General features: G+C 41.5%; 2 long non-coding RNA genes across 2 annotated transcripts; both read right to left on the bottom strand.

The window, feature by feature from the left end:
• Positions 1–7,847: 7,847 nt before the first annotated feature.
• On the bottom strand, positions 7,848–33,842 carry LOC114015120 (uncharacterized). The gene is made up of 6 exons (XR_003558899.2): positions 33,629–33,842; positions 24,551–24,607; positions 14,855–14,898; positions 14,643–14,750; positions 12,053–12,154; positions 7,848–11,207 (listed from the first exon to the last, which is right to left on the bottom strand). It is a non-coding gene; the product is annotated as an uncharacterized LOC114015120 (long non-coding RNA).
• A 32,842-nt stretch (positions 33,843–66,684) lies between these two features.
• On the bottom strand, positions 66,685–122,333 carry LOC114015121 (uncharacterized). Its single transcript, XR_008735038.1, has 9 exons — positions 121,939–122,333; positions 117,114–117,281; positions 112,915–113,068; positions 92,121–92,274; positions 89,379–89,490; positions 80,105–80,173; positions 79,645–79,732; positions 76,679–76,767; positions 66,685–66,796 (listed from the first exon to the last, which is right to left on the bottom strand). It is a non-coding gene; the product is annotated as an uncharacterized LOC114015121 (long non-coding RNA).
• Positions 122,334–144,179: the final 21,846 nt, after the last annotated feature.

The following is a 144,179-nucleotide window of genomic DNA, read 5'->3' as shown; positions in this document are numbered from 1 at the left end:
TGTAACACAGACTGAAAGCAGGAAAACCTCAATCTTAATGTGCTGCATAACCTACAGAAGGCACTAGTCTTGTCTCTTCCTGGGTCTCCCCTTGTGCTGACCTTGGAAACAGAAAACTGGGCTGCAAAGGCAATCACTCTCACTAATCAACCCCAAAATCATAAAGGAAAAGAACACTTCTTCCACCAGGCACTACTGAAGCTCAGATTCAGACATGTCTCAGTACTGAGCTCTTGCTGCGGTACCAAGTTTCTTCAGTTTGGAAACTGAACCTATGTCTTGCTTTTAATACCAAAAATACCCATCAAACTGTACATAAGTCCTCATATACAGCAGATTTCTCAGAGCCATGGAATCACCTGGGCTTTTGCAAATCAGTATGGCACAGTGTCTTTTGTTTAAAATAAACATTGCTGAAGGAAAGCATTTTGATCAGGTCATCTTGATAATTCTGAACGGAAAGTTCTTAGAAAAAGATACTAAATACTAACTAAACTCTGGTGCTTTTTCTTGAACTTAGCGGGGGATGAGGTTGCTCACCACTTTGCAGCTTTCCCCTTATTGTACAGACACAACTGAAGAACAAAAGTGTGCTCACTAAATGATTGTAAAACTTCATTGTTCCTTACAGAGTTTTAGCATAGTTTTCACAGAGGGGGACTGAGGGGAAGGTTGTTAGGTTTTGGCTGGAGAACCACATGTCAGAACAATGCTAATCAAACTACTAACGACTGTCCCAAGGATAAGCATGGCCAGCATTGTTCTTTGCAAAAAAATGTACCAGCATTGTTCAGAGACACTGAATAGGATTCTTTCAGCTACAATTGACAGTGGAACATGTTCATACGTAACACCATTCTGATAAAGAAGGCCTAATGCTTTGGATGTTCACCTGAACAGTATTGGTGCCTCCTCACTGGAAACAAAGTTAGCAGCAATGTTGCTTTTTGCCAGCCTTTCATCCTTCCAAGCAAATATGATAGGTTGCAAGAATAACTTTTCAGTTCCAGCTAAATGTGCAACACGTCAGCTCTTAGTATCTGTAAGTTTTAAGCATAATAATGTAAGACATTTCTAAACATCCAAAAGATTGTTTCATGAATAAGCTGCTTTAAATGCTATTTATACAAACTTATCCACCTCTAATACCAATGTTGACATTGCCCTGGATTTATAACGCATTTTCAAAGGTCATTAATATTGTCATTATCAAATATCCAGCATTTCTTCACTGAAAGGAGAGGATTTTTGTTTTCTTATATTTGATCTGATAGTATCAAAGAGAAACATTTCAATTTTTTTTCTGCAAACACTTTTGACTCCCTGCTCTAATTTAAGACAAAAATAAACTACATATACCCTGAAATTTCAAACATCCCACCAGGAGAAGCTCAGGTTTTTTTAAGTAATCTTCATCTACTATAAAGACAAACTATTTTGAATGTTTCTAGGAAGATTTCTAAAAGCAAGTTAGCTTGTGCTACCAGAACACTTGGTGCTGTGGAAAGAGATACCAAATACAAAAGACTCAGGCAATTTTCCACATGCACCCTTTTCTTCCCTTCAAGATATATCAAATACTTCTACTCTCTCCATCATACTGACACCATACCTTCACTCTGAGGTGTATTCAGCCCACCATTATCACAGCTGAAACATTCTTTCTCCTGTGGGGACCCCATCTTGATGTCCCTAATGAACACCCTCTAAGGCACCTGGGGGATCCCAGGGATGTTGGAGATGGAAGTGCAGAAGGCCTGGAGTAGGTTGCAATGGTTGCTATTGTAGCAGGCATAAGCACAGATGGTGTCATCAGGTTCCTGTAGCCTCACATAGGACTAATCCTGAAGACAGAACACTTTATGAAGGAAATATGACTTACTTTCACACCAGTTCTCACTCCCTAATCTAATGTCTCCTGTCTAAGAAGGTGGTTTTCATCTGGAATCCTCTGACAGGTCACAAGGTAGCAAGGGAACATATTCATTTTAACACTGAAATTCTATAATAAAGCAGATACACTGATGAGAGCTATCATTTAGTGGGAGCATCCCAGGCCAGTAATTTGGCATAATTACCCTCATTACTGTGCATAGCAGCATCCACACCTACCTCCATTCTGATGTCTACCTTGTCTACAAGTAATCTTATTACAGTTTGAGAGGAGTGGCAATAATGTTTACAAAGCAAGACTGGACGTATCAAATACTTACTTTTAAATCACTCTAAAATGCATTAGAGATGCACAAAAGGGTGAGAAAGTCTGAACAGGACATCCTAACAAGACTTCAATAACTGCTGAAAAAAAAACAGTGCTCTGAGGGAAATAGGATTAGATTTTGAAAATGTAAGTTTTTTCCCTGTGTTTTCAGGTTGTTTTAAAATCAAATCTAAAAAAAAAAAATATCTTCCTGATCATTTTGAATATTTTAAACAAAAATATTGCGGACATCCAAGACTCATGGACATCACTAGTTGAAGACTGGATGCATTTTCTGGTGTTTTGCATGGAATTAGAATGAAGTTGAAAATTAAATGCTCAACAGCTTTGCTCAGGAGGCAAAAGGCCTGTGGGATTTAAAGCCTAATGCATTAGATGATCAGTAAAGAGATGTAACTGAGATGACCACTTGACCACAGACCTTTGGCTCACTCAACAGATATTGGAAAAGGTATTACAGAACTTGCAGACTCTTGCAAAAATCCTATTTTGGAAGTCAAATACCTCAGCCTAGCACCAGTTTAGAAAAATAACTACACCGGTACAAAAGGATGTTTACTGTATTATATTTCCCTTTTAAATGTGAGCCTTGTTTCTTTTACTAAAATAACGGTATGCATGTGCTTTATCTAGGTTAAGTTATCATTTCATGAACAAACAAGTACTGTACATCCCATCCACCCAGCTTTGGAAATATCCCAAGTAAAAAAATAACAGCAGTAAAGGAACATCTCGGCTTTATTATTTGATTTTTCTGAAGTGTATCTTTTGTGCAACTCACCTGTTTTGCCTATAACACCCTTGGGAGCATTCAGGATGGCTACAAGAATCACAGGATCTTTCTTATGCTTTCCTTCACCCACTTAGCTGTCTCACAGGCAACTCAAGGCTTGACAGACCAAGTATACTCACGAGGGTCTAATAAGCTCAAAAGGGCACACTTCAGCCATTTCTGAAGATGCTATTCTGGCTTACTTTCAGCGCAGCAGGTAAGTCAGGTTTTGATAGTATACAGCACAGAAACATAGATGATATGTGTTACATAAAACTGTTGTTCATGAAGTAGAGTTACTACTGAGTCATTCATACCGACATTACTGAGAAAGGTGTCATGAGGCAAGAGAACAGGAGAGTAGAGGGCCACTTCAGCTAAAGCAAAAAATATAATGCAAAACCTGAACTAAAGGTTTAATCTAAAACGCATAACTTGGTGTCTAAGGAGTATTACATACATCCTATGAATACTATACCAACTCTAATCGTCTTCATTCAGAAGGCTCTTGCTCAGTCACATGAATATAGCTCTACATGGTATTAAGCAGGGAGGATCACACTTAAGTCAGAGGAACTCCAGTGAGGCAGTGGAGTTACACCAGTTGAACTGTGGTGTGAAAGAGACACTGACAACAGGGTCAAGCCTTGTGTTTAAATCAGTCCACCACAGAAAACCTTGTGCATAATAGCCAAGGGTAGAGAACATTAAAAATACATTGTGAAAAGTGAAAAAAAAAAAAAAAAAAGCCATGCTTTATTTTGTAGCTACCAAAACCTCTTTTTTCTCCTTTCCCATGTGCAAGTCATTGCTAGAAGAGCCTCTTTGTTCCGGCCAAGGCGGCTGGCATGAGGAAAGGGAGGTGCCTGGTCCCTAAATATGAGATCCCATTAATATTACTGATAGACTATTCTTTAAAGAGATCCATCTGTTTCTTATTTGGCATATTCAGAATAGTAGCTTGTTACATTTTTACAAGAATCTGTGTGATCCAAGAAAAGCAAAACCTCATGTAATGAAAGAAAAAGAGAGAATACTTATTAAACAATCCCATCCAAGCTGTGAAACTTAAACATCCATCTCCAAAATGGCTTCAGCCTGTTCCATTCACAGCTGTCAGATTCTTTGCTTCAGGGGGAAGGGGTAGAAGGCTACTTATTTCCCTTCAATTTTCCAAAATATGTATAAAAGTAAGATCTCTGTAAGTCCAGAATATATCTTCTCTTATGAGTCGGTATAAAATGCTGCCCTTCACAGCTGTATTAAAAACAACAGGTTCCTTCAAACTCCTAAACTGCCCATGCAAGAATTTAAGCTGAAGGCAGGAGCTGAGATATGATGAAGTCAGGTTAGGACCAACCTATGATAGCAGGTATCTTTGTCTGGATAACAAACAGTTGCAAATATTATTCTCAGGTGAGCGTGGAAGTACAGAAGACGTGCTGCCAAAGGTGAGAGAGAAAAAAATATCCCAGCATAAAGAGTAGGTCTTTCTTCAAGTATTAAGTATATGATTCCGTAACAACAGAAAAGGCTTGTATTCAGCTAATTGTGTATATGTATATATATATGTGTGTGTGTATATATATATATATATAAATAAAAGCTTGTTCAACTGCCTGAAATAGTCAATATCATCATTTCTTAGTGAATGCAGCCAATATAAAGTTATTCAGAATCCAGTGCTTCTGTTTTATCCTAACAAAGAATTAAACCTAACTATTCACAGAATTTATCAGCACTGCCCCTTCTTCTGGCTGGTACTTAAATCAATGTTACAAAATTTTATATGTCTCCCTGCTTTATAAAGTCATTTATTTGTATTCTCAATTTTGAGGATGCATATTACGTATTGACAACATCCATGCATAAGAATTTATACAATATTTAATGTGCTATTTAATTAAGGCAATGACAGAGTGAGGTTGCAACAACCAAACCTGCTACTGAACCAGGACACACTGAGAATTCAAGACATACGTATGATCAGAGTAAAAATTTAGTACTAAGACTAGGCTCCTGAGAGGTTATTTGATTTTCAGAAGCAGTATGATTTTCAACAAAGTTTCTATGTATTATGATGCCTATCATTCATTTTATGCAGCTGTAGGTTCAAGACACTGCCATGAGTCAGCTGCAAGCAGGCCAAGTAGATAATGGAGTTAAATGCCATTACCATTAACCCCCAAATAATTGCCTTTTTCTAATTATCATATAACTATACACAAGAAGAATTAGTTTTCTTTTTATAGAGAATTACTTATCCCATAGTGATGAAAAAAGATACTAAAACTGATGTCAGATAGAATCTGCTGAAATTTTCCTGAGTCTGCAGATGGTCCCATTTTGCTCACAGCAAAATCAAGTGATCATCAGGGTTCAGAAACAAGAATAGCCATTGAAACAAATTATTTTGGCAGTAGAACCACAAGCTGATGTGTTTCCTTTTCAGTTTCAAAATGAAAGAGCAGTTAGTCACTTTCACGGTACTCAAGAGGTGCAGGAAAACCAAATCTCCTCTGCCTTCAAGAGCAAACTGTGCCCGACAGAAAGCAGAGCACAGGCCTGCCCTCTGTCACAAGCCTCCACTGCTGCCTGGACTCCAAGTGCAAGGGGCAGCACCACAAGCCCCTGTTGCTCCCTACTTCACTGCCAAAATTTTTCCATTGATCTTCTACGATGCACTGGTGCTCTGTCAGTCTAAAAATAACGCTGGCGTTATGCTTCAAATTTAGGATTTGAAACAATACAAAATGAACTGGATAGCAAAAAGTGCTACTGATTGCCACAGACAGCAAAGGATGAAACTCAGAAAGCTCCGTTACATGAAGACTAGTACACAAGTAGGGCATTTAACTTTGGCAACACGTTTGGCTAATGGGATATTCCACTAGCTGCTCTTTGTGCATTGCCAGTTTGCAATGTGGGTGAAAGAAGGTCTTGGCACAGAAAGTAGAAAAGACCTCTGGTTTCTTAGGCTGGAAGGATAATAGGATGCATCTTTCAAAACTGTTACTTGGAAAAAGATGCATCGTGAAGCACCATCCCTCTCTGGGACTACAGGGAGGTGCTGATGCTTTGCAGAGACCACTTAATTCCTCCAGCTCAGAAGAGTGCTCCTGGTAACATGCAGAATATACAAACACACTGCAATTGAGAAAATGTATTTCCCTTCATCTGTCTAGCAATGAAGACATCTTGATTCCAGAGACAGTGTTAATCGGTCACCAGATGGACCTCAGACTTCGTTACAACTCAAAACTTTGCTTAAAAAAAAAAAAAAAAAAAAAAGAAAGAAAGAAAAGAAAGAGTAAAGAAAGATCTGAAAATGGAAGTATTTCTTAAAGTGTATCCTTAACTGCATCTGAGCTTCAGTATGGGTTGTGCTGGAACCCACTGTGACTGAAGAAAGTGCTGGCACCCCACTGAAGCCAGACATTCCCACACAAGGCCTTCACCAGTTTTGATGGAAAACTTGTGATATAAGCTATTATGCAGAGATAATATCTGCATTAGGAAATCTCAGCTCTTTCTCAGCTAAGCCTGAAAATAAAAGAGCAGAGCTATTTTCAAGCCTGAAAAGCTGTAAACCTGTACTTAATTTCAGAAAGCTGACAACTGAAGACTTCATTTTTGGTCCAGCTGCATTATTGTCATACAGCACACTGGAGTCATGTACGCTGAGAGAATACACTAAAACAAAGGTAAAATAAAAGGCAGTTTCCAATGCCTGCTTTCATCAGAAGCATGGATCATTCCTGAGAAGGAAGGACAGCACCTCTACCATGAGGAGTCCTTTCCTTCTGGGGGCCGATGCTGCCTCACAAAATATGTTGCTATGAAAGGCTGCATCTGCTGTACCTGGACACAACGGCGGTATCTCTATGCACTGCGCAGAGGGCTTACCACAAACTGTGTCCGGGCGCCATACGGGGCCGTGGGTCCCTGGAGCAGGGGACACGTAGTGATGGAGGGCTCCCCAGGGGTCTGCCAGGGCAGGGATGGGTGGCCAGGGCCTGTCCGGCCGCCCCAGCCAGCAGCGGGCCACTGGTGGCACTGGGGCAGCTCCCTGGGGACTGGCACAGGCCAAGGCCAGGCTGGGCCGTGGGCCTGCGGGTGAAGCTGGGCAGGGGCTGACAGCCCCGGGGGATGACATGGGGTCCTAGGCCAATGGGGGCAGGGGCCGGGCAGCAACACTGGGGCCTGCTGGTGCCCCCAGGGCCCTGGTGCTCTAAACCTGTGCTCATTAATGATGCCTATGGAAGTATAGGCAAGTAAATTATGCAATTTTATAGATAAGACACATTTAGAATATTACCAAACAGAAGGATTATGAGCTATAAAGCTATTAAAAAAGTCAATACTTTGTTCACAAATAAAGTAACACAGATGCACTAAACCAGTAGACATTACACAGCAGTGCCTGGTTGGAGGAGGGGAGGGGAGAGCCCGCCGAGCGCAAGGTCTGTTTGGCTTCAGCCAGGAAGAAACCCCTTCTTGCTTAGCTGATAACATACCTGTGAACCAACTCCTTTTCAGAGCTCTGAACACCTCTACTTGGATTTCTCTTCTCACACAAGAAAGAAACATGAGGACATTTTCTGGGCTGATTTGGCAGTATTTGTGCAGACCTTACCCAGCCCTTGGTGCTTTCAATCCAGCACTGGGGACTCCGCTGCCCGGCTGCAGGGCAACTGCTCCCTTAGCTTCCTCCTAGCAGAATAGATGGTCCGTTCAGTCAAATCATGAAAGGAATTTATTTCTTGGGTAATGCAAATACTGCCATCAAAAGTTGGGGCGGGGGGGGGAATCCAGTGTTCATTTCCAGGCATAAGAACCATCCAGACTTCTTAAAGCAGGGTTCATTAATAGTGCTTCACCAAAGGCATCAGATTTTGCCCCACCAGCACAACTCTGGTCATTAGCTACAGGAAAATAATCCTTCTTGACAGACGTAATGGAAAAGAGCACTCAGTGTGGTAATGAAATTCATTTCTAGCATACATGCAACTCATATCTACTTGTTTACAAATTGTGAACTAATAATTGGCATGGAACTACGTATGTGAAATGTAGAAACACAAAACACAGAGCACTTACAATCTCAAGTACGTGCAGAGGGAGAACAATCCCAATTCAGACCATCACAACACTCTCACTGTTGTCTTCTTGCACCAGCGGATAAAGATAGCTGCCCAAAATCGACATCTTATTCTAATGCATCAGTGAGGTAACTAAGGAAATCATACTTTAGACTTCTGGAAAGTATTGGAAGCCTGGGTTTAGAGTGGGGAGTGAGAACAGGGCTTTCATAGAGAAGAGAAGAGATGGTCACAACTGACAATTCATCAAAACTGGTGTTATTCCCAGAAGAGATTCCTGTCCTCAAAAAAATTGGAAAAAAAGGTTTTGAAATTCTAGAAATGTGCCATTTCAACATTTCTAAACAAAAAGTCTTGGTTTTGCAGTTAAAAACATCTTCCCTTGTTGAAACTTAATTTAGTTTATATTAAAAGGTTAAAAGAAGAAAAAAAAAGGTCAGCATTAAAATAAAATGTGCTTGCTTGCTAAGTCACTCATATATTTACTGAGCCTCATGCCAGGCCTAAAATTTCAAAATCAGCAGAATCCTAGTGCGACAAGAGAATTGTTTCCTGTATATCCACACCACAAAGAGAACATTACCAGTTCAAGCTCTTACCAGTTTCCTTGCAGCGTGGCTCAAAAATTACTTTTGAGAACCACCTTGATGAATGAAAACATAGTCTAGATCTTCAACACTTTCAAATGTTTAGTGACTTCTTATTCCCCTCCCCACCTTTTTTACTTTATTGTTATACTTTTTAGAAGAGACCTACAAAGATATTCTTTAAGGGACTAAAACTAAGGAGTTCCTTCAATCAAATCAACCCAGATTTTTTCTTGTAGATTCATGAAATCAAAGTATAAAACATACATACCTATATTTTACTATGGCCTTTGCACGGCAGATATGTTAGTCCCTGTTGATGCTGAAACTGTTATGACAAACTGGGTTTGGGTTTTTTTAAAGGATAATATATCTAAAAAGCCTAAAAGCAGTCAGAGGCTGCTCCTTTATTTCAGCATCTAGCTTTTCCAATCATCTTTTCTCAAAAGCACAAAACACAGTAGCAAGAGAAAGTTGAACTTATTTCAATCAGTGCAAATTACACATTTATGAAACTTAAGACCAGAAAAGACCACTCGATAAAGCAATCTGGATGCCTGTATATGACAAGCTGTCAAATTTCCTCTGGGCTCTCTTCTGTTGTGCTCCCTTCATTGTACCCGAGTGACACACCGTGTTTGGCTAAAACATGTCTTGCAGACCGCCCTCCAGCTGACAGACAGTTGAGCTATTTATTTTGGCACAACATACATATATAGAAGAAGTAAGCCACAAAGAGAGTTTTTGGCACTCACAGAAACAAGGGTAACTAGCCATTGACTACAATCTAAAACCTAAAAATCTGCCTCTGGAATTATACATATCCATTCTGGACACAAAATCATGTTTTTCCTGAAATAGTTGAAAATCTATGCCATGATTGTTTTCAGATCTTCTAGCATTAACTAGCATATCCCAACTACACTGTCCTAGCCATGCTGCCAAACCCACCTCTGTGGATGGAAGACATACTGGTACAGGAGTAATTACGTCTTATGATTAATGAGACAGTTTAACCATACTGGAGGAATACCTTTTGTGACCATTGCAGTGATTGCTGATAACAGTATATGCTAGACATATACTCAAAACCCTTCATAGTGTAGGCTACAGTTTTTTCATCAGAGAAACAGTTCGACAGATTTACACAGATGATTTTTGAGAGCCATCACAAAATGGCAAGGCCTTTCTTTTGACCATATAGTGACTTAATTCCTTCTTTCTTTGTAGCAAGAAAAATACTTCTCAACATTGAAGAACTGGGTTTTTTCATGTCTAGCTGTTCAGTCAGGTACAGCTTTCCCAGACTTCCAGCTGTCCTGCTAGATTTAAGTTCCTGTAGTGCCCAATGCTCCAAAACACAATTCTGGAGGAAAAAAATGCTTTAGCTGTTCTCAACTGGAGGATTGCTATAAGAAAAAAAAAAAATCTTATTTTAAACAGTGTTCCAGGTCACCCTACAAGGAGAAGAAAATTAAAGTTTAGCTTAGAAATTGTCTACAATAATGAAAATAAGGTATCTTAGAATTTCCTTCATGGATTGCCTTTTATTTCACTGAGTGAATCTAGCTTACTTATTTCAGTTTTTAATGATGGAAGTACATCAGGTAGGAAAGCAGAAGCATGCATGCTTACTTGTTTATACACTCTTTCATGAGCTGAAGTACATTGAGTTCTTTGTGGGAGAGGAAGGATCTCCTTAGTCCTCAAAAAGGGATTTCCAATATTGTAAAATTATGCTAGTAAGATGACTTGTAGTGACAGAAGCATGTAGAAACAGCAGTAGAGACTATATTTTTAAAAAAAATATTTTGGAATAATCTACCCCAGCTCAGGAGATGGATTCGGATTGGTGCTATGGACATCACTACTTCTAGGGAGTTCTTTTTAATGGTATTTGTGAACTCATAGACCTATAGCTCTTAAGGCTAGCAAGGACCACAGAGAATATCTCATGTTCCCTTCTCTTTAGTACAACCATATAATTTCACCCAGCTGTGTCTCCATTGTTTGCTGAAGCATACCATCCACTCTCAGTTTACAGACTTCAAGAAATGGTAAGCTCGCTCTTCCTCCTAATAATTTGTTCCAGTGTCTGATAACTTCATTGTTAGCAACTGAGGAGTGTAATATTAATCTAGGTGGCAACCAAAAAATACTGGGTATAGCTCTACCTGTTTAAACAACGCTATTTGAGATAATTAATATCCTTCTCACCAGGTCTGTTCATCATAAAAGCAACAGGGCTTCAAGAATTTTTCTTTTTTTAAGCAACCACTACTTTTGTGAACTTTTCACATTTGTTTCTCATCATTTGGGTTTCTAGAAGCTTATAAAATTTGGAGGCAAATCCACATTCTGGTTTCCATCTCCATAGGCCACAGTGCTTTCAAACAATGGCTGATACTTTCTTCTGTAGCTTTCCGTGATTTCCATGCAGTCTTTTTTCATGATAGAATGGAAGACTTCTTCTCACAATGAAATTATTCCCATACGGACTCATTGCTGAAAATTCATGAGAAGTCCTGCACATGCACAAAAAAGGAGTAAGAAATGTGAATACTCTTTGGGATGCCACAAAGCACATTTCCAGATAAAATAACAGTTTGCATTTTTGCAGACCTTTCCATCTTCAAAGCATTGGACATGCATTCATCATCAGAAAAGATTAGTGGTATTAAATATCATAAATGTTATTTTACTAAGGTTCTGCTTCACCATCACCGTCAGCTTCAGCTGCTGCAGTTCAAGGGTGATAAAACTATTATATATGACTGACAGACTTAGCCTCTGTAGTGCACCCAACTTGACAAGTACATCGCCAGCAGAATTCTTGGAAATCTCACTCCCTGGAACAGAGTTAGGATATGGAAAGAGTACGTCACAGAAGTGCTCTCTGCTACCATATATTAAGACCAGGTGGTCTTAATGGGTGGGCTACAGCCCTCTTATCTGCCTCCCTCTGTAAATCTGTACTTACTTTGAAGCTTTACCCTTACAAGTTCTGAGTCCTTTATTAGAAGCTGAAGCTCAGCAGCACAGAGGATTAGCCTTTATTGTCTCACTCATGGCCAGGCCTGTCTGAAGGCCCTTTTTTTCCTGTAACAGGTTCTTATTGATGGCAGAAGTCCTGTGGAGGATAATTCCCAGAATACATCCATACATGGCAATGGACCACAGTGCAGAGACTCCTGAGCAAACCTGACAGCTGAAAGCACCCTACAGCACACTGCAGTGCTATGCAGAGAAGCTGTTAAGGTCACAAAAGCAGATCTGCCATGTTTTTATGGCCCTGCACCCAACCAAGACAGCCCTAGCTCTAGTTCAGAGTGACTTTGATACAGCTTTACCGGTTTAGTGCCCATCTTACCATGACTGCAGCACCTCCAGAACAGTGACACATGGCTGGGAGCTGCCCACTGCAGTGGATTGTTACAGCAGTTGGCACTTCAGAAACGAACACACAATAATGCTGAAAAGAAAGCAACAAAGTACTTTAAAGTTTTACGTTTATCATCTGTTATGCTGATGGAGAGAGAAACCTGAATTTGACTGATTTGATCAAACTAAGCAATTCAAGCATCTTCTACCTAATTTTAAGCCAAAGAAAATTGGAGCAATGCAGAAGCAGCTGATAAATCAAAAGCAGAATAATAGGAATTAAAGCTCGGTTCAGGCCTTTCATCTTTATTACACTTCTTTATGTGCATATGGTAGGTGTTCAACACTTTCCAAGTCCATATGATATTCCCTTGCGCTTCAGGAGCTGTAGGGCTGTAGTTGTCTATAAAAAGGCAACCTAACAGTTTCCTGTGACTGAGAGTTGAATGTGTTATTTGTTACCAGCTGGTTCATAGATAGATTGAGCCCAAGTCTTGGCTTTAAGTGATCAAACTTACTTTAAACCACTTGCTCACAGAGTGTACTCATGTACAGAGAGAATTCTGGCACAATATTTTATTTCTGACTTATGGCATATGACTTTTTTTTCTGAACCAATATTAAAACCAGAACCTATAATACGCCAAACGCAGACTGCATTTTTTGGAAAGCTGATACGAAACGTAACAGTAAATGAACCCTTCTGAAAGGTTAAAGTTGCTTTCATATAAAACATTTTCTACCAGGAAATGGAAGTGGAATGTTGAACTAAGCATTTAACTTGAAAGAACTGCGCACAGACTCCAATGGTTGCATTATCCTTTAAAATAAAAAAAGCAAAAGTTTTTTATGAGCATACATAGCTCTAGTTTCATAAAAAGGGTATTATGGTGACAAGGTAAAATGAATCCCAGTATTTTGGATGCTTCTTTTAACCTTCTGACAGCTCCTTCCCTGTGCATTAACCATTCTAGGGTGAGGTTTCACAGTATGTCTGAATTCATCTAACAGTCTTGCTCCCTCCACTTCTCCCTGCATCCTTCCTTCCCTGGCATGCAGGCCCATTCCTTCCCTTCCACTTTGATTTTCATGTGGCTCCTCAGTGAACCCAACTGGATTACTAAACCAACAGAAAACTATTCATGGTTTTATTTTGCTGAGCTAGTTTTCTACCAGCTGGAAAGGTGAACCAGCTCTAAGAGCGATACAGAAATCAGAACCGGTGCAGAAGCAGCAATGGCTGAGAACAGCACTCCTAGATTTTCTTGAGGCACCTCAAACCCTTAAAACACCTATTCTAAATAATGTGACCGCCTCTTACAAATACACTTACCAATTGAGATTGTGCTAGCTTCTGCAAAAAATGAATGAAAGAAAGTCATCGTACCAAACAGATTTACCACTTACAGAGACAACAAAGATAAATGGCAAACAGATGCACTGTAGGGTGGTTGCCCATTCTCGGGAGCAGACACTACTCCTGCACGAGGGCAAGAGACCCATGCATCTTCGTATTAAGCAATCAAAGAGTGTCTCTTTACTGGATAAAATCTTCTTCTTCGGCAGGGCAGGAGGAAGCCAACTTACACAGTTTTCTTGACTCTTGATTTTGATTCCTTCATTATTCAGGGTGGCACGGAAGCCATTCAAATGAGCCTGATACATTGAGCTATTGCTGATTTGCCAGATTCCAGTGTCATCAAGTGTGACACAGCATTATTGTTCAGTGTCCTGTATTTACAATCAGAAGTGATTTAATCTGGCTCTCTGCCATCCTACCTGCTGACATGTTGACACCATGTAAATAATGCATAGCTGTGTGACCACGCTACTTTCTTGCCACATGCTGAGAGAAACAGACAACACCTGCTACTATTATTAGCCACATCTTGGATACCTTGGAAAAGTTCAAAATGAACATCAACATTAATTCAAACATGTTGTGGTCTCCAGCACCAAACTTCTCCGATAGGACTCAAAAGGAACCTGTGCATCCACTGTGATTAAAAACACAGACTGCTGATTTACATCTCTCATCCTTTAAAAGTCATCCTTTTAAGAGTTTTCATAAATAACTGAATTTTTTAACTCACATAAAAATTTCAGCTAGCGAGACTTTTCTCCGAACAGCATTGACTGAAAAGGCCACCATTTTAGAAGCTCAAAAATCAATAAAAAGCCAGTTCTAGACTGAAAAATTCTAATATCAGACACTACTCCCTCCTAACATTAGCCAGTATACTACTCTTCTGATCGTGTCTAAATGCAAACCTATCAATGTCATCAGGGCATGCTCATTAAACCAAAGTGAAATTGTGGTTTTCACTATGGAACACTGCAAAGCAAAGACAGTGCATCTAATAGGCCACCTACTTCTTACCTGACTGTCTTTTATCCTCTAAAAGTCACGCAACCTCAGTCACATTGAGAGCAGACAGCAATAGATGCTGCTTTTCACAGGGCATTTAATAAGGTTGAAAGTTATTATTTGTATCACTGGTCCCCAACTATTGTTACATACACCCTCCTTTCCAATCTTGTGACTGCCAAGCAGAGAAAGCAGCTGATTATATTTTTACCTTTCCATGGTGTACAACAGTAGAAAACTTGCTCATCTTCTTCATTTCACTGAGCTCTTAGACCAGGACCATAGTAGGCATTCTTCTTGTGAAGACACACAGGAGTAACTGTTAAGTCGGGAGACACAACAAATACAGCAAACAAAGAAAAATAAAAAGCAAGTCTTTATAATTTAGAAATTCGGATAGTTGTGTTTTTGTGGAGAACTCACCTCAGTCCTCACTCTGTGGCCAGCACTAGGGTGGTATGTTGCACCTGTGTAGATATGCAGTTCCTTAGTGATTTTAAATTCCCAAAGCCTGAAATAAAAGACTATCTGGCTCCAAACTGCTGAACTGTGCGACTAGATCATAATTTCTCAGGGAAAATCAGATATACAGCTCAAAATGTCTTGCCCAATAAATTCCCTTCAAAACTTTGGAAACTAGCAAACATAAAAAAGAAAGGGAGGGGTTCTTTGTTTGGTGGTTGGTTTGGGGTTTTTTTCCAGATCCTGTGAGACAGTCAGAGCAAACAGAAATTTGGGTTATTTCTGCTCAAGGATGAATATATTGGACAGTATCCTGTACTTGTCCACATTGTTCAAAAGGATCAGCATTTTCAGAGTCCCAGACCGAGACCAATTCTTTCTGTTTTCTCCATTAAGACAACCAGGAATCTTGTGGTCTCTTTTCAAAGGAATGTCTTTGTCCAGAATCTTGCCTCAGAGATCTATTTGCACTATGTTATTTAGAACAGAAAAGAGCACTGGAATGACTTCCTAATTTCTTTAGTAAATCTGTTCTCAATCTACTTTATTCCAAGCATTTTTATAGACAGTTTCTTACATGATGTTCTGCTCTGAAGCTCTGTAATTACACACATACACTGGTCAAACTTTCTCTTGACTGGAACAGACTTGTAGCAACTCCAGTAAATTGAAAGGAAAAGTTTGGGGAAAAGAGTAGGTTGGATGAGAAGATAACTTAGTGCCCAAGATGTGATTTCTGTTCTGACAGTAGCTATGGGCAAAGTAGATGCCTCTCACACAGAACTGAGAAATCCTGTCTTGCGGAGGTTTTATACAGTTTTTGTTTTGCCTGGCGTTTGGATTTCACAAGGCTAACTAGATTGCCCTTGTCTAGGAAACCCTGGGGGTAAAGCCAGATGGTGTCTGTGTGCAAGCTGGAAAGAGTGAAAACTGGGAGAGGGCAGTGGCTGAAAACCAGGGAATAAAACCCACTGAACTAGATGAGTGGGTAAAATGTAAAAAGGTAACAAGAAGTTATGAAGTGGCATGACAAGGGTAATGACAGGCAAAAACATGAGTATTTTGAGGAGAATGTAAATGTATTTGGACCTTTTTTCTAAAGTTCATTTAAAGCTGCTTTCAGCAAGGTTTTCTCTCTCCCTCCTCAATGGAAGTCTTGTGAGAATTCTATTAGCCTCAGAAAATTCCTCTAAATTCTCGTTGCTAGATATATACCTGTATATGCAAGAATAAATTAATTATTCCAAACAAGTCCAGTGCTAGACAAGTAGCAAGTAAAAATAGCACAACTTGCACATTCTTACTAAGAGCTAGCTCAGCAGTCAGCAGCACTGCCTGAATGGTCAACTATAAAAGCTCCCATTATGTGGTAACCTGATTTGACTGTTTCCTCTACTAAAATGTCCTATTTAAGCAATTTAAAATGTACAGGTAAGGCTCATATTTTGTGCAGCTGAAAGTGCATCAACACTGAAAGAGCAAAATCTGGGTAAACGTGAGCTACTGAGAGAGTAACGAGTCTCTTTGAGAGGAAATGGTGCATTCTTCCTGTCACTGTGGTTTCTCTTGATGGTGGAGGGGGAAGGAACGAGGAAAATAGAGACTGCCACATTCAACAAGCAAGATCTTCCGATGGCGAGGCTTTCTTGCATTTTATCTGCTGTCCTTATTTACAAACTTGAGCACATGTGGTTTCACAGAAACGTTCAGAACGGAAGACGGAGGAGATGAACAGCACATGCATGACCTGTTTCCTGTGGTGATGGAGAAGGGTGTGCTGGATGCCAGGCCAGGCTGGTGGGGCAGCAGCGAGAGCTGTGGAACACAGCTGGTGACGCTGTCAGAGTTGTGGCAAGAAGCTGGGCAGGAGGGCACAGGATGTACATACATACATGAGTCCAATCAGAGTCCACTGGCAGTTAATTTCCCTGCTTATGTTGTGTCGTTTGGAGACCAGTTTCAAGTGACACACAAAATGACATTTTTTTTATACACAGAACAATTATTGCCCCATCCATACAGCATTTTGAACATTTTCTGTGATAAACAGTGCTAGATTTTTTTTATCTTCTACTATCAATATTTTAGTTTTCACATCTAAAAAGCATGCACGGTTCCACACAGAGATGTAATCTCTGTTTAATTGTTTACAATTCCAGTGTTATACCCTTTCTTATCTGTTCACTTTGGCTAATGTGGCTTGATGATTTCACTCTGTGTTTTCCCTTTTCAATTGTATACATCAGATAGCAGATATTCACACTTCCCTTCCATCATGTGACACATTTTCATATTGCAGAGTGACAACGTGGCAGACTTACTTTTGCAAATAATTAGCCTTGATCTACTCTACAGCATTTCTTAGAAACTAGCACTAATTTTTACAGTATAAATTAGGGAGTGCAAGGTATGGATGGTACTGTGCTTGCAAATATTAAATTCTATGTGTTACTTTTCTGCAGAAAATCAGTATTCAGTTAGTTTGAAGATTCATTTGTTATTTATGGCTAATTCTATTTCTGAAACAGCCTTTTTAAAACTATTATCTACTTCATCTCTGCTCTAGCCTGCTATCTCTGATATAACCGATGCTTTGGAAGACATTGCCATGAAAAGAAACTACACTTGCAACAGTGAATTTGAAAGCTGATGAACTGTCATCCATCTTCTCTTTTACAGTATGTGCTGGTATAAACAATGGGGAAATCAGAGGCTTATTGAGGCTGCACTGAAAAGCGGTGAATCAGAGCTTCATTGAAAATTTGTTGCTAGGTGGTAGGCTGTAATTTTAAAGGTGTTCAGTGCTACAGATAAACGTATACTTGGCTTTCTGTAAAGAACTTAGGTACCTTAACTTTACTTACTTCACCTCAAGGTGAGTGCTCCTTCTTAAAATTGCAATAGGCAACTATGTGAGTATCAAAGGCCTAGATACCATTAAAAACCCCAGTTCTTGATGACTAGTAGTCTTAGCCTGCCAGCTCAATTCAGTCTTGAACGCTGTACCTGTATGAGTGTTACCTACCTACCTACTACAACCAGGGGCATTACCACCCATCTGAGCAGTAACTTGGAAGTAATGAATGAGTAATATCCCTCTTGGCCTGTATTTGAAGCTGTAACAGAGAGGTAAAAAGCTAACCTTACCATTATAACCATCCTAACCCTCCATCCTTACCATCCTTCGTACCTCTAATTAAGCATGGAAAAATAACTATCTTCCTGATGGTTTTTCCTCGGGCTTGATATAAGTGATGTGACAACATCCAGAAAATTTCTATTGTAAAGATGTCATGAAAACATTTTTCATTTTAAGAGCTGTGGTTTTATTCTAAATAGATATTTTTTTTTAATTTCAAGAAAATATAATAACATCCTAAGCTAGGATCAATGTATCTGAAACTACAGCAAAGCCTACACACTCCAGTTACAAGAAATAAAACTTTAAAAATAGTTACTAGCAACATATTTTTTTTAAAGACAGAAGAATTTGTGCTTTTAAGATTGTATCAGTGAAAGATCTAGCAAGCCAAACTGCTTTTCTTTTCCATTCCAACTAAATCATACACTATTTGGGGTAGAAATTTGGCAGGGAACTCTGTTGGATTGTATCTACATTGTGGCTGGGCTGATTTCTTTATCCTTTTTTGATAGATGGACGTCTATCTGAGCCCTGAATATCTTCGGTGTTGCTGATTCCAAAGCTTCATTTGGCAGCCGGTTTCCTTGGCTATGAGTCCTTCTGTTTATAAACTTTTCCCTGATATATAATTCTGATTTTCCCCTCACAATGCTTAGGGCTACTTTCTTTCTTTCTTTCTTTCTTTCTTGTTAAATAATAAGAATAATCAAATATAATCTCTTTTTCATTTCCTTTCTATTGTGGGCAATAACAGGTAACTTTAAACTTTCTGGAATTAACATGATTAATTCTCTCAGCATCATACCATGGGTCTTACTTTGCAAGCCTACCATCACTCTTCTTACATAGCTCAAGATTTAGCCAACTTTTTTTAAACAAAATGTCTAAAACCAGTTACAGTACTTCAGCACATGACCATAAATGACCATAAACAAGACTAAAGTTTTCCCTTCTCATTATGTATATTTCCATGGATTATGTTGTATAAATGGTTACACTAGCTGACTATATGGACATTTCAGCAGGCTAGAAAATATAAAAGTTTGTAGAAATAAAAACATGTTAGTGCTGCAGAAAGAATGACACTGAGACAACAATCAGAAAGACTAATTCTAATCAGCAAAGAAATAAAATAGTAGATCAGTATCAGTGTTAATCCCACTGAGTTATGAGGCTGGTGTCTCTGTAACCACTACAAGACAGTTAAGTAGGGTCAGGGAAGGAGACTTATTTTAGAGAGAGTAAAGACAGTAAGAGAAAAGGAGCAGAGGGCTGCAAATTAGCACTTTGAAAAACTGCTGAAAAGGAAACACTTTTAGGAGCTGAAGAAGGGCCTAAAACTGGCTAAAGAGTTTTGGGGAGCTGCTTGTACATTGGGAAACTACAAAAGATTATGTTAGGCATGCAATGCCAGGCTGCATCACCCAACAACAGTCCATGGCTGAGGACCCTGGGCGGAAGGAGGTTGAACTGCACCCTGAATTAAGAGAAAGGTGAAGTAAACTAAGTCCTATCTTTCTTCCAAACAGTTCCTACCGGCTAGCAGGTTTTTCCTCTGTATGTGCAGAGTTTTGTGCATTCCCTCCTATGGTGACCAGGCCTTAGTACATTTGTAGACAAATTTCATTAGGTGCATCAGAGCAAAGAAGTTCTTTGGTGGACCTAGCTCTAGGTTGGATTTTCACAAAATCAGAATTAAATCAAAAATACTAAGTATCTGATAACTTATGGCATTTCACTAAACACCTATTTGCCCTAAGTGCCTTTGGACAACTGACTGCAAGCGCCCTGACTGGTCATTGCAGCTTCATGGATCAGATAACAGGGTGTGTGAACACAAACAGAAAGACAGATCACAATGGTATGACTCTGGGAGTCTTTTCTATTAACAGGATGAGCACTTGGTTCAGACTGTTTGCTCAAGCTTCCGAACACATCTCATTCTCATCAAACATGCTCATATGACTAACGGGAGCTGTACCAGTGTGTGCTCCATGCAGTCATTAATCTAATTTACCACGGTATTCTCACACTACTAACCTGGCATGCATCTTTCTAGTTACCATGTAATCATTTACATTTTGTCAGTAGTTACACAGTACCAAATGTGCCAAGACCATTCAAATATTTTTGACCATTTCTCTAGTTCAGTTCCAACCATGAAAAGTAACTCAGCCAATTCCAATTATAAAAGAACTGCTTTATCTGGCCATTCATCACTTGTAGTGACAATGAAATAAGTTGGTTTAGAGTAGGAGTGTTATGATCTCTGAGTAGAAAGCTCACAATAGCCTCAGAGCTGACCTTGTTTGCCAGGTACCTTTTCGCCATTATACCATCTCCTTAGAGCTGCGAACCCGTTAACCCCTGCATGTGCATCTGGATCAGTGTGTACAAGGAACACTTACTTCTGCATCTCACTGATCCCTACCATCAAGCTGAGGATTACCAAATCCTTCTTTTTACTATAAGGCTGTTGCTTTTAGGACATGGGAAATGTGGTTCCTTTTTTAAGTAAAAGAAGTCTTGAGTGATTCTCTAAAGCCACAAAGACAAAACTCTATATACATAGTTATTCCAGCACCTTACATCATTTCAGCTTTTGAAGTTCTGATGTCCAAAACCTTATTAAAATCACACAGCTTTTGAGCAACCAAGTCCACCTAGGAATACTGTTTTCCTGACACTGAGGACAAAATTCCCCAAATCAGAACACTGCACTTGAAAGTTTTCTTGAGACTATATGAATCTGTTGTGCCTCCATCTGCCTGCTGAATCATTTGCTGGTAAGCATTACAACTATACAAACCATTTGTCAGCATTGCTTTCAGGTTGAAGAGCCACTAGATTCAATCTGACATTGAGAAAAGTTCTGCGTTGCTGCAATACCTGTTTTTGCATTTAGATTTGCATCTTCCACTGGCTTGCCATAGGATGCCATATACCTAGTTTGCTATCTGAAGCCTGCAACTGCAGTCTTTGATAGAAGTAGACAGACAAGCCTGCTCTCTGGTAGAACCATTCCCCATTGGTGTGTAGGCTAGAGGAACGCCACTTTGAAATCTTTCCTACACAAAATGTTTGCAAGGCCATTAGGACAGCTAGCAAGGCAGCATGAGACCTCATGCTCTTGGGTTGCTGCTGATGCCTGTTATCATTCAGGTCCTATCTGCTTCAGCCCATTGCAGAAAACTGAAGCACAGGCTGGAGCGAGCTCACTGGAGTTCATCAGAAACAAAAGTTGAGCACAGTGACCTTGAGGAAACAACTGGAGACTATCTGCATAGCTGTGGCCAACCCTCTGGCTGTACAAGCTACCCACCTGATCCTTCCAAAACAACAAGGTACCTCCTACACACCTTAGGAAGCCAACAGATGTATGGGAGATCCAGGATCAATTAGTAGGAGGAGATATGGTCCATAGACAGATATGCAGGTGCTGAACCTGTCAGGTCCTATCCAGCAGCAGACATGGGTGCTAGTGCACCACGCTGTTCCACATTTACTGACCAGAGCACCTTACTGGGAGGCTTACAGTGCTCTTGAGCTGGGATAGCCAGTCCTCTGGTCCTACCGAGTCACTGATAGCCTATGGCCTGGTATCTGAACAGCACTTGCTCCTGCTTCCATATCACATTTAAGGGAAGGGAGGGTTTTAAAGTCAGAATCCCTTATTAAACAAAGGGAATGCCATCAGTGCTTTTTGAGGTTCAGGGGCACTGGCCCTTGCCACCTGCAGACTAAACCAGTGAAATGTGGTGACATTTCAGGCATGAGCTGCTTTTTTTATACGGCTTTGAGGATGATGGAAGGTGTGATTTTAGGTGGATTAAAGGAGAAGAATCGGGCCAACTAAATAAATTGTCTGAATACTTCCTAGTACAGCTCAGGAGAACAAAGTCTAAATCTATCTCTGACCATTTAAGTCTATGGTAAAATTTCCACTGACAACTGCAGAAGCAGGCTGAGGCCTCAAAGAAACTTTTTTTAAAGAATTTTTTAAATTTCACCTCACTGCTTTAAAGCATTTTGCAAGCACACACACCTCAGAGGTTTTATATAGCTGAGAGTAAGCTAAAACATACAAGGAAGAAATAATTTCTTCTAAGCCACAGAAGAAATCTGTGTCAGTGCTAGAAATTGGACTCAAAACTGCTGATATCCTGTTCTTCTCTGTGGCATGGGAAAGTCTTTTCTTTGAGCTTTCAAGTCCACAGAGCAGAAATTATTTTAGTGAGTTAACGCTGTTTCAGTTGTTTATGAAGAAACATGGCCATGACGATACTTGTAGCTCTACCGTTTTCCTTTCCTTATTACATAATGGAAGATAATTCTTATTTTAAAGCATCCGTTCCAGCTTAATTAGGCTGAGTTTAAGGGTTTAACGCACTTTAAGTAGAGACCACTGGAACTGTAAAAAACCTAATGTGTTTCATCAGATCCTTTCAGCTGTACTGCTCAAATATTTAAGGGGGGAAATTAAATAATCAATAGACATGACAGAAGCACACGGAAAACATTTCAAGTTTCCTTACTATTTTATATTACAGAAATCAGGAATATAAATAGATTTTTCTCCCTGAAATGCTTAACATTCTCTCTGAAAAGAATAAAGCATGCATAACTACACAGCTGATTTTCAGTATGTGACCTTTGATAAATGTCAGTTCTTTGAGAAAATGAAGAAATCATGTATAAAATAATAACTGAAAAAAAAAAAACCCCACACACAAAAAAAAACCAGAAGAAAACCAGAAATTAGACAGTGACAAAACGGCATTGAGGCAGATTTCAGGAAATATATTTTCTTTTCCAGTGTTACATTCCAAGATATTTTTAAATCATAGATATTGAAAACAGATTCCCATACAATTCTTAATCAGTTACAGTAGCCACCGGGGTTAGCGGTTCCTAACATGTGGCAAAGAATATAATATTTCTAACTCAAGCCATGTCATGCTGGTATTTTACCAGCATTCCTCATGCTATTGTTACAATTCCACTAGTTTCACAGTATTTGATTCTTTCCGAATGTAAGACCATAGTATCTCCCTTTCTGATATTAACAGCAAGCAGTACGATCATAATAACCATGGTTCTTTTCATCCCACTATCTCAGAATACTTTGATCCTTAACCCTGATTTTGTAGATGGAAAATCTCCAACTCAGAATCACGAGGTGACTCTCGGGAGTCAGCCAGCGGTAAGCTCGCTGTAGGGCCTAGAATGGAAAAATCAGCAAAAAGCAGCACTTCCCAAACTTTATAGAGCCTACCTGGTCTCACACATGAAAGATTTACATTTCTAATTGCCTCCCCCTAATATGCACCACAGCGATGCTGCTGTCATGCATCTCTGGGGCAGCATTACCTCCTCACTCTGAAGCTGGGATCCCACACCCCACCAGGCACAGCTAGTCCACAGCTCTGTAACCCCCTTAGCAGCAATAACCTCTGGGAGATCCCTGAACAGGGGCAACTGTCCCCCACAGAGGCCAGAGAGAATGATGCTGCACTGGAAAGTTGATGCCATGGTCCTTCTGCTGCTGCTTGAGGCTGTGCCCCTGGAGAGGAAGGGGCACAGTGAGGTACAACCTGATGTGGGTGCTCCCACACACAATCCATGACCTGTCGTGCCTGACAAATGGCACATGCCAGGCCTTAACCCTGTGATTTGCACCAGATTCAGATGTTGGGAATCCACATGCATTGTGTGGATGCAGCACATTAAGTCTTATTTAAAAAAAAAAAAAAAAAAAAAGCTATAAAAAGTATTATTACTCATCTGCGAGACACTCATAGTTATTTAGTGAAACTGTTTATACAAAACACACTGAAATAAATCACGTTAACAAAACCTGCCTCTGATTTCGTAAGCAACTTGTATCCAACATTTAATATTTTAAAACCCATTCAACACTTCATTTAATAATGGAGTAAGTAGAAAATTCTGAGATAAAAGCTATGAAAAGAGACTTGAACTGTTCATTGAATAGCAACAGAGATTCTGAAAAAGATCTTGAAAAGCTTTCTGCAAAGCTATATCAATGTTTTTAAAAGAAACCATTCCTAGTCACCTATTACAAAAGAAAGCAGTAACATCTAAAAGTTCCAAACAAGACTTGCTGTCAGCAATGCAGGGTATCTCTGAAAAAGCTGCAAAATCTTGAAGAGGTGTCATTTACAACACTGGAAGAGCTTTCTGTTCTCCATCAACAGTGCTAAGAGTACAAAGTGGCAAATCACACAACCCCGAAAATTCAGTTTGGGAATGACCAAGCATGATTGCAAAACTGGACAGGAAAGGTGTTGATGGACGAAAGACATAAAATCTGGAAAAGCTGGATAATTATGTTTCAAAATTGGCATACCATTTTTACACACAAAAAAAAATAAATATTTGAGTTGAGTTTTTAATTTAATTTCAAGTTAACCTGAATCTGTTGGGGTTTTTTCAACAATATCACTTTTCCTTACATTCCCTGAGGTTAAAGGTAAGAAATAGCAAACTCCCACCTGACCAAGAGTAGGGAAAGGCTCATTCGAGGACACACAGGGATGGCCATCCATTTCCTGCCTAAAATACAATACAACAGTGGCTAACAAAGTACTGCTGACTTATCTGATGCAAATGCTGCAGGCAAGTTAAACATTTTGAAATAACTTTCTTATCTTTCAACAGTTATTAATGCACTTCAAATGCAAATTTTACTTTTCTTAATCCAGAATAGGAGTTCCTGGAGAGCATGGTAGGTACCAGGATTGAAAGTTGTCTGCTCTATTTATATTTAAAATATATTTTTAAACTGAAATGCTACATTTTAAATTAAACATTTATTTAAGATGAGCTGATATTTGCTAAACTTCACCACCACAGTCACAAACACAATTACAAGAATTTGGCCTCTCTTTGCCATGTATCATCTAGGAAATCTGCAGAAATGAAACTAACCCTAAACTAACAGTACCCATTGCCCTTCCGAAAACACTGATGTCCAAGCTCCAAGCATTTGTTTTCTTGCAAGGACGTCAGCAGTATATTTAGCACCAGGGTGGAAACAAGGGAGGTTAGACTAAAAGACTCGTATTACATGTTGCAGGTTTTGTATTCCCACTCTTGTGCTGCTCCTGGATTTATGGCATGCTCATTTCGTGGTTTCTTTTGAAGCATTTTGACAGAGAATTGCTTCTCTGCCTTAAACTCAGTAACAGGTTTAATATGATATACTAGATGTGCAGAGGAAGCCTTCCCCAGAAAGTGATATTGTTTTTCCAAGAGAAAGTGGTGGGGGATTTTTGTTTGTTTGTTTTCTTTTGAAGTCACAACAAGCAGATAAAGCAGCAAATGAAAGGGCTATTATCTGTAAATACAATAAACGCAATCATTCCTGCTGATGTATTCAACTGACTTGTAATACAGAGTTAGAGAGCAGGTGAAGCCTTAGACACATAGAGTTAAACACAGAGATGCTGTTGAGATACTAAAAGCTGAGGTATTGCTGCTGACCACAGAGCGCAAATTACAAGTAAGTACACATCTTTCTGGGAAGTTTGCCAAGGAAAAACCAGGGAGAGGCGGTCACCACTGCTGTGTTGCCTACGCTAGAGAAAAGCGGAGGTCTCGTTGCTGTAACTCTTACCAACAGAGCAATTGCACTCAGAGTACAAAACAAATTAGTGCTAACGAGACAAATCAGGAAACCAGCTCTGACAAGGAGTTCAAAGCACAAAACTAGAAATGCTTCAGCACTGTCTGCATTACCAGCTTAGCACTGGGGCAACGGCACCACTGCTGGCTGTTGCTGTAGCATGGTGTTATTTTTGCGCAAAACCAGCTTACAGACTAAAGACAGAAAAGTAGGGGGAAAAACTTCAGATGTAGTTACAGCAGGAGAAACCAGGGAGATTGTGGAAGCAAAAAAAGGTTGGAGCAGCACTTTCGCCTTTGATAAGAGGGTACCAAGAAGAACAGAAACCATGGTGGTACAGAATCTAGAATATTCATATAGTGCTGAATTTCTTCAGCAGGCAAAGAAGAGGGAAATGTAACAACACTGGCCACAGTGTAGCCCATAATGAGAAAAAGATGAAAAGGATCCCAGCCTATCACTCCCTGTATGGGACTCAAAACTGCACTTTATTCTACTAGGGGGCACAAACCGAGAGGAAGGATGATGGTAAAACCTAATGGGAGCAGGAAGATGTCACATCCTACATTATTTCAGTACTATTTTCCTTCCTTACAAAGAAACTCTCTGATCCAGCAGGAAACAGACTATTTGGACTTTTTGGTCAGGTCAGGATATCTTTAGAAGTTTTCTACCAGTCTTTGCTGGTACTACATGGTACTAATACTTCTACACTTGAGATTCAGAGAAGTGGCTGCCACCTGCAGCCTGACCATGGCCAGCAGTGTTGACATTATTCTGCTGTTTTAACTGTAGCAGTGTGTAAACAGAGTGGGGCTCTTCAGCACCAACCGCTGCATACCCTGGCAAGCAATTTATCTCCACAAATGCTTTCCTGGCTGCCTAGCTTTGTTCTGGGCCCAGTGTTAGCTCCGATTCTCTCTACATCTCTGGTTGTTACAAGATCTCTTTTCTGTAATTTCTCATTATCTTTTCAATATGCAAAGTTATAATTTACTAAACACCATAAATCAGACTTCCCTCTACACAATTCTTAGAGTCTTTCTTTATGTCTACCACTGGATCAAAAAGCCTTTACCTTTGTTCTGTATGAGAAAAAATCCTTTTAGTGTGCAAAGAAAATACTAGGATTTTTATCTTGTATGATTTCCTGAGATCCTCACTAAGCAAAGAGCATTTACACTGCTGTCTCTCACCATCTCTCAGATTCTCACAGGGCTGGGCAGCCAGGCTGTACCCAACCATGGCTAATCTGAAAAACTTTCACAAGGAACTAAACAATGCAGACACAAAAGCCCAATTTCAAGCATCATATTTCTATATCAGTTAGTAGTTCTCTCCTTTGTAATTTCTGAAGTGATGAGCTGGACCTATGGGTCTTCTCTTGGGAAATTTTCCTTTCCTGTTCTACTTTCCACCAAAATGCTGGTGGCAGCACTTCACAGGAGTCTCTGTGCAAAGAAAGCAATGTCACAGGCATGCTACAGAAGCCAAACTCACTCATTCATTAGACCAAGGTCTCACTTTAACCCCAATACTGTTTGATAATGAAAAAAAGTTTGGGACCCAGCATTTACTTAACAACATAAACCAATATTTCCATGTGGTTTCTATAAACTTTCAATCCAGGAACAACATTCAAGGGTTTAATTGCACAAAAGGCAACATCACTAACCTCTCACTCTTGATGACCTGTATTAACACAGAGTCTCAAATCACCTGCAAAAACAATACCAGAGTGAAAAGGTAATCAGTCTTGACCTTACTGCACATTTGTCTGCGTGGTATTACCACAGAGTTCAGAAATTTGAATGATCTTATAAATAAAGAAGGCATTACTACCATTTGGAAGCACCCAAAGTACACAAGGAAGCGTGTGCCTTGCTGGTCTCTGGCAGTAACCTTTTCCATTAGTCCTTTGCCAGTCTGACCACGCACGAGGCTGCAGGACTGAAGTAGAAAATGATTAAAATACGCATGGGCACATGTGTCTGCCCGTGTTTATGTGTACACACACACAGTTCTAAGCATGTGCTAAGGAAAGAAGGGATGTAGGAAAGACTTTTAAAAAAGCTTTTATACAGGGCAAGCTTAAGGAAGTCAGGGACAACTTCTCTTGGTAAACTGATCTGAGATTAAGAAAAAAAAGGAAATAGTTCCCTTTGATGAAGGATTTTAGAATAGGTACAGCTGCGTTGTGCAGGAACAGGAACTTGATAATAAAAACACTGTGATGTGGCATTTACCCCAAAACATCAGTGAGTAAAAATAAATATACATCCACAGAACTTAGGCTACTCTAGTACAGCTTAAATCACTTTAGAGCATCGCAAGAAGATCTGGGATGCGCTGGAAACTAGGCTTCTAGTGATTATTTAGGGTTGCTGTAACCAGCTACTGGACATCTGTGTCTTTTAGGTAGTCCTGTATAATATGAGTGGGAGGCAGCATCTGTGGGCAACAAAGTTCTGTATTAGAAACCAGTTATTTAAGGAAAATTAGTGCCCTGAGCCACGACATATATCACACGCATTCTTTGTTGGGTTCATCTCTGTTTGCATGGATTGCTACTGTCCTAAAGTCACACAAACTGTAGTACTCTTGTTCTCACTCATTTGGGGGACTTTTTTCCAGTCCGGTACAGCTGTCAGTCAGGACGTGATCTCTTTGAGAGCAACAAATGAGCCAGATGCATAGTTCAATGGCCAGACACTTCAAGTCATAACAAGCTAGTGAAGCGAGCTAATTTTGCTTGCAAAAGAATTAGCCTTTATTAGCCACTAATAGCACTTTTTGCCCTGTGTAGCCCTTTAACCAGCTGCAGCTCCATTGACATCCCATTTTGGAAAGATTACTAGTGGCACGTCTGGTTGTGGAAAGCTTAGAGGGCTTCCTAAAGCAGCTACCACTCACTAGGACAGCAGAGGAATGAACTTAAATTGCCACACTGTAGGCATTTATATGGGGTAAATCTTGTCATTTGGACCACAAATTCATGTCCATCAGGTGTGTAGATATGTAGTATAAGGCATGCATATCAGTAACTTAATGAACTGAGGCCAGAGCTGATGGAAAAAATGTAAAAAATTGCATATATACATATATTTTGTGTGTGTGTGTGTGTGCATATGGTTTCATATAGATATAGATATCTATTTGTGGTTTTGTCATCATGTTTAGTCCTGGCTTTGGAGACAGTGATAGAATCATTCATACTTTGTATCTTCCTATCTTCTCCATTTTTGTAGAACTGAAGGGAATCTATAGCCTAGCTGCACTGACTAACTTCAGATATATTTTATATGAGTCATTGTAATTTACAAACCCTGTCTAAACCCAGTGTAATTACATTTTTTCCTAAGGAAGTAGCAGACTGCAATGATACCTTACAACTTCGGATACCGCTGTAGATCAAACATCACAAATTAACCTGCTGATCTAGAGGATCAGACAAAAGATCAAATCTATTTTAATCAGCTATAGTGCTTCTGACACAGAAAAAAAGCAGAAGCAGCTCTTAAGATCCTAACACCTGAGTACAGGCAAACTCAACTGATTTCATTTCAAAGGGGTCAAAGTGCAAGTAAGGAGCAACATTATTTTTTAGTCTGAAAAATGTTTAAAGAAAAGAAGTACAAGGAAGCTGCACGGGTTGCAATGCTGAGAAGGAGAAGAGAAAAAAAATGTCAAAAAAAGTAATAGTGTATTAAACAAACTGCTTGCAAGTTTTCATTCACTGTGGTCTAGCCTTGAAGAAGGAGGAGAACAGCAAGTACCATAGGTTCTCAGTCAAACTATTTAGATGGGGACCCCAAACCAGCTACATTTTTAGTAACTATAACCATAAAAAAGACACACAAAGGCAACTGGCGCCTAAAAGAAGTAAGAAGGCCAGTAAAGGAAAGGCAGGGACACAAACTTGTTTTCAGAGTTGCTGACCTCAAAAAAACCAGGGTGTGGGCCCCTGTACACTGGGAACATGCCTCAGTCACTGGAAGTAAAAGTCTTGCTGTTTCAAGAAGCACATCACCACCATGCCTCTCCTACGGCAGCAAGAGGCCTCCCAAAAAATGGGCTACAGTTTCAGTCTCATGTGCAGGCTTTTTTTTTTTTTTTTTTTTTTTTCTCATCTATGGAGTAGGTCCTGAAAGGATATGTCTCTCCTGGAAATTAACAGTAATAATGTAGAGCAGCAATTAACATTTTCTGGTATAGCTAGGATGCTCAACACACTTTAAACTCAAACCGAGTAAAAAGAACAAAGAAGGCAGAATTATTTCCTTTAACATGATATTTTCTGTGGATCAGATGCATGGCTAGCAGCATTTCTAACATCAGCTGTTCATCATTTAGAAAACCGTAAGGAAGGCCTCCCTGGGACCAAGCTGGAAATTCTGATGGACATATTTCAGTATGGAGCAGCTGAAACGTGGAATCAAACCACAGTTTAGCATTCATGGTTAGGATGTATGCAAGGGAGGGCACCCTTTCACACCGGAGGCACATCTGAGCAGAGGGAGACGGTCCAGCCAGACTTCAGGCTGTGCCAACAGAAATAAATATATGCCCCTTTGGACAGGATGAGGAGTGGTGTTCCCTCTCCTGCCACATGCCAGCATGGCTTTGATAAGAAAACCAGGGATATACCATTTTTCAGTGATTGCAACAAAGAGCATTTATCCTTGCCTTTCCAGCTGATCATGTTCTACAAAGTGTACCGTAATGGATTCTCAACCTGGAAGTTATTAATGAATGTGGTTGCAGCCACCCTCTTTTTATGATTAGGCTCAACAAGTTCCTATATAATATATAAAAGGGTAGCTCCTTAAACATTTTGTTTGCACAGACAAAATCCTAATCACCTCATGGAAATGTAATTCCTCTCCCTTCTTTGCAGCACCAACTCTTCTCAGCAGTGCCACAAGCAACATCTACACTTGCATTTTTACTTCACTTAAAACCACAGAAAAACCAAGGATGGTCTTCTAACTAGCTAATTGCTTGTACCACCTAAATCAAATCTGAGCAACGTGGCATCTCCACTGCTCCTATTACTGGTGCTACCCAGAGAGGGCAATAAGCTTGGTGAAAAAACGTTGTGTAGGAAAAGCCACAAGAAGATGCCTACCTTGTCAATTCCCCTTGCAAAAAAACCAGTAGCTATTAAAGGTTATACCTGCTTTGTGCAGCATTCTGAAAGAAAACAAAATATTTCAGAAAGCACATTCGCTGCAGAGCAGCTGGAGCAGAGATTCCCATCAATTCCAGTGAAGCTGGCTAAGCTCACTGGTAAAAAGGAAAACATTTTATTCTTTCCTTTCCTAGAAGGATTAGGAAAACAAAGCAAGAAACAAACCAACCCAATAACGTGGTTAAAACTAAGGTGAAGATAAATAATGCTTCCTGCCAGTGCAACATACCCGCAACCCAGGGGAGCAGTAGAGAAGGGGGGAAGCCACACTGATGCCATGCCCACAGCAAAGACTGGCCCTAAGAATACATTTACCATGTAACACAGTCAAAATAACTGTCATCTGCACCATGTGACACTGCCAGGGATACTGACAGTCTCAGCAAGTTTCTGGATTTGATCCATCAGGCATTGAGTTGCCATTGACCCACATGGAAAGGACAAACCTGAAAGGAGGGATTATGATTGGCACAGGCAACTTGGATTAAATTCGTACGATGGTAAAAATCAGGCTCAGATTGTTGCTTATATTTCCCCTCCCTCCCCCACCCCACCCCACCCCACCCCGAGCTCTCGTGATTAAAGAATGGAGAACAATGTCGGATCTCACACAGCGTCAGCACGGCATGAGACGGGGAGTCTGCACTAAAGCGATTTTATGGATTTGTGCTTTCAAATGAAATCAAAACTTCCCTAGCACTGCAGCCCTTCTGCTCCCAAGGCTTTCCCAACTTCTGGGGGTTATTGGCAGTTACCTAAGGACTGACATTAAGCAATAACTGGAAAACTGCGGTAGTCTGGATCTGTCATAAACAGCCAGTCACAGTCTGACTGGGACACTGCACTGCTGGGCACCCAGGAGGTCTGGGATCACAGAGGCCCTGCAGCTGGGGCTGGAGCAACGAGGGGGATTTTGCAGTCATCTTACCTCCCATGCAGGCAGCCGCTGGGCACAGAAAACACACAGTTGTGCTTAAATCGGGCATTTTATTTAGGGGAATTGCAGTTACATGAAATCTCTGTGGAGAGGGATCTCCTCTGCCACCTCCCCCAGGAAACTAGTGTTTAGGTTTATTCGCCCGAGGTCATACTAGCAGAGCAGTTTGGCTATCAGTTGCAAGGATGTTTGGGGGATTTACCAGATTACAAAATGCTAAAGTGTGATGATTATTCAGCAAGTGCCCTCTCCAATCACCACAACCAGCATCTGCGGCTTACCAGCCAGAAACTGCAAGCATCAAAACAGGCTGCTAGTGAGCCACGTGTGCTCACCTCCAGCCCGCCAAACTACCCACCACAGCAGAGCTGGAGCACAGCACAGGTGCACCTTAACTGTCAGTGAGGGATATCAGTCAGGGGCTGTTCCATCGAGTTCATCGGGTATTGATGCTTCTGTGATGCAGGCTCTTGCAGCAATGGTTCAGTAAGGGGGGTTGGCAATGGTCTCGTGTTACAAGGCTTCTTTTTATCGCCTCTTTCAGGCCCTAGCCACCCATTCCTTGCAACTACTAATGAAGTATCCCTTCCTCCAGCTGTGAGAGCAGGCTTTGCAGCCTGTTTTTAAGCTATTGTTGCACTTCTAACAATTAAGACTTCACAGCTTACACTTCCTTATTTTCTTTCCTTGAATCCAAAGTGCATTTTTAAAGGAGCTATGTCAGCTGACATCTAGTCCCAAAAATAGGCATTCAAAAAGCTAAAACCTATAGAAATGCTTCCAGGAGGTTTTGTGGGTTTTTTTCTAATTCAATACCAGTATTTCCTTTAAGTGAAGTTTCTTCTGCAGCCCAAACAGTACTGCTCTGTATTAGCAAGAAAGAATTTGAGGGAAAAGTTAACTCTAAGCCAGCTATCCTGACAGCACCCATGCTCTCATGCTGTCCTTTTAAACTTGCTACCCCTGCATTAACTAGATTCACCCACACAATGGACAGAAAGATGGAATACATAGGTCACACATGCATTATAATACATATTCTGTAGCTATTACATCTATTCCACATATGACAGTCAACACTGATCTCACCACCATCTTAGCAGAAGACAACATCTAGATCTTAGAACAAGCCCTAGAGCAGTTAGGACGTTACAGAAGAAAAGTGCAGTCAGGGTGCTGTCACACTGCTCAGCTTTGCTTCCTTTAACCTGGACCACAGCAGGGTATGCGTTCTGCGTTCCAGCCCAGCAATGCCCGAATCTGCTTGCCTCAATTCAGCGTATCAAAGATCAGACACTGAAACGATGAGGAGAGAACAAGAATTTTGATGGCATCCTTCTCTCTTTCATTTTTCTATGCTATATTGACACACCACACAGACAAGTGAGTTTTAGAAGATGCATGCTCTGCACTCCTTTCAAGGAGCCCTACTCTAAAATTTCTCTGGTTCGGACCCCTAAAAAATGGAGGCACACAAAATAAGCCATGATTTTGAAAATCTTGGCCTGTATCCCAGTAGGGAGTGAATCTAATCATGTACACAACAACCTTCAAACTACACAAAAATTAAGCATCAGAACAATAAAACCACAAGAGGCAATATGGAAAAAAAACCCTCAGTACGATGCAGCAGCTAAGATCATGTAGCTCGCAATTACTTATTTAAATCATAATTGATCACTACTTGGTTTTTTAGTCCCTGCCATGAACCAGAAGCCCATTGACCTTCCATTCCTTGAAGAGCAACTAAAACCACAGCTCCTATGACATCGAGTTTAACATACACGCAGTCAGAGCAACGCTCTGTGTTGTTTTACCTGTGCTGCTTCCTCTTCCTTAGTGAATACCTGAAGTGACGAAATGCCAGATTCCTTTTCTTGACTGCTGGTGTTCCCGTCTTTTTCCAGTTGACTCCATCTTTCAGAGGAATTGTTACCTTTGCAGTTCTGGCATAATTTTTGGTTTAATGAGAATGTGAAGCTTTAAAAAAAGGTGTGTATACTTGATTAGTATTCTTTTGTCTAAGCATACTCTTTCACAAAATCAAAATGCATGGCCAGAAGTAACAGGAAGCATCAGTTCCTGAACAATAAAAGCACTGAAAGAAGAAGTTTTACAAGCCAGCTCTGGTCCACAGACCATGTAAAAGCTGTTAGATTAAATTATTTTCATTGTCTAGCTTGGAAAAAGGAAGGAGAGAAAGAAAGAAAGAAAAAGAAAAAATCCTTGTACATCATTATCATAATTAGAGCTGAAAAAAAAGATGGGAGTTTAATCCTATAAAATACTTTGGTGTTCAATATTTTTTTCCTAACCTGGTGTGAATAAGTGAATATTAATTGCTTTTCAATTAAAAAAAATATTTTCCAATAAGAAATAAAACTTTGGGGTTATTTTGGGTAGAAATTCAAATTTTTAGTATTCATGAACTGAAAACTTTTGTTTCAATTTGCTGGGCTTTTTTCCTATTGCATTTCTTATGAGAGCTACAGAAGTGATCATCTGCATCCCTTATCCTCTTCTAGGGGGTAATGACTGCCATAACGAAGGAAGCTGCTCAAACAGAGCTAGGATTCTGCTGCTTAGTGGCAAATACCAGTTGGCAAGCAAGCTCAGACAAGTAAAGAGACTGGGAGCAGTAGGCATGCAAACTATAAATTGGCTAAAAAATACACCACAAAAAGGAAATGCAGAATTTACTCAAAACTAAATAGTCTAAAAATGGAAGGGTACATTTTCTTTTCTAAAAGAAAAATAAAACAGCACAAGTTAAAAAAAAATTAAAGATTTGTTTTTTCTTGTAACATGTTAATTTTTCAGAAGTTGCATTATAATGTCATCGTGATGACAGATTCCTGTCCTGTGCAGATCTATCCCTTTGAATCCCTGGTATTTCATATTCCCTAAAAGATAATTCTGTAATCAAAATCACCTTTGAATATGAGGCCAAAATCAGGTTAGGGCACAAGTGGTAGAGAAGCTATAGTAACATTTTCTTCAGGTCTATTCAAGAAACTCCATGTTAGGGGAACATACAAAGATTAGGCTTCTGAACATGTAGTTATCACGTGTTATTATAATACAGGGAACTGAGTCATTTTGCTAGTTAAAATATACAGAGCTGGCCAACACATCTCGTAACTTCTTTTCCAAGCTCTGCCGCTGACCTACGTAGTCCTGCAGAAGTCATTTTGACTATATTTGAAAAGTCTAATAGGATACATATTTTCTTCCACAAGTTGCATAAGACATAACTCATGTCTACATAATACTGTAGAAATCCAGTCAGAAACAGACCAGGAAAATGGAAAGTGGAAACAAATATAACAACTGCATATTTGATGCTGTTCTCTAACCCTTTGATCAAGTAACATGCCCTTCCTCCTATAGCTGCATTGAGTGGTTCTTGCCGCACGCTGTAGGAGTCCTATCACATTGGAATTGCTTTTCTCCAGCATGAATTAATATTCTTTTATTTTTAAAGCGATTTTTTTCCAATAGAAAGATAAAACTCATGAGAGAAACTTTCAAAATAAATATTCCTCTTGGGTTCTCTCAGGTATTTTCTTCATACAGACCAGATTGCTGCACTCCCCCACTTAACACAGAAACTGGAGAGAAGGACAAGAGAGGAGACGGCTTACGCTTGTGAAATGCCCACGGTTGTCTCAGACAGCCTGGAGGCCTGCCTAGGCTCAGGGCTGCCTTATTTTATACTCAGATGAATATGCTGCTTGAAGCTGGGCAGGAAACAAGCTTCACGAGCCCAAACTACAGATGGCATGCTTGCCTTCACCACACGATTCACCAGGGGTGGAAATCTGGGAGACACCATTTGGGAGAGCCCACAATGTCGCTTCCGAAGCACAAGCTGTGCTGTCCACGGGCAAAAGGCAGGCAGGGTCTCTGGGTGCCAGAGTAAAAAAGGAGCCTGTATGCATGAGAGCTCTTATCACTGGCAGACCCTAGGATTTGCAAAGTCAGAGCAATGAAGCCCAAAATACATATATATGCAGAATAAGCCACAAACTTTCCACCCTGATGAAAGCACAATGAGGAAAATCTTTCCGACAGATTCACAGCTGGTTTCAATCTACAGCCTAAGCATATCTAATGGGCCGCCTTTATCAGAGAAGCTCTCATAGGGTTCTGGCTGCTACCGAGGGCAGTTTGCCACTGTGCAGACCCCTCAACAAAAGTCAGAGAAGACACTGTGTACTCCCTACATGAACTGAGGCATGGGGTAATAGAGACCATCTGCTACAAATTCTGGCCCTACTTGCACCTTTATTAATCCATTCCAGCTCCAATCTTACTGCGGTTAACGTAGCTGCCCTATTAAAGTATCAGAAAATATGCAAGACATACCTCTCGAGAAACTTACTCCTCTTTTATCACTCTCAGAGGTTAGTTAAAGGATTCTACTTGTGTGAACACAGAAAGGAACACCTGATCTCAAACACTCCTGGGTGAAACTCTGGCTTCTCTAGAGATGGGAGGTTTTTCTGTTAGGAGAGGTTAAGAGAAGCTACCACCGTCAGTAAAAGCAGGACTCTTGCCTTCTGTTACATCGCACACTACTTACTAGAAGAGAAAAAGTTCAAACCCCACATCCATTTATGAAAATTTGCACGCTAGGGACTTGTTGAGAAGTTATTGTGTGCATGTCATACAGTAAGTAAAAACCACTTCAAATATACGTTATTTTTCCCCCCAGTGGTTTACGGATTTGTCCTGGGACAATAGAAGCTTACAGGGAAGAGGGAGATGTCTGTGATTAAGGCGGCTTTCAGCTCTTCTTCCTACAGATACCCTGTGGATATTGCTGTATTCTCCAGAATCTAAGCTTCCACTTAAAAAACAATGAAGTTTCTAGCCCATCTGGGTTTGCGGAAGCAGAATGTAAACAGATGTACTGTTGTCTTATTTTAGAAGCTATAGCAAGCCAGACTGAAACAATAGCGCTAAGAAATGTCAACTACTCCCATTCATCTCAGTGGGGTGGGGTGTTAACTTTGAAGCCTAATTGTGACCACTTTAAAGCCAACCTTTTAACCATTTCGCTGCTATTGCCACACAAGAAACTCCAAAGTAATGAACTTACCCAGCCTCTGTATTTGTATGCATTACTCTGAGATCTTCCATTCACTTGAAAAGGACACTGCATTACAATCGAACTAGTTTAAATATTCTTTCACTTTAAAAGTTAGCTGGATTGTTTGCCACTGTCTTTCAAAATTAGGGTTAAAAGAAAGTCAAGGGTGAAAGGTTAGCTTCATTGTTGATGCTCTCAAAAGTGCAACACGTAGGATTTCATGCTTTTTGCTTTGATCAGGGTGCCCGGATGGCAGTTCGTTTCAATAAACTGACAAACAGCTACATACAGAACTGAAAATAATTACTATTCAAATACCACCACCATCAATTAGAAGTAAAAAAAGAAATCCTAATGACATGGTGACACATACTTGCAACAATAAAAAAGGGGAAAGAGAGGGGAAAGGATTCTTCATTTTCAAGAACTTAGGACAGCCACTTTCTTAAATCTAAGGTGTGTTGGGCCTGGTTCTGAGCATACAGAGCAGTTGTCCTTCTAAAGATGTTTTGCATCCCATTTGCAACAAGTCGATGCATTCTTCATCAGCAGTCACTCTGAAGTCAGCATGTGAATTTTGTGCTGGGACCAAGTTGAAGACTAGCAGCTCTACATACACATTGTTGCAAATATGACTTCAGATGCTGTGGGAAGTCATGCTGAAAAGTGTTAGAGTGAGCTACTCAAGCTTATGTTTCTGAGCATCCGGAATCCTACTGGCATGCAGCTGGACTCTGGGTCCCAGAAGCCATGGTGCAGCAGGGCACAATGGAGATTCCTGGCCCCACTTCCACTGCGGTGTCTGCCATCATGTCTGCCACAGGTCACGGGTGGCACAGGGCTGCTGCAGAACAATATATGCACTGTGTTCATAACTCTTCCCAACTCCCACTTATACAGTTCCTTCTGCACTGGTGATTCAGCCACAAGCCTTTTTACTTGCCATTTTCTTCATAAGATCACACACATTAGGCTGAGAAGTCAACACTAACATCACCACTGCACTGCTGTGGCCATCATTAGTACATCCATGTTAGGTACCTTAATTAGATGATGCTGACATGTCTCAAGATGCCCTCAATGGAAGTGAAACGGGAAGGGGAGTATCATCCAAGTCAGCTACATGGCAGTGCTAAGGGAATGGCATCACCCAGCACTGAATGAGCAGCTGGGAGAGAAGTAACCTCTCTAACTGATGGAGCAGGCAACTAGAAGAGAGCAAGGTGGAAGGATCTACATAACCTACACTATGTTTACTGCAAGATAACTTCTTGAGCACACATTCTCATTCCTGAATAAAACTGTCTTTACTTGGGAAGGTCTTGAACTGGTATAAGAGTGCCTACGTGTGGTAAGGAATAGGGTTATAGGGTTATTGCGGTAGAAGGGGGAAACTTTCCTGTCTACACAATGCCTAGGTGTTTGTGGAAAACAAAGCCCTAATTCATGCAGTTCAGGTTCTTTTCCCTGCAGCAACAGACAATACTCTGTCGTTGTTATTCACACATTATGAATGCACAATCCCTGCACGTGTAACTTCCACTGTTAGCTGGGCATTTGGAGTTTGCCCTGACAAAAAAACACCAGATCCAAATCCATCTATTATCAAACATCAGTGTTTCCTAAATCTTGATCTTTAAACAACAGCAGATTTGTAAAATGCTCATGATAGAAAACTGGAAAGAAACCTGTTTTCACTTAAAAGCCTGCGAGCACCGACTTCACACACAAAAGGCCTGGTACGGAAAGACAGACACCTTCATTTTCTATTTACTTCAATCAGCTGCAGCAAGGTGATCAGTTCTATGTTGAAGGTACTGAATAAGATCACATATAAGTTCACAGAAGCATCTGAGTTGTGTTGAACATGTTTTCTGCAGATGCTTAGACATCCAGAACAAAGGCAGCTGAAAACAGACTTGGTAAGTTTACAGTTTTACTTTATCACTGTATTAAATTCCCATTCAACATCAATAAGGCACCACACACTTGTTATAGAAAGAATAAACAGCCTCATAAAAACTAGACTTGCCACTCTTTGCTTTGCCTCGCATCTCTCTTCTTTTCAACTGCTAACAAGTAAAACAACCCCCGACAGCTGGATGTGCGGAAGCCTGTGCCAGCGGTGTCCCGGTCCAGAGCAACGCTGCAGGCTGGAATGCTGACGCTGGCAGGGCTGCCACGGAGTTTACTTAACACTCATTTCTCTCAGTCTGCTTCAGACCAGAAATGCAGGCAATGAAAACCTAGTCAACCTCTGAGAATCTGCCGTAGCTGTTAGAAGAGCGGGGTCTTTGCAGGTACATGAAAGAGGCATTCAGAAGACGCTCCCATTCAAAGGAGGTAGAAAGAGAACCCCCAGCTGTCTCTGGTTACCTTTCATTGGCATGAAAAGGGGGAGGCAGGAGGGGCAAGGTTTCAGGACAAATGAAAAACAAGCTTTCTAAGATTTGCTGTTCAACCTCAAAACAAAAGCTCGGCAAATTTAAGCTAAAAGGAGCTTAGTTCCATTTCTTTCAGTTTAGTAATTTATTATAGTGAAGAGAATGGAAAAGCTGTTTTGAGTAGTGGATTAAACATTACCCTGAAACAAAAGTAGAGTGGAAAAAATATATATTATGAATTCAGCAAGTTTCTTGGTCATATAAATAGCGAATTAGCATACACATGAGACAGTGTACCATATCAGTAGGTATCCAAGGATCTTTGGGTGAAAACATTTACATCATGATGATAGCTGGACAAAACAGCTGTCACAGAAGCATTACTAAGTAAAGGGTATAATCTGTAACTCCTTGCCACCCAAATTAAACTAAGGTCTGTTGAGATGAAGGGGAAATGCCTCATTTCGGGAGGCAGGTGTCATGACTGCAGGCAGCTCGGCTCTGCCTTCCTGAGGAAGCCAGCCCAGGACAAGGTCAGGGCCCCAGCACGGCACTGGCAAGAGTGTCACTCCCTGGAAAGCCACCAGCAGCTGGGAAGGAGGCATGCCAGCCAGCAGACACCCCTGCCCCTCTCAGCCGATGGGGGCAGGCAACCCGCAAAGCCCTGCACTGTCCCAGCCTTGCTGCAAGCCCAAACAAAACCCCATTTTGTACTCCTGGCATGACATGGCAGACTCTACCCCAGGCATGGTGGATGCCCGGATTAACTCTTGGTTCACTCCATGCAGTGCCTTAGGAGGGAAGATGGATGGACCAAAGCTTCCCCACAAGCATTAGAAAACCCAGTGACCCCCTATGTGACCACAGGCAGTTCCTCCACCACCCAGCCATGCTACATGGTGGGGCAGAGTGCAGGGACCTCAGGACGGCTCCAGGCAGCCATCCTGCCCCTCACGGTGCTGCACCAGGGTCAGCACGCACGCTTGCTCACGTGGGGTGAAGAGTTAAGTCTCAGCACACCATCATCAGTCCTTCCCATTAAACAGGTATGGGGTTCCTGCTTCACAAGACCTTTTAAAGAAGCGTGAGGTCCTCAGACACTGTGGAAGAGGGGACACTACAAGTATAGATCAGAAATGCCTGCTAAATACTTTCAACAATTAATTTAACAATTTAACAGATGTCAGTTGAGAAAACATAATTAATAACCGTAATACCTAATATTTACATACTTCTCCATACAAACCTGTTATTTTTCTGTAGAGGTGTACAAATATTACCTAATCAGTCACCTGATAACACATAGACAAAGCCATGGCTCCTTGAAGAACTGCAGAAGTCTTTTAAATTGTGACCACATACTCCAAGGCTTATTGCACTGAATGTAGGCAACCCAAGTTTAGCTGCACTCATGTAAATACCTTGAGATAACTCAGAGCCCTTTATAAATTTAGGTGGTCTTCATGTTTGTGACTTTGTGACACCTGAAAAATTATACAGAATAAGTTTTTAGTAACTTTAATCATTTTTCAAAGACGAGTAATTTGCATCTAGATTATAAGTCTTTGCTACAGTTTTTATTTCATGCCAGCACAACTCAGAAGCAAGCTGGCCAGGGAGCAAATTATCTGGTTGAAGCAATGATCTGGATCATGTCATGGTAGCAGCTATCACTTTGATACACAATGAGATATAGAAAAGCAGGAAGGATTTGTTTGGAATTCATTTGGCAGTACTGTGGGATTTGCTGCAAGGGAAAATATCCAGGAGTTTATGTAATTCTTTAAATCTTTGAAGAAGTGAAATGGATAATTTAGAAAAAAGTTCTTAGAAACACTTCAGAAGAAAAATATTTTACTCATTAAAGTGACTTCTTTTTTTCTAGATCATTCTTTTAGTCTCTTAACATATCTTTAAGCAAACATGGTCTGCCAAATATTTTAATCAGACTACTTCTGATCTGTAATCTCTCTGATATGGAACATATCTTAATAAATCATTTCACAGTCTAGAAGAACCATCAGGAGCAAACTAGAGCACTTGCAGACAGGGTATGCAGTCACTTGACATTACTGTACGTGATATGAGAGGACAGAAACAATGGTCAAAATTCAGTGTTGGTACCTGAATATTTAAAAATTGGTGGACAAGGTCTTGATTCCTGTCATTTGTCAAGCAATGTTACTGAAGCTGACCTTAAAAGCTAACATTAAAAGTTATAAGAGAATATGACAAGGCACATTCTTAGAGAAACCTTACTCAAGGCATACTGACATGAACAGAATTTGGTCAAAACCTGGTGTTCAGTGGTGTAAAACGCACACTGAGGAGCGATAAAAGGTCAGAAGCAACAGCATTTTAATCTCTCAGGCTCAAGCAGTGCATTTATTCTTTTGTCTCAGATCTTGCAAGAGACCCAATACATTTTGGATGCTACATTAAAAAGAGATAAATAAATCGGTATTAGCCTTACTTTCCTCAAAAGAGCACTTACTGGCACCATCCTTTCATGTCTTCTCAGATTTTATGTTGGTGGCAAATCTTGCAGGTAGCAGAATAAATAGTCTGACATCTGCTAAACATAATGCAGTTGTATTCTCTTACTAAAACAGCACTTTTTCTTGTGGTTTTGGATGTATTCATTGTTCTATGTAACATTCTGCTTTACTGGTGTCCCAGTATAAATGTCCAGGTCAATAACCAGCTTGTTTTCATCCAGGTCATCCTTGCCCAGCTGACTCCTCACTCTCACAGTCCTTCTAGCACTTATTTGGGCAAGCCGTGCTTCCCTTTCTATTTTAACTATTATGGGCAAATGTAGGCTAGCCCCTTGCAGAGAACAGACACTGCGCCTGCACCTGAGCTCTCACCCACGTAAACCACACTGGCAGAGTGTTTAGGAGAGTCTTCTAATTCAGATTTCTGTTACTGGGCCAAGTTCAGTTTTGTCATGTGCTGTTCCACTCCTGTTTTCTCCTTGATCCCATGCCCTTTCCTTCTCCTCACATCCACTCTGAGCAGAAAAAGGAGCTGGTCCCACTGGGGACAGCAAGAGCCTGTCCAGAGGATGCTGCGAATCTGGTCCCACATTACCACAATAGCCCTACCATAAACTTGGAAGTCCTGACCATTTCTGGGGAAAGTCTACTGCTCACTTAACACTTTGGCTCCACAGAGAAGTAGCAGTCTTTGAGGGTATTTAGCTTTATTCAAAATGAACCTTTTTTTGCCCATTAAACATGTGAACAGCTACACCCCTGTCTTAGCAGCCCTGCTAGCCAGGGCAGGAGAACAAACAGAAAGCCTTCCAGGAGTGGCCTTCAACAAAGAAAACAAAACTGACTTAAGAGGCTCAAAGCCACACAGAAAGACTTCACATCCAAGAACTGGAATAACGAAAAGGAACAGTCCTTGTGGCAATATTATTTGCTAGTGAACAAACCCAAGCTCTGTGTGGCTCGTGACATGTAAATGCAAGAAATGACAGTGTCTTACTTGCAGGAAAAAAACAAGTGAAAAATTTAGTACTAGATATGATTAGAAAACACTAAAGAATTTGAAAGCTTTGCTTCAGATATCATCACCATTAATTACTGACTGCATAGAAAACACATTAGGAACTTGCTAGGAAGGTTTTAGAATCCAATTCCCAAGGAATTGCAAAAACTGAAGAAAAATGTTTGAGATAATGAAATAAAGCAAGTTATCATCAGTAACACTGCATATACATTGAGCAATAGTATTTATGCACCATGAGATGGTGGGTACTTAGGGATGTTTTGGTAAACATTTTACTGACTCACTTCTCAAGGGCATTTCTTTTAGAAGGAACCCTTGAAAAGGAGACAGTAGACATGTTAGAAGATCATGCAAAGGTAGTTGCAACAGAGGCACAGAAACAGAGATTAATCAACAAAATTAATGAAACTTTAGATGCCATCAGTTGTTTATCTGAATGTCTGCAGTTTCCTTTGGTTTAGAAATTACAAGAACACGTAGTATCTCTCAAGCCAGACATAACCACCAAACTCTCTCACTGCATGTTGACTGCTCCTCCTCTTTTCCTGTATTTGAATGCTAAGCTGTTCATTAATAGAAAACTATTACTACGCTTTTACGAATCTTGGAGAAAAAAGTGTCCCAGTTTGGGGAAATCCTTTTCTTATCTGGACATATTTATTCAGCATCACTAAAATCCAGTATGATCACACTTCTTATGCTTTATGCTGCTGCCGCTGTCTCACAGAACAGACTGAAACTAACTTTGCACACAACCTTAACCCCTATGAAGTACACATGGGTTACACAAAAATTCCCTCCCCACCACTGAGAGAGAATGCCTTATGTATTGCACCCTGCAAAAAGCCAGAACAAAACACTTTGGAAGAGGAAGCAACAGTTGCAGATAACTATTTGATGCTGCAGGGGGAAGAAGGCATAACTTAACTTGTTCAAAGCACCTGGGTTGAACACCTTATTCTTATCACTTTTAGCATGGTTACATGACCTCAACCAACTGATCTTTATTTGGATAAGTAAATTTGATGACCTCCAGGTCTTTAAAGTGTTTCCCCCTTCTATCTATCATTATGAAGACCGAGGACTGCAAAATTTATGAAGTCCTTGGGAAGAAGTTTTCCTCACAAGTTTTAGAAACAGCCAAAGTATTTTGTTTTCAAAGAAAGTGCAGTGAACTTTCATGAAAGACTTTGTCTGCTTTCAAGTGTTGTGGCTTTTTTTCCTGCAAGGTGACATTAGCAGGATCAGTTCTGGAAAAACACCTCAAAATGCTGTGAATATATAATATAAAGTAGATAAGATGGAGGAACTCAGGAGATTCAGCTGCACACAGGATTCTTCACCACTTTACAGACTTTGCTAGGTCACAACTAGCAACCAGAGATAGAGGTCTGCATGGTTGCTATTTATGGTTGTCTAAAACCACACTGGAAGATAAAAAGACACAGCTGTGAAGTACAGTGGGATGGGGTTTCAGAAAAATAACTCCACTTTCATATCTCAGTTTATGCTCGCACAACAGGAATGAACAGTTTGTAATTGAATCAGCTGAACTGGACTTGTATAAACAAGACCTGCTGAAGTTTAAATTTTGCCCTACAATTTCCAATATCCATCTGCAGCTTTTTCTAATAATTTCTTACTCCTGGGAATTATGAATCTTTCATGAGTCTTCTGGTGAACTGTGAACCCACAATGGGAGATTAGGTGATTGAAATTAATTCCTGTGTCCAGTTTGGCACTTAATTATCTTGGTTCCAAACATTGAATTGGCTATTAAATGTGCTAAAGGTAAGCTACTCTAAACACTAATTAAACTATTTGTAAATTGTTCTGGGATGTTTTAAAGTGTTTATATGCCTTGTTCACAAATGTTTCTAGGATTTTAAGTAGTTTAATTTAATATCCCCAGTAAATACTAAAGTTAATACATATTGATGTCATCAAAGTCTCTCTTCCTGAATGAATACACAATTCAGTGCAATATAACTAACACAAGGAAATGAATTCTGTCAAGTGATATAGGCCAACAAATCACAAATCCAGAAGGCTTATAGACGGAAGACCCAGCCATTCTTCTCAATGTCATCCAACACTTCTGACTAGAATTTCCAAAATTAAAAAAAAAAAAAAACAAAAAAAAACAACTCAATCTTCTTTTTTTTAAAAAAAATAGTCAAAAATCATTATAAGAGTGACAGGAATGCAGTTGTCCATCTATCGTTAACGCCTACCAGACTGTCTAGCAGAATCTCACTTCATATGAAGTCTTTCCTTTTTGCTTGTCCAGAGTAGCATTATTAACGTATTATGAATTGATTTTCTAGGAGGAAAAAAACCCACAAGGCAGAAAGTAAATATCAAAGAAAGGTATTTCAATATTTAAAATAAGAGTCTTGTTACCTATATTAATAAAATCTAGGCTATAATCTCTCATGTTTCCCTAGAAAAAATATGCATATTTAAAATTCTGGGGCAAGGAAGGGGTGAGGGGTAGACAACTGCTGGAAACAGAAACACTTGACCTAAAGGTAAGAAGAGGAAGAGTGAGGATGTATCCCAGAAGCTCTTCCATTTTCTGTTACCGCTATAGGAAAGAATAAGAATTGAGGCTGTTCCTGGCTGCTGCTGGCTTACTTTGTATATTCACTGGTGTTTTCCTGCTTCAGTCTTGGGCTTAGCGAGAGTTTTCTCACCCAGGTGTCTGTATCAGTTATTACCAGTAAGACCACTGGTAAATCAGCAGCAGCAAGGGCACTTCTTTCAGCAGTACAGGAGAGAGCTGTGGAACAGAATGAGGTGCCAAAAAAACATTTCAAGCCACCTGCCCATCCACAGTGACAAAAATCTGTTTGAGAGGCAAGTGGGCATTGTTTCCCTTAACAGAATAAGCAGGATATTTTCTAAACAGAAACATTTCTGACAGCTTCATAGTTGATATTTTTGCATTGAAAGAATAAGACCATGAAATCTGCCTGTGGCCATTTCTGAGAGCTGTCCTGCAAACAGCCCACACCCATGTTAGCAACATCTCTCAGCCCGCAGAATGGGTGGCTGTGTGCTACCTGCCTATTGGGATGGTCTCCAAGATGCCCAGTCTCCAGGGTCATGGGCAGAGATGACCATGCTCCACATGGGAACATTCCTAGGCACAGCTTAACTAATTACTGGTACTTACCACAACACTAATGTCTTTCTAAACTACCATACAATACCTTCATCCTGCATGAGGCAGTCACAAGTGACCAGTAATCCTCTATTACTAACAAGTGGTGTTTGCAACGAAAATGATAAGCGATATCGTTTGATAGGCGTCCTCTCTGTTGCAGTCTTTTGGGGAGTACTTGAGAAGCAGGTACACCTCCACATCGTCAAAACAGGCAGACACCCTAGAATAGACTCTCTCTATAGTGTCTTATAATTTTGTGCTATAGGGCTTTGAGGTAATAATCTTTAAAAATTTTCAAGATCTAGCACAGGCACGTGCATTACAAACAGTCTCCCAGCAGCTAGATTTGCATTCATTGTTATTCCTTAACCTGAAACCTCAGGTTTAAGTAACTGCCAGCTGATATTATCAATGTTTGGTTTATGAGTCATTCAGCCAGCAAGATGGGCCATGGAAGAAAACAGCACCTTTACAAACATGTCCTAATTTTTCTGCTGCCAAGGGAAGCGGGAGAAGCAGGGAGAGGGCACGGCAAGGATTTGCAGCCTGAACGAAAATATGCAACCCAAGCCAGAGTTATACACGTTAGGTGCATGCAAATTCATAAATATGGTCATGAAGAGAACAGCAGGAAAACAGCTCTGGGACATTAGACCTAATGTTTCAGTATAGTTTCAAGTTTCAGCAAGAAACTTTCTGTTAACTTGCTTCCTACTTAAATTTGCTCTTTCACATAAACCCCAGATTTCTTTAGGTATTTACTTTTTCCTCAGTGAGGCTCCGTAAATCTGAAAAGAGACAAGGGAGAGAGAAATCACTGATCTGGATTTGGCTTTACACAATGTAAATTCATTTAAAGAGGACTGTCTGCCTTTCCACACACACATGCTAAAGACAGTTTTGCTAAAACCGGCAGCATAAGCCACCGATGGAAAAGCACAGAGTTGTTCTCATGAGTCTTTTTCTTCTCAGCAGAATTCTGCACCATCCCGGAGCTCAGTGGGCTCAGCCTTGCTGGGTACTGAGCACCTCATCTGGCCACTGGCTCCAACAAAAGAAGCAGAGACCCAGCAGCAGAGAGCAAGACACAGTTGCCAGCCCCACTCAGATTGCACAGATATGCAGTATGCCCAGACCGGAATCATATGGGATGCATTAGGCTGGGAAATCTCTCATCTCAGGTAGCATACCTGCTTTTTATTCAGGGCGAGTGTCATTGCAAAAAGTCATATGTTAGAGTGCACTGATAAAACTGTCATAATCTGGGTTGGTCACTCTTATCTCAACACTAAAATTAAGTATTTCTATGAAAATTAGCTTTGACTTTTGTTGCACAAGGTAAATAAAAACCCATTTGTTTTGTTTAAACTGGTGGATTGCAGATATTAGAATAGAACACAAGGAGAGGAGGGGAAAAATTTGCATTATGGCACTAGGTGATTTATCTGTGCTGAAAAATCATTTTCAAGGATAAAATATTCTCTGTAAATTATTATAGCTTCTAAACCTGATCACAACTTCAACAGTAATAGATCAAAACCAGCATGCGAATACTGATTTCGTGTCTTGTGTTAAGACCCTGCTAGCAATTGTTCAAGCCCAAGCAAATTTAAATTATGACTGTTTTTATCTGTATCCTTTATTCAGAGTTGTGGACTCATACTTTGTGATGCCTGGTTAATGCTCAGGGCTTCAGCCTGAGAACAGCAAGGTAACAACTTCTTTCATGTATTGTCCAGTACTTCTGTGCTTCAGCCAAATCAAAAACATAGGCAGCACTGCACTACTCGAACTTTTGCCATGGACAAAAAAACAGCCCCAGAAATTTGCCTGGCCTCCCTGTGTGGTTAACTGGAGCAGGCAGGCCATTCCCAGGGGCGCTTATTTCCACTACCCCCACTTCCACAAATTAACTAATACGAATGGGATGAATTGTCCTCTGGATATGCTTATTTAGCCTCATTGACTATAAACAGGGCTTAGGCGACTACATGCATTGCTCAAGACAAGCAAGATAAATCTGTTACTGGAACCTAAGCCTCAGGAAAAGAAAAAAAAAAAATCACCTTCAGTAAGAATATAGGTGCCTTTTCCTTTAAAACCAGTAGCTCTACCCTATGGATCCCACAGAATCACGTGGCCATTGGGAACTCCGCAACTGCCCTGGCTTCCAGCTATTTCTGGTGCAGGTCTTGGCAGTGATTTTTGACCTTTTGGAGACTTCTTTGTGTAAGGTAACACTGCTCACTCACTCTCCCCAAAATGCGCAGGAGTGACTAAAGCAGGAAAGTGAAAGCAATAGCAGCATTCCATCAGGCAGGGGAAGAGTTAATGATACGAGGGTCAGGAAAGCTGACATTCTTTAGGATCTCCTACAGTTTCAGTCACTTATTAAAAAAGGATTTATACTTCTGAAGTAAGGATCTGTACTTCCTCCCTCTTCTGAAGCTATACATTTCTCTGCCAGACTGTGATGAAAAGGACCCTCCCTTGCCCTCCGCAAGCCAGCGCTTAAGTCATCCTGTTATTCTTTTTCACCTTGCACACATGTTGAGGCTTCTCTGTGGAAGTCTTGCTGAGGCAAACATCTCGTCGTCTCTTGTTCCTCTTTGCTCATGAGGCCTTTTTTTAATCCCAGATTTCTTTTTCACACAGCTCAAGCAGGAATGTTTCTGGGATTTCAATGAAGCAGAAGCCATACATGTAAACAATGCCAGTTTTTAACTGCTTGGGATCATGTTAAAACAGAAGTCCCCTCTATGAAAAGGATATTGTAAAGAGCTCTAACTAGAAGGTTTCACTCACCTCTTGTTTGAAAGCTCACCTCCTATGCCTAACTACAACTGACCAAAGCAGTAAGGTTGGGAAGATGGGCCCCTTTTGCACCACAGCAGGGTTTGGTAGGTTGTGGTTTTTGGAAGGTCGATGTGGAACTGGCCGCAAGTTGACCCCTCTCCTGCCTTCATTGACAGAGAAATGCTGCAAAGGCTCAGCATCACTCACAGTACTTCTCCCTGTTGGAAGTAAGAGAAGCAGAAGCTGCCTCTGCTCTCTCTTTCAGGTAATGTTCATCCTCGAGGCTGAGCTTAAGGACTTAGGGATTGCCTAGACGGTTTATTTGCTGGTATGCATTCAGGGCTGATCCGTGCACCTCAAAGTGCTGAAAGGCGTATGTGGCTGCAAAGGGACTAGAGCTGCCACCTCCCCTTGCCTGACCAGGTCACTGCTGTGTGTCCGGTCTGTCCACCCAGTAAAGAAAAGGTCTTTCACAAATGGGCATCGCCATCCTTTGTCAGAGGAGGCAGAACTCAGAGGCAACCTGAACTCTCACAGCAGAGACATAATGAGCACTGGAGGCTTCAGACCACTCCCAAGATCAGTTCAGATACGATGCAGGTGTAGCCACAGGCTGCCCTTGTGGGAAGGATAGAAAACTGGATAGCTGTATGCTATGTAACTTTGGGGCTGTTAGAATGATGAGAATAAAGTGAAGCAAGATTAAGAGGCATATTAGGCAGTCTCTGATGGATTTTTCCCATTTGTCAGGAAGTTTCCCACCGTGTTCCTGGGAGGTGCTGAGCCCCTGAGGACTCCATGCAGAGGCTGGAATTCGCAGCCACAAATGGCACTGTTTTTCTGTGCAAGGCTGAGCTATCAGGGAAGGTATCAGTGCAGCCTGTTGCGACTGATACTGTAAGTAGAAGACAGAAACAGTGGATCTTTTGTTTATCAGTCCTCTACAGTGTACAGCCCCTTTGTGAATAATAAGCCACCTTTCTGCAGCTCTTGTACAGTGCAATGCAACATTTTCAGGTCAGCCCAGCTAAACTGAATCTGCAATCACCTGATATCACTGAGTTAAAATAGCACCAATAAGAAAAACATCAGCACAAGAAAATTCTGAGGAGCGCGGTGCAAGAATAAGTTAAACCAGACAGGACGTGTTGTTTTTCTAATACATGCAAGTTACTTTTGGCTGGTCTTTGCATCTCAGATTTGCTACTCCTACAACATTGCATTGCCTCATCGCAGGACTCCTGTGAAGCTGTGCTTACTCATGCTTGCAAAGCACTTCAAGATCAGAGAGAGCAGGGTCTGTAAAACCGTAAAGGATACTTCATTACCATTATTATTTGACCACAGCAATGGGGAAATATGCTTTTAAAATGCTTCAGTTCGTTAGGTCATAACTATCTTTTAGTAGCTATAAGTTTAGCCGAGAAACTAAAAGTAAAAACCAGCAAGCTGCAAGGTAGCAGGTTCAGGCTTCATAAACATCACTACAGGCCCATTTTTTTTACCTCTTCTGTAGCTGGTACTTACTTTTAATACTAATACTGTCTTTAATCCAAAAGTAACAAGTAGACATAGAGGTAAAGTAAATGCAAATGCATCTGGGACTCACCCTAAAACATCTGTCTCCCAAAATGTTACCCACTGGCCACATCCCAAGTTGCTATCGTTCTCTCTGCATAAGCTTTTGGGGTCTCATTAATGCACCAGGCAAGTCTACACAGCAAAAGGTGGTTAGAGATCCTGAGGTAGCTTTGGGGAAACTGGCTTGTCTACATGGTACATTGCAATGCCATGCACAGATGCTAGCTTAGATCCCAGAGGCAATATAGCAGTGTCTGTATAGCAAAGCACCCACGCTAATTAGCCCTGCCCCTGAGGATGCTGCAGGAATGGAGCTACTTATGTATGCTGAGAGGCTCCCCTCTTAATTAGCCAAGGGAGAACTCAACGCCACTAGCAGAGCTTCCGATGATGGCATTAGCTCAGGGATCGCCATAGTGTACTTGGCTGTGTAGCATAGCTGAGCCCACAGGCTGTTTTAGCATCATCCTAGGAGCTAAATATCTTCTTTCAGTCCAGTCTCACCATCTGACCCTGCTTTTGCAAGTATTCATAGGCGGGGATTTTTTTCTTGATGGTAGGAAAATTAAGTAAATAAATAGATTCAAAAGAATGAAGAAAAAAGCCAGTATAAACCACACTACAATAATGTAGTATTATTAAATTCAGCTACAGGTAGCAACATGCCTGTAGGGAAGCAGTGGATATTCCTAACCCATCTTGATAAAAGGCATGCTTTGGCTAGTGGTGCACGTTTTGCAAGCAGTGATCTCTAAAGGTACTGTTAAGTGAAGCCAACTCAGCCATAAATACAGACTATGGTATATTAAGCTGTAATCACACAAGATTTTCCATTACAAGTTCAGGGCTGAATGAAATACTTGAGGCACAGGCCCACACCTAGGAAAGATGGAGCTCTCAAGAGAGCAATTTTGTCCCCTTTCTTCTCCCCTGGTTGCACCACACAGGAGAACGGGGCTGTCCTGGCCGGTCCTTCCGCTTCCTCTCTCCATCAGACCCCGGCTTCACCAAGCGTCCATGGCCACGGCTTGGCACAGCGTACGTAAGATTCTGCCCAGCGCTGCCACTATCTGGCCTGGCTGCCAGTGCTAAGCCAGGTGCACTGTATGCGTCCAGCTTCCCCCGGCTGCTATACAACGACGCAGGGGTAAATAACTGTCTCCGCTACAGCCAGCACAGATACGAGGGTGGAGATGTGAACATTGTTAAGGAGCGCTTCCAAATGCCATTCCAACAACATAGGTATGCATAAAAATGCTAAGCTAATGCCTTTCAATGAGAAAATGTGCATGCTTCGTGTCATTCCAGGAAGGGGTTTTTTTATGGTTCTTACTTTTGAAAAACAAAGCACAGTGATTTCCAATTATCTTCTGGGCGTGTGTATAAGAGCACCCTGTTCTTTCCTGTATGTTTGAGAAAAATGTTTTTGCACATGGGTAGTGTCTGAATAGGACATAAGCCCTTAAGTCCTGGCTTGAGTTCTTATCACACTGCAAAAATGCATAATGAAATTTTAAATCAGCCTCAAGAGCTTATAATGCAGAGCTGCTGGAATGTTTGAGACAACCAAAAGTTTTAAGAAAATGAATATTATGAAATGATAAATACCAGAGAAGACAGAGGTTTCTTCTGGAATTAATGTGTTTTCAGTAGACAAGATACTTAGTTTTCTGCTAAAGATGGCTATATTTTAGGTGTATAAAAGCCAAAAATCTCAGGCTTTTATGTTCCAAGAATTTACTATTTAGGATATGGAGGCTGGGTGTATGTGTGTGTAGCATATCTGAAAATCAAGTTCATTATTTAATCTGTACTTCATATCCTTAAAAAAAAAATATCTTTAAAAGTATGGTTTCTGTTTATGTAGTTTTATGATACTTGTCAAAATAATATAATGTGCTATAGCATTTACTAATGCAAACTGGGACATCTCATGCAACCTTGACTTTACAACAGGGGTTCTGGATGTATACCAGACACACAAAATGGTCATTAACTTGATATGATATGAGAAAGGTGTTGAAGTGAATAACTTATATAGTAGTAATAGTGGTTCTGTCTATGGACACTTTATCTTGCTCTTGAATGGCAAAAAAACCCCCCACTTTAACATGCCTTGTCTCTAGGCAACTTTAGAGTGACCTAGAGACTTTTCAGTTTCAGAGTTCAAAACATGCCACTCCATTTATACTTGGCCAGTGCTCAGACCAAAGCCGTGATACATCACATGGTCTCAGAGAGACCTAAAAAATAGGAGAGACTGAAATTCTAGGCAGGAGTACCTCCTGACTCTATAAAAGTCAATACTGGGTGCTGAAATATGAAAATACCCCAACTCTGTTTCCAACTGTACAAATATCTCAGATTTTCAGCTTTGCTGCCAGAGCTTGGCTAATACCCTTCAGTTTAACTGTCCAGTTTTACATCTACCAATAACTATTGTGTCCTCTTCTGTCTATTCAAAACAAAACCTGAAGCACAAAGGTTATCAGCTTCTAAACCCTCCTGTGCATAGACAGACCCATAAGGTCTCTGTCAATGAACAACAGCTCATCATTCATTCTCATTATACCGGCACATAAATCTCCGGAGTGACCAGAGAAACGGGAAGCTTGCTACCCTCATAACATTCCTCGCATGCCTGCTGAAGGCGTTGTGTCTATACATTGCCTGCAATTCCCAGAAACACAGTTAAGAATAATTCAGCATACGTAACAAGGAATAGGAAGGAAAGATGACCTGCATGTAAACTTTGTCAAAAAGTCCTTCAAAACTAATTGCTTGAGGTGTTAGTAAAATAAGAAAACTGTGATGCTTATCAGTCTTCATTTCTCAAAGGCTGACTGGCCTTAGTATAGTTTTGCATTCCATCTGAAAAAAAACCCAAAGACAACAAACAAACAGACAAGCAAAAAACCCCAACCTGTGGTTAAAACTAGAGCTCACAGGTTTATTCCATTTGGAAGCCCTGAAAAATCTTCTAATGCAGGTGCTACGTAGCCAACAGCTTCACATTTCTTGAGTTACCCTGCACTGACCTCTCCCAACTGTCCACATAAACTCACGGCCCAGCAGACAACGAGCTGACTGCTATGGAGCTACAAAATCATCTTTGAGACAGAAAGGCTAATCGAGTGAGTAGCAGTGTGTCTGGGGTGGAAACATGGCATTTCCCGAAAACAGGGTGCTCCAAATCTGCCTGGCATCTCCATACAGACATAGCCAATTTCTTTTGTACAAAGGAAGATCTGCCATTTCATATGAAAAAAAATAAACATCTGTCTGCCCTCCAAACTCCTAAAATTATAAATAGTTTGAGTGACAAATACTTCTGTCACAGTGCTGAGGATACCTTCAAAAGATATCCCTAGCACTGTATGTGATTAACCATAGCCTGGCAGAGTTCATCCTTATAAATATATTCTGGATAAGCTTGTTGGTTTGAAAAAGAATTTGTGTGTGTCTAAAGGAAGAAGAGAAGCAGCAGGAAGGTAGGTTGTGTCAGTCATTCATAGGCTTTTCAAGCTGACTGATATAGCCTGATATCTGTGCTTTGACAGTAATAGGAGCATTAAATTCCTAAATGTTGTGTAATATGTTGCTCAACAGGCTTTATCACAGAAAAACTGAGTAGTCTTGATGAACGAAGTTTCATATAGGATAATGTTTTTTTAAAAAAATAGGCATTATTTGCATAGATTGCATTAAGTTGCTTGATTCCCACCCCTCCCAAGCATCTCAGTATGTTAGAAATCAATTGTACTCAGTGATATTAAAATAATTTTTAAAAAAATCCAAACAAAAAAACACACACCAAAAAAACTGAAGTCAATCTCAAACCACAAGACAAAGCAAACAGTACTGTAGTCTATTTTCAGACCTCCTCAAAGCTATTAATATTCTAGTTGTCAAACAACCATGCACCTCCCACCCATTTTTTTTCCTGAAATTCTGCTATGGTGTCTTCCACAGACACACTAAATTATTTCCTCCTCAATATGGTAAGGAAAAAACCCCCACCACCAAACAACAAAAAAACCCAACCCACCCTAAAGTCATGTGTCTTTCTCTTTAAGAAAAAGGGTCTCCCCAGTTCAACTTCATAAGAAGCATAGCCCTCCACTAATGAAGTCATGCTGCAATTTCAAAAGCACCTAGATTAGGAAAGCAGTAGTATTTGTAGCAATGTCATTGTCACACAAGGTAGAAATATTCTTCTAACCCTTTTTTTAATTCCAGTCTTCCTGGGCCAGCACTGCAACCTGTATAAAGCAGATTCTTTGCTAAATTTGTAACTACGTTGAAAAATAAGTCACTTCAGAGAAGTACAAGGAAAGCTGTGTGAAATACTAAGCTTTAAATGCTCTTTCAAAAATACTTGTGTTTCTGACCCAACTGGAAGAAAAAGAGAGATGAAAGGTTTGCAATAGCAGCTTGCCTCAGTTGGTAGAGCCCGAGTATGGGATTTTGCCTGGTTTATTTTAAGTCTGAGTAGCTAGCAGCTGGAGTATGTCCCACATGCTAACACTTGGAATTCCCCAGGGAGAAGGTTTGTTTCAAACCTAACATCAGCCCTCCAAAGCTGGTTGTCTTTCTGCTTTATTAAGTTTATGTATTCCATCATTGCCTCAAGTCTCAATGCTAATGCACCAGTTGTGAGCAATTGAACCTCCTCATCAACTTCATATGAACAGGTTTTGATTTAAATGCAATCTATTAACAAAATCTACTTGCACACACAAGCACACCCTGGCCAGATACTGAACAGATGCAGTCTTGCAGACTTATACAGCAGCTGTGACAACAACTGATGTCACCTCCTTTGCAGAAATTTCCACAAGTGTCTTCCAAAGGCCAAGTTAAACGAGATAGAGCTTATCAGTTTCTTTAAAGTGCTCTGGATGAGACCAGTCCATGTGACCCCCTTCCCGGCCGTGGGGGTGTGGTATGTCACAGCTCCCCTATCAGCTGGCACATGGCAGTGGGAGATATGAGACAGCAGAAAAGTAGTAGTAACAACATCACCCAGAGTGCCGAAGACAGAATGAATACGCTGAGTAACTTCAGTGTATGCACACTTACTTTCTGAAAACAGGTGGAGGGTTTTCAGCCCTGACTTCTGCTCACACATCCTACTCGGCGCAGACGGGGGGTAATGTTGCCAACTACGCACTGGAAAGGCTATGGTTCATTAGCGTTGTATTAACACCTTTAGCAGTGAGTGGCAATACTATTTTTTTTTCTTCCCAAAGTTTTTCCCTCTTTCCACGAACAATAAAGAAATTACTACCAAAAGACACATTTCTAAAAGCAATTTCATACATTCCCTGCCTCTGTTCTTGCATCAGAAATATTTGAGAGTTTCAGAAGATACCCTCCTCAGTTTTACTGCTGAAACTTTTTATTGTGATTAAATGATCAGTTGCAAAGAGTTAATTTTTAAAGCTTTCACAACGATTATTTTTATTCAAAATATTAGCTAGCTAACAACATATTAATAAAAGCATCTATTTAAACATTCGTAAAACATTTTATTTAATGCTTCATCCTTGCTAGGACAAAAAGGCACCTTACTTGCAGTAATTTAAAAACATAGCCATAGCATTGAGTTCAGACAGCTTCACTTTTCACCCCAGGGCTCTCCCAGTTTTTCTATATGAGCCTGTTAGCACAGAGGACAGCCTTCAGGTCTTACCTCCAGCTAGTTATCATATTTTATCATATTTTAGTTAACAAATGTTGGTAATGCACCTCGTTTTCCTTGTGAACATGATCTTTCAATTTCTGATTTTATGTGCACTTACCCCTCCTGTCACCATTCTGCTGGGCCTCATTAATGGCTTCCCCACAGTAAACATTTCTGATTTTAAAAATAGGGAAAGAAAAAAATCCACTGAAAAATCCACTGAGCAAAGACAGATACCTTTCAGACTTTTCTTTTTTTTTACATTTCAGAAGTTGGAGGGTTGCCTTCCTATTTGCAGCACAGTACCACTGGATAGACTGCATCAGTATAGTCTCCTTTACTCTTTTCTCCCTTTCAGGTTGTCAGGCCAATCTGCTTCTACAGATTCATACTAAGGATTCGCCTTACATGGGGACCTCCTGCACCAGCACTGTTACAGCTCTAGATCATCTGGGCACATCCCTTATAAAATGTGCTATTGGTGCATGATTAAGAGTTTCTGGCATGCAGCAGCACAACGTATAAATTCTGGATCAAGCACAGCAGTGAAATATAGACATAGTGTATATAAGCGCACAAGAATTTGTGGCAAAGGTATTAAGAGAAGCTGAAATTCAGTCTTACCCTTCATTCCTGAGGTCCTCCCTCCTAGCCCTGCTACTGAGTGTGGACTGACAGAACTTTTTTTTTTTTTCCTTTTCTTAATAAGCTTTTCTGCAGTTCTGCCAGATTTCTCCAAACCTGCTGCAGTCTCACACCTGTTAAGAATCTCACTCACTGGTCTGGCCAGCTCACATTGGATGAAAGAAGTTAGATCGCCTTTACCCATTTCCTCTCTCAAAGTTAAGGGTCTGCAGATAGAAAATAAGCTTTCTAAGGCACAGACAGCTTCTCATATTTCAACTGTAGTGTGCCCAGCACAAAACTGTGGCTGGAATCTAGATGTTAATGCCATCTTAAAGAATAATATTTTTTCAGGTGCTGGCCAGAGTTTTAAGAGATAGTTCCAGCAACGAGCATATTGGAGTAGCCAAGACACAGCTGCTCAAAACAGCAACATGCAGCAGTTACATATGCAATGAAAAAAGTCCTCCTTCAAGAAAGCTATTGAGGACAGCTGCAGATCAGTCCTCCTCAAGGTTCATTAGCTTTTTTCTTCTTCTGTAAGCCAACCCTGGCTATGACTTTAGAAGATGGTTAAACCAAAGATTTGTGTGTCATTACACCCTCTCCAACTCCAGCTGCAACTTCTTATCCATGAAAGCCCCAGGTTTCATGATCCAAGATAGAAGCCTTCCTACCTCTGATATTTCCTTGGCGTGCTTGTTAGAATCACTTCTCCTACCATCACCTATTTCTGAACTGTCTTTAATTAAAGACCCTTAATCCTTGCTGGAACTGTATAAACAGAAGCAGGGATCGCCAGCCACCTAAAATCACTTGCGAGCCCTGGACTACGGCAGACAAAAGGCCTTTCAGTATTCTCCCAAGCAAGTCTTCCACTGAGATATTATTACTTTTGTGCCCAAGTTCACCTCACTTTTATGCTTTAGGGATGCCCTAAATGGTCCTGTTATGTACAGGACATATATATTTATATGTAATTCTCCCCATACACATGGTGAGATGTCAGCTATGAATCAACAGAATTTATAAAGCTCTGCCAAAGGTACTCATAGCTGTGAGCTGCACACACGGGTGCTTTAAGCACTAAAAAAGGCCCTGCTTTCTTCACACCTGAAATATGGGCCCATAGCCCCTACACCTACAGAATTCACAAGCTAGCGCATGATAGCCCATGCACAGTGAATTTTAAATGCAGACACATGACCTCAGCTTCCACTCATAAAGGGCGATCTGTCCTGCAATGTTTGAGACTTACAAGTGCAAACATAGCAGAGGTACTACAAGGCTTATGTGAAAAAATAATTATTCCATGTAGAAAGGAAGCTGGCTTGCTTTGAGCAGAGGTGTTAATAGACTAACCTTTTTCCCCAGCACCAGACTGCTTACCTGGAAATATGAAAACATCTACTGATGCAGTATTGTATTTATTTGAGGTGGGTATCATATCCCACACATGCTAAATGTCTCACTGCGTTTCAGACTAAGATGGCAGTTAATCTGAATGCCAGTTATGAGAGTCATTTACTGAAAAATAAGCCTTGGACAACTGTGCTGCAGTTTTAGTAATTTGGGGGCAGAGAGGCATGCAGATCACAGTATACAAATACGGCTGAATTTAAAAGAGTAGCTTCAGAATAGATACCTTCCCCCCTTCCACTAGTTTCAGGATAGTTAATAAAAGCTGGATCTTGAATGACAGTAACAAAACAGGGACCTGGCATAGAGAAGACTTGCTTCATCACAGAGATCCACCAAAGCGAAGGTAAAACCAGCAGCAACTGGAGCAGAGGAAAAGGTGGAAGTGTTACAAAGATCTATGGTAGAAGAGGTATTTGTGTCCCTCTGAAACGCAGCATAACTTTGTTTCCTAAACAAGGTTTCTTCTCCTCCCCCTGTCTCCAATATGTTTCAATTACAACCAGTGATAATTCCCTAGCAGTGGCAAAAGTGAGAACACTTGGGCAGACGTGGCATTAGCAAATTAAGCACAGGGCCATTAGCTGCTCTGGCTGCACCTGAGTAACATCCTCCAGCCTTTTGCCCTCTTTCATTAGCAGAAAATTAGTCTCCTCTGCCAGCATAAATATGCATGTATTAGATTCCTAACCCTACCAAAACAAGTTGTGCCTGAAAATGGGGAAGACAAAAACCTACAGAAAGTGTTTAAACTAAGTCAGACCCTACTAAGGCAACTAAGTATTTTTGCAGCTATACTTGCAGTCTGAGTGTATACCAGTGGCGCTGAAGGTGTAGGACAACCTCTTCACCTGCTTTCCTTCTAGCTGGAACGGAAATAGGTGGGAGCCAGAAAGCATCTCACCGGCAGAATACAAATGTGTGTAAGAGCGAAGATCTGTTGATGCAAAGCAGGCAGCAGTGACCAAGGGCACTTGTTCTCCAAGCAAATCCCTTGTACCTCAGAGGACACAGGACAAGCATTATGGGCAAGACCTAAAAGTCTGCATCTTCTTCCTTGCACTTTAAGTATGTAGCTGCTCCTTCTTGGTTCTGAAGTTCTTTTTGATGAACTTTATGTAAGGATAGGAGAGCTTAAACTTTGTTGTCTCTGGTTGGTTGCATCTTTCCTTAACGTTTTTTTCCAGCCTAAAGGGGTTTAGAACAGGGGCAGAGTCTAAGGTCATACGTTTGTCTCCTGAAGTTAGAAAGTAGACATAAAGCTGCTAGGACACTCAGTGGAAGATGCTGCTGGTCAGCTGCTAATCAGTGAAGCAGGGACTCCCTGGATGTCCACAGCTCAGTGGAAGTCCTCCCTTAACTGCTTCCCTCAGGACTCTATTGTGCCTTGTGTTAACAACTCTGCAATAACTCAGTGACACAAGATCTAAAAAGAGAAAAGGGAAAAAAAAATGAGGCCTATGTCATGTACCCCTATGCAACTCTTACATCTGCTTCCATGAACTGATCCATTTACTTTGCTCCTCCTAGAAATGAAACTGTCTGCACTCGAGGCAGGACTTTGCTTTTGCTCTGTTTGTGGAAATGGGTGTGTGTATTTGGGTGTGTTTGGGTTTTTAGCATCGGTTTTATATGCTCTAAAATAAGCAACTTGCAAGGCTGCTTGCTTTATGGAGATACACAACATACATAATTTCTCACCAACAGCCCAAGGCAGATCATGCAAGGTCATTTGCTAAGATGTTGGAGTGCTAATACATGGTATGCATGGGCACCTTTTACGGGTATCACACACACCTACTTGCCTGGAAGCAAATCAGTAACTCCCTACACCAAAGCCTGCGTTTGCTCGTATTAGAGGAGGGATGGTGCCCTAGGGAGGGCCACAGGCATTCCATTACTTAGGATCAGCGCCTGAGCAAAATGGAAAGGCTGCTAAAAATAAGCAACATTTGCTCATTGCTATAAATAACAAAAGCGAGAGAGAAAGAAAAACAGAAAGAGAACAAGATGAAAATGAAAACTGGCCCCAGACCAGGCCTCGCAGAATGACTAGTCACCTCCTCATTGCCAGTTCTGTCACCATCTCCAGTATGGGCAAGATACTTTCCACTGCCAAGTGCCCTCAGCTTCTTTCCTGAGAGGACCATTACTTGCAGATTCACAGTGGCTTGAGCGTAGGAGGTAGCTCCCGCAGCACGCACGTCTTTCCCTTTGGGCAGGAGTTTCAGGGCCTGGACATGTTGAAATAAGGACGCAGCACTTCAGAAGCCAGTGCAAAAATGCCAATGTGATCACTGCAGTAGCTTGTAAAGCAAGTACTTGCTTTATCTCTGTTTTGAAGAAAGGTGGGGGAAGGGAAAGGGTTGCACTTCCATAAAGCTATCGTCATTAAAAACTTTATCCTCTCTTTAATAAAGTAGAAATAACTTTTGGATTCCCATTTTTCTAACAGACTTCCCTAGCAAATAGTTCCCAGAGCACACTTGGCTGCCTATTCTCAAGTACTAAAGTTGAGTACTAAGAAGTACCTATCTATATTTGGAGGAAAATAAGACGACTAAGCTAATAAAAAATTCACCCTTGTCCTGTATTCCTAAAAGCACTGTACACCCTCATGGCACCAGACGTTTCAGGGTGGGTTGCCTTTTTATATAACTGGAAAGTTTAAAGCCACGTATGCTTCTGGTTACTTTTCATTTTAGGCTCTCAGTTAATAAATAGGGATAAAAGTTGAGAACCAGCTTCCAGATAACACACTCAATTTTTACTCTGCCCCTATTTCATGTGTTCTATTGTAATGCGCACACACACACACACAAAAAAAAGGTCTATTAGCCCTATAATTAAACAAATAATGGTATTAACAACTCCCACTCACCACCTTAAGCAGGTTTAGCTGGGAGAGCTGAAGCAGCTGTCTCTGTCCTGTGTCTCTGCCAGAGGTCACCATCCTGCGGCAGGATCAGCTGATCCTCCTGGATAAACTCCTGAGCAAGTGCAGTCTACAGGCTGCAGCATTAACGTAAACCACCTCCAATTTCAGTTTACTCTAGCAGTAACCTCCTAGAAAAATAAAAGGGAGGAAACCTAAGGCTGGTAACTGTTTCATCTCTTAGTATGAGACAAATCAACCTTTGATTACATTTCAAAGCCCTAAAAAACAGAACAGTCAAGAGGTTTATAATAATGTCCTGGCTTGCCATGAATTAACATGGATTCTCGTAATGAAAAAGGTCACTAGCATAACCATTGAAATGCACTGCTAAAATAAGAGCTAAGAAAGGTCCTCTACACATACCTGGATAGGTATGTGTAAACATTTTCAAAAATAGCTATAGCTGTTAACTCTATGAAATCAAGCTATTTCCAAACCTAGGACTAGGACAGATTTGGGTATCTCCATATAGCTCCAACAATGTTGCAATACCCAAACTATCACAGCTACAATATGAATTCTCAAACAGTAGAAAGACAAGAGAAAGACAAGGTTCCTACTCCAGTGAGGCTATTTTTCATGTCAGGCCAACAGCCAACAGATGATTGGCTCGAAAGCTATCAATATCTCTTTGGCATCCAAAGTGGAGATACAAATACTTATAGCAGATTTGCCTACTGGTAACTATAGAGAAAACAGCAGGTGGTTACAGTTTAGTTTCTGGCGCACACATTTCGCACTGTCAAATTCACACGAAACACAGAAAGATGTCGGTTTTGAGTAACGGTGTGAATGAGGAGAGTGCTAAACAGTAGATATACCTTGAAAGCAGGAAAATAACACAAAAGAAGTGCCTCGTGCAGGGCACATGTGCACACATAGTGCACTCCATAGTGCAGGGAATGTGTGCAACGAGATTAAAAAATGAGGGCAAGATTTATTATGCTTAGTCCAGGGTGTGAAGCTAAGGCAATTGATGCTGGGAAGTGGGGGAAGACTGAAGCAATGAACTTTCAAAAGGAGAATGATTTGTGATATCTGGACGGGTTTTGGTTTACAATAGTTGAGCCACACTTACGTGGCTGCAATACCACAAAGTCCTGGTATAGGGGCATTGTGCTGAGAAGAGAGGATCTTCTGTTGTGGCTTTCACCACACTGTCCTAGCCTCCTACGTACAGTTGGCACTGATACAGCTCCAGCTAGCCCCAAGTCATCAAACCCTGACACAACCATCTCGCGCACCCCTCTCATGCCACCCTTCCCAACAATGTAGGCAAGCCCTTTTCCTCTCAGTCGTGTTTGTAACCGAGCGTTTCCCTGCAGCTGAGGTAAATTCAAAGCAGGTATATCTGTACAGAGATGAGCAGAATCTGGTGCCTAACACATAAAGCCTGCTCAAAGTCAGCTGCTAAAACTGCCACGCTATGTTTTCAGGACTATCTTGTTTAAGTGATCCAGAAACACTGTGAGTACAAGAGAAGAGGAGAGGGAGTGTGACACGGCTGGCTTGAGGCACACGTGGCAAGGGCAGGCACGGAGCCAGCCAGCTCCCTAAAGGCAGGGGAGCCAGCCCCCCTCACGCCCGAAGCAGCTCTCCCTGCTATTCCTGTCACCGGCTGCTCCACAAAGCCTCTGCCAGCCTGCAGAGGAGGGCACAGGCACACGATAAGGATAAGCTGGAACTGAAACAAGATGGAACCAAATTAATTTCCCTTTGCATGACCTATGCACTAGATATTCTGGCATCTCAAAAGGCACAAAGAGAAACCCCTGGAGTAAGCAGGGCCCTGTGTCAGCAAAACTTTTCATTTCTCACCTGAAACAGTAGGCTGGCAGAGCTGTGAAGGGAAGGATTACTCACTGTTTCCAACATGGTACCACATGTTTAAGAGAAGACTATGAAGGGTCAGGGAGAGTATTCATCTCATTTTCATTTCTTCCTCCTTTAAAATAACTTAGAGTGCACAATGAAGCATGAAAGGTGCCATTTCTGCTCTCAAAAAAAAAAAAAAAATCAATACAGGGAGAGAGAGCCCACTGGTAAGGCAACACTTCTACTATGGAAAACACCGTGGATGATCAAAGAGCAAATACGAAGAGATCATCACAAGCATCAAGAAAATAGAAACCAAGCAAGAAAAGGATTTATCTTCTATTGCCTAATGTAAGAAGTTCAATCAAGCAAAGAAAAATCCCCATATTTTTAATTGTATTCAGTTAAGAATTGAGGAAGATCTGAAAATACATTTAAAAACGAAGGTCACCAAATCTGACCTTCTGTATTCAACAACCAACGAAATTTCCTCCACTTAAACTTTTGTCCATAGCTTTTACTTGTTGCAACTTTTTTATTAAATATTTCAGCCAACAAAAGGAAATAGCAAAACCAGAAAGAAGACAAGACATTCTTCTTCAGGGAAACTGGAAACTAATTCACCAAAGTGGGTCAAAGGAAAAATACAAACCCATCCTGCAGTTTAACTTTAGCCAGAAAGTACTAGTCTACACACAGTTCTTGAAGCACTTAAAAGATAGCTCAATTTTTTTTAGATTTAGGAGGACAACGCAGGCCGCCAGGATTTCAACTCTGGCGCCCTGCATAAGCTTCTCTCTTCATGGAAAACATAATAGCTCAGGTTAACTTCAGATACCTGTAGTTTCTTTATGTAAATACTGCTACCTTTTCTGGTGACCTACCCTGTGCTATGCAGAAGCACATCAAGGAAGGAAGACCCAGAAGACCCAATAGAGAGAAAGCAGAACAGTCACCCAATATGGACAAATAGGCCAGCACCTGGGACCCAGGAAAAGGCTACGCTAATAAAATAATATAGTGGCAAACACATGTATTTGCCAAAGATCATATAGGTCCCTTTCCACGTATTTTGAGAAATGCAGGAACCTGTTATCTATTTATCCACTAAAGGTGCAGTTTAAAGAGAGGTACCTGACAAAGTAAGGGCAGGAGAGGGCTGAAGGTCAGGAAAAGCGCCAATGACAAACCATCTCCCTCCTCTAAATGGGGCTGATGGTGGCTTTAGTTGCATTACAAGGGAGCAAAGCAATGGAAGAAGCTCTCCCTCACAGCGGGATTAAAAGATATTGTAAACAAGATGGGATTGCGCATCTGCGTAGTCCTCAGAGAGGGGAAAGTAGCTAAACCAGGATAAAAGAAGAATAAAAGAGTGGTACCAGAAGGGTGTAGGGGAAGAGGGTCAAGGGTGTGGAGCAGGGGTTGCCTATTCCAGGAACATACAGCTGGGAAAGGTTCCTGCTGGCTGTAAGCATCACCACCTACTTGCCAGGTGGCTGTTTTGAGCCAGGCTCTTCTAGGGGGTACTGGAAGCAGCAGCAGGTGCACCAGTGAGGCAGGGGAGACCTCATCATGGGCCCTTTTTTGTCAAACTCTGTGGTACTCCATGGCCAGGTCTCATGCTTTCTCCTTCACAGCAAATCTCAAGGAGAAAATGTTTACAATAAGTAAAACCTTTGAAAGGAAACCACAAGTACTGAGGAGGACTGTTTGCAGTCGTCAGACTTGTGCCCCATTTTATGTCTACAAATGCAAAGTAAATGAGAGGTGATTTGGCAGTGGTGTGAAGAGGCTATCCCTCTGAAACTCCAACCTTTCCCTCAGTTTCAGACCATGCCATGCCTCCTATTTTACTTTCAAACAGCTAACTGGCAGAGAAGACCGTGATGTAAGCTAGTAAGCTAGAAAATCAGCTCTAGCCAACTGTGAAGTCATTCGTTCTTTCTATTTGCAGTCTCTCCTTTGCTGAAACATAAAACTTGGTACAAGTCAGCATATTTCACCACATTTAAAATTATAACAAGGGCAAAGGCACAAAGAAAAATATCACTAATGCAAAAGATGAACAGCAATCCAGTCTAGGGACAATCATAGCAGAAGAGCAATTTAGTATATCTGAACTACTTTACTACCATCTTTCATTTTCTAGTTCTAGTCTAGCCCTTTTACTCTCAAAAAAAAAAATTAAAACATTGTAATCTTTTGCTATAGATGAAAAAACCAAATGAACACAGCCCACACACCAAACTAACCTTTCTTCATGCTGTTTTGTGGAATAAGACTTTTTCTGCAAGCTTTAAGTACCTCTATATGATTAATAGCAAAATAAACACCACTTGCCAAATAAATCTGCACTAATCTAATCTAACAGCATCTAACCACTCTCTGTGTTTCCCTGTTGTTATACCCCTATGGAATGATTTTGCTAGCCCTCCCCTAAACCCATTGCTTCCTGTATATCCTGCATCTCAAAGGTATGCAAATGAATCCTTAACACCTTTTCCCCCCTCCTTTGACACATACACTTTTTTTTTTTTTTTTTTTTTTTAAACAGGCTAGAAGCAAACACACATGTATTTATTTACATTGTGATAGTCTCCAAAGGCCCCATCCAGCACTGTGGTTAGAGCTAACAACCGATCAGTAAAGCAAGTCCAGAGTTCAAGCAGAAGCAATCAATGTGCTGAGCTCACATGCTGGCAAACGCTGGCATGTGGGTACCCGCAAAACAGAGAAGTGCTCACCAGACTCCAGCAGCACTGCGAGTTATAATTGCTTCCTCCACTAAATTGTTTGGTATTTGAGGTATGGGAATCTATTTCCTCTTAAATAGGGCTTCTACCCTCTACATTGCCATAAAAACCAGTTTCCATCACCTCTGTCAATGTATACAAGCTATTACAATAACTGGGCGCAACCTTTATTCCCAGTCAGTTAAATCTAGGGAGGTAGGCAAGCGTTATTAGAACAAAGCCAAAAAACACTCAACCAGATGGAAGTCCCATTTCTTGACTTAGATAAGACACAAAAAAAAGTCAAAGGTAGCCTTTTCAAACGTAAGGGCAAACGGTGGGCCCCTAAATCTGTACTGGGACACACCAATTAAAGCCCCATTTCTCTTTAGGAATGCATTTCAGTTAAATAGGATCATTTTGGTCTACTAAGCTCTATTTCAGTTAAAACCCAGGCAACGTTCCTATGAAGCACTCTGCAAACTTTTAACAGCAAAGCACAGCACCTAGTTCCACAAGGACTGCCCACCACAGGAAAGTACAGGGCTGTCGCTGCTGGCTGAGAGATCCTTGTGTCCCCTTATGACCCAGTTACTCCCACCAAGCCCAGAAAGGGTTTGGCATTTGCCACTCTTGCCAGCACTGCCTCTGGCAAAACTTGGTGCAATAATCAGCCTGCACCGCTGCCTTTGCTGCACAAACCACATCCATACATCTGTCTAAATAACCGTAGAGTCACTTTTTCTTCCTGGTTGTGTGATACAGCTTCTGAAAATGCATCCTTTCAGGACAGATGACAAACAGCCAGGCTGGCTCTAGCATAAACCAGAGGACTGCCCTGCCTAATCTCCATGTCATCACACTTGATTGTAAAAGGTGATGATCAAAACAGCAAGAGCTGTCAAGGGTTAGTTTTGCCATGGGGTTTACCTAGTGGGAATCTGTAAGAAAATAAATCCAGGCTTCAGGTGAGAATGCCAAACTGTGTCAGTGATGTTAGGCAGGGGTCACTCAAGTGCCCTTTCCACACTTAAAAGAATTTAAGCTTGCATTTGTATTGGAGAAGGGAGAAGGAAGGAAACTTACAGCTGAAAATAGAGATTATTCCTCAATTTTGGGGCCAGGAGATGTCTACCAGGTGAATACAAAAGACCTTTCCGCTTCCATAATCAATCAAAACAGGCACTTCAGGAAAAGTGGGCAACTCCAGATGTTCTCCTGAACCACCTGCAAATATTCAAGCATATTTAGGTTGATTTAATCAGATGGCCAGCAGAAAGAATCATCCTGCTCTTGCAAGCAATTTACTGTGTGGCCTTAAATAAACCACTTGCAGCTGATCAATATTAGAGAAGAAGACAGTTTTCTGCTTCTTTTCTTTTTGTGTGTAGAGGCATTATATGAAAACAGGCAGAAATACTGGCTGTTAACCAGGGCCTGTTAACCAAGGGGGAAAAAAGTAGGAAAAAAAAATGTTGATACTACTTTAGCTATAGGGAATCTTCACTTTCTCAGGTTTGGAAAGAGATTTTTTAATGAGATCACTGTACCATAAAAGACCCCTGCAAGTAAGTGAAAAAGGGGAATTTTTAGTTGGACCTGATGATGGGTATTACTCCAAACTAAAACAAATATCTGAGAAAGTATTTGAAGAAAAGTTTTCATTAGAGAAATTAGGCATTCTCATAAATCAGAAAGAAGAGAAACAGCCACCTAAGAGCTTGACAGAAAATGCAGTGATCCTCTCCCTTGCCTTTGAAGGTCAACTTTATTCTTGATGATACTGTCCCTCTGTAGAAGGGATGAGCAAACAAAAATGCATCATATGCATCTGTTGATCTTCTGTACAGAACTAAGTTTCCCATGAGGTTCCTTGGGTTTTCTTCCCACTTATCAGCTATTGATACTTCTCTGCAGGTCCAGAAACCAGATGATTTATATAAAGTAGAATGTACGTGTCTATAACCTTATCTAACCAGTAAAAGATGACTCTGCCCATAGATCTGCTTTTAAGAACTGCCCTTTGAACTAGGCAGCACCACAGATGGATCAAAAAACCCTGCATGAAGTGCAAGATACAACTGGATCACAACATGAAATTGGAATTTCTGAGGCCCCTTTCCCTGCACCCCCAGCACTGTGCTCACGCCCTATAGATAAGCTTAAGCTGCAGTACAAAGCACAGTTGGCAGCTAATTTGGATTTAGCCATTTCACACTTGCAAGCCAGGGATTCAAAGCCAAATACCCTGGCCCCCTCCTACTTTCCAACACAGAAACAATTTAAAACAGATCTAACACCTATGTAGTACTGATTTGGTTATCTTCAAAATCCCCATTGTTCTGTTTAAAGAGCATATCCTCCTAGAATAGCCTCCTTTTGATAAACAACTCCTTCTGCATGTCAGCCAAACAACAGTTTTGGTCTTTATCACAAGTGGACCAGCAGCAGAAACAGTGTGTGGCGAAGCGGGGGAGGAGGGAGCTTTATCTGAAAACAGAGTTCATTGTCAGCTGGACTTTAGACTCAGGTTTTTAAATAGGTTTTGGAATGTGGATATGAAGCAGTTAAAAGAACCCTACCTCCAGCCCTTAAATGAAGAAACCTTTATTCACAGGCTTAAAACCATAGGAGAACCTCAGGTACTGCGGTGGTTTGTGTATTGTACACAAATGTTTCTTGTATAAGAAGGTCAAAATATACAGGAAACAAAATATTAATTCCTCGGGGGCGGAGGGGGGGGGATTGGGGAACCAAACCCAAACGAATTTCTTACAGAGAATGCATAACATCAAAGAACCCAGTTTAAAAAAAGAAAAAAGTTTCAAAAAAGGGATGATGAAATTTAATTTTTTTAAAAAACCTATAAAAACAGATATATAATTTTAAAAGGTTGTGTAGACCAGAGATTTCTGTGCCTTTTACACAGTTTGTAGGAAACAAACAGAGTTGCTATAAGTTATTGATACTTTTTTACATTCCAAGTATGCATTTGGTAGAATGCGACCATTTCCAAAACATTAGTTTTATGAAAAGTATTAACTCTTTTCAGTGCAATGTCACTGGTATGAATCTATAATGACACTACACAGTTTGATTGTATATTTTACTTCAAATATTCCCTCAGCATGGCTGAAAATAGTTTAACTTCTTCAGTTCTTAGGACTAGTTGGTATATGAGTGTGATTACACACTCTAAAATCTGCCACCAAAAAAACCCCACCAAACTTCTTATTTTGTGTGTTTCATTAGCAAGCTACCCCAAGAAAGCTTATCTTCAAAAAGCTGATATGACTGACTAGCAATCATCAGCCTGTGTGGGAAATAGTGAAATGGAAAAAATGTACACCAAAACATGAAAAGTGATGACCAAAGCAAAATACAGCCTAAATACCATTTATAGTCTAGCTTCTGGAAATCATGCAATTCTCATAATATCCATGTATTTTGCTTGGATAAAATATCCAAAAAAACCTGCATAAAATGTTCTTGTAGTTAAAAAAGGGGCAGTATTCCTACCATAGTTTTATGTTAAAAAATGCTCTTCCGTCCTCAAGCTGCCAGGGAAACCACATCACTTTGTTTTAAAATGTTTGCTGAAAAGCCATAAGTGGCCTAAACAGCACAAACTTCAACATCTTCAGCAGTACTATCTCCTGTCAGGATGAATTGACAGCACACCCAGGCTGTGGAGTGACTCTGGCTTGCACAAAACAGGCTAGACCTAGGATAAGACGGTTGAATTCGGAAAACATCAGCTGGTTTGTAGGTTTCCCACAGATAGAGCATCTGGACAATGTTAACTGTGGCATCCTGTAAACATCCTGTAAACACCGGCTGGACGATGATAGAGTATAACACAGGCAACAAAGTGACTGTGTAAGACTGTTATCCTCTGTTTCGGTGGTAATCAGATGGCATAGCCAAATGTCCTGCCTGTGGAAACAAGCTCTGGAAGTAGTTAAAGTGTTTACAGCACAGTCTGCAACAGATAAAGAGACAAGATGCTCTTCAAAAGTCAGGAAAATCTATCCAAGCATAAGGGGTTTATTCCCCTGTTCAGCACCAAGAGCCAGAGATCCCTCAAACACAACTCCTGCCAGGACTGGCTTTTTGGCACATTTCCAGCGTTAGGGGCTGGCAACACTGGGCAAAGCCTTGGTCTACTAACATCATATGGCAAAGCTCCCCACTGGTCAAAGAGGTGAGAGAAGTTCTCAAAAAATCTTGCATATAAGGCAATAAGCTTTTCAGGTCTTGTTATGGCTATTTAAATAGGCCAACCAGCCTATATGTACATACATATATTCAAGTCAACAAATGAAATGGGAAAAAACTTTAAGATAACTGTTGTGCAATTGATAGGAAGGAACTAATGCTGATTTTCTTTTTACTAATGAGTTTCAATGCATCTTGGTGGCAAATGTAAAATATTGCTTCAGCTGTATTTCCTAAAGAGATACAAGTTAATTCCATTTACTCAGGGTTCCATACTGATAATATGAGTGGCAGCAAGGATTCACAGTGGCTGAACTGATCTTCCTATCATTTACAATCATCAAACTTCCTTGTAACAACCACAGTAATTGGTCCTGCAGAACAACAGCTGTTTTAAATCCATTTTGGCTAGCCTTTGCTGCAGTATGGTGGTTGAATGGAAGACCATGACATCTTCATATGACCAGTCTCCAGAAGTTCTACCTGGACTGCTGATGAGCACTCACCCACAATACAAGAGCCTAGTCGGTGCAGCTCATGGAAAACTTCATAAGTTATAAAAAAGATGCATGTAACTTCTATAAATGTAACTATTGTTTATGCTTGTAAAAACCTAGAAATCTGCTATTATAATGAGGACAGTTGGCATTTTATGTTCCTTTCTGATTCAACTGCAAGAAAAGTTACAAACTACCTACTTTTGCAGAGACTCTTTGTTTTCACATGTTTGGGTTTTGGGCTCGGATTTTGGTTTGGTTTTTTTGAAATTGAAACAACCTACATTCAAATAAAGCAGATGATTGTTCTCCATGTAAAAAAAGATAAATGTTTTCTATCTTTTAAAGTTAGCTATAACTGAAAGGAACTTAGAAACCAAAAAAGGATAAAAGCAAGAGATTTCTTTTTAAGGAAAAATAACGGATTTACCTAGTAAAGGAAAGATTTAAATGTAAGGACTTTGAGCAGCATTGCAGGAAAAAACAGTCTATGCATTCATGCTATCATGCTGCAGGCATAAAAACATGCATGTAGGAATTACATGCAGACATGTCACTGAGGAAAACTAATACTGTGACATGGAATTAAACAGAGAGATGGAAATTAGCTGCAGACTAAAGGTGAGGAGGAACAGAAGAACAGGGAGGAACAGTTTTGGACCTAGGGCTTTGACAGCATGCAAGCTCAGGATCACCAAGATTGCCGTGAAGGGAATCTGGGTTAATTTTAATACACAGAACAACCTCTTTAAGGAAATACCACAGAAATATGTAGGCCCATCAGATAGCAGGGGGGATTCCAGCAAAAATAGAGTTCCCTGTTCTCAATGTTCCTTGGTGCAGCTTCTAAAAAATAAACATTTTTCTCCCACTTTCCCTTACTTTTCTTTTTAACAAATTTGCAAATGCTTATGAAAAGAAAACAGAGACGAGATTGCATCTGGTTTGTCTATGGCGCCATTTGTTGCTATAGGGAGACTGGCTGAAAAAGGTGATGAGTGGTAAGTTGGTGAATGATATTAATAGAGAAACAATAGACAAATTGCTCTCAATGTTGTGGTTAACCCTTTAACGTTCACATTTTGGTTTCTCCCTCTTCTTGAGGACACCCAAGCAGAGGATAATAATTGCATCTCCCTGCACAAGCTGCTAACTGTTCTCCCCTCCAAAATGTTAGTATTTTTCTCCTTTTCACTTCCATGAGCACTGTGTATGTAAAAACACTTTTGAAAGCTGGGAGGAAACAACTCAATGAAATGTTATGGTTTTTTCCTTTTTCAGGTCTTTAAGCAGAACCAAGCAACATTTCATACTTTAGTAAAAAGGATGATTTGTACCTTCAGCATAAGTCAAACATCACCTTGTGTACTTTTTCGTGAAAGTGTAGATGGAGAACGCATAGATTTAAAAGAAAAAATCCACCTCTGATATATATCAAGTAAACAGAGGGCTGAAGCATGCAAACCACTAAGTACTTATTGTAAAGACATAACTGTTGAATGCAAAGAGTATCCCTTCAAGAGCTTTTAATAAAGGCAAGAAAAGGCCACATAAAAATGATTTGCAGTTTCCCAATGAGCACATCAATTTACTTAATTAAGTATTGCTTTCAAAGTTGCAGTCACAATAGCTCTTGTCCCTTGCCAGTTGCAGTAAGAAAGATACATTGAACAAGGATGTCAGCTGAATACTAGCATTGATATTAATGCCAACTGTCCAAAGCCTTGCCAAGTCGCTGACGTTTAGAGCGAGGACTCCCTCTTTTTCAGCTCTTTTTAAGGCTTTCTCAAAGTACTGAAATTCAAGAAGCCCATTTTTGTGCATTTTGTGGAGACATACAAGACCTTATATTTTCAGACAGGACAAGATCCATCTACCATGCTGAGGTTTTTTTAATGGAAAGCATTTGTGTCACAAATTATTTTTGTTTTCATTGCTAACTACCAAATTTTGGTCCCACGTTTTGTTTCATTAGATTTAAGCTCACTTTGCAAGTGTGCTCATATTTTAGTTCAGATTCAAAAAATAAATCTGCCCTTCCCAAAAATGCCAGTCATTCTCTGAAATTAATCTCCCACATCCAGATCACTGTAGCTTAACACCTACATTTTTTTTCCTTAGTTTCTCATTTCTGCACAGGACATGGAAACTCAGATGCATTCCATGAAGTAGATTTCTGTAGTTTTGCCTTCATTCTCAACTCCAGCCCACTGATTTTTTTGTAGAAAAAATAGTTGCTTTCTCCTTCATCTAAAAACTGTGATTCTAAGGAAGGGAATAATCTCAGGACAAAACCAGTTTTGAGCAATGGTGTCATTCTGCAGCTCCCTGAGCATCTGAATCAAAAGGTAAGATCTCACAAAGAGCAGCGAGAACAGTGAAGACAAACCTCCCCACCACCACCACCTCTTTCTTCTTTTTTGCTTTCGGTGATAGGGGCATAAAAAGTAGCAATAAAATCTGTCCAGTGGCACTGGATGTAAAGGATGTTACACACCCCCATGGAACCTGTTCAGTTGCCAGCAGGCTTAATATTGCCTTCAATTCCTCCAAAACACAAATTGCATCAGTGACATTCCTTGTAAGTGGGTGCCTCAGCCCAGACTCTTGGTGGGGCTGTCTTGGTCCTTGTGGGCTTTAAAGGTAAGATGCATAAATAATTGGTTACTAATCGCTCTCGTTGTTGTCAATTTCATTCCAGAGGCAACTGCATTTTAACTTTGATATACTGAACGTGTGCAGCCAAGACTTGTGTATTGTCAAAACAAGTGAGTGGAATTTTGACATTTTCCCCTTGACAACCTCAAAATTCGCTCCTGCACTATCATTCTGTCCAAAGTCAAATTTATAGGGAGCATATACAAAGTAGAAAGCCGTGCCCTTCTGAATTTATATTCAAGGACTCTTTGTTTGTTTGGTTTGTTTTTGAGACACCTTCAGTTAATTGTATGTTAATGCCTAATATCAGACAAGTAATCTAATTATTTTTGGGGGGTATAAACAAAATTATTTTATATTATAAGGTCTAATCTATATTTGGAAATTTGTATTATAGGACACATCATTACTAACTTATTGACTAAAGGTTTTCCTTAAAGAGTAGTGACCTTCTAAATAGCACAATGTGTCAAGACTCATTTATAGTCAATTATATTTTAGTGTAACACTAACAGACCATGCCCAATAAAAACCCAGCATTATTAAAAGAAGTCCAAAAAAAGTTCCAAAACTGGTCCTGAATTCCTAACACACACATATAGGTCTTTAAAATAATATTTCAGCTCAACTGAAGCAGCAGCTTATTCTCGTAGCCTTACTATCTGCCTTGGGGTTAGTCTTTTAAGCAGAGTTAGAGATTTAATTTTCAAATGTTTAATCTAAATGCCACCTCAAGATTGGAACAAATGTCACTGTGCTGTACAGCCATGGGAGAGGAGAGAAAAAAATATCTGAACTGTCATCTTCAGACCTACTGTCGTCAGAAGGAGCAGAGAGCACTGAACACCTCATAAGCCTGAGTTCTGCTTTTTAATTTAATTACAACTGTAATTTTACTCAGAAAACAAAAAACAATAACTGAATGTCTTCATGATTCCCTAGTGCATAAGTTGCACGTTGCATGTTTTCTCCATTGCTTTGTCCAGGCCTCCAAAGCCTTAGAGAGACTGTTGCACCATTTCTTGAGGCATTTATCTCAAAGTTTCAATGGCAAACCAAATAAGAGGCAGAGAATAAAAGGGACTGTAACAGCAGAGGGTGATTCTCTCTGTTGTGTAACATCACAGCTTGAAATTATAATTAAATTAGTCATACAGAAAAAAGCAAACTTATAAATCATATTACATGTAAAAATGCTTCGTATTCTTAAAGAACTCTTCATATCCCAGTGAATTCATGAGCCAGTTTTAAGTGACTCCCACCACAGAACAAAAGAGGTTGGATTGAACAAATGTGGGAATGAAGGAGCAAGTGTTAAGTGTTTGAACTTACAGGTGTGACCCGGTGCCTTCAGCATTATGAGCATCACCTAGTAGGTGCTTGGGAGCTCTTTACTGCTGCATTTTTGCCACTTGCCTGCAATGCTGGCTAACATTTGACTGATACATTATTTTACAAGGAGAAACAGAAATCATTCTCATCCTGATGGCCCAGCTAACATACCAAGTGCTCAAATCATTCTTTTGCATCTAGAGTTCCTTCTATTTTTTTTCTGCTAAGAGACTATAAAACCATCTCCACATTTTTCTTTTATAAGCAAAAGTCTTTCCGTAAGTCATCAAATCTGCTTTTCTCCCCCAAGATCTACATACAGCCCAGCAGATCCTAACATCTGGCACTGCACCATTTAATCAATCCTGGAAACTGCCCTTTATTGCACACTGAAATAGAGAAAGACTAACAGCCTTTATTCAGTGTAGTGCAATTGGTCACTATTACTTACTTAAAGAGTCTTTCATGTGCTCCAGGCACTGTTCACATGCAATGCAGCTGCGCTGTGTAACATGCTGGAAGGCAGCAGCTAACTGCACAGTTGTGGAGAAAGAAGAATGTAGTGACTCAGGACAAAAACCCAGCTCACCCAGAAAATGCTATGGGCTCTTGAATGTTTACACAGAGCAGACAGACCTTTTCTACTTTGTTGTTTCCAAGGATACATCAGATGGCCTCATGCCACAGCAGAAGCGTAAATTTTGTTTCTCTTCTTCCAAAAAGTAAAGGGTTGAATCAACCATTGCTACAGGTCCTGCAGTCCCAAGGAGTCTGTGGTTTTTCAAACCTAAAACTGAGAGGCTTTCAAGTAGCAGCAGCTTCTTCGTACACACACAGTTAAAAAAAAAAAAAAAAAAGAAAAAGCAGTTCTTTCAATATAAACTGCTCTTTAGAGCTCTACATTGTGCTAGGGCTTCTCTATTCATCCTTCTTATTTTTATCAAGCGAGGATGACTAATGTGCTATTGTGATGCACTGTTCTCAGAAATGTGGCCAACTGAGGCTTCTTCCACCATAGTTCCATGGGTGTTTAACATTAAAAAAGAGAGCTCAGCCGCGCAATGGGTAAGTCATTACACCCTGCTTTAAAACAACAGGCCCTATGCATAAAGCATGCTCTTATGCAAATCTGACCTACATAATGTTGAAATCTTCCAGCGTCAGGAAGACTTCAGAAGTAATCCCATGTGTCCTATAGCTGTAAAACTGGTGTTACTTTAGCACCACAGGAAGCACCGCATCTGCCTCAGCCAGCTCGCCATGGCATGCTCCAGCCCTCTCGCTGCCTTCCCAGGTCCTACAGTTTGGCCAGGAAGTTTAGATGGGACAAACATCTTCATAACCATTCATCCTATGCCAAGAAATGCTCTTCCAGCTCAGTGTACACACAATTTGACCACCCGGGAAGGACTGTGACAACTCATTATGACAAACACACACAAAAACAAAAACAAACAAACAAACAAAAAACAATAAAAAACCCACACTCTAGATTGTATATACGAGATCTACATGAAACTGCTGACTTCAGCTGGGCCAGGGTTTTACTCCTTATCCCTACAGAACTGCTGAATATTCATTCAGGCCCTAAGGTATAAAGACCAAATGACAGCCTGGAGCATGAGCCATAAGGAAGACAGTGTTGTTTTGCTATAAGAATACTTCAAACCATTCCTTGAAAAACAGAGCCTTGAGCACAATTATACCATGTTGCTGACCTCATACACGATGGCCAGAGTATTTTAGATAGATTCTGCTCCTGCAACTTTTACTGAATTTAAAGTATTTCAGTTTGAGCAAAGGCTTGATTTCTCTAGACTGAAACCTGTTAACTCTTTGCTTTGAAAAAAAATTACAATAGCTTTCAACTTTGTAAACCATTTTTCAGTCCAGGATAATTACTTTTCTGGAACACAAGGACATGAAAAAATACATTTTCAAGATGGGCTTCTATCCCAAAATCCATCTAGTCTTTTCAGCTGATCATGTAGGTCAGTAAAGTTTGTTGTGGCAAAAGCTGTTAGCTCTCATTTCATGTTTTGAGATCAATTTTTCACTCTTTCTGCCAAATGTACCCTTGTCTCCCCGTTTCTTTTGCAGAAGACTTATAGTTTCAAACTCCGCTCTAAAACTAGACACTTCCACACAGAAAAGGACTTCTTACTTTTGACTGTGACATGCACATGGGCCTATGGTTATCTGTATAAAAAGGTTATTAAAAGAGCATTTTTGAATAGTACTAGGTATTCTTAAACACATTGCGCAGCCACAGTAAATACAATCACTTTATTCATCTCTTCATGGAAAGCTGACATTTATTCATGCCTTGTTAACCTAAAAATCCTTCCAGCATACTTATCATCATTCACTGTCTTTGTGATTTAAAAAAAGAAAATTTTCTTACCCTAATCAAAGGCATGAAATGCTTCTCTGAATCATATTATTAAACGACACATGCCTCCACCTTATAAGGATGCCTTATAAATTTTCTTCCTTGTAAAAAGCAGGAACAAAGGAACAAAAGGAATAAAAATGTTAAATTAGATTAAGTTGACTAATCTTTTGGGTCCAAATTAGCTTATCTGAGACTTGGAAATATACTACTATGTCACAAGATAAAAATTTGAAAAGTCAGTCTCAAAACAACTGGCAACTAAATGTGTTGCTCAGAAAATTAGTTGCTCCTGAAGTATCTTTCAAACAACAGAAGCAAAAGATTGAACCTAATTCAAAACACAGAATTAAATTCTGTCCTCCATACTAGGAATATCCATATGATATTCCACATGTGCCCTAAAACAACGCTTTTTCTGACTTCTGAAAATGTCTTCCTTTGGAAGGAAGATTGTGAATAATAAAATCCCCAGGACATATCAACAGAGAAAAATTTAGCAGCAGGAAGAGTTTCATTCCAACTATCCAGGCTTGAAAAGAACAAATTTATAGTAAGATCCTCCTTGGTAGTATGCATTCATGTAATGCATTTCTTTGACACATATTTTATACTAAATCTTTGCTGCAAATAAATATATTCAGAAATTCTAAGGAGGGGGGGGTTTTCCCCTCTTCTTTTGCTCTGGCTTTCACCTAACAATCTTGATCTGAAGTAAGAAGGTGCCAAGGCATATAGAAACTAGTCTTTTGTCTGGTTCTAAGTTTGACTGTATTTCACTGACTTCTCTTGTGGTGACATCGAGAAGGCTAAGAACAAATTATTTAATAACAATCTTGGCTAAAAAGACTATAAAAGGTTGAAAAAGTTCTTACTGTGCTTGCTGAACAAACAGACAACTGCTCCCTTCATGGGCTAGCACTGGTCTGAAAGAGAGTATCATTGCTGAGAAAAAAACCAGAATCTAAAGCTGTTTGCTTTACTTCCCCATATAATTTCATTAAAGGGAATGAAATCATCCCTGTGATTAGGATTATTTGACATAGTTCCTAGTGCAAACAATCCTAGTGCACAATCATAGTTCCTAGTGCAAACAAAAAGTACAGCAGGTGAAAAGGTAGGCATTGCATTCAGCTGTGAAAAAACACTCACTGTCCTGCTTTTCCTTCTCCATGACTGACTTAGTACACAGCAATTTTCTAATGCTGTTGCTAACAACAGCAGACAGGAAGAGTGCAGTTCAGCCTAGTTTATGTTTAGGAAGAGCAGCACTGACTTCCCACAATTACTCCTTGAATACAGCATCAAGCCAAAGGAGCAGCAGGGGAAACAATGGAAGGCTTCCATGTGCGTAAGAATATTGTTTCTCTCCTTTGAAGAGCTTGTCATTAGACAATCGCTCAACATAAAGGAGACTAGGAGAAAAGAAAAACACTGATCTGTATCTAGTGAATAAAAGCAAAATTGCAGAGCAGTCGTGCCACATTTATCACCATGAAATAATTCCTCTTAAAGTGTTCCTGTTTGTTTCTAGAGACAAATTTAGGTAATGAACCAGAAAAGTGGAAAGGTTTGCATAAAGGAAATTCCCTAGGCTTTTCTTGAACTGGTCTTGGAACTTGTAGACCCCTTATGTTAACACTTCAGTAACCCACCAAAAACTACCCAGGACCCATCTTCTGCCGCACCAGCGAACTGAATCAATGTACCACCATGCACCAGAGCTAGCAGCAGAGAGGGACGGGCCCCTTTTGTCAACGGTGAGCCAGTAGGTCCATTCAGCTGCACTCCTGAGCTTCTGCCCTCTCTGCCACAACACAGACTGCTGGGGGAGGGGGGGGGAGGAGAAAAAAAAAAAAAAAGGAGGGGGGGGGAAGCATTTACATTTCCTCACCGGCTAGTCTGTATATTATCTTTACGTTGTGCATTGTTGTTGGGACTATCATCACAAAGCATGTACCTGGTATAAGGAAGACCAAGAGAGAGGGAATCAACAGAGGGAAGATGATCTTTGATTAACATACTGATCAGAATTTGGGACATCCGAGCTAATTTCTGTATTTCTTAAATACTTCCTGCACAACTGGCAGATCATGTGTGATCTAATAACTTTTCCTTTTTCTGCATAATTAGCTTGTCTAGCAAAAATATGAGCTCTTGAATGTTAATATAAGCTTTTCAAGGCAGAGTTTTCCTGTCACTAGATTTACATGGTGAGTGAGCTTATCTTCAGTGCATAAAAGTAACAATCACAGGGTTAAGAGTAAACATCAGAACGGAAAGAATAAGGAAGTATGATTTAACTCCATTCCTTTAGGTAGAAATGTATTTCTAAAATTTTATTCTGTGTATTACACATGCAATCAAATCTTATTTTAGCTAACACAAAAAAGGCATGCGTGCCATCTAGTATATGCAACCTCTGTTAAGTAGTACCTATACACACAAACAAGAACGCTGTCCTTCTGAAGCAATATCTCTGTTCTTTTGGTGTATTTCCCGTCCAAAGAGATAATTCACTTTATGGAACTGGAACGCTAATGAAAACCAATATATTGACTTGTAAGATGCAAGCCCAAACAAATTGCACAACACACAGAGTTAAGTAGTGATGACGCACAGACTGTGCAACAGAAAAACGGATGGATCGTAACACTCAAATACACATGTATGTACTGACGGGAAATTAACTGTTAAACATTTGCATGTTTGTTCTTTCTTTAAATTTTTGGACTTTGAACATAAGTGTTTTGATGTTTGTTAATTTATTGGGTTTTATCAGTTATAAAATTAACTAATCAGTCTTCAACAGTTAGGATCTGTTATTTTAAGTAATCTGCATGAGACGCACAGAGTATCCAAGCTCTGTGGCTGAGGTGTAATGGCATTGCATATAAATAAGCATAGATGCTCATCTGTGTGACAAAATGCTATGTTCGTACCAAAGTACAGCAGGAAGCCAAGTTGTCCTTACTTACAGGATGTACAGCTGGACCCTGTTGGGATTCCTCCTGACTATTTCTCCAGCAGTGGAGCTGAGTGAACACATTGGAAGGAGAAGAGATCCTGACAGAGATAGGCATTTGTAAGTTGATTAATGGTGAATGACCAATACATGGTTGATACACTCCAGACTCTCTGGCCTTTTGATGTTGATTGTAAGAATGAAGGCATCTATTTGTGTGTTTAAATTTGCAATAAAAGCACTAAATTACAGTTGCTTCTTTCAACACTTTTAAGAGCGGAAGGCTGAAAGGTTCAAAGTAACCAGTCTCTCTTCCAAAGATCCAAGGTTAAGCAAATAAAGTCCTCGTCTCAATAAGCTATTATCAGCAATAAAGAAAGCCCCAACCATATAACAATAAATACGGCAGCATAAAAGCTACCAGGCTGAAGAAACTGGAAAAGCTTATAAAACTGAAGGGAAGAAAGCAATACCTGGTCAGTATCAGCTCTGATCCATGACAGAAGCCTTCATCCATCGCTTTTCTTTCCTTGTCTTTTAGCCTACGAAAGGCACACATAACTGGTACATTACTGATGTATAGAGTGCCTTGGATTACAGTGATGGTATTGTAACTGATTTGAAGTTGAGGTACAGAAAACTTAAACACTTGTGTTTAAGTGGTGGAAGGTTCAGACACAATTGTAGCATGATACTACCACTGTCAATAGTACTTTACTTTCTAACGGTACCCTCCTGCAAGTATCTCAAAAACTGTTACAGACAACACTGCATGAACCAGTGAGGCAGGCAAATATTATTGCTCCTCTTTATAGTTCAGTGAGGAAGAAAGAGCGTCTCAGAACTTAGTCTAGAAAAAAACCCAATACTCAGATCTCCTGAATCCCAAAGCCTCAGCTGTCCTTCCCCAGTAATGTAGAGATCTGAATCTGAGAGCAAAAGGAAAATTTTTGAGACCTTACCCATAACAGGCTGTGCTGAGAGAAGCAGCTGAAGCAGAACGGGAAAGCTGTCCAGGGGATAACAGCATAAACACAGCTAGCAAGGGCTTATGTGGGGGAAAGGAAGAGCTGCATAATGCTTTAGACCCTTGAGTCTTCCAGCACATCCAGCTGGCTGGGCAGCTCAGCAGACATGAGCCACCTCTGCAGAAGTTTTGAGCAGAAACTCAGTTCAAAATGCTGATGTAGCTGGAGATAGACCACTGCTGCACCACTCATCTGCGTGAGCATGGGTAATAACTGTGTCAAATGACCCCATCGCAGCCAGGAAAGACAAAGCAACAAAAAATCCACAAAGCTCAACTCATCTTTCTTGTGCAGGTAGGACTTTGCAAACGGTACAGGGCCTCAGCATACTGAGGTCCAAATTTAGGTCTAATCTCACCAGATTTTAGACGCTACATAACAGAGATAGGTTTATCCTTGTATGTTATCACTTGTTTTGAAGGCGGAGAGTGGGGAATGGTTTCTAGGTCTCTTTAAAATTGTATCTGTAACCTGTTCAGCCTTGCAGACTTTTCCTGTGCAGACCTGCATACTGACCTCTGTCCACTGAGGATTTTGAAGTTGCCTAATTGCCAAGGGGCTTGTGAACAATACCGCTTAATATTGACTGAAATGTGAAAAGCTAATTCATTATCCAGTTACAAAATGTGTCAATTCTGCAAACTTCTTGAAGCTTCCTTCTTTCAGGAACTGGCAGACTTCACTACGTTGGGATGACAGCACACATGTAGTTCCCCGTTGCTCCAAGAGTTAATCATTAGACTGTTACCAGTAATACTCCAAATACTGAGAACAGAGAGAGAGAATTTTCTGTCATAGGTCTGGGAAAAAGACATAATGCAAAATCCAAGCCCCATCAGCACAGGGAGATGAAAAAAGCTAGTCCATTCCCACCGAGATAGCGTCCAAACATACAAAGCAGTTTCTAATCCTTGAGAATGCATTTTAAGACTCATTTTAATAGGTACTAAGTACATGCAAACAGAAATACCATAATTAAGATAATCAATCTGCAAGGAGGAAAGTACGTAAAAAGAACATGCATACTTAAAAGGGTTAAGTAATCATGATAGTAATTATTAATTGTATTATAAATAATTATAATGTAATAGATCTCTGACTGTTCTTTTGCAAGGAGCTTAAAATAATTTCCAGGTACTATGTTAAGTTATGCAACAGAAAGGCATTCCTGAAACAGCTTTTGAGCAAACTCCACTTCAGCAAAACCATTTCTTTTCACAGAATATCAAAACTACAACAAAGCATTTAACTGTCTTAATAAGATGTGTTATGGCTGAACTTTATCAAATCTGGAGAAGAGGAAATATTCTGTGATGAAGATTTTCATTATTTAGCTTTTCATTATGATTAAACTGGAGATTAAAATTATATATTTACATATATGTATAAAGCAATGCTGTATAACAAAGAAGTATATACATAAATACATACATATGTACATATATATTACATTTTAGTCTCTTACAGTGTTACTGGGACAGAAGTCCTTTTTTCCCACCAGTTCTATTCTCAGACACTTTCCGAGGCAGGCACTGCAGCTGCTAGTTACAGATGGGTAGCTAAGAACCAGATTTAAAAACTTGTCCAAAAGTCATTCAGAGCCAGTGGCAGCACAGAGAGCAAAGCCTGCCTCTGGCTCTCCAGCTTGCTTTGCTTTCAAGGTGCAGGAACTCTTAATGAAATCTGCCGCAATGTGTCAGAGGTGGTACATTTATGTCACCCTACCTGGTATTGTGCAGAGTCATCTGCATGCACAGGGCAGTTGGGGAAATGCCACCACTTCATCCTCCGGTGCTGGAGGGTGCGGGTTTGCATGGGGATGGTAGCAGAAGGGAGGCTGGCTCTCACAGGCAGCACCCTAAAATGGATTTTTATATGAAAAATGTAAGTGTCCATGTAAGAGCAGGCATGACACCTGCCTCTTACATGGATTTTAAATCTCTTTTGAACTCTTTTGTACAGTGGAACGTCCTTACAAATGTGGCCTACACAGCCATGCCACTTTTGTGATAGACTTCCGTATGCTGCAGCCTTTAAGCTCCTGGGACTTAAAGCTCCTGGCTGCTGTTCAGAGGCTTACTCTTCTGTAACACCTCCAGACAAATTTTAACTTGTGGGATGCATGCAATGTTATATTTCCTAAAATCTTGTGTTTCTACCCTACGCTGTTTATTTGAGTAAACTAAAAACTATCACACCAGAAAGGCGTGCATCTATTCTTTTTAAATGATTAACAAAACAGATCATTTTGGAAGCTATGGAAAAGAAAAAATAACTTCACTAGTAGCATGGGGCGTATATTCAATGTTTAAACATTGCCAAGCAATGAAGCCATTCTGTACATTTTATTTCATTGAATTTGATCATGTTTGAATCCACAGCAAAACTAGCCTCAATAGCTTGAAGACATGGACAGCTTCTACGCTTGGACCCTGGAGCAGTCCTCAGAATATACAAGCTACACCCAGGAGGGGCTGCGTCAGAAGTATTTTCTCCATTCCGTTTATTAAAGAAAAAAACCAGGAAAATATCATTTTTACATATTCATCTGTGACTCCAGCGTTTTCTCTCATGAAGTCATAAAACCACACAACACGCTTACATCACTGCCAAAATTCAAAAACTATAAATAGGTCTATAACCTTTTTGGTTCAAATTGGAATATGGGATTCTTTCGAAAAGACAGAAAGGAAAATGGAAAATTTATTACTCAAAAAATAAACAATGTCCCTTCAATACAGGCATTGTAGCACATATGTTCAACAGTAACCAAATGTGACGTCAAAAAACAAAAAAAGAAAATAACCCAGAGAATTATGATTTTTGGGTGAGGATGTAAACAGCAGCAGGAACAGATGAGTATTTAAAAATAAAGAGCCTATTATATTCAAATGAAACAAAGAATGAGGAGACAAAGTAATAAGCTATAAAAATATATCTGTCAGCAAAGCTGTTCCAAGACTGAATGTTTTCCCTGTAAGATACTCAGGAAGCACCAGGCACCCTCCAGGTTTAAAGCTTTCATTCCTGGGCTCTGAGCTATATTGGTGTCCTGTAGAATAGGAATTGAGATGAGAAGAAAACATTTGACCGACTGCCCCAGCAATCATGCAATGTTTTATACTCTGTGGAGCGCTGCCTAACACAACAAAACCGAGTATTGTTACAGAGGACTCAAAGAGTCCAACCAATTATGTCCCTTCATGGGCATGGCTATACTAGCCTTTGATCACCAGCTCTAACTACCAGCAGTAAAGCAAACACAAATCTGCAGACAGCATCAATAAACCTTGCAGTGGGAGGGAACAAAGATACTCTGTGCCCAGTTGGCTTTTTTTTTTTCTTCTTCTTTCTTCCCCCCCCCCCCCCTTCCCTTAACCCCCATCAAAATTACCTACTGGTTGTCTTCTCTAAGTTACAGGCAGTTTGAAAGCAAGCAAAGGGTCGCTTTATTCACTTTTTAAAGCTAGTTGTATGGCATCAAGCAGAAAATTTAATTTTTTAAAAAAGCATACTTCAGCAGAACTCCTTATCCAAGGCAAAATTCAGTCTGCTAATTACCTGGACCAATTCATCTGTGCTTTTATTAAGCTCTGGTTTTACACACATACAGATATATATAATACACATATTCGTGATCAAGGAGTTTGTAGAAACACTCTACTTCACTGTTTGCTTACTGAGTGGACTCTTCCCTGAAGATTTTCCTGCTAAACACAATCTGAACACTCCAGATTTTCTGGCAATTCGTGCTGTTACTTCACTATGATCTCACAGCTCAGGATTGTGCAGAGGTCTGAGGCAAGCATGTGTTGAGCATCGCTCACCCAGCGCTGCAACTTAGCCTTTTTGCTCCCACAGTGCAGAAGTTCAACAATACAGACCTCCCGTACCCAAGAAGCACATAGCCTTTTCAAGCTCAGAGGCACTGCTTCAGTGTAGAAACCACAGTGGTTTTCATCATGCAGAACAGACAGGTTTAAGGCACAGATCTGAACAAAAGATTAGGAAAGGCAGCCTGGTCCCGCAGTTAAGCCACTAGCCTAGAACCTAGAAATCCCAGCTCTGCCAGCATGGCCTGCAACACGGTCTGTGCTGCTGGTGTCAACACACAAAATCACGTTAGCCTCAAGCCCCAGAAATATGCAGGGCTTGAATGACCTTGAAATGACTTTAAGTTAAGCAAAATACCTTTGAGGGTTTGGGCCTTGTTTGCTTTGTGCTGCAATAACTGTCCATAAAATAAAGGATAACATTCCCCTATCTCGCCACGTACACCGGACACCCACTGTAACAAGGATACCCAGCATGCCTGCTAAAGCAAGGTACCGTACCACCTTAAAGAGGCATGAAAACAAAAATAAGGTTTCACATCAGCCTCATGTTGCCCTTCTAACCTGAGAAAGGAATGGCCAAAGTAAGAGCCCAGGGTTGCAACCTCAGAGACCTCTGAAGAATTAAATAAAATCCAATTCTGTCACCCTTGTGTCTGTCGTCAGAGATTTCTTAATAACTGGTGGATGCTAACTGGGCTTTACGCCTGCTGCCTGCTTTAACTGGCACATGATTCAGCTCCTGCCACTGCATGAAGCACTGAGTTTATTTAGCTGTGTCTCCCCAACTGGCAGAGCTAGTCCTCCCTTCCCTTCCAGTTCTGCTGCTTTAAACACCTCACAGTGCATATCACTTGGGAGAAGCCCTGCTCCCATGGCTGGCTGGCAGGAACCCTGTCTCTCATGTGTAAATAAAGGCAAGACAATGCTTTTTTAACCACATTCCTCAAAATAAGGATCTATAAAAAATTTTCCATGCTCTCTTCAGGTAAAAATGTACATACAATTGTTTAAAATGTGCTGTAACAACCATGCCAATCCAAAAATCAGGGTGTGAGAATCTGGAGGAAAGGGAGATAATTATTACTTGTAATGCACTAAAGCATGAACAACATGACTTGGATTCAGTTTCCAACTTACTATAAACTTTGCATATGTTCTCACTGCATCTTCCCAATACCCCTGTTACTTTTGCACATGATCCAGATGATATAGCATCTTTTCTCTCGTCATTTGTCTATCTTATCTATTCAAAACACAATCTGGAGGATAACAAATTTCTTTTGCTGGGAGGATCAGCCCTAAGCACAAGAACTCAGTGAAAAACATTACTATAACACAGCCACAGCTTTTTCACTTTAGTAGCACTACTTACATCTGGATGAAAAAGTAGTGCATGCCAAATAGGTAGTAAAAGCCAAAACACATGGGTGATCGCCAAAAAGAAAACTCAAGCTTTATAATTTATAATCTGTTAAACTCGTGTCTTTACATTAAAAAAAAAATAGTCTGCTTAACTTCCAAGCAAACTCTACGAGAAAAGACAAAACAAAGCACTGAGGCGAGAAGAGTCAGAGCAAAATCAGGCCTAGAATGAAGAGTGAATAGAAATTCAAGCCAAGCCCTTATGTAGAAATAGAGTAGTAATACAGTATCTATAACAAGCAAAGCTGTATTTAAACAATTACAGCCCTATAATAAATTGCGAACAGAGTAGATCTGTGAACAACACACAAGGTGAAATTGCATCTAATATGGTGATTCATACTTACTCAGAAAATCTGGTTGTTACTATACACTAGTTGACGCCAGGCTGCATTTTATTCAAACCAATAAAATCTTTTGTGTGGTCTCTTGACCTCGCTAATTATCTAATTTACATTTAAGACAATAATGTTGCTTAGTAATTTAAAGAGGAAGTGTTCCCACCCTGGAGTGTTATCCCTGCATCTCCTCTGAAGAAACTTTAAACTGGAGAATACTGCAAGTGAATGGGAGTTCTCTGCAACTCAGTTCCTAACTATTTCTTTTAATTGGCTGAGCTCCGGACATATCAATTCTATCTGGCATGCTCACAGGAGGCAAAATCTGGAGTTACCCCAAATTACCCAATTCTGTGGTGGTTAGAGGAAAAGTAAAAGTCTCTCCTAAGTAGGCTCCAGGGTACCAGGATGCAATCCAACAATGTGCAGACACTTAACATCTTTTCAAGGCCTTGCATTTAAAAGACCAAACTCATCTCGATATTCTGGTCATCAAATGTCAGTACAGAACTCAGAGGCTGGGACCACTGTGCAGCATCTTCAGTCAGACCTTACTGTACTAGAGGCAGAAACTGCATAGGCTGGGAGAAAGAGAGTTATGCCTTGAAAATAATTCCATCTTTCTTACACTAGTAGGGAAAGGGGGTGGAAAAATGTTAAGTGATCTTCAGAAGAAGCTGCTTCTATCTTCTACTACTGTGGCACGAATGGAGAATTAAACACACAGAAATAGACCTGAAGTCAATAGGCTGGTTTTTCAACTTCATATTTTCTTTCCAGTAAAGAGCTGAGTTTGTCTTTTATATACAATACAGTTGCTCCTATTCAAACAGTATGCGAGAGACCATAGGTGCTTTCTTGCTAAATATAAAGCAAGCATGAAAACATCTCAGGATGAAGTAGAACCCCTAAAATTTGGTGAGTATTACCATATTGACAGGTAGTCCACCACCTGAGGCCACTTCCATCTGGAGCTGCTGTGTGTGCATTTGAGCTGAAAGCAGAAGCTGGCTCAGGCCACAGGGTGCAATCATGAATTACCAGTATCACTGGTTTATACACTTCTGTTCAAACAGTCTCCGGTTTTGGCACCTATTTACCCTGGGTGCAAAGCCACCCACCTGCCTCTACTCCATGTCACAGTTCAGCACCGCATTACTTATTTCAGCGCGACTTTGTGGAGGGATGTGTATAAATAAAACAGATTGGATCTGCAGATCTGAGTTGATAAGACCAAGAGAAAAAAAAAGTTCTGCTGCTGGGTATTTTTGTGTGTGGAAATGTTTAACCTGGATCATTTCAGCAGAGCCCTACAAACAGGTGCATCAGCACAACCAGAGCAACAAACTGCAGCACAGGAACAGCCAGCAGCAGCAGGGATGGCAAGCGGGAATTTCTTGGAGTTTGCCTTGTGTCAAATCCAATTTATTTAACATCTAATTACATCCTTAGAATTACCAAATAATGGGGGAAGGAAACAATCATTAGCTTTTAAGAACAGATCTGATGCAAATTATTTCATATTGCTTGTACTTACACAAGAAACAAGACCTGGACATACTGCATTCACTTGCTAATTCTGTTCTGAAGAAATTGTTCCCTAAATGATTCTTGGGAGCCAACCGATTGTAACTGCTGAAATCCTCTCAGACTTGCCAATTCCTGAAATCTTTTTCCCATTTTTTCCCCAAACGACACTGTGTTCATCTAGTAGTAAAGGGCACCGAGGCAACCTTCAGTAGCTGATGCAGTGTGCCCCTCAGCAGATGACATATACTGAAATGTGACCATGATCCCACAAAAACAGGGCAGCAGTAAACTCCCTTAGAGCTTGTAGTTCATTCATGTTGCTTTATAAATAGTTCAGTAGTAAATGACTGACAATACCAGCTAAAAAGGACACCAGCCGCTGCTGGTCTTCCCCCCTCCACCCAGGGTTGCTGCCCAGTCCTGGGGTCTACATGTATCTGTTCCTCAACCGCAGTTTGCAGCCCAGAGTAGTAACATAAGTGGTGGCCAAGTTAAAATGCCAGGCAGTGGTGGCTGAAAAGCTGGTACATACACTCATTACAAAAAGTCTACTACAGAGTGATGTTTCAGCAAGAGAGAAATGCCCAGTAACATCTAGATACCCCAACAGCATCTGCTCTCTCTGAATCAAGTCACAGAGCTAAACCTACACCAATGTGTAGAGGAATACATCCTTCAGTTTGCAGCATGTAACTGCAAACATACCTCAACTCCCAGAATACTAAGAGCAGATAATACCATGGGAGTGGTGAGGGCTTAGCCCTTTTATAAAGGACACCATACAGTTCCCACCCCTATAGATGCAGTTTTTCCCTAGCTAGCAGCCCAGGTCAGAAAAGGTTGAGTCGCCTCTCACTTGAAAAATGTAATACAGCTCAGCTTACACTGGTTGACAACATTATGAATGCCACAGAGAAGATAAATGAGAAGCAACTGTTCACCTTATCTCAGATACAAGAACATCCAGTGAATTTTTCTGAGACTACAATTAAAACAACATTGGATAAGACAGCAACTCATATCAATGGCTTGTTGCAGAGGCATTCAAGACAAGACTTTGTCCATTCAGAGAAGCTCCCCTGGTAACTATTATGATCTGGAGACAACCTACAGTGCAAATGTCTAGTTTTCCTGCAGCTGCGAGGGTGTACCAAGCAGAGCAGCGCTACACATGCCATACCTGTACCCTCTCCAAAGCTACTGCCCCATGGGACAGAACAGAGGGCAAGAGGGGTGAGAGGGACTTTTTGTCAGGAACAGCATGGCTCTTCTGATGAAGCATGTTTGTATTGTTGGTCATGTTTGTCTGTCACACCTACGGAGGCTGCAAACACTGTGCAGTTTTCCTCTGGCGTGCACACAGAGCTGGGCACTGTGGTGCTACTGCCATGATTGCAGCCTTCTGTCACTACTGCAGGATGAACATGGTAACATTAACAATTAGTGACTCAGATAAGGCACTCTGTTATAAATCCTCATCCAAATCACTGAGGTTGTATGCAGTATAAACTCTTCCAACACACAGCTAGCACTCTTCACTCACTCTGGGGTACATGTTCCCACCCTCTCCCACCCGCCAGCATTAACACTTACGCGACCTCCTGGGGAGCAGGTTCATACAGCTCATCACTTCTTTTTTAGGTTACTTTTTGGCTGGATCAGCTTCCTGCAACAGTGCAGCAGGGTTGCATAAGCGTTGGTGCTGCTGCAAAAGAAGGGGTGATCACATATTACTGCAGATGGGAGGTAAGGAAAGGATGAGATGGATACATAACCTGACTTGGAGCGTATCCTGAACCTTGACTGAGAGAGAAGGCTGTGGCTCTCGGGAACCTAAGGGGTTTTCTAAACTGCAGAATTGCATGGTCCCAGCCTCAGTGACTCCCATCCAGGACTTCCTTGCAAAAATTCACAAAAGGCTCCATAAGGCTGTGGAGAGATGGGTAGATCAGACTGCTGCACTGGGCATGTACTTGGCAGACTACGGCAACCCCAGACATTTACAAAGACAACAGCAACTGCCAGAAACTAACAGCTATGCACACAGGAGTTCTCCTTCAAAACATCAAACAGTGGAGACTACATTTGGCCCCTAAAATATAGAGGTAGTTGAGCTTTCTCTGACAACCATCTCACATGCTGCTCCTTTGCAGGAGGGACTGCGCCCGTCGGGTCTGGGGGCACGAGCCACCTGGAAGTTCTTGCTGTGCTGTTTGGAGGTTCACGTGACATGCCAAAATGATCAGCCAGACACCAAGTGAAACCAATTTCTCTCAGACATCTTTGGCAATTCATGTTACTGCCAAGTGTACTCCAGGCTCCAAATACAACTCTCTTGTCTGCAAAGCCTTCCCATGACCGTAGCACACCAGCCACCCAGAAAGAAAATTTGATATAATTTTGCTGATAGGCTTCTCTGCTCAGAGAAGCTTTTCATTTTTCAGATATACATAAACTTACTTGGTTTTCAAAATGCACCTCTTAACAGAAATAGCTGTCAAGAGTAGACAGCAATGAAAAGTTGTAATTAATACCAGGCTACAATATACATTCATCAAAACACTTGGAACTATGGAAGTAAAGGCTCTAGCACAAGATATTCTTCCTTCAAACAGAGCTGGGCCCAAGTAACACCTCAAGAGGTTAGAAAAATCTGCCCAAAACATTGTCAAAGCAGCCCCATGATCAAAACAAGAGGGGATAAATAAATCTGTTGGGACAAAAAGTTCATCACCTTGCTCTAGGTAGTCTGTCCAAGCAGTTTCCATTAACGCAGAGCAGAAAGCACAAAGTTCAGCAGGCACGCTCTGGGGACGGGAAACTAACCAAGGTCAACAGCAAAGGGCTGTAATGGCTTTCTCCAGGGCACCTCTCAAACTATCCCCCCATTAAACCTTAACCTAGCTTTCTATTTAAACTAATTTACATTTGTTTTGCTTGCTAATGAACCTACCCAAAGAGGTTTGTAAACCCTGGGAGCATTCCCCAGCTGTCGCCCTTTTCTGAGGGCAGGGACAGGAGGCCAGGGGTTTGGCCATCACTTGTATTTCAACAGCTATTGATCACACTGTTTCATACCACAGAAGCTGCTCCAAATTGCTAAAATATTCCCCCCTCAAACCACTCAAGTTTAATTTCTCTCACAGGAAAAAAAAGAAGAAAAAAAAAAAATCAAAGAAACACTCATATGTTTCTTCAAATCAAAACACTGTTAGATCAGACACTGGCACAAGTTCAGACCTAACATTTGTGGGGCTGGATCAAAGCAGAGCCCCAGACCTAAAACGCAAGGAATGAACAGGTCTGGATCTCCGTGCTGTGTTTTTTTGGAAACCAGTGTCTTTTCCTACTGTGTACGTTTCTTAAAAGGTAATGGATTAGGCATTTCCCAATGTAACAGGAGGGTGCAGGAGCACAGGACTCCCAAGAATCACACTCAAGCAGAACAGAGACCACCAAGACATGGGGCAGCCAGGGAGACACAGAAGTAAAGAACCAGTGAAGGCTGAGAGCTAGAGCAAAAACTGTTTGTACAAGTATTGCAGTGCCTTGGAGCGGGTGCTGGGAGCCTGGGGCAAGCTGCTGTTGTGTTGGCCAGTAAGCGACACTCTGGTTTACCACTTAAAATGACGATTTGAAGAGAGCTCCCGCTCCTATGGCCCTGAGTACTACCTGCTTGATGCTCGCTTTAAAAGTTGCCCTTCTGCCCCCGTCACCTTGTGTGTGTAACATCAGTACAACACTATGAAACATGGCACAGGGACAGCACTTGTGGAGACCTGCCCAGGTATTTTTAATCGCAGCATTGTCTGAAGCTGCTCAGAGCAGATTATACATGCAGATGTAAAAATTCCTGGGGTAAAATCCCGGCCCTGTCATGTTAACGGCACCCATGTTCAAAGGCTCGCTGAAGCTTTGCGCAGAGGGCCGTGGATGCAGTTTTGCCTGTATGCAGAGAAATCGGGAAATTACTTTATCTTATGGTCCCAGATTCCTGGTCTTTGGCCTAAGCCATGCGCAAATAATACCCAGCAAAACATCAGGGGACAGAGACAGGCCTACAAGCTGGCCTGCGCCTCCACCAGAACAGTTGTAGGCCTCTGGGAAATGTTGACAATGACTGAGACCCTGCTGACATTCAGTTGCCAGCTTCCCATTATCTCTTTTGACATAATTTGAACCCTGTCCTGCTGCTGAAAACATGTGGAAATATCAGAGACTGAGGGCCTTGTGACAAAGTCAAACTCACGTAGCTGTGCTGTTGAGCACTGGGAGTCAAAGCCCACGGGATGGAGTGACCTGTCACCCCCTCATGGCTCGGGGACTCCGACTCACCCCAGTGGGACTTGCGGGGGTCCCCGCTGCTCAGGATCAGCTTCTCTGGAGGCAACAGAATCAAAGACAATATTGACCCATGGCTCCACCATGGTCCTGCTCACTTCAGGAAAGTGTTTCTTGTATCAGGAAAAGCAGAGAAAGTTCTTTTAATCTGTGGGAAAAAATAATATCTGGTTTTCTTCTTTTTCTTATAATTCAGTCAGTCACCATTTGCTTTTCTCCTGTAGAAATCCAAGGGTGACAGCCTATAACACTGTCCGCAGTGTCATAGAAAGCACGCAGGCCCAGAGGAAGGTGACTCTAAAGTGCTCTCTATTTTGGTTTGCCTGAGCTCAGACAAAACAGAAAATGGAAAGAAACACAGAAAAAGGAGAACAGATCATTTCAGCATCTGCAAAAAGGTATAACACCTCCATCGAGACCATCACTCTAGAGTCCTCTCTAAAAACACTGAAGAAAAGCTTCAGGATCCTTGAAGAGAATATCAGCACATATCATGGCTTTTATAGGTTAAACCAACCTGCCAGACTCAACAGTTCCATTGGGCTCTACGTTCAGATTTTGTGGATACTTCTAGTTCCACACAGATTTACCCAATTTCTGGCTTCAAGAAACACCCATCTTTTAGGAAGGCTTAAACAACATGAGGCTAGGTGGCCTGCTCATGCCTTACTCAGCTAGGCCAGTCATCAATCTCTTCGCAAAGATGCAAACATACCACATGTTTGCGGCACGTTTGCCTTACCCTGTAATGTCTGCAGTCAAGGATGACCACAGAAAGCACGCCAGACATTTCCATCCAGCTGCTAAACCTGAACCATTTCGCTTATAGAAAACCTGCCAGTTATAAAAATAACTTAATTCCAGGTGGTTAGCGGCGGGTTGGGCAGGTCAGCAGAATGTTAGTACTGCTGTCCACACAAAAACATCATGTTTTAGCCAAGAACATTAAAAAAAAATAAACCTGGATGACATATAAGGAACACCTACAACTTTCTGTGCATGATCCACTGATTGTATTGATCCAGCTGATCTGAATTATATCTTGCATTTGCAGATTTATTTCAAAAGGTATTTATAACTAAAAGCAAAACAACCTGAAATAAGAGTCTTCATTTCCACAGAGTCCTCCTCCTGTGAATAAAGGCTATTGTTTCTTTTGAGGAAAGAAGAAATTGCAATGCTAATACCAATAACATGTGAAAGCTAACAGCCAGCTCAGGTCAGAGCAGAACTCTTGATAAGGCTTGGCAAACTTTTCAAATGTGATTAAACTGCAGCAAAGTCCAAGGTTTCCTAAAGCCACAGCAGTGTGTGAGGAGATGCTTAAATCCTGAAGTTGCTACAAATGACTGTATCACAAGGACAGCTGTATGGTATCTGGCTCTTTCCAATGTCTCTATCCCAAACACACCAGCTCTTCAGTTATACCAATAAATGTTATAACAAAGCTGAAAGAGTATTGAAAATTAGCTGGTTTATTAAAATGAACAAAAACGCATGTTTAGTTTTTGAAGTTTAAGGACTATCCCTTGAAGTGTGACCAATGCAAAAATGTACAGTTCGTTCCTTCTCTGATACACCCTGGGCTGAAAGACTTTTGCATGATATGCTGTTTCAGCAGGGAAGCTGCTCGCTGTTCAGAGGGAGATGCTGTAATGTATGATGTCCTCAACTGTCATTTCACAGTCTTAGAGGGCAAGTTAGTACCACTAGGCCTGGTTTATCCAGGTGGAGTTAACCCCAGCCAACAGACTGCCCCACCTTAGTCATGCAGTGCTGTAACAGAGCCTTCCCAAGGAAGGGTAGAGTCCTGCACCTCTCTGTACAGCCAGCCCAGGGCTGAGGCACTTGCACCTCTTCTGCCAACGACCACACAGAGCTGCAAATGAAGCACAGAAATGTTGGAAGGCATGTTGAAAGCACCAGGTGCAAGCTGGGAAAGGGTGAAGGGGATGTCCCACAGTCACACACACATCTGAACTTCCACAATTCACTGTCTACAGAATTTTACTACTTAGGAAATGGTTTCATCTTACATTATGAGCAGAGAAAATCTTCCAAGTAAAGCAATATGGTAATTCTCTGTTAAATTTAGCTACATATTTTGAATAAAAGAAGGCAACAAGAAAAAAGCAGGCAAGGTGGGGATGAAACGACAAGAGAAAAAGGCATAAGAGCAAAAAGCCTGAGGTGTAAAATCACTAACTTTCTTCCTTTACTGAAGGAAAGGAAAAAAAATCCTCTACTCATACTACTTACTACTGATGTTCATTAGAGACCTGATTGTTCAGACTCACTAAAGCTGTGAACATGCTATGAAATGCAAACTTTTCCTTCATACTTTCAATAAATTACAACATAATTCTCTGCCCAAATTCTTGGGTCACCTTGTAAGGCGAAGGTCTGAATCCCGACCTCCAGCACAACACAACTGAAAGGAACTTGGTTAGCTGATATGAAACAGAACTTCCAAAATGCTTGTCACATGAGCCTTAATAAAGCCATGATAAATCCTTTTCAGAACCAAAATAAATGAGAACTCCAGAGTACCCTAAAGTCCAGTCTAAAGAAATTAATCTATGATTAACACTTTTTCATCATATTCTACAGACACAGTGTTTCTTCTTTAGGAGGATGATGCTTTCGTGACAGTTATCAGGAGACTGGGAATAAATCTCCCTTCATCTTGATTACTTTCCCCCCAATAAGTTCTGATATGACCTTCACCTTTACAGTGCCAGAGCGACTTGCAACAGTGCATTCAACAGTGTGACTAGCATCTACCATGTGTGCTTTGCTCTCCCTCAATGAATTTGGGAATCCTGCGTGTGCACTGTAATCTCTTGTTGTAGCATGCATACCACTGGCTGTTTACGATAACAACGGGTGATGGCGCAGCTTCTGCTAAAAGGAGTTCCTGTTTCACAGTCTCGTATTAAGACCCTCCTGGGGAAGTTACATGTCAGAGTTGAGTCACTCTCGCAGTTCATCATCGCCAAAAGTAGCACGTCCTGAGCTCCAGCCCTGCCCTTTCTTCTCTCCATCCCAGTCATGCTAATGCACCCTTTCTCTTGCATCAAACTAATGTTCATCAGAGCCTTCACTGAGCTGATTCAGTTCATTAACCTAGAGGCAAACAATTCACTTTTTTGTCACGTTAGTTTTCTTCCAGGCCAGTGAATTGAATGCGTTTCACTCAGGGCCTGATGACTGATAGACTTGCTGCCAGCCAGGGGGGAGTTGGCAGTCAGGAGTCAGGGAGAGGAGCAATAAGATGAGGACAGGACACTGGCTGTCCCCAGTACAAAGAGGGACATGATCAGCAGTAACATGTTGCTTTACCTTCAACAGTCTGACCCTGACTGGAGATTTCTTTGCTGCCAAAGAGTGAAACTGCCAGCTGCAACTCTCTTCCTCAAGCTCTCAACGGTCGGCCACAAACACTTAGTCCAGGCCAGTAAGGACCCTGAAAGCCAACTGGGAGACTCTGAACCTAATCTAATACCCCATGGAGAGTCAGGGCAAAAAGTAAGTTTGATGCATTCATGACAACTGCCGTTGGCAAAGAAATGCACACTGCAACTTTCTGTGTTTCCCAATTGCTAACAGTTTTAAGACTGCTTGTTTTAGCTAGGCATTTCATCACCTGCAACCAGCTTGAAAAAGAAACACAGGTCTGGACAAAGTGAGTGTCAAAGGAAGGGATTTTGTGCCTGGAAAGGCACAAAATTTGCCATACTCTTAATCCTAAATGCCTTCCTCTTTCTATGCTTATTGCAGATCATTTACCCCTCTCCTTGACTACTCCTGCTTCTTGCCAGCTTTTTACACAAGTTCTTCCTATTTGCCTGCTTTCTCATGCACAGAGACCTTCCCTAAATACCTCTATACAGCTGCCACAACCTGTTCCTTTTATAAAGGCTCTAAGAGCATTCCCCTACCATACATGTTTACAAGAAATCAACTACTAATTAATAGCCAGGAAGCAGAAAGCTAACACTTGTATGTTTGTATTTGCACATGAATATGTATCAAATGTATATACAAGGGTGCACAGTATATTCAATATCACTGTTTCCCCTCTTCCACCATCCCTTTTATGCCAGGACATCTATCTAAATTGCGCTGGGGCTTGATTCCTATGACTAGTTGGGAAATCTAATTTTAAGGTGCAGTGCTTTAATACACTGGAGGTTTGTCTAATCCCATCCAGTTTATTCCAACAAAAAACAACACACGTCACTAAACCTGACTCCGTGTGAGCTGACTGTCTCCCACCAAAGTGATTTGCTACTTTTCCTCTAAAAATAGCTAGGAGGGAAAGGTTTCTTCTCCACAGCTCTTTCTTGAAAACCTATGGTACAGTACAATGACTGACAGACCTTTCAATAGAGTAGGTTGGATGCTTATACATCATTAATTGATCCAAGCCCTTGATAACCTGGTAAAAGGATACAGTTGACTGCTTTGTAAAATAGCCAGGATTTCAAAGACAATACAAACCAGTGGATATCATAGTATTTAACCTGTTTTCTCAAAAGCAGAGTTAATCTGCATGACTCCTTTGCTCAGTGATACTCATCTACATATTAGCCTTACACACACAGTCTGATCTCCATTTCATGTGAGCTTTCAGCTTAATTTTTGCCTTTTCTTCCTACTGCTTTTTGCATCCCAAATGCATTGCTTGTAACTTCACAGCCAAAGTAAATGAGTTCAATTCATATAGCAGTTAAAGCTTGTGCAAGCGACCCCCATGAAACCTTTCTCTGCCACCACCACAGCATCCGTGATACCATTAGGACCAGGTGGCATTACCATCTATAACAAAACTTTTCCAAAAGCCACTCTTGCCACGTTTTAGCTCTGCAATGAATTGAAGCACTGCTGCTGTGCAGGGAAAACCCCTGCAGCTCTGAAAATTATAAAGGAGGAAAGCAGACAGGTCCTTAGGTGGTAGAAGGAGGTTATGGTTTCCTTCCAATAACAGTTACCATATCCTTTGATATTCTATCTACTTTATCGTTTTCCGCAGTTTTGCAGAATAGCAGCTGTGATAACACAGAGCCCATCTTCTGCACTGCCTCTCACTGTACAGAGGTAAGGACGGAGAAAACACGTGTTGGGAGCCCTCAGCTTGCCTCAGCTAGGAGGCAAAAGATGAGTCATCACCTAACCCTGGAGTCAGGGGTCACCCCCTCTGGGGAGTCACTGAGTTGTTCGGTCCACTCACAGCTAATCCCCAGTGAGTGGCTCTTGCTAAAAGATTTCTTTATCCCCTTAGCTGAAAAAAAAATAACAACAGAGTTAACAAGCCCAGTAAAAATCCATGACTTGGGCAAATCCTTAAGGATCAAGTGGGGAGGGGGAGGGAACATAAACTAATCCAAGAGTCCAAAAAGTCTTTTGCCAAAGCCTTTTAAAAAACAAAAACTTCACTAGGGTCTCCTCGTTAGTGGCTATTACAGGGGAGGCATTTCTTTCTTTCTCAACTAAGAATCTCTTCTCAAGAACACAAACAAGGGTGCCCATTGACGTGGTGCAGTGCTTTCTAATCCATCTGACCAGCTGGCTTTGTATGTCCTTTATACATACTGCAGGAGAAAAAAGAAAGGCTTCTCAGGGAGAAGAGCCTCTGTCCCCTCAGCAGAAATACTGGTTTTACTGCTGGAGGGCCCACAGTGTTCCTAGGGAATAAATACAAAGTTTTTTCTCAATAGGAATGTTTACAGTATATGGGTTTGAATATCAGCAATGACTCACAGAATTGATAAATGACCATTCTCTTCTTTTTGCCCCCCCAAAATTACAGCCATCTTAGACCTTGGTTCTGCCACTAGTTTCCCAATCTGAAAACATCAGCCCAACTTCCCTGGGGTTAAAACAATAGCATTAACATGTCACTGAATTTCAGTAGCTGTCTCACAAATGAGCATGAGACAACAGAAGACAGAGAGCAAGAGGTACATAGAAGGGCCTGGGTGGACCTGTGAATTACCTGCAATACCAGCTCGCAGTGCTTGTTTTCTAGAGTGTGGAAAGTTTCCCAAACCATCGTTTCCCTAGCAAAACTCTGGGCCCTACCCCTAATTTGAGGGGCAAAGGTGTAGGTGCTGTCAGGGGCAGCACCAGGAGGTGCCGCAGCAGTGCAGTGCTTCCACCGAGCCCCCTCGGTGCAAAGCCCTCGAGAGCACACACTTGGCAGGGCTAGTGCAAACATGGCCTTTACAAACTCTGAAGGTGTGAGTCAGAGCTCACCTCTTTCTGCAGACTCCTTCCCCTCCCTTCATGTCAGAAGTTTTTTCCATCTATCTGCTTGTGAAAGATGTCTTCTAAAGCAATAGAGATGTTTGGGTTACATCTGTAAGGGCTATTCTGCCATAACATTAAGAATAACACAGAAAAAATGTTTTGAAAAGGTGCTAGCACAGGAAATTTTAACTTTACAAGCAATTACAAGCTCATGTGGTTACTGTTCTGTCTTTTCGAAGAACGTATGTACCTATCTTAATAAAATGATTGGGAGGCACGACTGAGAATGAGCATTTAATCCCAGAAACTTTGAATAGTGTAGTCATTGTTCTAATGGTCCCAATCCTTTCCAGAGCTGACAGCTCCAAGGGTAAAGTCGCTTAGCCTTGTGCAATGCAGGAGTGAAACACAAGGAAGCACAGCACAAGACAGCCTGGGTGAAGATAAACATCTACTGGGAGCAGTCTAGCTATCTTTTTTTTTTTTCCTCTTAAGCCAGTTTCCCCTCAAAGCTGTGAGTAAAGGAAACAAAAGGTTGGATGTGCTTAAGACTTTGAAAACATAACTAGGCTCCTTCGTTTTTCATGTCTTTCATTTTCTGGGGCTTTGCAATTTGCTTCCAACCTCCCCACTGTGAAGTCCTCAGTCAAGTCAAACCTGTTTGCCATCTGTGTGTGAGTGCCCTTATACCCAAACCCAGCCAACAGTTTAGAGTAAACAGACCTACCCAGGGAGGAGCTGGAATTTGAACTGCAAATCATCTGTGTCCCAAACAATTACTCCCTCTCCAGGTGAGGGAACGCAGCAACATTTCTGGTGTCTAAGCAGATTTCTCTGCAGCAGTTTGAAAGATGGGAGATCGGCCTTTTTTCATCACGGGCAGGGCATTAAAGAGACTCATCAACACAAAAAACTGCTTAGCTAAGTAGTCTGCTCCTTTCACTTACCTACTGCTGATTCGTTAAGCTAATATTTTAAGAACAGTGGGTACATCCTGGAACCACCCTCTTACCTCAGTGATTATGTCTAAATTGTTCTGCCGAGTATCTTACATAAGGCTTGCATAAGTAATGCGTTCTGCTCCTCGTAAATTTGGTTGCTCTAGCTAATGAGGAGAACCACACTGTGAACTTCCCAGACTGCAGAATGACCAAAACTGCAATGCCTGACACAGTGCTCATCCTTCTTTAGCACAAGATTGACCTTTCAAAGAAGATTAAACCTAGGCAAACAATTGAAAAGCCTGAGCAAGCTGAGACCTGGCAACAAAGGCAAACACTAGCACAAAGGAATCACAAAAAGGAAAGAAAAGGGTAGGAATAAATAAGGGAGAGTAGTAATCACTCTCCATCTGAGAGAGCAGGGACCAGAGACAGTCCTGAGCATGGAGGGATTTTGGTATGGAGCGCTAAGATCTCCACCTTCCATGTCCCCTTCTCACCACCACTGGTTTAGGAATGCTCAGATTCAGAGCTGTGAACTCACCTGCTACATATGCATGTTGTAATTACACCGAGTAGTCCACTCACCTCTTGACCACATTATTTGCAATGTAAATGACAGGTCTCAGATAAAGGCTACCTATCTGCTGAAAGAGCGTGTCCCATGCAAGACCTGCACGTCCTGCTCCTCATGGGAAAACACGTCTCTTCTGCATTGGCTGAGAAGGTTTCTCTGCATACAGGTCAGGGTGGTAGAGGCTGAGGGGTGAGCTACATAATTGGTGTGGAGGGGTATCAATTCCAGGCTGTAAAATGGAAGAGTAACTTCAGTGAGCTCCATTAAAACACTAAGTATTACTCATTATTTCATCTTTTTTGACTCTTTTCCCAAAACCCAAGGATTCAGGCTTTGTAGGCATATAAATGGAGGAAGCTAATATGGACAATATACATGGCCCACATTTGTCACACATATCCCGTTACCCATAAGTGAGAAGACATGGCAAATTAAAAAATTAAAAATTAGTACCAGACAATGATACTTTGGTAATCATATAGATAATATGTGTGACCTTCTGTATTAGAGAGTATGTACAGTATGATTTAAACCTTACACTAAATCTGTAAGAAAGGTGGCCAGTGGGACTAAAAGGGGGGGAAAAGCAACCCACAAAACTCACAGTGGTTGGGAAATACACTAATGAATGTGGATGGTGCAACCATCATTGGCCTCCCTTGTCATTATGAGGCAGTCCCTATTACATGATCACACACTGTTTTTGCCTAGACTCCTGCCTCATTCACTGCGTAATTAAAATGAAGGTAAAGGTTTTAATGCTAAATGCCTTGGCAGTTTAATCTAGGAGTCACTGAAGCTTGTAGAACACATAGCTTATGTTTCCGTCTACACTGAAACAAAGTCAAAGCTGAAAATCATGTGTTAGGCACCACATATTTTCTTTGGTGTGATCAGCCTGGTTATATAAGAGGGGTCCAGCCTGGGAGAGGAGCAAACTTCAGATCCCGATGCGTTTGTTGTCAGCAGGTGCTGTGTTGTGTTGTGACCTGTTCCAGCCACACCTATAATCACACAGCAAGCTACAGGTAACTCCTGAGATTGCCTTTTATCTTTAATCGCTTCCTGTTCACACTTCATCCTGCCAACACCTCCTGTCAGGATTATTGCTGTTTATTTCTCATGAATATCTAAGAATATCATTCATCCCAGCAACAAAGGTTTCCAAGCAGTGAGGCGTGCTTCAGAAGTGACCTGCAGTATTTCCTAAAAGGTTACTTGATTGACTTGTTGGTTGGGAAAGTAAACAGGAAGACCTACATTGTCATAAAAAGCAGCAGTATTAGGCAGGCAGGGATCACCAAAGCAGTTATTCCAGTGTAGTTCTCTAGAAATGAAAGTCTCACACACAGATTAAGTCATCTACTAGTAGCACCAGTACTATGGCTCTGATCTTGAAAGTTCTTAGTCAGGTTGAGTTGTTTCCTCTTACAAATACTTAGATGAGACACAGTTGCAGATTTTAGATAAACTGCACTGGTCACCAACTACTCAGATCCAGGATTTCCAAGAGATGCTGGGTTTATTTAGCTTATGATCTAACTGCACGGTACAACTGAGTCATAACACAGCCTCTCAGAAGTCCATATCTCCCCCTCCCAGCTACACATAACAATACTTAAGTCATCAGCCTAACTGCTTTAAAGACAGACCTGAAAAACCTAGTAACTAACTTCTGTCTCATGAGGACCTACAGGTGTTAGCAGCAGTAAGTCCCATCATTCATGCTACATCCCACCATGCAACCAACACAACAAGATGGACATCACAGACCTTCTAGAAATATTCTATGATAAACACTTTAAAACAGCAGAATCTGTTTGGGAGGCCACACAGGAAAGCCATATCAGGGTATTTATGCATCTGAAAACAAACTTTTTTTTTTATTATTGCAAAAAGAAATAAGACAAAAGTGAGGGCACACTAAATGAAACTATCAGAAGTTTACTCTGAAACAAAAAGGACTGTTTCTTGCACCAGATATTGCTTAGCTGTAGAGCACATTGCCACAGGATACTGCAGACATCATGGCTAGAAGGGGTCCAAAAGCAATTGCACAAAGCTGTGTAAGGGCTACTAACCTCAACCTTGGGGATACCATCTCTAGCTCCAGTGTAACACACCACTAAAAACAGTGAGAGTACACTAAAAACACATCACTATGTCTGTCCTCTCTTTTATCTAGTTACTGACCACTGTCAGAAGCAGGACAACAAGAGCTGTTCCTATATTGTGATTATTACAGTCCCTATTAGGCAAAGATTTCCAAGTAAAACTCAGCTTTCCACCATTCCTCATATGCCTCCTGTCTCCACTGGAGCAGGTACAGCTGCGATAACCTCAGTTTGGGTGCACTGTCCCAACAAATAGCAGCGAAATGACAGACACTGGACACACTAGGCCTTGCAAGTCTCAGCATTCACCCCCTGCTCTACATCTCTGTCAGCCCCACATAGTCTGACCAGTGAGAATTATTCTGCATCTCCCATTTCACACACTCTTGGCTCTAATTCTCTCTCTCAGGTCACAGTCTTGCCTCTGACCAGACTCAGCTGCTCCCCAGGGTGACAAAATTACCACTTCAGCCTTACAGCAGTCATCAGCACTTCCCAGTGTTGCTCTTCTCTCCTTCTGTTTAACAGCATCTTCCTTTATATTCACTGCTAGCTGGAGTGTTTTTCACTGCTGCCTAGAGCTTCCCCTACCACCATTACACACACTTTCATAATTAAGACTTCTCTGCCTGAGTCAACCGAAAACTAACAAAAATGTCAAGTATCTCAAAACTATTGCCAGAAACAGCCACATCGCTTTCAGACAGTCTTACTTCTTGCAAGCACCCCTTGAATGCAGAAACTAAAGCAACTTTTAGGTTTCCATTTATCCTCCATACTTATTAGTGTTTGATAATGATGGTTTCTGCATAACTCAGTGAGTTGCAATCATACCTTTAAGAGGCTTTCAATGGGCCAGTCCTCTCACTATAACATTTGTGTAAAACTGACTACGTTCCGCTTTATCCCTTGCAAAAATGCACTTAGTATTTAATCTCAATGACTCCATCTTCCCTATGGTCCTTCTGCTTTGTGATGGGGATCAGCATTGCATGTATGCAAGAAACAAGGAGAGCTGCAAGAAAGACCAAAATAGAGTCCTGGCCCTGTTGGGTGGACTGATTTGCCACAGGCCTCAGGGACCTTCAGGCTCCAAGCTATGCAATTTAATGTCTTCTGTGCTTGGCGTTATTGATCCCCCTACCTTTTCACCTAGAAATTATGGCAGCTTTCCCTGTGGGTGAAAAACCAGACAGGCTCAGCTCTTAAGAAAAATCTTAAACGGCAGTTAGGAGAAGACTTCATGATTTTAGGTAAAACAATATTGATTTTTATGAGTCTAACCACAGTCTAAAAATAGCACAGCACCTATTTACCCTTACTTCATGAGTGACGTGTTGGCATTCTTTTTATCACTACACCATGAATGAAAGACACAATAAAGTTAGCTATATCCTGTAAATTACAAAACATTGTTCTCCAGTCAAACTATTTGTGTTGTTGAGGAGCTGCTGCCTACGGCTGCTTTGTATACAAGAAAGAGATCTCAGATGTTGTTAGTACTTGGAGAAGAAGCAGAAAAATGATGGCCAGCTACTTCTGGAAGACATCACTCGTTAATTACCTGTGGTTCACCTGGATCACTATTGAAGCAAACAGCTATCTGCAAACTAAGTACAGAGAACTAGGATGAATCACAATATGCCAAACACTTATTTCTTAACAGAAGTCAGCCAGCCAACAGGACTCTAAAATGGAAGGGTTTTTTCTTAAACTTCTCACTGGGAAGGATTTTATAAAATGACGGGAACTCAGTAAAGCTCGGACCTTTTTCCTCATGGCATAAGATATCCATAGAGATTTCTAAGATTGCAAGTATTTGAACCTGTAGGGAAGAAATACTGTGAGCAACAATATTGTCAGCTTCTGCCTGACCGGCTGGTCCAATATTTTGGTAGACATATTCGACTTCCTCCACATATTCCCTACCTTGTCTCATGCAATGGGAGTTTGAAAACCCAGGATGTCTAATGCTTTATTTTAACTTACATCACAACAAGAATCAATCCTTTCCATATGGACACTTGCTTCTTCAGATCTTCCTTCCAAGCAGCACAGTTCTTGTGTCCTCTCCCTACAATACACAAAAGGAAAAAAACCAAGCTAGAGGCAATGTTTCCAGCTATGTTTCCTCTTGTTCTGCGTGAATCCTTCCGGCAGGCTTTTATACGCTCTGGAAAAGGTATGCTGTTATAACTTTGCAGCTGCTATTGACTGTAGCAGTCCTGTCTGAATCTGGTCCAGTGCAGGTCACCAAGAGTCAGTGCTAGAACAAGCACTTCTTAGCTGTTATCTATCGCATCATCATATCACTTCCCAGCATAGTGTCTTATCCCTGATCATCTGGAGACAGAGATTTTTCTTAATTCGCCAGATGGAGCTCAGTAGGGCAAGTTGTCTCTGGAATACCTGAAGGACAGAACAGCTACGTGTGGCCTTCTTCCTCATTTTTATTTTTACTGAAAAGTAAAGCAATCACTGTTGGCTTTACAAGAAGATACTCAGGGTTATCCACAAAACCAGAGAACCCCAAGTAAGTAAATGCCTATAATAAAACAAAAAACAGTAACAAATGCATTGTTTTCTCTTGCTTCTAACACAAAACATCCCGCTAAGCCCCTAAAACCAATACTGAATGTATTTAATTGTGATCATGCTGAACACAAGATTACCAGAGCCAGAAAATCTCTTGGACTTGAATCAACAATTGTTTTCCATTTTGAAAACTTCACAATGAACATGGCTGGAGACTTGGCTTCCACTCCCTGAATGAAACCCAACATCAGCTCTCGGTCCCCAGAGTCCCAAAACTGAAGTGACCCAGATGCTGCAAAGGTCAGTGCAACCAAGAACCACCACTGAATTTACTATTTTTGCTATCATAATGCCCAAAGCCTTTAGCCCTGAGCCAGGGCCCCCACTGCATTAAGCAATATGCAAACAATCTTGAAGAAGTAGCCCCTGCACCAAAGACCTTACGGTACAAGTTTTAGCAGGCTCCATCAGCTCCTTAAAACAAGCAAGGGGGGCAGGAGGGGGGCCTGGTGACCCAGACGCAAGCGCATATTGGCACAATGAGCATTAGTCATGGCTTACCACCAACTAATCTCAAAACAAAATATTTTCCAGTGACAATTCTCACTTTTACCAACAAACGACATAACAGAGCTTTTTTTTTTTTTTTTTTTTTTTTTTTTAAAAAAAAAAAAAATTCTTCCTTCTCTGGGCTCTCGGTACTGAACCACCTACAGATAGAAAACCTTTCTCTTTTTTTCTAGCACCATGCCACTTTGCTGCATCTTGTGTGCTGGTGGGGAGGTGGTGGTGGGGAACAACATCAGCAAAAAACGTAAACCATTGCAGGCCAATCAATTAGATGCAGTCTGACCTTTCTTTTCACAATAAAAGGGTTTCCTTTTTTCCCCCCTAAGAGTGAGAAAATTCCAAAACATGGTTTCATAAGGAGGTGTCAAAGAGGTGCTTTATGTAAAAGCTGCATTTAAGAGGGAAAACTCACAATTCTCAAAAGCACATTGCTTTTTCCTCCTGTGTGCTTTGTTCCGAGTCTGCTGCTGTATGTGCATTCACCGGACCAGCTTTTATTAACAAGATTTGGTATTCTTCATGGTAGCTCAGAGAGAGCGAGTGATCTTCTATGCACTGTTAATTATTTTACTAAATTTGAAGGGTTCTAAGCATATATACCTATGCTTTCAAACATCCTGCTGGGTTGGAAAGGCAAGCCACTGGTGATGGCACAAGCTGCAGTTTGGCTCCAGAGGGGGGGGCTGTGAACACGCCACGAGGGCTCTCTCCCAGTGGGACCTGAGTGTGGGTGCTCAGCTTTGCTCAGCTGAGGATTACCCCGTGTTGTCGAGGCGCTATCGCTATGTGATTCAGTCCACCACGTTTGGTTTTCACCTTGGGCTGGGAACTGCTGAAGGGGGTTGCCCTTTAGCTACCGTAGGGCAGAGGTGGTTTGGGTCAGACCTATGGAATTCCTGGATCCTGAAGGAGACTTTCATGAAAAATGTAGGAGAAGCTGGACTTGCCTTGCAAAGCAGCACAACCACAACACACACACACAAGCTATATCCTGCATTAAATTAGAAAGCGCTTGCTCCATTTCTCCCTAAGCTGAGCAATGCTAGGTGAGCCAAGCAAAGTAAGTGGATTCATGTGCTCTAATAGCACATCATCCACACAGACATGAATCCTTTTTCCATTCAGAGCAAAGGCATTATCTATAAGTTAACTATGTATTCCCCCATGGTCACAGAGCAAGAAAAACATTCATTCTTTCTTTGACATGCTACTATAGTTCTCCAGGCTTCCTCAATATAGTGAGTTCAGGGTAAATTCCCCATTTGTCCTGCCCTCACAGTTCCCAGCAAATGAGTCCTAGAATGACAGAACACCATTTTATTGAACTAACTAGCTGCTTTTGGCTTTCTTCTCTTTTCTCCCGTACAACACAGGGCCTTTTTATCTTGGGGCTGTCTCCTCCTGGGCATGCTTCCAGCTAGCCTTAGCGCCTGCTGCACATGAGCACTGTCTACGCAATATCATCATTGCTTTAAAAATGTACCAAATGCAGGAAAACAGTTTCTCTCTCTCTCTCTCCCCACCCCCCACCCCCCTTTTTAATAAGAATTTTTCCATGTGGTTAGAGAAATAACATCTGGAATTACTGAAGGCTGCCAAAAGGAGAGAATGAAAACAATGAGTTGAGTCACACTTGAACCTGCCAGCTTCATATAATTTAGACCTTCTTGAGGCAGTTTGAAAAGAAAAAAAAAAAAAAAAAAAAAAAAGAAAAAGGAAAATGTTTTAGTTTACTTTTTATAATGCAAATTTTTGTTGTTTTGGGTTTTTTTGTTTGTTTTGTTGTTGTTTCTTTTTAATCTGGTGGTGTAAGTTGCAGAGTCAACCAAGACATAGCACCATGGTATGGGCATTCATCCTTGTAAAGCTCTGATATCACAGGCTTTCTGTAATTCATCTATACATATGCAACAACAGATCAAAGTTTCTCCTTCTGAGCAGCATCCCACTAAGCTAGTGAAATTTCTCCCAGGAGCAGGTATGGAGCTGCACTGGAACTTTTTATTCCCTCTGACAATGCAGTACAGAAAATTTGGAAGTTTCCTAAATGCCCCTTCATTTCTCATAACCATGAGCAGTACTGGTATGCTCTGGTAAATTTTAAAATGGCTTTATACTGTAGCAATGTAGTCTCCGTGAAAGATCAGCTCCTGTATGACTGCCCTAAGGACAATTGCCAAGGACATTACATTTCTTTGCCTAGTCTAAGAAAGGCCTTCACGTGTTTCCATGGTCTGAATTCTTCACCTCTTTTCACCTTCAGCAGTTACGCTCTGCTAGCACGCAGCTGGTACACTCACTGAAGCTGACGATTGCATTGCCAGTAGAGATAAAAAGAACAGTTACAGTGTTTAATGAAATAGGAAACCCAGGTGATAGGAATGACCAGCAACATACTCTGTAAAAAAGTCATGAGTAGGACCCAAGCCAGGCAGCCTGAGGAGTTTTCCAATGGATTTAAATGCAAACGTATGTGTGTGAGGTAGAGGAAGAAACGAGCAAAGGTAGAGGCTGCATGCTGTTTCCTGGAGCCTTGCATGTATGAGGGAGAAGACCAGTGAAGCACAGTAACCAGACAGCAGAGGAGAATTTGTGGCAACACTTTGGGGATTAAAAAAAAACCCAACCAAAACACAAAAACAAATCAGAAAACTAACAGACCACTGGAGAACAGGCTTAGCTAGAAAGAAGAATAGTCAGCCAAGAAACTTTCTCCTGCGGATGGATACACAACGTATTCAGGGATTTATAGGTATTGCTTGCAATCTGCCTGAATCCAAGACACACAACTTTATCACACATCTATCACTGTTTCTCCTCAAAGAAACCACTCAAAAGACTTAACGCTAGCTAACTGTCAGGTCAAGCAAGGTTGCACAGTTCATATCTAGGCAAAGCATGTGAAATTATTATCGGTCCCGCACAGTCTCATCCAACAGTGGAGAACAGGTGATGTAGAGTCATGCTGTACGACCACAGGAAATGCTACACTCTCCTCAGGAGGGCAACTACAGTGTAAACTCTCGTGAAAAGAGTACTTTTACTGGTATTTCAAAAAGCCCTTAGAAACAGCCATATTAGAATCTATACTATCACTGTTGTCTGATATAATCTCACTACCATCATTACCATTACTCTTGCGGGAGGAGCAGTAGACGCTCATAGTAGCTTTCGCAGCAGTGTCCTGACATGATAATTCCACCATGGCTCCATCAGCCCATTACTGGCATGGACAGAAGGCATCTACTCCCCTCCTTTCATTTCACAAAAATTGCCATTTCATCAGGCTATGACAAACCGCTTTCTGCACTGCTATCATAGCTCCTTTCCCTCAGTGCAAAGCTACTGGAAATTCTTATCGAGCTTGCCCACTCCATTGTTCCACACTATCACGTGTTATCGGAGGAGTCACTGCACATTTAGCACATGTCGGCTTTTTTCTTTTCACTAAGTCACTTGGCAACAGTTCCAGCAGCTCTCCTTGCCTCAAAGGCTTTAAACAATCCTACCAAGATGGCTGAGCAGCTAGAGATGCATTAACACAACTCCCTCACGTGGATAGACCTTTGTTCCAGGATAAGGCAGGATAAGACTCACTATGCAGTTTAAAAGCCTGCATAAATAGTAAGCTAAAATAATCCCATCTGGTTTAATACCAAAACAGGAATGTCTACAAGATGCTGCTACACTGACTTAGTTTTACTGTTTTAAATTTGCTCCTTATCTTGTACCAAGAGCTTTCCCATTTAGACAAAGTGTTAGCCTTCTAAATGGTAGTTAACCACCCACTATTTTGTACTTATTAACTTACTGTCATTTAACAGAAAATGTTTAGGCAAACCATGAGAGAGATCAGAATTCTGATCCTCATATTAAAAAGAAAAGTGCTCCAGGCATTAGATTGTGAAATATGATTTCCCAGGATATATTAAATTCTGGTTTAATGTTCTTTTTGATATCACAGAAAGTCAAACCTCATTTAATAAGAGCGCACTTCAATAGCTTTGCATACAGCATGCTTTCCCTTGATAAAGTCTCTGTGCTGCGGCAAACTTGGAATTTGATCAGAACCTCTGGAGCACCGGGTGGTGGGAGGTGGAGGAGAGCAAAACCCACACCATGAACCTCATCTCACAGAAGTTCCTTAGATAGTTTTACAGCAAACACAAACAAGAGGAATGAGCCAAAGGGCTCAGCAGAAAGCATCACAAACTTGCATTTTGCTGCAGGACGGGCAGCCTAGCTGGTACAGCAATGCCAAGCACAGCACATATCATATGTATTCTTACGTTGACTTTATTTCTGCAAGAGTCATGGCAGAATGACGGACAGAAGTATGCATTTAGGGCCATCTCTAACTGAGAGGGTACCAACGCCTGAGCTTTTTCTCATGGTAACTGTCAGTCTAACTATAGAAGAACTATTGAGAAAAACTTATGACCTAACCCTGGCTCCAATATACCTGCTGTGCCTCAGAGATTCTCACAAAGTACAGAGTTACAGAGGGAAGTTCCCCTCTGTCCTCACAGGCTTGCATAATTCTTTCATGTGTTCCTTTAGTTTTTGCATACTTCAACATGAAACAGTGGGTCAAAACACAAAAGCAGCGTTGTTTACAAGAAAACCTACCATGACTGATGTCATTAGAGGAAATCAGCAGGAGGTTGCATAGACAAGGGAAGTTCGGAATGAAATGGAAAGAGCACCCTGGCAATTTGGGCATGGACAATTTACTGCAAGATGTCACCAAGCACCCTCAATTTCTCCTCTTGCTCTGCTTGGGCACACAGTTCCACAGAAGTAGGAGATTCCTGCCATTAATAGGTGCTATCCTGAGGTCCCAACGCTGGCAGTCAGTCTTACAAACTTTTACTTCAATTCTGCCACACCTACTCCCTGTATAGGTGGCTGCTGAACATGCAGGCTGATGCAGCCATGTGTAGCATATTAAGCCCCTTCTCAGGGCTATCTTCGTCTGCTGAACATAATTTTGATGCCATAGGGACAGCCAAGCAGAGCCTGAGATAGTGAAGAGCCTTTAACCATTCTCCAAGTTGCCTCAGGTTTGAGCATCCTCTTTGGTACACACTGCCATGCTACCTGTGCATTAGCAAGACCTTGCTGGCAGAAAGCAGTAAGCTGCTGTCCTGTGAATATCTGCTATCCCTTTGCAGAAAACCTTGCTGTTTTGTTACTAAGTCTTGAAATAACGCAATGACTGTGGTTGAGTATTTTCTGTGCTGCTCCCAGACAGTACGCTTTCAGCATAAGTGAATTTTCAGGACATTCTTAACAGCAGATCATGACTTCAATCACAAAGGAAGGATTCCATCGCAGACCATATTAAAAAAACAAAACAAAAAAAAAGTGATAATGCCAGGGCATGGTTTGCCTAGAGGCTAACAATACTGACGTTACTGCGCAGCACTCTAGAAGTGGTCCATGTGTTGCTTGAGTCACAAGCAGTGACTTTAAGTAGCTAATTAGCAAGAGATGCCAGTATCTTGTAGATCAGTTTATACACTCACAGAAAACTCTGAAAGGTAATATAGATAAAAAGCAATAATAAGTGATTATTTATATTTTATTAATATCAATTGTTATTTAATGAACTTCATTATGTTTCATAACTGATTAAGACTCTTCATATTATTTCTTGCAAAATAAATTGCAAGCCTCATCTCCAATAAATTTTATCCCCTTCCTTCACCCTCACACAGAGCAGGTGCTTTGTAAATTACAATTACTTTTTATCACACAGTTCTTTTATTTGTTATAATTCATTTTGATGGATATCTTGTTGATGTGTGATTTGATACTTTTCTTTTTAAAAGGACAAAATGAGACATGCAGCATCAGAAATTTACTTACATTCAGACATTGTTCAGTTGCTCCTTCCTATGTTTCATGCTTCCCATTGCCATTCCCGAAGACCCTCTCTAATTTTGGAGGGAAAAGGAGTGGGAAAGGGAACATTTATGAATGTAATCAGATTCGCTGCTCTCTGCAAGCCTACATTTAGACTGAAAGAATACATGAGACAGTTTAAATATGTCTCCCTCTCTTCCTTTTAGCAGTCCCCACTATTGAAAAATGAATGTTTTCCAGGGAAAAACCATCATTGCCAGTTAGGGTAGGACCATAGTTCTGTCAGTTGGGCAAACTACTCTGCTTTAAGTTGTGCTGATCTAAGAAATCATAACCTACCTGAAGGGCGTTGTTTGTAGCCCTACAAAAGTGGCCCAAGTTCCCATTTACAGAAAAAGGTTCCATTAACTACAACAATCATTTCTGCATTTTAAAATCATTTTTAGTCAATATATCTGCTAAGCCTTTCAATCCATGGATAGAAGAATCAAATCTTTCAGTAGCAGTCAGCAATGTTCAGTATTTTGTAGATAAACCTTTCTTTCTGTGTGTGGACAGTTATGGCTTAGCTTTAGCATAATCCTATTATGTTCCTTCTTAGATAATAATGCAACTAAATAGATCTAAATAAATAGTAAACCTTTGCAGTTTACTTTAGCACAAATTACTGATGACATTAGCCTTTAATGCAAGCCTGTCTGTGGCAAATGAGTACGTTTAGTTGTGGCATGGCATGCTCATATATGTTAGGAGCTAAAATCATGGCTTATTTTGCAAAATATTTGAGGCCACATTGCAAAACATTCCAGAGACGCTGGTGTTTGAAGGAGATGAAATTGAGCTTTAAAACAAAAAAAAAAAGCTTTAGGGAATGCAGAGCTCAAAACCTCTTCATTTAACTTGTTCATTTGAGTAACTGTTTTACTATACTGATTCCCCAAACACAGAAACTATTAAGAAAAGTTAAAACTTAAATGTATCTTGGTGTTTGTGACTAAAGTGGAAGAGTTAAAGACGAATGATGTCCATACTTTTTCATTCTAATTGTTCTTGAGAGTATTTTCTTTTATTCACAATGATTCTTTTAGTACACCAATTCTTATTCAAAAAATAAAAATCAAGAAAAAATTAGGCCTCTCTAGTCATAAACCATTATTAGGCTTATAATGCATTTTCTCTGTTGATACATGTCCTCCTTGAGTGCATTAGTGAAGGACACCAAATTATGAGATGAACTAAATACCAATTAACTGTTTAACAAGGAGTTAAGTGAAAACATTTGAACAAAGCACAAAGCTTTTTAGTTTCATTTTTCTGCACAGTCGCTATTCAGAGAGAGTAGTAATGCAATGCAAGACAAAATAGTTTTTGAAAAATATTCCTGCTTCTACCTGACTTCACACAAGAACATTTTAAAATCATCTTGCAGGCTTTACAACCCACTGGCATTATTGCTTGTCAGGGCCTTCACACCAAACAGCAGGTGTTTTGTCATGAACTTGCATACAGATCTCATTTTGGTTACCCAGTTTTAGTAATTCTCATGTTATTCCAGAAGTTTCTTTAAACCTGCCACCCAGATGAGTTGAGCTAACTCAGCTTTCATTTTGGGGGGTGGGTGTAGTGGGCTGTGGATAGATTGTTTCTAAATAAATACATCTCTAGCCTCTGTGGTTGTGACAAAGAATTGAAAAACATGAGCAAGAGTGCACCCCCACAACCTCAAATATATGAAAAAAAAAAAAAAAAGAGAGAGAAAAATAATTGTTTTTTTCCCTGCTATTTAATTATATGGGTGGGTTTGAAATATGAGGACATAGGGAAAAGAAATATGAGAAATATGAGCAATATGAGAGAATTTTCTGTGGGTAGAACACAGCTATAAACCAGAACCCCTCAAGCCCCATGAAGTGAAGCAAACTGCAGCTTACCTCATCCTCAGCCTGATGCTGCAGCCTGGAGATACAATAGGCAGTGGCATCCTATCTCAGCCTGGCCCCGCTTCATGGCCAAGCAATCCAGCTTTTTCCATTCTTTTGCCTAAATTGTTTCCATTCTCTCCAGAGACAGCTCAGCTACAAGACACTAAAACAAAGGAGCAGGGATTATTATATTAACCCTCAGCAAATAGGCTTTTGCCTCTAAAGCCACACATGTGCTCATGTTGAACATGTAACACTGCAGCTTGAAATAGTTTCTTCTCCATCACCCAGTATGTCACCTTCACTTCCCTGGAGTACTGCATTTAAAAAAAAAAAAGCGGGGGGGGGGGGGGGGAGGGAGGAATCTCTTTGTAGAAGGTCCTTTCTTCTTTTAGACAAACAGCACACTTCTATTGCATCTAGGACAATTACGGAGCTTTTCCCAAAGTATTAAAAATAATTCAGCAGTTATGTCTTATCATGACTAGTGTTGTGTAATTATTACTGAAAGGTAACCCTGCATCACCGAGGTGACAACATACAACAATAACCGTTTGTGGATTGTCAGGTGTCCAACATGCAGTGTCAGTAGCTGCTTTCACAACAATGGAAATAAGAAGAGCTGTCATTATTCACTGAAATCAAAGCTCACAAGCACTTTAAATGTCCACCAGTTTAAGATACACGTCAGATGTTCCTGGACCCCAGCTTTCTCCTATATCCAGTGGTCAACATGGTCTTCCTGACTGACAAGAAGTTTGAAATGTTTTGTAAGACTGATGAAAAAAAGTGTCTGGGAGGGTTAAAACAGATTAGCAAGGAACTGTGAGGTGATGAATGGAGCTTGCCCCTGCAAGCCTTCCAGGTTATCTTCATCTTCATGCCCACTGGGAACTGACTCACAGGTGTTTTAGGAAGAAGCAGCTGCCTGCTTTGTGACATTTCAGCTTTTGCCTCCAGGTTGAGAAGAGTTTACAGGATAAGATACACAACAGAGAGGAGACAGTCTGCTGGAGATATCAAACTGCATTTGCTACATCCAAGGTAGAGCTCGTCTGGCAAGTGAGCATAAAGGTTTCCACATTTCAAACTCAAAAGGAGGCCGGTCCCATCCCATTGACAAAGGGCAGAGACTCTGAAAGGGGAAAAGCATTTAAAGTAAATTAACGCCATTAGTGTATTTAGAGCTGCTGAAAGCTGCTTGACATGGGCTGACATTTCTGGAGACTGACATCCTCCAGTTGCAGGGCACAAAACAGGAGGAGGCATCGCCTGGCTTCCCTCTCCGCAGGTCCCAGGGCAGAGGTGGAGGGTGGGAACGTGCATGTGCTGAAATCCTGCCCAGCATCGAGCGGGGGCTTCGTGTCACCCTGTCATGCATCATATCTCTTGCTCCTGCCTTGCTCCACACTGAGCCCTTCAGCTCTTCCTCCTGTAAGAGGCACACAAGGAAACCGCACACCAGGCGAGAACACTTATTTTCTCATTGCAATTTGAATCAATTAATTTGAATTTAAATGTAATTTAAAGCAACGGATCAAGAAATCAACACAACTTAAACCGAACTCGGAGTTGTTTGGGTTTTTAATAAATAACAGTCTGTCACCAGCAGAGTCATGGCAGCATTTATGTAAGCAGTATCACACTTTTGGATGGACTTTTGCTTTTCACAAGCATAAAACAAACAAACTCATGGCAGATCTGTTAGTTAGAAGATAAGCCCAGCAGATAGGAATCTCTGAGGCTTTATCTCACCTTGCCCCAAACTAATTAATATGGTATTATCCTGTCTTCTAAAATCACCAATGATTTATAAAGTAAGAATTGTCATTATTCGACACATGGTGAAACAGAGGTATGTGAAGGATACGGGAAAGAAAGAAAACCAGAAACTAATTTTTTGAAACAGCACTGAACTATTTATATCTGTGTCCATAGTCTATCCACTGAATCCATAAAGTCTGCTAGTTACATGGCTTTGCAGTTTTACCATAACCTTTGTCCCACGCAGATAAGTAATCTGCAAGTCAATAGCAACACAAATTTTTATGAAGCAGGAGACAAAATCTGAGCAAACTTTTTTTCTTTCCCCAACATGCAACTTCAAACTCCAAAGTCACATTAAGTCCAGAACCCACACTAACCCCCCCCCCCCCCCACCCCCAGAAGCGTGCGAACAAAGAAGAAAGAGCTGAATGAGCGGAAAAGGGGCGTTTCTTGGTTCAAAGAGTCACCGAATCTATTTACAAAGGAGGCTGAGAGGTTGGAGCAGGGCCCGCACAGAGGGCCAGAATTACCCCAGACAGAAACAGACGCTGCATCACTTTGCAGCGCGCAAACCTTGTTCTATCAGTGAAACTATAGTAACTACATGACCACTGGGGATTAGCCTGACCCCAGGTCATAAAACTTGATCGTGGTAGATTAGCGTGAGATCAGATCAGGGCTGCAGAGGCAGCCTTTCCTCCTTCTTTCAAAGAAGGATCACAAGCGAGATGCTAGCTCTGCTTCGGATCAGAAGTAAAACGCACACATGACAAAACAAATTGTGCTTACAAATATTTTGTCATATTAGATTAAATTATAGCACACAGACTAAACAGAGAAATCTGAAATGCAGGGTCTTGTGTTTGGGATATCCTTGGAGCTTTTATACAAAGAAAGAGAGAAGTTTACACTTCAGCATTGCAAAGCGCACAGTCATCTCATACCTGCTGCCTAATACAAACACAGCTCGCTGTACGACAGCGATGTATCTGTTAGTGCAAGAACACATCGGTTTAACTGCCGGATTCCTTCCCCTTGCCTGCTGATTTGGCTGTGCCGCCCTTCTGCTCGTGGCGCTTCTTGTCCTTTCCTGATAAACGACAGCTTGTCCTCTCTTCCCACAGGTCCATCTGCCCTTATTTCTACCCTGATTTCCTGTGCCTTTCCTATTTTCATCACATTTTAGCTCTGGAGACCCTATCTAATACGTAAAGCAGCCTCCCACCCTCTACCTACCTCGGTCTCCTGTGAATACCACTTCTTTTTGTGAAGCTTTCTTACGCCAACCTCCTCATCAAAAACGTTTCCACACCTTCCTACCTATTGTTACTCAGCACACCGCATTAGTCTGAGTCAAGGGGAAGCCTGTCGGGGCAGAGAGCTAGCAGAGGCAGTGACACACTGAGGGAGGCAGGCAGGGAGCAAGGGCTGCCCAGGCACCAAGCTCGGTTGGGGTGTGCAGCAAAACAGCTCCTGGAGCCTGAAAGATAGCAGGGTCAGGCAGAAAAAACTGCAGGACAACACTGACGTTTCATGTCAACTGGATGTTATTGGAGTTTGGGATTTTTTTTCCAAGCTACAAATTATAAGAAAGTTACTAGTCACCAGGCTAGTCTGATGGCTTCCCTATAGGGTTCTGTCTCTAAAAACACATACTTGGCTTTTAGAAGAAACCTCATGAATTTAAGAAAGGGATCGCACCAATGCAACATGCTTGCTGAGACAGGAGCGCCTAGAGTCATTAAACCAAGTGGTCCTTTCCAGTTCTGTGTGGCTTTGTTTCGTCCTGTTTTTCCAGGAAATAAAGGGTGAGGAGTAAAAGAGCTTGTTGGACTGGTATAATTTTCAGAAGGTAGGAGAAGAAAGCAAAGTGGTGCCTGAGCTTCAGGGCTTTTTTGGAGAAGGAAATTTCAACCTTTTCTTCTTCTTTTTTGAAATACATAATGGCTTGCCTTTCTGTTCCTACTTACCCTGCAAAACAGTATGCATCAAACTCCTGAACAAGCCCCTGTGCTTCAAGATCTCTTCTGCTCCTAGAACTGCTGAAGAATGAAAGGCAGCATAGGGGAGTTCAGTGGGGCCAACACATCCAAGGACATAAACTGAGCAGGTCACCCAGGCTGGCAGAACTGGAGGGGCAGCATTTCTGGGATGCTTTCTGCAGAGCTGCTGACTGGTCAGCATGGCTTACTATGCAAATGTGGGGGGAATAGCAACAAAAACTGATTTGCCAGAACCGCAAAATAATTAGGACAATTCTGCCCTGCAGAAATTGTGCCTAGGAGAAGTTAATTGCATCAGCAGAGGGCTGAAAGCCTGCACTAACTGTACCCAGAACAACATCACGAAGAAGAGCAGAGCTACACCAGCCACAGGTATCCAGAAAGAACTCCTCTTATTTCTGCTACCCACCATCCAGAATACTCCCCTTCCAACCTCACCTCCACTCCCTCAGTGTCTCCTCCAGGAAAGGGGGTCTTTTCTCAGCCCCTGATCAGCCCAGGCAGCGGTCCCACTCTTACTCACAGAAAAACACTTTCTGTGCTGATGGCGCAGGGAGAGACGTTCATGGGCAGCCAAGAGGTCTCTGGGACTGCAGCACTCATGCCCTAGAGAAGAAATAACCCAGAATACATGGGTTTAGTAGCTCGCTGTGAGAGGCCCTCGCAGAGTCTCAGCATCCCTTGTCAGCACCCAGCAAGGACATGTGGCTGCAACGTATACCCCTTCCTTGACAAAAAATTCCCACAGAGCATTCACATCAGAATTTGTGTCAATACCACCATTTATCTTTCTCCTGGCCCACCTCCCTGGCAGCACCTCCTTCAGTCCCCAGCATCTTCTCTGCTCCTGTGCCGCTGCCACCCTTGCTTAGTTCGGTGCGTGTTGGTGGCAGCACGGGAGATGAGGCCCTGCAAGTCAGGGCGACAACAGCACCGAGCACTTTTTCTGGTGCCTCTCATAGCTCTGCCGTCATGGCCCAAAGCACCAGTGGTGCCCAGGATGGTGCAGGCAGTTACGTTAGCAGAGGTGATTTAAAACCTCCACCTGCCAGTAGCACCCAGCACAGCCACCATTACTGGGTCTGGGTCCTAAGGACATGGCTTCAAACCCCTTCAGCATAAACCCAAAATCTGGCACTCTCCACCTTTGCCCCCCAAAAGCCTGGATGGCTTTGACTTTCATGGGGCAGGGCACCAAGCCTGGCCCTCCACACTGTACTACCCTCCCCAACACAGCCAGCATGAAATAACTTCCCTGCCTGCATTTCCCTTTCATTTTATCTGTTTCAGAATTGAGCCACGAAACAGTTCAAGAGCTAAAGTGCTGATATGCCAACCGGTATTTGAAGGGAAAAATATTTTTGTTCTTTTAGTGTCCATTAATTACCTAAAATACTGCTTACAGAGGAGCCTCACTCCTCCATAAGGAGAAGAGAGAGAGAAAAATTGAAATTATCTATATTTCAATAAGGGAGGATAGTTAAAACTCTGAGTGGAAGACAAGGGGGAAAGGCTTTTCCAGCTGCAGGGCATTGCCCCCACATCTGGCTGAGTGCAAGTGGATGCCTGGCACAGCTCAGGCGGGGTTCCTGGACCCCAGTGAAGATGCTCAGCATGGTCCAGCCCAAAACTAACCTGCTTCCACCTACAGAGCTGTGTCTGCTGTGAGTGGAAACAGGTCCTCCTCTTCCTCGGGCCTCTGCTGCTCACAGTCCCAGGCCCTAAACGCCCATGGAAGGGCATTAGACCAGCTGGACTCCCACCTCAAGGGTACCATACCCATGCATGCACCTCTGCAGATATGGTTAATACTCATCTGACCATGTAGTCTTTGGTGCCTGATAACTTAAAAAAAAACCAAACCCAAACAAGTATTTCTCTTCCTGGTGTCTGTGGTTGAGAAATGTTTGTGCCAAGTGCCATTCACCTGGTGGTTACAGCTACCTATATATTTATATTTGACTTGCACTTGACTTAATACTACGTGAACTGGTGAGAGTAAGAGGACGTTGATCTCTGCCTTACTGCTTTGCTTCACAACAAAGGTGTAGGCACAAGAGGTGGGCTCACCACAGAATATTCATGGATTGTATTTGGGCAGGAACAGTTTGTAAACATCAGAAGAAATAGAAAAAAATATTTGTGTTGCGAAACAGTAATGTGTCATTAAAAGACAGTTTACTTTTCAGACATGTACAGTGCTCCACATTGTTCCCATGCTTTTCAAAGGAAATGATTAGTGTTATTAGCACAGCAGTCCTCTTCAACAAAAGCAACTCTAGCCAAGTTAATGTTTAAGAAGGAATTAAATATTAACTCAAAGGAAAGCACAGAAGTCATAATGGTTTCAGACCATACATCAGACACACACAAAGAAATATTGCTGTTAAAGAAAAAAAAAATGGGGGAGGTGGGGGGCGCAGAGCAGGTTTGGTTCCCAAAACTAAAAATCTGAGTTCTCCTGCCTCAGGCTTCTTCAGGTTCCCCGAGATGAAGGATAGTATTGCCTCTTTGCTTTTTCACCCCAGGACAGGTAATTTTCCTCCTGCATTTGGTTTAGCAGTGACTCTTTAACAATAGAAGGTGGATCACAGTGACTTAAGCTGCTAAGGAGGGCTGCAATTTGATTCCCAGCCTGAGATTTGCAGGTAAGATAAAGTGCAAAGGTGACTAAACACCACAACAAGCAAGGTCTAGCCCCCATGGCTTTGCCTGGAAGGGAAAACGGATTATTATTATTATTATAGCAGCAAATCTACCAAGATCTGTTCCTTTTCTCCTGTTCCAGCTCCAGTACATGAAAATCCTTGCAGCTGTCTGAAGATGGTTTTTATAGTGGCAAAATGACTTGTTATATTACTCCACAACATGCATTCTGCCCTGTTTTACAATAATCCCTTATTCTCTTTCCCATCTTTGCATTCACTACAAGCTTATGAGCTGAGAACAAAGCCATGAATATTACCTGCACCACTATAAAATGCACATTTTTATACCGCATGTTGTGCTGAACTTCCAGAATAATATTCTCATTAATATGAATGTTTGGTCCTAGACTATATCTACACTGTACTTTTCATCTTCAAAGCATTTAGAGATATTAACTAATTAATCCACTCAAAGCCCTTTGGGGGAAGCAAACTATCATCATAATATTGTTCTTAACTTTTTTTCTTTTTTTTTTTTTTTACAGACAGAGAAACTGAGGCAGGGAAGTAACTTATTCAGTGCCTCAGAGGGAAGGAGTGTGAGAAAGTTGTCAGGACTTGCTCCCTCCCTGTCCTAAACCCAACTTACTACTGTAGCTCATCTGCACCTCATCACTTGTCACTGTGGCGAGCGTGCCTTCCTTCCATGCTCATGTAATTTTACAGCAACTCCTTCAGCACATGGTCTTTAATAAATTGCAAACACCAGATAAGCAGCTCTATACACAATAGGAAAGGGGGGTGGGGGGGGGGTGGGGGGGGGCGGCGTTGCTGGCAGGGAGAGAAAGAAAGAAAGAAAGAAAGAAAGAAAAATGCCAAAGTAGCTTCAGGAGGAAAGTGACAAATCACTGGGACCAACCCAGCCTCATGGGCTACTTATTTCAGCCTGAAAGAGACTTGCCAGTACTGGCCGTTACTGAGCAGTGTGTGCTCTTAATGGGCAAGTGGTATGAAAAATTCCCCTTCCCTAGGGGAGCACAGCAGTGCAAAATGAAATCTCCACTCTAGGAGTATTTATTCATGGGAATGGCTATGTATGCAGCCTGTCTCTGGAACTCAAAAGGACTACTAACACATATAAAACAGAAATTCTACACGTTCCAGTTTGAAGGATGGAGGGAAAAATTGTCCATGGTTTTTGGTTGCTCACTAAATGCCTGCCTCTGTGAAGCCCAGATGTCTTGGGAGCCTGCTCTGGAAGGCCTGTCCCTCTTTCACCAGTGGGTCCATAACACATTTTCCAAGTTCTTTTATCCCTTGTCTTGTAAGGGAAATGAACAAACCTGCATGGAACGGTTTCTCCCCTACACTTCATCATCCGGAAGCCAGTAACATATTGCATCTTGAGGATGAAGGCCTTAAAAGCTAAGCTTTTAGGAGTCAAAGGCTAAATAAATAATGATTTTCACAGGGAATCACCCATACAGAGCCTGGAAAGAGAAGTCTAAATGGACTCTACAGAGCACCAAGACACAATTATTCCTCAGATAATTGTTGCAGGCTGGAGCAATAAGCACCAAAGTCCGAGCACAACTTGACACCAAATTTTGCAGCAGGATGTTCTTATGTTTTTTCTAAGTGCTTTTTTCAGGCAAGAAGAGCTTTCCATCTGTTTTCTTTCTTTGCTGCAGCTTTGTCGAAGAGAAACTTACCAACCTAAAACGCTGATTTAGTCCCACCACTTGAACAGCTGTAGAATGACAACAACTTCTTACGACCGATTTCTCTTTGCCAGGTAAATTGCCCAAACTCAACACCAGCACAGTAGGGTCCACTGATGCAAACTGCAGAGTCTGGGACACCATGTTACCTGGAAGCGTTATTGCTGTGTCCATGACAGTCCCAATAACAACATCTAATAATTGAACTGATTTATCAAAATCCAAACAGCAATTTACAACAATGAGGCAATTTGTATGGCTTCAGGTGAAAAGGTCTCCACCAAGGCCTTTCAGAAATGCTGTACATTTCCCCCCCCCCCCCCCTTGGCTTCATTGCGTCATGTTTTACAACTACTCATCAGGTATTGGCTAACTGGGGCTATTATGATGAGAATATGATATCGCTAGCATTTTAATCCATTGCTTCACTATACCTTTCTTAAATATTTTCTGTTCTCAACAAACTGATCCAGCTGCTTTCCGGTGATGTTATCTTGCACTTTTTGCTCATTTTGATAGCTCTGGGAGATAAGTGCAACTCCTCCCATACCTCTGTCCCTTCTTACACGTCTGTCTGCATTGAGCAGCTTGTTTCACAGTTCCTTCCAGCCACTGCCCACACATTGGCCCTTATCAGGCCAAGAATCTCAAAATCATACTCAGTTGCACAATTTTTTGCCCCAAACTTTTTACATGAGGTTGCTAATATTATACTTATCAGTCTGTTTTAAAGTACTGTACACTTTGTTTGAATTACTGCTCTAAAAGACTTGTGGGGTTACTATCAGAAGTTTTAGTGACACATTTCCTTTCGGTTAATGGTAATTTTTTGCTCAAATAGGTTCACTCCTTTTCTACAGCTGGGTAGGTAACTGGATCTGCAGCTAGACTCACCAGGACAGATGTCTCCGGGTCTGTAGAGCAGTTCTGACAAGTGGCATCTGCAAGACCATACTGACTACTGCAACCCAGGTTTGAGACAGGCACGTGTAGCCGTTTCCCACTCACAAGGGAAGTGCCAGGCTGAGGCAGGAAACGGGTAGTTCTCAGCTGAGACTTTTTCAGCAGCCTTTTACAGAAAGTACAAAGTTGCCCAGGTCAGAGCAGCCATTTCCGTCATTAAAGTTCACAGGGCTTAATTTCAGAATTTCCTCAGGTGCTTACGTTTCCGATAATCATTATGTTTATGCTGCAATCTACCATCTCCACATAGACCAAAGTAGCACTATAGTGGGCAGAGACAGCCGTCAAAATAGAAACATACGAAGATTTAAAAGCAGCAGGATGCAAACAGGATTCAACATCCCTGTACCCCAAATTCACATTTCTCGCAAAAAAACACCCTTATCACCAAAATCCCTTTCCATTGTGACTCTTACCTCTCATAATCGGAATGGTGTGACATAAAAGCCACTAGATACCTTTTTTAAAGAACATCTCGAAAAGCAGCTCACTCCCATCACGTTTGATATTATTTCCAGAGAGAATCATGGGCTAAACAGCACATTTACATAAGCGATGCCTGTGCCACTGTCTATAGGTGACACAGGCAAGCATATCAGATGTGGCACGGTATATTTTTCAGACATGTTGCATGTTTGTATCCAGATCTCCAAGTGCCTGCTGAGAACCTGGGAATAAATACTTTCAGGGAGAATTGGAGGACTGGTAAAAGCTTAAATTGATCAAGATAAATACCAATTCACTGTGGGTATCTACTGTAGAACTGGCACTACAGGGTTCAGGACATTGCAACCCAGAAACTGCATCTAAATATAGTATTGCAGACAGCCACTGATGTGTCTCACTTCCATTCTGCTATGGAGTTACTTCTCTGACTGTTTCCAACAGGTTGATAAGTTTGAGGTTTTGATTTTGACACAGCTTCCACTCCTCTGCTGCTGTACCAGTCCACGGAAGCATCACCAGTAATAGACCTTATTGGTGGCACTGAATCTTCCTTTTAGCTATGATCTTAAATGCCATCTCAGCCATCTCCTTTTACTTGCTGATGCCCAGAATATGGTAAGGTAGGCATTTTCTGCATCCACTTGCCAGTACCCTCAATACCAAAGATGACTGTTTTTCATTTTTGCCACTGGTTCCTCAATCACACACTGTAGTGAGTTCCAAGGTGCTCAGCTTTGCAAAAATCACAACTTGGCTAGCTTTTCACGATGACCATATGCTGATTCCCCAGGTAGATTTTGCAACTAGCAATGCTACCTCTTTTCCCCGCTCTCAATTTCTCTATAGCTCACAGTTTCTCCTCCTCATACAGCAATTATTCTGTGGGACAAGTTCTGTAGCAGCTGAATTCTTTAATCTTTTTCCAGGTGCAGAGTGCCTAGAAGAAATCTCAGACCTTCAAAACCATTTTGATACTCTTTTCAGCAGTTTTGCTGTAGGGATACCACAATTTAGGTCTGCTCAGACTAGATTTCTGGAGTTGCTTCTGTCTTTATCATCTGAATCACTTGCCTGTCCCATTCTGTGTGCCACAATACTAGTATCGGCAACTAGCAGTGACTTTGGCATTGTCAGTACTAACTGCACCTTCATGTTGTAAAGCTCCTCTCGGCATCTTTCCTATGTTTTATATTGGCATAGTGGAATGAGGATGATCCATTACAAAGATTCTAATATTTGCAGCACTTGATGACATCTTCTCATTCTTCCCTTTGATAGTGCAATGCCTTTACTTGTAACACACCCTCTACGTGGCATACAGTTTCCTGTCTGCGTGCAGCTGCCCTGCCCTGGTGTTAGACTGAGGTTTAGAACAGTTTCACATTATTATTCTAGAGTTAGAATGATGCCTGTAGAAGACAGTGCTCCATATTTTTTTTTTTTTCTGGGGGGGGGGGGGAGGTGGTGTCTACATATGCTTACAAACTTTTCAATAGTGATATTGTCTGCCACAATCAATGCAGGTGGCACTGTACTTGGAGCATTATTTCAATACAGCGGGATTTTCTTCTCCCCAGAACTTCCTTCTCATTTGTTCATCTTTTCCTGCTTTCTTCTATGTGTTTGTTCCTGTAAAACTTGGTTTATTTTTATACTTTTCCTTTTATGTTTAGACTCTGTTTGGTGTGAGCTACCTTGCTATCTTGGAACATAGCTGTCATATTTGACAGGCTTATTTCTAACTTTCTGAGCAGCCCTGTTTGAAGTTACATCATTTCTGTCCTTACCACTAAGATAAAGTTTCAGATTTGACATTCAAACAGATCATCCATTTCTACCACTGGTGTTAACCAAGTGCTTCTCAGCAATGGCTGATGAAAACTTTTTGCACGTGATACTTCCTGCCTTTTCTGCAGTTTGAAGATGTTGCTGAAGAGCAGCTGGAATTTTACAAGGGCTTCAAGCTGCTGCTCCTGGAACCTATGGCAGCTATTGCGCACCAATGGTTCAACAGGATCTGCCCCTTTCTGTCTTTTTTGGTATCCTTGAAAAGTGTCACAGCCTTCTTGGTTTGTTCTTTTGGCATTTGGGTTCTTTGCTTGTACATATTATAAACATTCTTGGGGTTTTGATTTCATGTACTCACATGAGGCCACTTATTTCTGACACCAAGTTCGACATCTAAACATGAAGAGATAGGCAAAAAGCCAAAGCTGTCCTGCATTTATTACTTCATCTGCATGAACCGTCTTTTGTCATCAGCCTTTTCCTGAAAGCAGTGTTCTCTAAATTTCTAGACATTACCCTACATTCAGTAGTCCAAGTGCTCATGCAGTCAACAAAGCTACCCTAGCAGTTCTCTGAACACCAAAGGATGGATCCTCACACACTTCAGAGGTGGCCCGTTGGAGAAATCACTTTAATGCTGGGACTGCTAAATGTTGTTGCTAGAATTTCAAAATTTCTGCTTTGACATGTCTCTCACTGTAACAACACATATAGAAGTAACAAAGATGTGGGAGAGCAAGAGATATAACCCACAGCAGACAAACTTTAAATAAGTCCTTTCCACAGTAATGCTGGATAGGTCTTCTCTGCCTTAGGTAACTTGACCGTTTTACGTGTAAAGGCTACAGTCTTGTGAAATGTTATCTGAGTTCCTGCATGCATAGGGGCATGTGTGAGGGTCAGCTATGCATGTATATCCTGAGTCTGGTCTGGAAAGACCAATAGCATCATTAAGGAGCCATCCTCACAACCACAGTATGTATTTCTATATTCCTGTTCCAATTAATGTAACGGCAGATCTGGTTATCTGACTGGAGTAGATAAGGAAGTGAAACCATTCGAGTAGAAAAGGACCATAAACCACAAGAGAACATATTGTAAGAATTATTGATAGCAACCCAAAAACTCCAAAGAGTGTATTGCAAGAGTTGCACACATACCAGGCCATGCATGAGTTCAGTGTTACTGCTACCTGTGCTAGTAGAAGTAACAGACAAAAAGGAAGAGACACGCAAAGTTCAAAGTCTACGCTATCTGATAAGGCCTGTCAGAACGAAAACCAGGACGTACTGCCAGAACTAAATTATTTCCTCAGGACAAATCATGCATTCGGAATCAAGCAACATGGGCTGAACAGATAAAGCCCATTTGTATAACATAATAATGGATAGGCATATATTTCACCAAAACAGTAAATAAATACACTCTACAAACACAAGGCAAAACCACAGACACAGCAGACAACACAACATCCTTTCTGCTGAGACTTGAACAGCAAGACACAAAGAAAAAACCTAAAAAGCGACCGACTGATAGATATGCATATGCTTTCTGAAAACTCTACACCTCTGAATAAAGAAAGAAAAGTTAAAGCTGTCTCCCCTCTTGCAAAAAGGGATTACACTTGCTCCAACATGAAATCACCTTCAAAGAGTACCCAAGAATTTCTAAAATACCAAGGAATGGAAGCCAAAAAAACCCCCAACCAACACCAAAAAAAAAAAACCCAACAGAACCAAACACAGAAAAACATACAGTCTTCCCCAAACTAGAAAAAGAACTTTTTTCAGGTAAATGAGACTTAGTCAAAACAAACAAATTATTCAAGCAGAGAAAGAGCACGTCGTATATGTGATATGTGATGAGACAAATTTTAAGGGACTAAAATATTTGATATGCAAACAGGCTTCACTAATTGCACTGAATTTTCCTATCTTGGTGGAGACAAAAAGAGTGCTTTAATAGGCATCCCTACAAGAGGTTTTCTGAATGAACAGGGCTTGTAGGAACTTGGAGTGCCCTCATTGCAGAAAATGCCTGATAAGGACAGAAACCTTCCCATGTGAACTGTCCCCATTCAGGAGCATGGAGCAATTAGCAGGACAGTGCTACCATCCCTATGATCCAACCAAACCACTCTCGCAGGCAGTCTCCATCATTAACCAAGCCAGCCCAGCCACCAACACTGCTTTCTGCTTCAGGACGATCGCACGTGCTCCAGACGCTACTCCTGTTTTACCAGTAGAGAGATTTTATTTCCAGTAAGCAATGGTGCAGGACAGGCAGGGTTCACCCTGCTTTTTACCCTGCATCTCTCTACAAATGGCCGAGCTTAACGGTCAACACTTTCCCTACTCTGCAGCAAGACTTTAAGGAATTATTTTGTATTCAAAACATATAGATACTGCTTTTCCAAGCTACTCGCATATTGGAGCAAATAGTACAGCAGGGGAAAGAAGAAGTGTTTACAGGTATTTCTTCAAGAAAACCCTGAAAATTCATGGTGTTCAAGGTTCTTTTTTGTGAGCTTACTGCAAACATTCATAGCAATTTAGTTCCATCTTCAAGAAGGTTCACAAACATGGATAACACTGCAGCTTCTTGTGCAAACATATATCCATTAATGAAGATATGCTAAAAGACTGGCACAACTATTTGCATTGAGAGCATTTGCAGAGCTAATGTAAAAGCTTCTTGTGGTTTGGGAATTCCCAAGGCAGGTATCAAAAAATGAAGTGGAAAAAAAAAATACAGCACACTGCAAACAACCAATGGAGGTAAAGCAAATAACAAATAGTCAAACCAGGTACAAGTACCCTCCAAACTCAGCTATGCTACCCCTAACCTTTCACTGAGCAAGATGAAAAGTTGGTTGAAAAAAATGAAATAAAATTAAGGAAAAAAAAATCAAAGAATGTTTGTGTGATATTTGTAAACAGAAAGGATACATTTGCCAAACACATTTTTTCTGCAGTTAGTTTGCTGTTCTTAGCCAGATTCTTCATACTTCTGTCTGCAACAGCCTCTGTTTATTCTTTTTTGCTCAGCTCCACACTGGATTCAGGTTTGTTCCAGATAAACAGAGACAAGACTGGGCTAATGGCATGAGGTCAGTCAGTGCCAGGTGGCACCACCAATATGGCCTTCAGCGCTTCACTTTGGCATATAGATATTCTGCTTTTATTGACTGTTCACAAAATGTCACTGTAACACTATGCAACCAACAACAAAAAGGACGAAGGACAGACAGCAGAAATCATTGCAGCCAACCCAGAGCTCAGCAGACCTCCTGGGAGACCAGGAACCCTTCACCCTCCATGCTGGGGAGAAGGGGCACATGCACCGGCAGCCATCTCCCGTGCATCCACCGTGGTGGGCCAGTTCCCCTTCTGCATTGCAGCTCGTCACTCACTCTCCTTCTCCCACAGACCCGGGCACTGAGGATGATTTAATTCATGGTGTTTCTGTGTGGTTCATTCGCCACCGCCACACAGACTGCTGACTGGCACAGCGGAGGGACCAGCAAAGCCTGGAACGGGAGCAGGCAGGAGAGAAGGACTAGGAAGTGTTTTCACCCAGGTCTACCACTGAAGTCAACGCATTGTGCAACCTCATCCTGCAAGGCTGAGGCAGCTCAGGGCTCCTGAAGAAATCATGTTTTGTTGCCAAGACATGCTTCTAGTAGGGACAGGGAATTTCTATTTCCTGGAAACAAGTGAAGCTGGCTAAAACAGTTGCTTACGATGTGCTGTCTATTGTAGTTCCTCAGACAGAAGCACCCGTTTCTATTAACCCAAGTAAATTCAGGGCCACAGAGTACAGCTTGAAATCAGGGGTCTTTTATTAAAAAAAAAAAAAAAAAGGAGAAAAAAAACCCCAAGTAATAACTCTGTTTTTTATTTAGATTAAACCAAAACCCAGCCGCATTAGTTTAACCTTGGGCTTTGGTGGACTGACATGCCTGAACAGACCTTTACACTGCCAGGGCTGCAGATGCTGAGGTAACAGGAGAAGAGCAGCAGAAAGCTGTAACCTGTTGCTAAGATCAGGCAGCTTCTAAGTCCTAACCATGACCACAACAGACAGCCCATTTGAAGGAGAAGCACATACAAAGGACAGAGCAGCTGAGTTTATGCTGGATTCTTCACCAGCACTTCTAAATGCCAGGAAAAAAAGAGGGGAGGGGATGGACAGACAAAGGGGTCACAGGGAAAGCTTTGGGGAAATGTCATGTTCTTTAGCTGGCAAAAACCCACAAATATACACACCTATAGTGATTTATGGTGTTAGTCACACACGCAGATAAAAATGGGTTACAAGTACCAAGGATTTATAACAATGGTCAACAAAACCAATTTGCTCATAACCCTTAGAGACAGTTATGTCTCCTTCCCAAAGGGTCTTATAGCAAAAATATTTGCAAAAGCCAAACACAATACTAAACACAGAACCATAAAAATAGGAATACAGAGTTGGGACAGAGCTATGCATACTGGCAGAGACCGCCACCAGCCCCTGCTCTGGGAGCAAGGTAGGTACATAGAAGAAGTGTCTGTTCTTCAAAACTTCTGACTTCTGCCTACACAAGTGACAAGGTCAGACCAGAGACAGTCAAACCTGACAACAAGCTTGACAACATTGAGAGCTGGTGTTGAAACAGCACCATCAGGAACTATTTTAGCAGAAAATGCAGGTGGGAGAGGAAAGGAGTTCAGCTGAAGGAGCCCCTCACCCCATGGAAATGAAGAAACACACCCTTTGTGCTTGGGTCAACTGAACTCAAATATTCTTCTCCTACTCAACTAAAACTATGTAAATATTTAAGGCAAATGGGGCACCATTTCTCTCTCTTTCTTTTTCTTTTTTTTTTTTTAAACCCGCCCCCCCCTCAGCCCTCCAGCCATGTGTGTACACACCCCCTTGGGTTACACAAATAACAGGCAAGACTCTCCCAGATATCTGCCAGAAAAAGAAGTTAGTGCTATTTACTGTTACTCAAGCTTGGGATTTCTCATAGCTAAACAGATAACCAGCTTGCATGTTTCCCTTCACCTTTTAACTGCACTTAATTTTAGCAGGTACAAAAATGTTTACATTTAGAGGAGGGAGAAAAAAAAAAGGCAAAATTCATTAGACAAACACAAGCAGCAACATCTGTCACCAACCAGCACAGCCCATCCAGTTGGAAAGCATTAGGGACGGGACCCCAGCTGTGCCGGAGCTGGGAGTCTGTGGAATCATGCACGGTGAGTTGTACACTGGCCACCAAGGACTCCGGCGTGCCGGGTCCCCAGGGCCCGCAGCTGCGGCCGCAGCCCCCCGCTCACACATGCCCAGCACCCTAGGCATCGCCAGCACCCCTGGATGCGCGAGGAGGATGATTCACTGCTGAAGCCAAAAGCATCGCACAATTAAACAAGCCCATTTAACTCGTCATTAAAATGCATGCTTGTGAAACAGGACTTGGGGCAGAATGAGCACTAACCTGAACGCTCAGCAGCAATGTTGTGCTGGCCTGATTACTGCTGCATGCCACCTTCTTGGCCTTCATTTTGGCTCTCTGGAAGGTGCCCATGCTGCACCTATCTCCAGGTTATTAGCAAGCTCACTAAGGCAGGCACATCCCACCTGCACCGTAAACCCAAACCAGGTCTGAAAAGGCTTAAGGAAACAGCTGAAATCTTCTACCACTACTAAAATACCAACAATCTCTACACAGCTTTAGGTCACAGCTACAATGGGAAAATAGCTTTATTTTTACTAGGCTATGTTTTGTAAGTAGCAGAATTTTGAATATATATTATACCTTTTATCAAAAGGAACTAAACAATAGGTCTTCAAAAATGCATATGGAGACACTCATTGTTTTAAATATTATTTTAGATATACTGGACATTTTTAACCAGCATGCCAGCTGACATATTTTTAAAAATTCTGTTTTCATGCTCTAAACATGACCTGCAGGAGAACATGTCTTTAATATGCTTTCTGATGGTGGTTAAGCCCTGGCTGAGATCAAATCTGCATTAGACAAAAGATCATTCCAGGAACCAGGGAACTTCTGTTCTACCACCAAAGCTGTTCATTACTGCAGAGTAGGTGGGTCACTGCATTTGGATTTTGCTCTTTCTCTTGTAACAATGCTGTAGTTACAAAGGTGGCTCAACAGGTTCTTCTAACATCACAACTCATTCCTGCTACCCACCCACTTTTTCAGCAAGCTTTTCATATGCTAAGTGACAGCAAATCAGATATAATCATCCTGCCAGTGTATTCCGCATCTTCCTATACAACAGGTACCGTCATAAAATACTGTCCTTGCGAGGCGGCAGGAATGCTGGGCTCAGCAGGCTGTGCTACCTACCTGACTTTCTTTTCTGCTTTTATTTCTAACACGTGCTTTGTTTCCCTTCCAGACAGAGGTCTCTGCTTGACGACGGGCCTATGTGCATTTTTCATGCTTGTTTCTCATGCCAATTTGCGGACAGGCCAGCAGCGGCTGCTCACGCAGACACAGGTCATTTCCCTGCCTGTGGCCCACAGTCTCCACGCTGCTCGTCATCACAGCAATAAAGGCATGTGTTTATGTCTCCAGGTAGCTGCTAAACCTGTGTCTTTTAGTGAGGGCTCTGACTCATGCAGGGAAAGGGCTTACACTGCAACTTCTGCAGTAGTTCCCCAGGTTTCCCTCCCACACCTACACCAGAGATTTTCACCCTTCCTGCCAGGACAGCTCTGCAGCTCGTGAAACAACAGCTGATCTGCCACAGATCACAGCCTAGCATATGACAGCAAGCCATTAATGACAAAGGTGCAGTGTCACAGTCCTCACCCCAAGCTAAGCTGTCCTCATTTCTCCATCTAAGCCCTCCAGTGTGTGCCACTTCTTCCAGGAGTGTTTACAAAGGGTTACTACAGCTAAAACCTCCTGACTTGGAAGATATAAATATCACAGCTGCAAAACATCATACTTAGGTTCTTTTGAGTAAGGAGCCAAGATACAAATCTGTCTTGCATCGCATCACCTGGACACTTAGACTTCTGTGGGCAGAACATTGTATGTGCCGTGGAAGCGATACAGCAACGTATGAATTATCAGTCTTTGAATTCTCAAGCAGTTAGCCAAAATTGTTTCCATTAAGTGGAAAAATTGATGACAGTCTCTTCTCTCATTGATGCAATAATGTTTCTGTAAAAAAAAAATAAATCAAATCAAAGTCCTACTTTTTTTGAACAAAGGCTTGAGAGATAGTTACTTTGCCAAGCTTCAAGCCTCATACAGAAAGTACTTAACATAAAAAAAAAAAATCTTTCCTCAATTTTTTCTGTCTTTAGGGCTGTTTTAACAGGCTTCAATAGCCCTGTCTGACTGGCATTACTGTTTCTCTCTGGCTCAGTTTCCCTGAGCAAAACCCCACACAGTATTACCCCTGCACCCCACCCAAGACCTCCTTGGTTGTTCCTACCTGTATTTTAAATGAAAGGTGGTTGTTAATCATCTGGCTAGAAGCCAGCCTACAAAAACATGCCACTTTTCATCCTGCTTTCCTATTCCAGCCTCCAAGGCTCCCTACCTGCTTTGTCCTGGCTGTAAGAAGCACAGTGCTTTCTAGCAGTGCTCTGGGATGGTCACCCCCGAGTAGCCAGAAAGCACAAAGCAAGACCCAGAGAAGCATGAGGTTGAAAGTATGAGTGCCAGTAAACACAGGAGAATCAACCCTGCTAGCTCCTTTCAAGCTTTGAAGAGTCCAGACACCGAGCAGGAAAGCAAGTTTACCATCTTATGCCATGGGAAGGGGCTGTGGCCAACTGGGACCATCCTCCTTGCTTGATTTTCAAAAGGCAAACTGAGATCAAGAAAGCCACGAGGAAAGAGTAGTTCATTTTTTTCCTGCTGAAACCCAGTGACAGACTTTGCTGGCCACCACGCAGGTCTGAGCTCTCACTGAAGTATCCTGACAGTCTCGTTACATACGTCCAGTGCTGGGTACCCTGGAGATTCTGGACACCTGACCAAAATGTCTGGCTCAGCACCAGGTACTGCCATAGGTACCGTTGTACAACATTTTCTCTACTTTCTTAGTAGACTTTTCCCCTTGGGTTACTCTTGCTCAGCTATCCTCTTCCCTATAATTGACTTGCATAACCTAACTATTTTTTTCCCTTTGTTGGAAAAGCCAGCATTTCTATTTTAAAAAAAGAAATCAAACACTGCTAATTAACAAATTCATTGTGAAAAAGAGCAAAAGCTAAACAGAAATTGAAATTCCCAGCCAATCAAAATTTCAGAACAGACTGAATAATATCAAAGACAAAACTGAAGTAATTTCAAACCTTCAAAGGTAGACTGTAATGTTATGGAAATGGTTTTCAATCACTCCTTCTAAATAAGGCTTATTTGAAATTAACACCTTTTTGCAAAGAGCTGGATGAATCAGCATTTTCCATTGGAAAAACATTCCATGTGAAGATTTCCAGCTTGTTCTAAAGCTTTCATCGAGCTTGGCTTTCTTGCCTGTCTTGTACAGTGTTTACTTTAGCATTGTTACATCATATTTTGTCTCATTCTCGCAGTTCTCCTTTCTGGTTCTGCCCAGCTTGACAGGGCTAATATTTAAATAAGTCATCACCAACGCAAAAGTGAAGGGCTACTAGAAGTAGTAGACAGCAAGGCACAGGGCTCAACACATTCCCCAGTTCTGTGGGCACAAATCCCATAAGTAAAGAGGAATGGCTGCAACTGTCCTGCTTAAATCACTCACCTTCTGCTGCTAACTGAATATACAGTTTGATTGACTAAAAAATCCTTCCTCTGAATTAATTTTATATATGGGTCAAAGGAATTGACTATTACTTTTTATTTATATTACAATGAGAACCAGCTGGAATATAGTTTGATATCCTGTAGATGTTGTACAAATTAACACGTAGGTAGACTGAAGCACTATGCTTTGTTAGAAGAAAGAGAAGGGGTAAAGTAAAGCAGGAAGGGGTGAAAGAGGAGCAATGGCCATCTAGAAAAAGAAAGAGGTCTTGGGTATGATGGGCCAGTACCTTCTTCATGTAATTACGGATGTTCTTATCCATCGCATACAAATGAGCTTCTGTTTCTTTCCAGGATCCTACTGAGACTTTGAGATGTGTTGATTCCTTGTGGCAATAAAATACTCAGCTCAGTCAGCTCTGCCAAGCGCTATTAAGTCAGAAGTATCAGGCACAAGCAAGGGAGAATGGCAACCCTGGAGACCACTTTCTTCAAATGTACTGCTGCTCGGGCAGGAAAGGGAATTTCTGTGGCAGGCAGAATATAGTAATTGGCCCTATAATAATTCCACTGCAAAATTTTGGGCATAACATGTAAAATAAGCAAGTGGCAATGTGATCTCAGTCTTACAAAAATTCTGATCCATAGTTTCACAAGGTGCTTTGCAACAGCAGCTCCCTGTGCTTTACAGTCTTACTAAAACAAGCAGTGCTTCGTAATCCAGCTAAGGCTGTCATGGGGCAGTACAGGCTAGCAACATCCTCAGTCAGAGGATGCATTTCCAGTGAAATCCCGCAGCTGACCATGTTGTGCTCAATACACTCCAATACCCATATTAACAACCCAAAGAAGTAAGTACGTATAACTGCAGGTAACACTTGAAAGTGACAAAAACGTTATAAGCAGTAACAAAGGCCAACCAGTCTTCTGATCTGCTCTCTAACAGCTTCCATACTAAATTCATCTGAACAGCATCATGCTAAAGCAGTCTTACATTTAGGAACATTGTAAAGAATGGGGCTCCCTTGTGTTCACAGATCTAAAGAGACCATTATTGGCCAAGTGCAAGTCTGGAGAGGCTTGACACTGATAGATGATAGAGGATCAACATAGCACATCAAAATGGAAGTTAAATGTGGTTTACAATTTCCAGTTACCATCAGGGAATGTGAATAGTCATAGAGATTATACTGATCTGTAATTTGGCAGAAAAAGAAAGTGTCTGGAAGCTGAAACAAAAATAGTAATCAGTGCAATAAGGTCTGAACTGAAACAACAAAAAAAAAAAGTATCAGTAGAATAGCATAGCTTGGAGCAGGCTAGCACTCCAGCACCTGAGCTTCCTTACCAAGGCTGATGTCTTTATAATTGTTGAAGGCATAATCCTCCTCTTACAGAAACAGTGATGTCCCTTTGGCCCAAATAACGCAGCACTTCCCAGCAAGATGTGGTTACAGCCCATGATAACCCCAGTTATAATACTAGTGACAAATTCCCCAAGCAGAAATTCATCACAGTATCAGGGCTAGCACTCCTAGTAGTTCCCTCTCCTTTCCAGAGGCTCCTTAAGAATGTTCACTATTTAAATCTGATGTTTCAGTCAAAACAACAACAACAAAAAAACCAACCCAACAACCAGCATTTTCCAAAAGCAAGAAAGGGAAAAACCCCAGCTGATGAGTATTAAATATGGTCAGAATAGCTTTCCAAAAGTCTGTTTTGATAAAACCACAATTTCTTCCTAAAATTCAATTAATGCTAGGGAAAGCCCCACAGGAAAAAGTATTTAGAATTTAATTGAGGAAACTTAAGAAATGTCATTTAAAATCTCATTATCTGATGTTTCACGTGTCTTATTTCTATAGTATTGCCTACAATATGAGCACAGAATAGCTGAATTACCTGCGGGAGCGGGGTTGGGGGGCAGGTGTGTGTGCGCTTGTTAGAAATCCCATTATGACTTCAATGACTTCAGTTCCTCTATTATTTAAAATATCACTCCTAGTCTAAGTCAAAATATCACGTTTGGCACTGAAACACCTTAACGCTATTTTGAACATCTAACAGACAAAAATTCAGAAATCAAAACTTTTGGAAAATGATGGTGAGCGAGGAACTCTCAAAACCAGTAATTTTTATTTCAACTCCAAATCAGGAACAGATTTCAAAGTGGCATGATTCTTCACAAAACTGATACTATCAGTCTGACTGGCTCTACATGACAGGTTGGTTTGTTTGTTTTTCTTTTTAGGAAAAGCTGTCTGTTGCAGAGAAAAATAGTATCATTTCCTACTTGATTGAGCTTGAAGAAAGATTTGCTTTGGCATTTGGCAAAGGCCAGTTCATCCCCACCTAGAGTCAGGAAGATCGTTCAGATTCCACCTCCTACGAAAAAGTCATCTGCATCTGCGGTCACCCTTTTAGGTCCTATATCTGTGAATCACGAAGAGAAACAGTGCCTGGCCAAAGGACTCCTTTCTTATCTTGCACTCTGTGACCCGATCAAAGACCTTTTTGTTAAAATAATGTTGAGTGAACTGACAGACTCAGAAAATCCAGACACATCTCTTGTGTGTGCCCAGGAATGCAAAGCTGGTTACTGTCGGACCATAACCACAACCACATAAACACAACTTTCCATTTGAGGGTATGCATGTGCTCAGCTCTCCCTTTTTACCTTACTGTGCATGCTGGCAAGATGCTGGGGAGACATAATTGCAGATAAAAGCACCAGCCTCGCTATTAAAAAGGGCCTTGCTGCAATGAAAAATTGCTGATTACATGGAGGTGGGAAGTGCATGAAGACTGCTGCTGAGAGACAAGAAATCCAGTTACACGTGAGCCAGGAAGGAATAAAAAGAGAGGTCGGTCGTCCTCACAAGCGTTATTTTCATGTTCTGCACCCCAGACTTATGGAAGATCATGAAAGTAGTAGAGTTTCTTTAATCTATACTATCCTAGAGGATGGTCCTCCTAGTATATAGATTGCCACAGAAGCAGTAAGAACCTTAGACCTCTCTACATATATTGTGTCTAATTACACACAAAAAAGGAGTGGGTGACAACGAGAACATAGGATTTTTTGTAACCTTCTGGAATATTAAAACATAGACATTTTGTTAATTATGGCTATGTAAGGGGACTTTTTCTCTGTGTGTCTGCATGCACGCCTTCCCTTAAATCTCCTACAGACATGTTTATAGAAGGAAGGATAAATATTTTTCCATAGCTTCATGGAAAATTACTATGAGAAACCTTGGAGGAACACAGCTGTGGGGTCCTTCATTACCTCAGCATGAGCAGAGCCTTCTACGCACTGAAATTTCATTGTGCTTTGCTAGGTATGGGCTCCCAGTTGCACGCTCAGCCCTTCTGAAACACCACACCAAAAGGATCAGTATTTTTCAATCCAGTTAGTATTTTAGAGGGAGCCACCAAGGGGGAAGATTACTTTCTTACCCAACAGACTGCATACTGTTTCCCAAACCTATACCAAATTTTCTAACATGGGAAAAGGGGTCAGGAAGAAGCCATCTCTCAGATAAGATCCAAGCTAGTATACAAACACGCAAAGCCCTTCTACATCACCTTTTAACTGCAGAAACCTAACATCCTAGAAATTCACCTCCCTGAACTTCACACTGAGTTCAAGGCAGATATTCTTGTCTTAGACCTTGTCCCATACTGCAAAAATAACACTTTACTCCTCAGAGGTGGCTAAGTTTTTGCAACACATTTAAAAAACAGTTCGGTGCTTCTCAGTAAATCCACTAAAGGTGCCAGGGATTCTCTGCAATGAAGGGTTCTTTATAGAAATAAAAAAAAATCCTATAAACAAAACCATGCAGTAGAAACAAAAACAAAACCCCACACCCACAAACTGGGGTTTTCACTGCCTCTGATCCCTCAGATGACACTGACCAACACTGGCATGAAGTTGATGGGTGAGCTGTAGAAATAAGGAAACAGGAAAAAAAATTAGGATAAAAAAATATTTATTATTAAGGGCTTGCTGCCTACTGAACAGTTGCTAACACAGATAAAAAGCCTTCACACTAAAAAACACTCGAGCCACTGTTTCTTCATACTGTCTCTGTCAGCACATATGTCCAAACAGCTGACTGAATAATTAGGAGGATAGCGGGGTTTATAGATCAAAAAATTTTATAGTGTGAATATTTTCATTTTGTATAAATATTGGTTTAAACGGAAAACCGGAAGCTTGAATATACAAGACAGGCTAGGAGTGAATAAGTCCTTGATATCTACCTGTAGCCTTCTTTAGCATCTTTGTATGTGCCCACTGATACACCAGCCCCCCTCACTGAAATCCTGCATCTTAACTCTGAACCACATTTCCAGTTCAGTGATCTGCCAGCTCTGAGCTGTGCTATTGACGATGGGTGACCTGCTGAATTTGAGATGAATGCTAACAAATAAAGAATTATTTTTTCCACAGATTTCAGATTAACTGGAGAACTGGACAAGCTGAGGCTCCCTTTTGTGGTGTGTCTGACAAGCCTGAGGGACAGGATGCCACCCAGAGGGACCCAGACAAGCTCGAGAAGTGGGCCCATATGAACTTCAAAGTTCAACAAAGCCAAGTGCAAGGTCCTGCACATGGGCCAGAGCAACCCCTGGAACCCATACAATCTGGATGATGAAGGGATTCAGAGCAACCCTGTGGAGAAGGACCTGGGGGTACTGGTGGATGAAAAGCTGGACACAAGCTGGCAATATGCACTCGCAGCCCAGAAAGCCAACCGTATCCTGGGCTGCATCAAAAGCAGTGTGGTCAGCAGGTCCAGGGAGGTGAGCCTTGTCCTCTACTCTGTGGTGAGACCCCATCTGGAGTGCCACCTCCAGCTCTGGGGTCCTCAGTACAGGAAAGACATGGACCTGTTGAGGTGGGCCCAGAGGAAGGCCACAAAGGTGATCAGGGGGCTGGAACCCCTATCCTGTGAGGAAAGGTTGAGAAAGTTGGCATTGTTCAGCCTGGAGAAGAGAAGGCTCCAGGGAGACCTTACTGATGCCTTTCAGTACTTACAGGGGGCTTGTAAGAAAGAAAGGAACAGACTTTTTAGTAGGACCTGTACCAACAGGACAAGGTGTAATGGTTTTAGACTAAAGGAGAGGAAACTCAGACTAGATACAAGGAATTTATTTTTTTTTTTTTTTTTGCTGTGAGGGCAATGAAACACTGGAACAGATTGCCCAGAGACGTGGTAGATGCCCCATCCCTGGAAACACTCAGGGTCAGGCTGGGCAGGGCTCTGAGCAACGTGACCTAGTTGAAGATGTCACTGCTCACTGCAGAAGAGTTGGATGAGGTGACCTTTAAAAGGTCCTTTCCCACCCAAACCATTCTACAATTCTTTCTATTCCTGGGTGACTGCCTGAAATTCCTGAACTCTACCTAAGTTAAATAAGTGCAAGGTCAGAATGAAGAAGTGGGTGACACTGTATAAACTGGTTTGGTTTTCTTTTTCTTTGGTACTTTCAAGATGCTCAGTTTCAAAAGCCTCTTCTTGAAAAAGAAGTTCATAATTACTCCTTTCATTCCTTCCCTTTTTAGCTGCTTAAAAGGGAGACATGAAAAAATAATAAATCACAAATGTAAAACCACAAAAAATTATCTGTATTGTTTTTTCAATTCAATCATTAAAAGTTTTCTTTTAGAAAAGAAGTAAACATTCTTTTGCAAAAGCAAATGTTCTGGTTTTAAAAAAAGATCATCTCTGAAAAGAACAAAATTTTCACTGACCAAAATTAATTGCAAGGAAAGGAAGCAGGGCTGGCCAATTGCCCTCCCACCCCCCGCCCAAATTCTAAGATATTTGTGGAAAAAATATCTTGGCCCTAAAAGGCATAATCCATTAAGTCAACAAGGTTCTGCTGACTTTACTGGAGCTTGGACTAGATCCTACATGAGAAAAGGACAGTAATTAAGCATGCAGCTGGTCAGACATGTCTCTCCAAACATAGCCAGGTTCAGTGATTTGGGTTACCCATTCAAAAGCAATGCACTCAATACGCCAGCCCAAGCATAGCTGTATAGCAAGCTGCTGCCTTCCTGGCCTTCCCGGCCTTCCCTTCCCGCTCCACAACCTCTTGAGGTCCCTCCACCTCGCAGTTGCTCCGGACATCCCCCTGGGGACATCCCTGCACCACCCATCCTGTTCCCCAACACCTCCCATGGCACAGACACCCTGTGCTCTCGCCTGCTCCCAGCAGGAGCTGTGCAAACCTTCCTCTTCCTCCTCCTCTTCCCATCCCCATGGTAGGCAAAGTCTCTCACTGTCCTTCACACTGCAAAGGCCACGTGCTAAGGGTGCTGGAAAAGCCCCTGACACCCCTCCAAGAGAAGACATGGTCTGACCTAGGGAAAGTGGCAGAGATGCTCAAGGCTGCGGCTGTGCTGCGGTGGGGACCCCACCTGCATCCTGGTTTCCCCCTCCTGGGCAGTTCTTCTGGCTCTGCCCCAGATCAGAAGTGCAGCACACAACTGACATTTTGGAGCCAGCCAGATGAGGCCATCAGCCCTAACCACCAAGCATACACTTGCTGACACATCACCAGCAAAGGAGGCCCTCAGCTGCACTGAGCCAGCAGACGTAGCTATGAGGTTCTGCTTCCTCCTCCTCCTCCTCGCCTGCACACAGCAGCCTGCGACCACGGACCTGCCGCTGAATTTCCTCAGCTTTTGTTGCTCTAAGCCTGGGTCACAGTGCTTCATGCTATTGTTCCCTCTTTTCCCTTCCGTCATGTATAAATAGCAGGCAGCATTAAAATGATAACATTGTCAGAGAGAAGGAAAAAAAATATGTTTTCCCTAGAGCTTCCCATTTCAGGCCTGTAACTGAGAAAAGCAAATATATATTACATTACTGTGACTAGTACTGAGGGAAACAAGCTCCCATCTTCTGTTTCATCTAAGTCTTTTCATGGAAGACTGAAGATAAGCCGTTTTCTGTCTGCAGAATAGGCTCAGGCAGGTTTTTTCTATATGCAACTAGTCAGTGCACACCTTAACAGGAGGTCAAATTAATACATTAAAAGAAAAAAAAAAAAAGGGAAAGAAAAAATGCTGTTGCTACTTATCTTTGCAGCAGAGACGCTGAGTGCTGCTGAGCCTTTTTACTAATAGTGCTGTAAGGCAGAGAGATAGAAATCCCTTCCCTTTCCCTGGCAGAGCCTCGGTTAGAGAAGTTCTCCTGTCACAGGCTTTGGGTCGCCTCAAGCACTTTGATGATCTGGAGCTATAGCTACAGTAACTAAGCAAGCGTTTAAGGCCTGGACTCTGCTAACAAGCTCATTGCTGTAATTTATTACCAGCACAGTCCTATTATAGGCATCAGTGGCAGAAGCTGTTGCTTGTTTGCGGCCCCGGTGTTTTCTTTGTTAAATGACAGGGTTGCAAAAAAAAAAACCCAAACCAAACCAAATGCTGCATGTCTTCCCTTTTCTATAGGTGTTGACGTACATACACACACACACCAAACGCTCACAAACTAGTGGTTTAATGTGTTACCCATTTTCTGGTCCCCCTTCCTTCCCCATTACTGCCCTCACAGCAGAGCTGGTAAACCAAGTGTGCTTTCATGCCTGTATTGCTTCCAAGTCTGGCAGCCCAGCTTAAACCCGTCTTCTACAGACATTTGAGGCCTGCTACGTAAACCGAGCATTAAACTTTGATATGTTTATGGGGACCTCTCTGACCATTTGGCTGTTTGCTTTATTGCCCTTTGCGTACACAAAGGCAAGTCCAGCCCCTACATCTCCTTCAGTGAAACCACCAGGAACATCTGTGAGCAGATCCCCTCATTTTCCTTGTAGGACAAACAGAATTATTTCCACAAACATCTTAAAATTCAAGAAATGGCTTTTCACTGCTCTGGCCTGTGGGATCTGCAGTGGCTTAAAATTGCCTGCATTAATTTATTTATTTACTGGCAAAAGTAGTCATCTGAACTGGCAATCTTTGCCAACTGGTTTTTTGTTTTTTCTTCTCTATGGCTAAGAAGAAAGGAAAAAATGGAAAAATATACAGAAAGAAAAAGGTATTCAATAAAATAAAATATAATTAGCAAGTTTTAATTTGTGCATGGAAGTAGATTTCTTCCTGGCATTGCAGGTGTGCAGCTCAGTCTATACTCTGTGGCATTCAGAGAAGGGGAAAATGCTGAGCATGCCACAGACTTGGCTGGTTAATTAGGCTGTGGTTGCCGCAGCTGAGCTTGGTCTAACAGCTACTGTTGACTAAAGGGACAATCTTCCCTTCTCACCACTCCTACTGCCTCTTTGCACAGGCTCCCCTGCTCACCAACCTCCCACAGCCAGCTCAGCTCACTAAACCTAGAGGGGAAAAAAAAACCCCAACACTGAACCAAAAAGCCAAACCCTACACTAAACAAAAACCCCAAGCCTAGCTACCCAACAACTAGTATTTTTTCTGCTTGTCAAGTGAACTGAAACAACAGGTGCTACTCCCTGTGCACGAGGCAGGCAGGACCACAGCTGCAGGGCAGGAGGGAAGAGTGAGGACATCCCTTTCAGTGGTGAGAAGCTGCTGCATTGACACAGCTGTGTCACTGGTGAGAACCCCTCCAGCGCAATCTGCTGACACAGGCTGCCTGAGCCACTGTTGCTTGCCCAGAAGCAGTTGAGATGCACGTAGTCATCCTATTCCACCTCCAGCTTTACCAGCCTGCAATCTCCAGTGGAAAAGCAGCAAGAAACCGCTGGGACAACAACTTCTTCCATTCCCCCATGACACTGCTTTGTATACTCTTTGCCCCAGCCACGCCGAGGAATGTGTGTCAGGCTTGCTAAATCCGTCACATCAGAGAGATCCTAGGCTGCAGGCACACACTGATTTATCATTTCTGTGCAACTTACAGGTATTTGGAGGAAGTCTTCAGAGGAAAGGAGAGGGGGAGGGGAAAAAAAAACCCCACAGTTGGATCCTTGCAATATTTTTGCCACTATTTGTCAGAGGAAGAGGTTACAGTTGTGTGGTGTACCCGTTCACGGAGCCAAGAGGCAGCGCGCTTGCTGCTCCTGCAACACTCACAGCTCAGGGTGGGCTTGCCAAGGGAAGCCCTCATGTGAGGAACAGAATAAACATCTACAAGAAGCCCTGAATCAGGAACACCACCACCAGCACCTTCTTAGGGTAGAACTGCTCCTGTTTTCTATGGGGAATAAAAGTTAGCCTTGGCGCTAGCTGAAATCAAAAAGCTGTCAGCAGCATACCCATCAGCAAAGGAAAAGGATACCTAATTTTTTTTTTTTTTTTTAATATTAAAAGATAGGTATTTGGCCCCAAAGTGAATTTCAGGACCGTTGTCAAGCACCATGCCTCTGGGACCATTGCATAAACTGCATCCAGCACCGCAGTTTGTAGCTGCTGCATGCAGGCAGCTCTGGCTGATGTTGACACTCTCCATAACAAGCAAGGGCAGAGGGCAGGTGGGCATTTTCCATGTGCCATTTCACTCTATGTCAACAAAGGATGTGCTGATGAAGATACCTGACTACTACCTTTCCTTCAAAGGTTGCCCTGGACTTCATCTTTTCTGCTAATACGTAGCCAATGATACCTTCCCCAATCCATGAAATAAAGGGGTGGCTGAAGCACCACATAGAAATGGGAAGTGCAAGGTCAGAGGTTTCAGTCCTCTGTCTGCTATCCCAGAGACATACCCCAGTGCCCAGGCTGGAGCGTGTCTGAAGGGAGAGAAGAGATTTCTATGTCTTTCTTTCTGAATTAAGCCATGTGCCTCACATAAGACAACATCTACTGGGCCAGGGAAAGAGTAAGGTTGAGCCATGCTGTATGCCCTCAAGGCCAAGGTATGCGGGGAGAAGGGTTTCTGTTCCCTTTCCAAGCAATCCTGCAGCGGCATTCTCTGGGTCAGGAGGGGGACCCAAAATCTTTCCCCTTAGAAATCAGGTTAGATCAGAAACTGGGGCAAATGCTGTGGGCGTTGAGCAGTCTCATAAAGGGGCCATTGCCACTTCTCCCTCCAGCTGTATTTTAAAAGCAGCAGCCTCTGAAACGCTGCGTGCAGAGCTGCAGCACATTGCAGCAGGGCCACCCACCACAGGGGCCAGCGGTCCACACATGCACCGGGCACCTGGCTGTTCCGACCCACCGAGACCCAGGAACATCTGGGCAGAAACACACATACAGAAGAGAGCTCCTGGTGTCTGGGGAGCCAAGGCGTTTAGGCATCAGAAGAGCAGAAGTTTTCATAATTACAATTTTAGCACCCATCCAGAGTTTCCTCTAGCTCTGGCCCAGTCTCCCTAGAGCTGCCTCATCAGCAATCTTTCCCCAGGTGTCTTTTGCACGTCGAGGAAAGAGATTGTGTTCTCTCTCAGCAGAACATAACATATTCTAATATGCTAGCATCTGGCCCTGGGACAGAATCTATGGGACTCTGGTTGCTTATGGCCTAGTTTACGGTCAGCTTCCCTGAAACACTTGCATGCTTGGGTAAAACTGAGTACAACAATTAATCTTTAGTTCCAAATAATCAGAAACATTTAGTCAGAGGCAGTCTTAATGAAAGACAAAAAAGGCTTGAGGACAGTCAGCAAAACCAGTATGAATTTATGAAATATCCTGTATTTAATATTCTCCATGATGATTTAATTAAAATATGTAAAACAAGAAAGATCGTTCAGGAAAAAAAACCCAACTCTCATTTAACTGTAGCCAATACTTCAGAGCTCAGAAGCACTTTCTGGATTGTCGTTATCTGGTTAGAAAATAGTTTCCTAACTATAGCTTATTTCACATTTCACTGAAGTCCTTTGATTGCTAAATAACTTTTCTGGATTTCAGAAGGGAAAATGAGGGGTGATTGACCAAGATTAAAGTTCTGAAGCTTTTTGCTCATTGAAATCGGCCTCTCATTTTCCCAGGAGTAAGTGAACTCAGAGTTAAATTTCCAATGACCGGTCCTTCCTGCCAGCAAAAAGAAGCCGTTTGCCAGCCTGTCTTTGGAACATCAGCAACACCACCACGATCAAACATTTCGGAAGGAAATTGGCCCATCTATAAAGGATTTGGCCAGGACACAGCAAGCTCGACTTTGCAAATGGACGCGCTCCTCCTCTTTACGATAGCAGCAAGGTGTGAAGCAGATACAGAGGAGTTCACAGC

Source organism: Falco cherrug, chromosome 13 (genome assembly GCF_023634085.1).
Source record: "Falco cherrug isolate bFalChe1 chromosome 13, bFalChe1.pri, whole genome shotgun sequence".
NCBI classification, from domain to species: domain Eukaryota; kingdom Metazoa; phylum Chordata; class Aves; order Falconiformes; family Falconidae; genus Falco; species Falco cherrug.
Note: the sequence above shows the minus strand (reverse complement) of the source record. Positions and strands in the feature narration are given on the sequence as shown.